The following is a 144,179-nucleotide window of genomic DNA, read 5'->3' as shown; positions in this document are numbered from 1 at the left end:
CTATTTTTGCAGATGACACCAAGCTATGTAATATAGTTCAGACTATGGAAGATGTTCATGAATTACAGGCAGATTTAAACAAACTAAGTGTTTGGGCGTCCACTTGGCAAATGAAGTTTAATGTAGATAAATGTAAAGTTATGCATCTGGGTACCAACAACCTGCATGCATCATATGTCCTAGGGGGCGCTACACTGGCGGATTCACTTGTTGAGAAGGATCTGGGTGTACTTGTAAATCATAAACTCAATAACAGCATGCAGTGTCAATCAGCTGCTTCAAAGGCCAGCAGGATATTGTCGTGTATTAAAAGAGGCATGGACTCGCGGGACAGGGATGTAATAATGCCACTTTACAAAGCATTAGTGAGGCCTCATCTAGAATATGCAGTTCAGTTCTGGGCTCCAGTTCATAGAAAGGATGCCCTGGAGTTGGAAAAAATACAAAGAAGAGCAACGAAGCTAATAAGGGGCATGGAGAATTTAAGTTATGAGGAAAGATTGAAAGAATTAAACCTATTTAGCCTTGAAAAAAGACGACTAAGGGGGGACATGATTAACTTATATAAATATATTAATGGCACATACAAAAAATATGGTGATATCCTGTTCCTTGTAAAACCCGCTCAAAAAACAAGGGGGCACTCCCTCCGTCTGGAGAAAAAAAGGTTCAAGCTGCAGAGGCGACAAGGCTTCTTTACAGTAAGAACGGTGAATTTATGGAATAGCCTACCGCAGGAGCTGGTCATAGCAGGGACAGTAGATGGCTTTAAAAAAGGGTTAGATAATTTCCTAGAACAAAAAAATATTAGCTCCTATGTGTAGAAATTTTTCCTTCCCTTTTCCCTTCCCTTGGTTGAACTTAATGGACATGTGTCTTTTTTCAGCCATACTAACTATGTAACTATGTAACTATGTAACATTTGCAAAGCTCCTGAGGGATAAAAACAGTGGAAACCCCCCAAAAGTGACTCCATTAAGGAAACTACACCCCTCAAGGAATTCATCTAGGGGTATATTGAACATTTCCAATAAAACTTAATTTCCACAAAGGATTAAATGAGAGAAAGCACCCCAACATTTGTAAAGGAATTTCTCCCGAGTACGGCAAGACCCCATTTCTGGTCATAAACTGCTGTTTGGACACACGTCTGGGCTTTGAAAGGCAGGAGTACTATTTGGCATGCAGATTTTGCTGGATTGGTTTTTGGGCACCATGTCGCATTTGCAGTCCCCCTGATGTACCCTACAGTGGAAATCCCTTAAAAGAGACTCCATTTTGGAAACTACACCCCTCAGGGCAATGATCTAGGAGTATAGTGAGCATTTTGACCTCACATGTGTTTCAAAGATTTTATTAGAATTAGGCAGTGAAAATGAAACATTTAATTTTTTCCAAAAATAAGTAGTTTTAGCTCCCAATTTTTCATGGGATAATAGGAGAAAAAACTCCACACAATTTGCTAGTCGATTTCTTCCGAGTATGGCAATACCCCATATACTGCTGTTTGGATACACAGCAGAGCTCAGAAGGTGTAATGGCCATGGCACCGGACCGCCAGCATTACTTACCCGCCAACGGCGGTGAACGCAGACCTGTGAGCTCTTGCCGGTGTCTCCATCATCTGAGACGCCAGCACACAAGACTGCTCTCAGCTGTTGCTATGCATAGGATTTCTTGGTGCGCACGCTGGCCCTTAAAGGCACCAAGAAAATCTCCCCCATCCTATCCCAGCATACCAGGAACTAGCCCAATTGCTCCTTGCCTGAGCGTTGTTGTTGTGTCTGACCATGTTTGTTATTGAAAATGGTCCCTTAGTTGTATCCTGTATCCTGTGTTCCGGTACCCTGTATGCCATATCCAGTAATTGTGTTTGTTCCAGTGCAAAGCCAAGTGTCATCACTGCCAAGGGTCATCTGTGCCACGTGTCTACTACACAACGTGTCTGGTACTCTTGTCCTAGAGACTGTTATTGACTATTGTTTGGCCAGCTGCTATTCCGCTACGGCGGAGAGGCCTAGTGGGTCCACATACCCCAGAGATATGACAGAAGGAAAGGAGCGTCATTTGGCTTTTGGAGTGCAGATTTTGCTGGATTGGTGTTCGGGCACCATGTCGCATTTGCAAAGCGCTTAAGATACCAGATTACAGTGGAAACCCCTGAGAACTGACCACATTTTGGAAACTACACCCCTCATGGCATTTATAATTTGCCTGGACATATTACAGGTCTCAGAAGTTAATAGCACCAATCTCATTTGAGGTCTATTTTGGTGATTTTCACAGCATTGGCCCACAATTGCAGGTCTCTGAGGTCAAATAGTAAAACAAACCCCCAAGAACTGACCCCCATTTTGGAAACTACACCCCGTAAGACAGTTTTTAAAGGGTGTAGTGAGCATTTTGACCCAACAGGTCTTTTTTTTTCATTAGAAATGAATGCGCAGCGTATGGTGCAAAGTAAAAGTTTCAATTTTCCCATGATATGCCACTTTAGTGCACAATATGTTATACCCAGCTTGTGCCACTGAAGACAAACACCTCATAAACTGTTAATCAAGTTCTCCCGGGTATGGCAATGCCATATATGTGGGCGTAAACTGGGAACAGTGTAGGGCACAGAAGGGAGGGAGCGCAGATTCTGCTTGGTAGTAGTTCTGTTTGGGATTTTATTGGTATTTCAGTTTATAATGTGGGGGCATATATAAGCTGTGTAGAGTACATCAGGGTATAAAAAGGTGGTATAATAGTGGGGTAAATTAATAATAGTTTATTAGAAAGTTTTCATTGGTACTATTTTGGGGTACATGTGACTTTTTGATTACTTTTCATTCCGTGACCAAAAACAGCAATCATGGCATTGATTTCATTCTTTTTTTAGAGCGTTCACTGTGCGCTATAAACGAGATATTAAATTTATTCTGCCGCTCCTGTGAGAAGGAACAATGGGAAAAGCCCACAGCCTTTTTAACATCTTGGTGGGCCCAGTGCAAAGGCCAAACACTAATAATGCCTAAATGTTACCCACTCATAAACATCAGTAAAATTACCCCCTTCAGGCCCCACAAATCAGTATTGGCCCCTTCTAAACCCCACACAGTAAAAAAACTGCTCTTAGTGCTCTCCACATAGTAATAATACCCCCAACAGAGGTAATTAACCGCTTTGTGTCCCCACACAGTGATAATGTCCCTTTCTGTGCCTCCAAAAATAATAAAAACGTACACTCACCTAACCCCACACACTGTGGTGCTTACCTGTTGCTGTACTCTGCTGGTGGGACCCGACACTAATACTCCGTCTCCGTTGTTTGCCTTCTCTGTCTTCCATCAGTGCTGACACTCTACTCGTCACAGAACTCTATTCTCCTCCCGCCGAACAGGCCCCATCTCCTGCCTCTGGCCTCTAAGTGAGGCTCCTCTGTTCCAAGTTTTCAACTGTATTCGCATCCATAGGACACAAATACAGTTGAAAATGGTGCTGCTGACAGGGGGCCCTGCTGCCAGGTGATGCGATGAATGAGCATTGTTTGCCCTATGGTTAAAGCGACCCTGGAAAAGTTTTTCAAGGCTCTATTCACCAGCTGTATTTGAGCATTCTTGAGAATTCTTCTACTAGGCAGACTAATGCCAAAAATGTGTCCTTTCTACATACGTTTGGCAGGATTATTTCATGATATATTTTTTTTTTATTTTTTTTTAAATGGATGTATGATTCGAAACATAAAATGTCCCAAAGCTGTGAAAAAGGGTGAAAATTAAAGGGTTTTCCGGTTTATGCAAACAAAACTGTATCACTATATAATGAAAAGTTATACAACATTCTGATATAATTTGTGTTTCAATTCCTCTCCATTATCAAGATCTTTGTTTGCTGTTAGCAAATAAAAACCGGTACAGACCTAGTCCAGCTGTCAGATGAGAAGCTAGACGATGCTGTGTGAGATAGGCTTCATTCACATATGCATGCTGCGCTATTGTCTCCGGTAAAATCACGGACACCACGACAGAGCGCCGACAGCACCTTTTAAAGTCAATGGGTTCCATCGGCTATCAGCGGTGTCCATTGTGCAACGGAACCGTTGCTTCTGTTATTCCCTTGTTAAGCTCCTCCGGCGGAGCAGAACAACAGAATGTCACAACAGCCTTATTCATCCTGTTCACATCTGCATGCTGCGCTACTGTTTCCGGTACAACCACGGAACACCCCGACAGAAAGCCGACAGAGCCCATTAAAGTCAATGGGTCCCGTCAGCTACCAGCAGTGTCTGGGTCGCGGTGAAACAGAACCATTGTGTCCGGCATTCCCTTGTTCTGCTCCTATGACGGAGCAGAACAACGGGATGCGCCGACACAGATGTGAACAGTGCCTTAATTATGTATTTAGTTTACAGGGCATTGGCTAAACTGGATATAATTGTACCCACTTCTCAGCTGAGGGCAGGACTAGCTATGTATGGGTTTTCAGCTTCTGGATTTAAACAAGAATGTTCTCATCCACTGACAGTAAATAAAGATATTGAAAATGGTGAGAAATTGGAACATAAAGTATTTTAGAAAGTTTTGATTATAGAGTGATTTAGCTTTATTTGCATAAAATCAGAAAACAAGCTTAGGCATAAGAATGTTGAAAATAAGATGTTTGAATCACTATGTCTATCATGTTAAATAGACATAGTGAAAGTTACTGGTGTTCCAAATGTTTCCTGTAGATGGCAGCATAGCCATGTTAAATCACATTATGGTGACCAACAATATAGTTCCATGCCCTGCAGTTCAGGATTTGAACAATTTTTACTTACCACTTCTCGCTCCTGGGAACACGTTTCCCAAACTCCTGGGATCCACCACACACAACATCCTGGAGCTGGCCATTGGGTACAGCAGGAAGGAATAGTTAGTAAATGCAGGGGTCTGGTCTGGGGTCTGAATTAATTTGGGGGTCAACTCTGGGGTCTAATTTTATTTTGGGGTCTGGTCTGGGATCTGAATTAATTTGGGGGTCTGGACTGGGGTCTGAGTATACTGTATGTAGGGGTCTGATCTGGGTTCATCACTTGGGCACTACATATCTCTTGGCACAGTATTGGTGGCTCAATAACTCTAAGGCACATCATATCTCTCTTGGGTACTACATATTTCTAGGGCACAGTATTGATTGGCATCAGACTGAGGAATTTGTGTTGCTAGAGGGTATAGATCTGCTGGAAAAGTGGCAACGCAGATACAAGTAGTGGCCGGGGGAAGTCGTCATGATGGTCTGGGATGATGGGAGAAGGGAAAGCAGTGAGGATGAATATGATCATTAGAAGACGTCAAGTGTGAGTCAATAAATTTAATTATTTTTTTTCTCCCTACGTCTGACCAGTCTTGGATTCACTTGGATTCACTTGGATACGGTCTGCATGATGTCATGTGGTAGCATCAGTGTGGATATATTAGGCTAGGTTCACATCTGCCTCGCAGATCTTGTCAAAAATACCACACCATGACCACATATTCCCACTACATGGTGACTGCATAATACCACCATTCCGTTACATCATAACCACGCACTACCACTACATAGTGACTGAGTAAAAACACCATACTGTTACTGCGTAATACCACCACATCATGACAACATATTGCCACCACATAGTAATTGAATAATACTACCATCATGTACTAACATATGGTTTGCAGTAGTCTGTATTCAGTGGAGCACCCAATTGCTGTGGATAAAGTCCAGCAATCCACTCAGAAATACATGTATAAAAATGATATGCAATGGGGCTACACACCGTATTATACGGATAAAAATTCAACACACTGTCTCCAGGAAAAGTTCCCCACTATCCCCAATATGAAGGAGCTGCATCATTGGATAAAATCTTTTGGAACTTTATTCCATATACTCACAGAGTGACAAAGTAAAAAGTGCTCATATGTATTTAAAATCTCCACGTTGCGCACATAGCCTCTCCGCCTTGTCCGGCTTCTTCTGAGGCAATAGCGTTACTAAAGTAGTCCTCAAACCCATCTTAGTCAAGCAACCAAAACGTTCTAAAAACACAAGCACACACAAATACAAAATTTATAACACATGGGGTAGGCTTACATACAGGGCACATGGGTGACACTGTCTGTTATATCAAGTATCTAAGCCAACAAAAAGTTAGGCTTAGATACAGGTGCACAGCAGACACAAATCTTATATTATATAAGATTACTGTCTGCTGTGCCCCATTACATAAGGCTAATATGGGGTATGTATACCCCCATACAATATAATGCCCAACATAGCCGACCCATTTTTTTACAGGTTCGGTTGTTGGACTACATTGGATTCAACGACTACTTAGATGACGGTGCTTTCTTCTTGTGTTGGGGGTGCTTTATTTCAAGAAAATTTTGTATCTATATATGTGTATTTTCCTTGAAAGTTTTATTCCTACCACTTTAGTAATAGACGCTGACTGATTGACAACGTCCATTACTAAGGCAGTACTTAGTGTTAGCTGGTACAGAGGCTAAGACTAACCACCATTATTATCCCGGTACCCACTGCCAACAGTGTTGTTGGGAAGAGATGAGTACGATCCAGTACCCAACCATCGGTAGGGATGGTCGGGAACTGGGTCGGGAACTGGGTACCGGGGTAATAACACTAAGCCCCGCCTTAGTAATGGACGTTGTCAATCAGACAGCGGCCATTACTAAAGTGGTAGTAATAAAAGTTTAAAAGAAAAGACAAAGATATAGATAAAATATTTTATTGAAATAAAGCACCCACAACACAACCCCCATTAATGATTTTATTGTAAAAAAAAAAGCCGTCATCAAAGTAGTCCAACGACCAAACCTGTAAAAAAAACACAAAATAAAGTGAATAAAACATGTCGTAAGCTTAGATTCAGGCCCATGTGTGATACTGACTGTTATACCATGTATAGAAGCCTACCACAAATTTGGCTTAGATACAGGGCCCAAGCAGACAGTATCATACATGGCCATACATACATATATACAAACAAACATACATACCAACATACATGAAAACATACATACATACATACGTACGTACGTACGTACGTACGTACGTACGTACGTCCAAAAATACATACATACATACATACATGCACATACATACATACATACATACATACATGCAAGCATACATACATGCATGCATACATGCATACATACATACATACATACATACATACATACATGCAAACATACATACAAAAATAAATAAATAAATACATACATACATACATACATACATACATACATACATGCAAATATACATACATGCAAACATACATACATACATACATACAAACATACAATATACATACATACATAAATACATACATACATACATACAAAAATAAATAAATACATACATACATACATGCAAATATACATACATGCAAACATACATACATACATGCAAACATACATACATACATACATACATGCAAACATACACACAAACATATATACATACATACATACATAAATACATACACACACACACACACACACACACACACACAAACATACATACATGCAAACATACATAGATACATACATACATACATGCAAACATACTTTACATACAAACAAACATACATACATACATACATACATACATGCAAACATACATACATACATACAAACATACATACATATATACAAACATACATACATGCATACATACATACATACAAACAAACATACATACATATATACATACATACATAGATACATACATACATACAAACATACAATATACATACATACATAAATACATACATACATACATACATGCAAACATACATACATACAAAAATAAATACATACATACATACATGCAAATATACATACATGCAAACATACATACATACATGCAAACATACATACATACATACATACATACATACATACATACATACATACAAACATATATACATACACTACCGTTCAAAAGTTTAGGGTCACTTAGAAATTTCCTTATTTTTGAAAGAAAAGCACAGTTTTTTTCAATGAAGATAACATTAAATTAATCAGAAATACACTCTATACATTGTTAATGTGCTAAATGACTATACTAGCTGCAAACGTCTGGTTTTTAATGCAATATCTACATAGGTGTATAGAGTCCCCTTTCCAGCAACCATCACTCCAGTGTTCTAATGGTACATTGTGTTTGCTAACTGTGTTAGAAGGCTAATGGATGATTAGAAAACACTTGAAAACCCTTGTGCAATTATGTTAGCATCGCTGTAAACAGTTTTGCTGTTTAGAAGAACTATAAAACTGACCTTCCTTTGAGCTAGTTGAGAATCTGGAGCATTACATTTGCGGGTTCGATTAAACTCTCAAAATGGCTAGAAAAAGAGAGCTTTCATGTGAAACTCGACAGTCTATTCTTGTTCTTAGAAATGAAGGCTATTCCATGCGAGAAATTGCCAAGAAACGGAAGATTTCCTACAACTGTGTGTACTACTCCCGTCAGAGGACAGCAAAAACAGGCTCTAACCAGAGTAGAAAGAGAAGTGGGATGCCCCGCTGCACAACTGAGCAACAAGACAAGTACATTAGAGTCTCTAGTTTGAGAAATAGACGCCTCACAGGTCCTCAACTGGCAGCTTCATTAAATAGTACCCGCAAAACGCCAGTATCAATGTCTACAGTGGCGACTCCGGGATGCTGACCTTCAGGTTAGAGTGGCAAAGAAAAAGCTATATCTGAGACTGGCTAATAAAAGGAAAAGATTAATATGGGCAAAAGCACACAGACATTGGACAGAGGAAGATTGGAAAAAAGTGTTATGGACAGACGAATCGAAGTTTGAGGTGTTTGGATCACACAGAAGAACACTTGTGAGACGCGGAACAACTGAAAAGATGCTGGAAGAGTGCCTGACGCCATCTGTCAAGCATGGTGGAGGTAATGTGATGGTCTGGGGTTGCTTTGGTGCTGGTAAAGTGGGAGATTTGTACAAGGTAAATAAGGAAGGCTATCACTCCATTTTGCAACGCCATGCCATACCATGTGGACTTCGCTTGATTGGAGCCAATTTCATCCTACAACAGGACAATGACCCAAAGCACACCTCCAAATTATGCAAAAACTATTTAGGGAAGAATCAGGCAGCTGGTATTCTATCTGTAATGGAGTGGCCAGCGCAGTCACCAGATCTCAACCCCATAGAGCTGTTGTGGGAGCAGCTTGACCGTATGGTACGCAAGAAGTGCCCCTCAAGCCAATACAACTTGTGGGAGGGGCTTCTGGAAGCATGGGGTGAAATTTCTCCCGAAGCACAAACAGGCTCTAACCAGAGTAGAAAGAGAAGTGGGAGGCCCCGCTGCACAACTGAGCAACAAGACAAGTACAATAGAGTCCCTAGTTTGAGAAATAGACACCTCACAGGTCCTTAACTGGCAGCGTTATTAAATAGTACCCGCAAAACGCCAGTGTCAACGTCTACAGTGAAGAGGCGACTCCGGGATGCTGGCCTTTAGGGTAGAGTGGCAAAGAAAAAGCCATATCTGAGACTGGCTAATAAAAGGAAATGATTAATATGGGCAAAAGCACACAGACATTGGACAGAGGAAGATTGGAAAAAAGTGTTAGGGTATGTTCACACGAGGGCGTCCGTAACGGCTGAAATTACGGGGATGTTTCCGCTTGAAAACATCCCCGTAATTTCAGCCGTAACCGCATGTTCAGGCGCTTGAACGCTGCGTCCATTACGGACGTAATTGGCGCTGCTATTCATTGTTGTCAATGAATAACGGCTCCAATTACGGCCAAAGAAGTGACAGGTCACTTCTTTGACGCGGGCGTCTATTTACGCGCCGTCATTTGACAGCGGAGCGTAAATATACGCCTCGTGTGAACAGACAAACGTCTGCCCATTGCTTTCAATGGGCAGATGTTTGTCAACGCTATTGAGGCGCTATTTTCGGACGTAATTCGGGGAAAAAACGCCCGAATTACGTCCGTAATTAGTGCGTGTGAACATACCCTTATGGACAGACGAATCGAAGTTTGAGGTGTTTGGATCACACAGAAGAACATTTGTGAGACGCAGAACAACTGAAAAGATGCTGGAAGAGTGCCTGACACCATCTGTCAAGCATGGTGGAGGTAATGTGATGGTCTGGGGTTGCTTTGGTGCTGGTAAAGTGGGAGATTTGTACAAGGTGAAAGGGATTTTGAATAAGGAAGGCTATCACTCCATTTTGCAACACCATGCCATACCCTGTGGACAGCGCTTGATTGGAGCCAATTCCATCCTACAACACCTCCAAATTATGCAAGATCTATTTAGGGAAGAAGCAGGCAGCTGGTATTCTATCTGTAATGGAGTGGCCAGCGCAGTTACCAGATCTCAACCCCATAGAGCTGTTGTGGGAGCAGCTTGACCGTATGGTACGCAAGAAGTGCCCATCAAGCCAATCCAACTTGTGGGAGGGGCTTCTGAAAGCATGGGGTGAAATTTCTCCCGATTACTTCAGCAAATTAACAGCTAGAATGCCAAAGGTCTGCAATGCTGTAATTGCTGCAAATGGAGCATTCTTTGATGAAAGCAAAGTTTGAAGGAGAAAATTATTATTTCAAATAAAAATCATTATTTCTAACCTTGTCAATGTCTTCACTATATGTTCTAGTCATTTTGCAAATCATTTGATAAATATAAGTGTGAGTTTTCATGGAAAACACAAAATTGTCTTGGTGACCCCAAACTTTTGAACGGTAGTGTACAAGCGAAAAAACTACTTTCCTATATTTGTCACATATATATACACAGGTGTATCTATAGACTCATGGGCCCCGATACAAAAGTTTTCTTGGGGCCCCCACAACTTCGCTTCATGGCTGTCGGCCGACAGTATCACATATGGTAGGTTTAGATACAGGGCCCAGTGGACAGTATCTCACCTGACATCTTCCCGCCGCCTGGTCCAGGACGTGCCTGCCCTGCTACTGTCTACGTTGCTTCAGGTATCCTCGCTGAACTATTGAACTCTGTACTTTACCTGTTTGGCCAGCTGCAATCCCGCTACGCGGTACGGCCCAGTGGGTCCACACCCCGCTTCGTGACAGTACGCTCTGGCCATGGACTCCGCTGGTCAATTCAAAGGCTTGGCACCCTCCCAAGCCATGCAGGCGGACCTGCTGGATCTCCGAGCTAAGCAGAATCAGCTCCTTGTGGCAGTGGACTATAGTTGCTTCTCTTCCTGCCTCTATGCAAGCCCCTCAAGTCGATCCTCCTGTTACTCCTCCTGGCAGTTCCTGCCCAGATCCTCGGTTCTCACTGCCATTGCGCTCTCGGTTTGGAGACGCCAGTGCATGTCGGGGGTTTCTGAACCAATGCCACATTCATTTTACCCTGCACTCCCGAGCATTTCCGTCGGACGGAGCCAAGATCGCATTCATCATATCCCTCGTGACTGGCAAGGCCCTGGCATAGACTTATCCTATCTGAGAACGTCAGGGACCCAAGACCCAAGATTTCCAGGGGTTCGTGCGAATATTCTGAACTGTTTTTGAGGAGCCAGGGCGAGTCTCATCGGCAGCCACTGCTATCTTCAACCTTCGCCAAGAGGACACCTCCGTGGCTGAGTATATGATCCAGTTCCAGACTCTGGCAGTAGAACTATCCTGGAACAATGAGGCTTTGGTGGAATCCTTTTGGCATGACCTGTTGTCCGAGATCAAGGACGAACTGGCCGCTCGAGACCTGCCTCCTGCATTGGACGAGTTGATTCTGCTTGCCACTCTGGTAGACATCAGAGAGAGATCTCACGAGGTTCGTCAGGAGCGTCGGCGCCCTAGACTGGCGCCCAACTTCCAGCAACCTCTCTTGCCTGCTTCTATTGCTTTCCCCGAAGTCCCGATGCAAGTAGACCGATTAAAATTATCGGTCCAGGAGAAACAGCACAGGCGCACCTCTGGACTTTGCTTATATTGTGGCCTCGCTGGCCATGTTGTGCGTTTGTGCCCTCAGAAGACAAAAAAAACCCCAGCGCCTAGGTTTGGTTGGAGAGACAACCCTGGGCGTAAACACATTGAATAAAGAACGCTTTTCCAAACTATTCATTCCCGTAACCATCATTGCTGGTGAGAGGTCCCATCAAGTCTCTGCCTATCTGGACGGCTCTGCAGCCAGTTTCATCTGCCAGGACCTTGTGGATCTTCTTCAGTTGCCTACTATCCCACTTGAAAGGCCATTGATCGTTGCCTTGGTGGATGGACTGACATTGCCTGACCCAGTTGTGTCCGTAACCAAGCCGTTGAGACTCCAAGTGGGAGCCCGTCATGCTGAACTCATCTCTCTGTTCGTCCTGTCCAATGCTGTCAACCCCGTGCTGCTGGGTTTGCCTTGGCTCCGTCTGCACACCCCCGTCCTGGATTGGTACTCTGGAGAGGTTCTCCAGTGGGGCCCAAAGTGTCTTGACCGCTGTCTGGGCCCCTCTTCAGCCTTTGACAGGGTTGCCTTCTTGTTTCTCCATGTTCTCCGATGTCTTCGACAAAAGGAGGCTGAGACCTTGCTACGACCTTGCATTGACTACTGAGGCCTAAACCAGATCATGGTGAAGAACAGGTACCCTCTGCCTTTGATTTCTGAACTGTTTGATCGCAAATGGGGGCGAAAACATTTTCTAAACTGGACCTGCAGGGGGCCTACAATCTGATCTGGATTCGTCGAGGTGACGAATGGAAGACTGCCTGTAATATTTGTGATGGACACTACGAATACTTAGTTATGCCCTTCGGCCTGTGTAACGCCCCCGCAGTATTTCAAGAATTTGTCAATGACATTTTTTGTGATCTCCTTTATGTTTGTGCTGTGGTGTATCTCAATGACATTTTGATTTTTTCCCCAGATTCAGTAACTCATCAAATTCATAACCGCCAGTTGTTGCTCCGTCTAAGAGGGAATCGCCTTTATGATAAGCTGGAAAAGTGTGTATCTTTGACTGCTCCTATCTCCACCCTCACTAAGAAGGGTATGAATGCCAAAATGTGGACTCCGGAGGCTGAAGCTGCATTTGAATCCTTAAAAAAAGCCTTCACGACTGCCTCTTCTGTACCATCCTGATGTATCACTACAGTTTTCGTTAGAGGTGGATGCTTCCTCGGTTGGTGCTGGTGCACTGTTGTTCCAGACAGGATCGAAAGGCAAGGCTGTGGTATGTGGCTACTATTCCAAGCTGTTTTCTTCCGCAGAGCGCAACTACTCGATTGAGGATCGTGAGTTACTGGCCATCAAGCTGGCTCTGCAGGAATGGAGACATCTACTGAAGGGCGCGGTTCATCCTATCCTGATCTCACGGATCACAAGAATTTGAGCTACCTACAGACGGCCCAGCAGTTGAAACCTTGTCAAGCCAGGTGGTTGTTGTTCTTTGCTCGGTTCCGGTTCGAACTCCACTACCGACCTGCCCACAATAATGTGAGGTCCGACGCCTTGTCTAGATCTTTTGAAACTGAGGACGCCATGGAATCTCCACAGAATATTATTGACCCATCCTGCATCTTCTCTGTGAATCCCCGGCAAGTTAGAGACATTCCTCCGGGAAGGACTTTTGTGCGTCTGGCTGACCGAGGAAGAATTATTTGCTGGGGTCACAGTTCTAAGCTGCCAGGTCACGTAGGTGCTCTTAAGACCCAAGATCTAATCACCCGTCAGTTCTGGTGGCCCACGCTACCCAAAGACATTATGGACTTTGTCTCCTCATGCACGGTATGGGCAGCAAATAAAGTTGCTCACTCCAGACCTGCTGGCCTGCTCCAACCACTGCCTGTGCTCGTTGCCCCCTGGCAACATGTCGCTATGGACTTTGTCACGGATCTTCCATCTTCTGCGAGTTGCAGTGTGATCTGGGTGGTGGTGGATCGATTTTCTAAGATGGCTCATTTCATTCCCTTGACCGGCCTGCCGTCTGTTACGCGATTGGCTGGCCTCTTCATACAACACATCTGTCGTCTGCATGGCTTGCACCTGCATATTGCCTCGGACCGAGGGGTCCAGTTCACCTCAAAGTTTTGGAGAGCACTCTGCGGCCTCCTCGGTGTAAAATTGGACTTCTCTTCGACCTATCATCCCCAGTCTAATGGGCAAGTCGAGAGAGTTAACCAGATTATGGAGAAATATCTACGTCACTTTGTTTTCAACGGCCAGGATGATTGGGTGCAGTTGCTCCCGTGGTCAGAGTTCTCTTATAACAACCACACCAGTGAGTCGGCCACTTCCAGTCCATTCTTCATCGTCTACGGTCAGCATCCTCGTATACCTTCCTGTTTCTACTATGTCCCAGGTTCCTGCAGCCGACTCGACCTTCAGAGACTTTCTACAGATTTGGCAACAGATCCGATCTTCTATCCTGTTGGCGGTGGACCGCATGAAGAGAAAGACAGATACAAGAAGACGGGCGCATCCGCAGTTCCTTCCAGGGACTAAAGTCTGGTTGTCTTCTAGGAATATCCGGCTGAAGGTGCCATCGTGCAAATTTGCCCCTAGGTTCCTCGGACCCTTCGAAATACTGCTACAGATCAACCCGGTATCCTACAAGCTGTGGCTCCCCCCTACCCTCAGGATTCCTAATTCCTTCCACATCTCCCTGCTGAAACCCGTGGTCCTGAACCGCTACTCCAGGACTACTAGTTCCGCAGTGGTCCCTGGCGGCTCATCGAGGACTTTCGAAGTAAAGGAGATTCTGGCCACCAAGAAGGTGGGAGGAAGGACATTTTATTAAGTGGATTGGAGGGGGTTCGGCCCAGAAGAGAGGTCTTGGGAGCCAGAGGAGAACATCAAAGCCCCTGTCCTCGTGAGGAAGTTTCTCTCCCACTCTGGTCCCCAGAAGAGGGGGAGTAAGAGGGGGGATATTGTAACGTCTATTGCCAAGGCCCGTCTTTCTGACTTAAACCTCGACGGCCGTGGCCATGGACATCTTACCTGCGTGCAGCGTCGTCCTCCTGTGAGACGCCGGCACTCACCTCCGGACATCGAGACTATCTCTGGCGGGCGCGCGCGCCTGCGCGTGCCCGGTCTTAAAGGGCCAGTGTGCACATTTTGCAGGAAGTCTGCAATCTAGCCCAGGATGCCCTGGGCTATAAAAAGGGCTCTGCCCTCTTGCTCTTTGCCAGAGCGTTGTTTGTTACCCATAGTTTGTCGTGCTAATGGTCTCCCAGTGTCTTCCAGGTTCCCAGTGTACCTTGTTCCTGTATCCCGTATCATGTTTCCGTGTTACCCAGTTCTAGTGCCGTACTGTGCTGTTGCCATGCTGTGCTACAGTCTACGCTTGATTTGCTACGCCTCACCTGACGTCTTCCCGGCGCCTGGTCCAGGACGTGCCTGCCTCGCTACTGTCTACGTTACCTCAGGTATCCTCGCTGAACTATTGAACTCTGTACTTTACCTGTTTGGCCAGCTGCAATCCCGCTACGTGGTACGGCCCAGTGGGTCCACACCCCGCTTCGTGACACCGATACTACAATTTTCACAGTGATGCAAATTATCAAAAGCTGTGTAAGGCTCAATTCCCACATGTAGTTTTTGATGCAGATTTGTTTTTAGTCAACGTCAGGAGGGGATCCAAAAAAAAGGAAGCATATTTCTCCTCTTTTATGACTTTACAGAATAATCTGTGTTTGAACTCGAGGAATACCACTATTTCTGTCCATTTTATGACTTGTATATGGCATTTGTTTTAGCCATTTTCCCCTCTGCAGGTTCTATCTCTAATTCTCAGATGTCTCTGAGCTAGTGGGCGGAGCCTAATGGCTATTATTTCTTCTATGCACTGCACACATACAAGTGGAGAAAACGACTTTCCTATATTTATCACATATATATACAGAGGTGTATCTATAGACTCATGGGCCCCGATACAAACGTTTTCTTAGGGCCCCCACAACTTCGCTTCATGGCTGTCGGCCGACAGTATCACATATGGTAGGTTTAGATGCAGGGCCCAGTGGACAGTATCTCAGATGTTAGGCTTAGATACAGGGCCAAGCAGACAGTATCACACATGGTAAGCTTAGGTACAGGGCCAAGCAGCAGACAGTATCACACATGGTAGTCTTAGATACAGGTCCCCAGCAGACAATAATCTTTTACTTACGCTCCTCGTTTCGGCTCCAGGCATAGTGCGAGTCCTGACGCCACTCACATAGCGCACACAAATAGCTTTGTGGCATCATAATGCTAAAAGACACCAGGACCTGCGCCGAGCCTGACCCCGACTCATAATAGAACAGTATACTGTTACTGTAGTGACAGGGGCCCATGTAGTTTACTATATATGCCCTATTTACTACAGTAGTAAGTGGATAGACATGGTGTGGGGGGGGCTGTGGGCCCCCATGGCTTCTGTGCCCGGTCGCAATTGCAGCAGCTCAGAATTCAACACTGGGGTGACATATATCTTTCAAGCAGCCTGTGTCTATCTCTTTCTCTTCCTCTCCATAGACTTACATGGGCAGTATATCTGTGGCTCTCTTTCACACTGCTCCCTCCTCCTGCTCCCCCTTCCCTCTCCATTGACTTATATGGGCAGCTTGTCTGTGTGTGTGTGTGTGTGTGTGTGTGTGTGTGTGTGTGTGTGTGTGTGTCTCTCTCACTCTGCTCCGTCCTCCTGCTCCCCCTCTCTCTCCATAGACTTCTATGGGCAGCATGTCTGTGTCAAAGTGTGTCTCTCTCACTATGTTCTATCCTCCTGCACTCCTTTCCTTATACACTTCAATAGGCAGATGCATCTAAACTTCAGAAAAGCCAATTTTTATGGGCTAAGGGATGACCTTAAAGGGAATGTGTTGCCAGAAAAACATGTTTTTTTTAAAAAAATTAAACATTTAGTGTGTGGGTGATTAAACATTGTTCAAATTTTTTTTTTTTTTTTGCACGAGTACAGGAAATATTATAAATTATTTCTAATTTATAATACTACCCATTTTTGGTCACTAAATGGAGCTGTTCCCAAAATTGCAGCATTGCAACATTGGGTTAAAAGCCCTCGCTCTAGTGAGCTCTCAGCATCCCCCCCTCCTTTATCCTGGCTAGTGCCGGGATAAACGAGGGGTTTGAACGGTGTAACCTCCTACACCGTGTGTCGCCATTTTTTGAGCTAACCCACAGTGTAGTAGGTTTACATACAGTAGTAAACACACACAAACACGAACATACATTGAAATCTCTTACCTGCTCCTGCCGCCGCAGCTCCCTCCGGCCCGTCCGCTCCGTTTGCTGCCGCTGGTGCAAGTGCACAAATCCGGAAGCCGCGACCGGAAGTAGTAATATTACTGTCCGGCCGCGACTTCCGGTCCACAGGAAAATGGCGCCGGACGGCGCCAATTTCGAATAGGACTGTGTGGGAGCGGCGCATGCGCAGTTCCCACACAGACGCCGTACACTGCAGTCAATGGGACGGGAGCCGTTCGCAGTCCCTATGGGACTGTGGCTGCCGTATTCCATGTCTGTATGTGTCGTTAATCGACACACACAGAAATGGAACAAAAAATGGCAGCCCCCATAGGGAAGAAAAAGTGTAAAAATAAGAAAAAGTAAAACACAAACACACAAATGAATATAAACGTTTTTAATAAAGCACTAACATCTTTAACATATAAAAAAATAATTTGTGATGACACTGTTCCTTTAAGGGCATAAACTGGGACAATGCTCTCAAAAATAAAAATACACAAACTAAATGGGACATTTTAAAAGCCTCTAAATAGATCCTGTGAAAAATATATCTTTTGGGAATAAACAAGCTAGAAACATGAAGAAACCGATGTGTTTAACTAAAAAAGTAAGGGGGGCAATAAATGATACTAAAGAAAGCATACCAACTACTAAAGCAAGATTGTAGTGACGAGGCATTAAATAATTATAAAGAAAAAAATAAGTTGTGTAAAAGACAAATAAGGGCAGGAAAGATTGAAAAGAGAAACTCATTGCCAAAAAAAGTAGAAATATCCCAAAAATATTTTTCAAATACATAAATAATAACAAACTGTTTGCCCTCTCAAAAATAATCTGGGTATAATAGTGGATGCACATGAGGAAAAGTCCAATCTATTAACCCCTTCCCTCTTTAGCCACTTTTGACCTTCCTGACCGAGCCTCATTTTTCAAATCTGACATGTGTCACTTTATGTGGTAATAACTCCGGAATGCTTTCACCTATCCAAGCGATTCTGAGATTGTTTTCTCGTGACACATTGGACTTTATGTTACTGGCAAAATTTGCTCGATATGTTCAGTATTTAATTGTGAAAAACACCAAAATTTAGCGAAAAATTGCAAAAATTTGCATTTTTCTCAATTTAAATGTATCTGCTTGTAAGACAGGCAGTTATACCACCCAAAATTGTTGCTAATTAACATCACCCATATGTCTACTTTAGATTGGCATCGTTTTTTGAACATCCTTTTATTTTTCTATGACCTCACAAGGCTTAGAACTTTAGCAGCAATTTCTCACATTTTCAAGAAAATTTCAAAAGGCCATTTTTACAGGGGCCAGTTCAGTTGTGAAGTGGCTTTGAGGGCCTTATATATTAGAAACCCCCAAAAAGTCACCCCATTTTAAAAACTTCACCCCTCAAAGTATTCAAAACAGCATTTAGAAAATGTCTTAACCCTTTACACATGTCACAGGAATTAAAGCAATGTAAAGGTGAATTTTACAAATTTCATATTTTTTTGCAGAAATAAATTTTTAGTACAATTTTTTTTATAACACAGAAGGTTTTACCAGACAAATGCAACTCAATATTTGTTGCCCAGTTTCTGCAGTTTTAGGAAATATCCCACATGTGGCCGTAGCGTGCTACTGGACTGAAGCATCGGCCTCAGAAACAAAGGAGCACCTGGTGGATTTTGGGGCCTTATTTTTGTTAGAATAAATTTTAGGCACCATGTCAGGTTTGAAGGGCTCTTGCGGTGCCAAAACAGTCAAAATCCCCCAAAAGTGACCCCATCTGGGAAACTACACACCTCAAGGAAATTATCTAGGGGTACAGTGAGCATTTTGACCGCACAGCTTTTTTACAGAAATTATTAGAAGTAGGCCGTGAAAATTAAAATCAACATTTCTTCAAAGAAAATGTAGGTTTAGCGATTTTTTTTCTCATTTTCACAAAGACTAAAGGAGAAAAAGCACCGTAAAATTTGTAAAGCAATTTCTCCCGAGTAAAACAATACCCCACATGTGGTAATAACCGGTTGTTTGGAGACACGGCGAGGCTGAGAAGGGAAAGAGCGCTATTTGGCTTTTGGAGCTCAAGTTTAGCAGGAATGGTTTGTGGAGGCCATGTCACATTTACAAAGCCCCTGAGGGGACAAAACAGTGGAAACCCCCCACAGGTGACCCCATTTTGGAAACTACGCCCATTGAGGAAATTATCTAGGGGTATAGTGAGCGTTTTGACCCAACAGGTTTTTTGCATAAATTATTGGAAATAGGCCCTGAAAATGACAATCTACATTTTTTCAAAGAAAATGTAGGTTTAGCTTATTTTTACTCATTTCCACAAGGACTGAAGGAGAAAAAGCACCACAAAATTTGTAACGCAATTTCTCCCGAGTAAAACAATGCCCCACATGTGGTAATAAACGGTTGTTTGGAGACACGGCAGGGCTGAGAAGGGAAAGAGCGCTATTTGGATTTGGAGATCACATTGAGCAGGAATGGTTTGCGGAGGCCAGGTCACGTTTACGAAGTCCCTGAGGAGACAAAACAGTGGAAACCCCCCACAAGTGACCCCATTTTGGAGACTACACCCATTGAGGAAATTATCTAGGGGTATAGTGAGCTCTTTGACCCCACAGGTTTTTTGCAGAAATTATTGGAAGTAGGCCCTGAAAATAAAAATCAAAATTTTTTCAAAGAAAATGTAGGTTTAGCTTATTTTTACTCATTTCCACAAGGACTGAAGGAGAAAAAGCACCACAAAATTTGTAAAGCAATTTCTCCCGAGTAAAACAATGCCCCACATGTGGTAATAAACGGCTGTTTGGAGACACGGCTTGGCTTAGAAGGGAAAGAGCGCTATTTGGCTTTTGGAGATCACATTGAGCAGGAATGGTTTGCGGCGGCCATGTCACATTTGCAAAGCCCCTGAGCGGAAAAAACAATGAAAACGCCCAAAAAGTGACACCATTTAGGAAACTACACCTCTTGAGGAATTCATCTAGGGGCGTAGTGAGCATTTTGACCCCACAGATGTTTCATAGAATTTATTAGAATTGGGCAGTGAAAATAAAAACAATCCTTTTTCTTCAATAAGACGTAGCTTTAGCGCAAATTTTTTCATTTTCGCAACAAATAAAGGAAAAAAAGAACCCAACATTTGTAAAGCAATTTCTACCGAGTACGGCAATACCCCATATGTGGTCATAAACTGCTGTTTGGGCACACGGCAGGGCTCAGAAGGGAAGGACCGCCATTTGGAGTGCAGATGTTTCTGGATTGGTTTCTGGGTGCCTGTGGGCCCAAAACAGTGGAAACCCCCCAGAAGTGACCCCATTTTGGAAACTACACCCCTCAATGCATTTACCTACGGGTGTAGTGAGCATGTTAACCCTGCAGGTGTTTTGTAGAAATTAGTGTGAACTCGATGTTGCAGAGTGAAAATGGGATTTTTCCACAGATATGTGGACAATATGTGGTGCCCAGCTTGTGCCACCATAACGAGACAGCTCTCTAATTATTATGCTGGGTTTCCTGGTTTTAGAAACACCCTACATGTGGCCCTAATCTCTTGCCTGGACAGTCGATCAGGCTCAGGAGTGAAAGCGTACCATGTAAAATTGAGGCCTAATTTGGCGATTTACAAAGTATTGGTTCACAACTGCAGAGGCTCAGATGTGAAATAATAAAAATAAACCCCTGGGAAGTGACCCCATTATGGAAACTGCACCCCTCAAGGCATTTATTAAGGGGTGTAGTGAGCATTTTCACCCCACAGATCTTTTCCATAAATGAATGCGCTGTGGATGGTGCAAATTAAAAATTTATATTTTTCCCTAGATATGCCATTCAGTGGCAAATATGTCGTGCCCAGCTTATGCCACTGGAGACACACACCCCAAATATTGCTAAAAGGGTTCTCCCGGGTATGACGATGCCATATATGTGGAAGGAAACTGCTGTTTGGGCCGCTGTAGGGTTCAGATGGGAGGGAACGCCATTTGGCTTTTGGAGCGTGGATTTTGCTTGGTAGTAGTTTTGTTTGGAGTCTTACTGGTGTTTCCGTTTATAATGTAGGGCATATGTAAGCCGGGCGGAGTATATAAGGGGCATAGTCAGGTGGTATAATAATGGGGTAAAAAAACAAACAATAAAATAATCCATAGATGTGTGTTACGCTGTGAAGCAATCCTTTCCGCACAGGCCGGTGTCGCACTGATAAATGGTGTCATTTCTTATCCCCCTTTTGGTCCACACTCCGCGCCTTTGTAGTTTGGGGAATTTTGCTGGGAAAGTGTTGTCCTGGTATAATACGGGCACCGCCGCTTCCAGCGGATATGTTTTGGGCCCTCCCTTTCCTGGTTCCCTAATTTTAGGTCCTTGAAAAATCGCCTCTTCAAACAGAAGAAATGTTCCCCTCGGGCACAACTGCATATTTTTTTATTTCCTGACTTATTGGAGCCATAACTAATTTTATTTTTCATAGACGTAGCGGTATGAGGGCTGGTTTGTTGCGGGACGAGCTGTAGTTATTATTGGTACCATTTTGGGGTACATGCGACTTTTTGATCACCTTTTATCCTATTTTTTGGGATGCCAGGTAAACAAAAAAACGCAATTCTGGCACAGCTTTTTTCGTTTTTTTTTTATACAGCGTTCACCATGCGTTATAAATTACATGTTAACTTTACTCTGCGGGTCAGTACGATTCCGGCGATACCTAATTTATAGAACTTTTTCATGTTTTACAACTTTTTGCACAATAAAATTACTTTTGTAAAAAGAATGTATTTTTTCTGTCGCCAAGTTGTGAGAACCATAACTTTTTAATTTTTTTGTCGACGGAGGTGTATGAGGGCTTGTTTTTTGCGGGACGAGCTATAGTTTTTATAGGTACCATTTTTGGATACGTGCGACTTTTTGATCACTTTTTATTCTAATATTTGTAGGGCAAAGTGACCAAAAAACAGAAACTCTGGTAACGTTTTTTACGGTTTTTTATACGCTGTTCACCGCGTGCAATAAATAATATAATATTTTGATACCTCCGGTCGTTACGGTCGTGGCGATACCAAATACATATGGTTTATTATTATTTTTCAATAAGAAAGGACTTGATAAGAGTAAAAGGGGGATTGTGTTTTATTTGATTACTTGAAACTTTTACTGTTTTCAAACTTTTATTTTGTGCACTTTTTTTTACACTTTTTTATACTTTTTTTACACTTTTTCTCAAGTCCCACTAGGGGACTTGAAGTTCCAACGGTCAGATTTTTTTTTTTCTAATACATTGCACTACCTATGTAGTGCAATGTATTAGATCTGTCAGTCATTCACTGACAGCAAGCCGATTAGGCTTCGCCTCCCGGCGGGGCCTAAATCGGCTTCCGTAATGGCAGAGCAGGAGACCATTGTGTCTCCTGTTGCCATAACAGCAGTCGCCAGTCCCGATTGCCTGTCAGGGCTGGCGATCTGCTAGTAACCGCTACGATGCAGCAATCGCTTTCGATTGCTGCATCGAAGGGGTTAATGGCAGGGATCGGAGCTAGCTCCGGTTCCTGCCGTTACAGGTGGATGTCAGCTGTACAGTACAGCTGACTTCCACCGCTGATGACGCCGGATCAGCTCCTGACCCGGCGCCATCTTGCCTGCAGCTACGGAAGCCGATCAGGCTCCGCCGCCGGGCGGATCTTGACCGGGTTCGGTGCTAGGCAGACCGGGAGGCCAGTATTAGGCCTCCGGTTGCCATTGCAGCCACCGGAACCCCGGCAATTTCATTACTGGGGTTCCGATGAGCTGCAAACACCTTAAGTGCAGCGATCGCGTTTGAGCGCTGCACTTAAGGGGTTAATGGCGGGGATCGAAGCTAATTTCGGTCCCCGCCGTTACAGCCGGATGTCAGCTGTAAGATACAGCTGAGATCCGGTGATGATGGCACCGGCTCAGCTTCTGAGCCGGTCCCAAACATTTGGCGTACATGTACGGCAAGATGCGGGAAGTCAGTACTTTCCATGACGTACATGTACGGCAAATGTCGGGAAGGGGTTAAACGCCTTTTTCTCTACTGTATTTACAAAGGAAAATCCAATGTCAGACGACATGATTACGGATAAAATAAATTCCCCATTAACCATCACCTGCTTAACCCAGCAAGATGTGCAGCGACACCTTAAAAACACTAAAATAGAAAAATCACTTGGTCTGGATGGTATACACCCCCGCATTCTGCAGGAATTAAGTACCATGATAGACAGACCCTTATTTATAATATTTAAGGAATCGTTCAAGACTGGGTCTGTTCCGCAGAAGTAAAAAAGGGGTCAAAAAGTGAGCCCGGAAACGATAGGCCTGTAAGTTTAACTCCCATTGTGGGTCAAATATTTGAGGGTTTTCTAAGAGAGGCTATTCTTGAGTATCCCTATGCAATTAAACTGTTAACGCAGCATCAGCATGGGCTTATGAGGGATCGGTCCTGTTGAACTAATCTGATCAGCTTTTATGAGGAGGTAAGTTTTAGACTGGACCTGGGTAATGCTGTGGATGTTGTGTATCTAGGCTTTTTAAAGGTGTTTGATATTGTGCCGCATAAAAGGTTGGTATATAAAATCAAAATGCAGGGACTGGGAAAAATATGTCTAATTGGGTTAACAACTGGCTCAGTGATGGAAAACAGGGTGGTTATTAATGGTACATCATCAGAGTGGGTCACCGTTACCAGTGTGGTTCCACAGGGGTGCATAGAAGGGTGACCAAGGTTATTAACCCCTTAAGGACACAGCCTGTTTTTGCCTAATGGACCAGGTGATTTTTTTCAAATCTTTGTAAACCTACAAGAAACCTCAAACAAGAACAAGGGAGTGCCCACTAAACTGCAGAACAACCTAAAAGCACAAAAAGCACAGGGAACATAGCACCCAGAATGGAATCAAAGAATACATATCTACCACGTATCAAAAAATAGAAATCTTTATTAATAATAAATAACAATACATGGTATCACATAAATATATATAAATGAACAAAGTAGAACAGGTCATATACGCAGAGCAGCATCAGTGGTATAGATGTAAATATACCCAGGGGTAAACAGAACAACCCATCTCAAACAAAAACGTCCCATGCTCCACCTCACCATAAAATACAAAGCATTGATTACTAAGCAGCAATGGCCAGGTGGTCAAATATGAGACTTATAGGTACATAAAAGTAAGTGATGAATATACATAGGGTAAGACCCAAATACAGCAATGAAAATGTAAGCTGGAATTAAGCTAAGTGGATCATCAAAAAAATTTTAATAAACCGTACCTAAAGACATGGTAGAGGAAGAAGGGCACATAAGTAGATAAGATCGCCGAGTGTCTGTTTCTCCGATGGCAGCCGGGGGCCTAATAAAGGCCCCCAGGTCTGCCTGTGGTGAATGCCTGCTAGGTCATGCTAGGTTTTACACGGACAGGCATAATACACTGCAATACAGAAGTATTGCAGTGTATTATAAATGCGATCGGACCATCGCATAGTGAAGTCCCGTAGTGGGACTAGTAAAAAAGTGAAAAAAAAAAGTTTAATAAAAAGTGAAGAAAAACAAAAAGTGAAATGAAAAACCCACTTTTTCCCCTTACAAATTGCTTTATTATTAACAAACAAAATAAAGTTAAAAAGTCACACATATTTGGTATCGCCGCGTCCGTAACGACCCCAACTATAAACTTATTACATAATTTAACCCGCACGGGGAACGTCGTAAAAAATAAAATAATAAAACATGCAAAAATTGCTGTTTTCTTTGAATCCAGCCTTAAAACAAATGTGATAAAAAGTGATCAAAAGGTCGCATCTACTCCAAAATGGTACCGATAAAAGTCGTCCTGCAAAAAAAAAGCCCTCCTACAATTGCATCGGCGAAAAAATAAAACCGTTACGGCTCTTCAAATATGGAGACACAAAAACAAATAATTTTGAAAAAAAGGTGTTTTCACTGTAAAAGTAGTAAAACTTACTAAAACTATATACATTTGGTATCGTTGCAATCGCAAAAACAACCCACTGAATAAAGTTATTGTGTTATTTATACCACACGGCAAACGGCGTAAATTTAGGATGCAAAAAAGTGTGGCGAAATGTCAGATTTTTTTCTATTCCCCCCCAAAAAAGTTAATAAAAGTTAATCAATAAATTCTATGTACGCCAAAATGGTGCTATTAAAAAATACAACTTGTCCCGCAAAAAACAAGACCTTATACAGCTATGTCGACGCAAAAATAAAAAGTGTATAGCTTTTTGAATGAGACGATAGAAAAACGTAAAAAATGGCTTGGTCATTAACATCTAAAATAGGCTGGTCATTAAGGGGTTAATCTTATAAACATTTTCAATATGGTCGCGTTCGCTTATGAAAACTCTACTGATATTTTGTCTTGAAATATATATATACATCGCTGGTGTTTCAATTCTCTTGAGATTATTCTCATATCCTCAAAAATCTTTTATACATATACCTCTATATAAAGTCCCCTTTTTTCATCTACATATCATAATCTATTGTGGATATCATTGTTATTATTATTGTGTAAAAATTTTGGCCCATTGATATGTATAATGGTCTCTTCTTATAGTACTGATAGTCTTTCCATCAAGTTGAGTTCTGTCTGTACATTGACTAATATTTTTTATTGTTATCTTTTATTACATTCTATTTTCCTAATAAACTTAAATCTGTATTCTCCACTGTCTTCTGTCATTCAAGTACACCGACACTTACAGCGGCTTTCTTTCTCTCTACTTGTTGTTCCTGGGATAGATATCTTCGCTATACTTGTAATACGATTGTGCCTCAAGTTTTAAGTTCACTGATATGCGCAGTAAACTGTTTTTCATACTTATCTAGCTGGCGTAATCCTTTTCCACTGCGCAGGTGCGAAAGCGAGTTCCCGATTGGCCGAGCAGTAGCGCTGCGGGATTGGAGCACATTGCTGTTAATCATTTTTACCACAGGAGCATTAGCGAGTCCCTCATTGGTTGGGCGCTAGCTGTACTTGATTGGAGCATATTTTTCCGTTTAGGGGCCGTTCTTATGAGGATCACTGTGATTGGTAGAATCAGTTTAGATGCGGTCAGAAGTGAGGTCATAAATAGGAGACTCAGTCGTGTTCGCCGCCATTAGCCCCATTTTCCTCTGAGGACGCCACATCGGTGGTGAAACATGTCGGGGGTACTTTTTCTTAAAATTCAATGTGCTCTGACAATTCTAAGTGCCTTTTCAAGCGGACTGCAGCCGCGAATATTAGTTGTTTCATATAGGTAGTGCGGCCATCAGAGATGGTGGTTTGACTCTGCACTTAGACGGTACTGACTACAGAGTATTATTAATAACTACAGAGTATTATTAATATCATGGTATGGAGACTTTTCAGTTCACATTGTGCTTTTAATCTTCATTTGTATGCTTATATTTATTCATAAAAACATATATGCCACAATACTGGTAAGCATTCAATAGGTATCTGGGAAACAAGGGCTAATCTTTTTGCCTTTGGCGATATTGATGTGTTTTTGTGTGTACCTCAGCCTACCAGATACCTGGGTCCTCTCTTTGTTGTTTTTGGTATAAACTGCTGTTTTGGGCACGCTGTAAGGTTCAGAAGGGAGGGAGCGCCATTTGGCTTTTGGAGCGCAGATTTTGCTTGGCAGTTGTTCTGTTTGGGGTTTTGCTGGTATTTCAGTTTATAATGTGGTGGCATATGTAATCTGTGCAGAGTACATCAGGGCATAATAAGAGGGTAAAATAATGCGGTAAATAAATAATAATTCATAGATAGATTCATATCTGCTTTTGGAACACTGCACAATTTGTGTCGCCATATTCTGAGAGCCATAACTTTTTTATTTTTTCACCAATGGAGCGATATGAGGATTTATTTGTTGCGGGACCATCTGTAGTTTTCATTGGTACCATTTTGGGATACAAGCAATTTTTTTTATCGCTTTTTATTCCATTTTTTGGCAAGCAAGGTGACCAAACACCATAAATTCTGCCAATGTTTTTTATTCATTTTTTTTTTACACTGCTTAATGTGGGCTATAAATGACCATTTTACTTTATTCTGCGGGTTGATATGATTATGGCGATACCAAATGTATATCGTTTTTTAAATTTTGCAGCATTTGCACAATAAAATCACTCTTTTTTTTAAATAATTAATTTTTTGTATTCTGAGAGCCATAACTTTTTATTTTTCAGTCAAAAAAGCTGTGTAAATGCTTGTTTTTTACAGGACGTGTTATATTTTTTATTGGTACTGTCACGTTTTATTCCATGTTTTGGGAGGGTTGGTGATAAAAAAAAAAATTGCAGTACCAAGAAAGGTTACCCAACTTGTGACTATTCAGTTTAGAAAAAACACGGCTTAGGTGCGATATAATTACAATGTACAAATATATTATTGGACAATACAAAGTTCTTTCTAATGATCTTTTTACACCTAGGCCGGTTACAAGGACAAGGGGCAACCTCTACGTCTAGAGGAAAAAAGGTTTCACCAGAATCACAGACAGTGATTTTTTACTGTGAGAGCAGTGAGACTATGGATCTCCATACCACAGGATGTTGTGATTGTTGATTCTTTAAACAAGTTCAAGAAGGGCCTTGATGCATTTCTTTAAAAATATAATATTACAAGTTATGAGTACTAGATTCTGGAATTGGGACTTTGATCTCGTGATTTGTTCTGATTGCCATGCTTAGAATCAGGGAGGAGTTTTTCCCCTAATGAGGCGATTGGCATCAACCTCATGGGGGTTTTGCCTTCTTTTGGATTAACACAATAGGATTATAGATTGGACTTGATGGACCCTGTGTCTTTTTTCAACCTTATCAACTATGTAACTATGTGTCTCTCTCACTCTGCTCACTCTTCCTTATCCCCCTCTCCTATTAATAGACTTGTATGGGCAGCAGTGTGTCTGTGTTTCTCTCTCTGCTCCCTCCTACTACTACCTCTTTCCCTCTCCATAAACTTCTATGGGCAGCAGTGTCTGCATCTCTCTCACTCTATTCCCTCCTCCTGCTCCCCTCCCCTTTTAATAGACTTCTATGGGCAAGCTGTGAAGACACTGGAGTCTGCTTTGGCAGACACATACCCCCACTTTCTGCAGTCCGTCTGCTCTGCTTTCTAACTAGAGATGGATTTTGCTTGACAGCAGCAGATTACAGGAAGGGAGACACCGAGTGGCAGCAACTTCACATAGAATTTGCATGGATAAAATAACAACATTTTAACAATAAGTAAATTACAATGTTGATATATATCAAGTTTACCATTAGATTAGCATAAGTTGTTTAAAAAGTGAGTGTCCATTAAAGTTGATAGAAATACAGTCTTGTTTATATCTCATAAAATACAAGCAGGAACTGAGCCTGGAAATCCTGATACTAAAAACATTTTGTGGTACAAGTGTAATAGAAAATCCCTTTTGTACCTGGCTGTCACTTTTTTGCTCATTTTCTAATGACTAATTGTATTTCTATATTTGTTGTGGTCAAAAATGTCACAGACATTCTCTACTCCAAAATCTGTCAGACAGCTTTCTCCAGATGTACATTATGGACAGTTTTTGATAAAGGCTGATGTGCCTTAGCAGTTGAGGAGACAAAGTTAAATGCTAACGTGTTTTTTTTTCCACCACTCGGGGAGCTCACTGCATATGAATTTATTGAGTTCATTGGGAGCTGTGTAAATCCCTATGCTATGAGCTGAGTATTAACTACTAAACCACTCCAGATTTCCAGGTATATAAGATATTAATCCATAACCACAGCATGTATAATGTTAATATTAACAACTTCATCGCCTTTTTCCACCAGAGATATTAGTTATTAGCGGATAACACTACTTACCCCTTAACCATTCTAAGTAAAACTGCATGTAGAAAACACGTAAATTGCCTCTATCTCCAGTAGGCCAAGGTAATCTTATTAAAATGAGTATAATACCTAAGCTGCTGTATAAAATCCATATGACCCCGATCTTGGTGCCACTGAGGGTTTCCTACAAATTACAAAGTATATTTTGGACTTTGATATGGAAGAAGCAATTTGCCAGGATCCAACTTGATACCCTGCAAATAGATAAAGGGGGAGGGGGATGGCATAGCTAATCCATAGCTCTATTTTTTGGCTGCGCAGTTCAATCAGGTATGCTGGAGTTATGCTGGGTCCGACAGCAAGGATGGTGACTGGCATGTTGGGACACTCTCTCCCATCTCTGCTCTGGAGGCAGGTTATGTGGGAGAAAATGAACACCAACTTCCTACTATGACTTTGACATGGAAACTATGGAATATATTTAAATAATTGTTACAGATACCGGGTTACGCACCATATACACCATTATGGCACAACCCCAAACTATCAGAAATATTCCGATGGGAGGGAGTTTCACATTTTGGGGTTGTTCTTTGTACATGTAGTGTCTTGTTTACCTGTAACAATACAAATAAAGATAAATTTTTATTGTTTATCTGATTTTTTCTTATTATGTAGAAAATTGGCAATATGCATATAACCGGGGGAATTTTTGCCATACCTTTTGTGGGCAACAATGCACTTGGAAACTCTCCTTTAAAAATCTGGTGTTTGTACCTGATAGTAATGTGCACCATTCATTTATTTTGCAGCAGTTTCAATTATTACATACCAAATAAGTATACTAGGTGCATTTTGCTCACTATAAAAAGTATGCACATAAAACTATATGCTGTAAAATGTGTTTAATGCCTTTGCATGTGACTGGTGCCCTTTTCAATGTCCTATGCTCAATGATTGAAATTCTTTTCTGGGGTTTTTTGAGCTGTGGTCTGAATTCACTACAAAAATTATAAAGGCTATAATAAAAAATAAAAAAAAGGAAAAAGGGGAAGGAGGAGGCATACATGTATTTTAAAAATACGCTATAAAATAATATGACCTATGTGCCTTCATGGTTCCAGACTACAAACAAACTCTGATCTGTATAATCCTGCAGTAATCCTCCCTTCTGTCTCCTACTTCTTGCTATCCTTTATTTGGTCAGTTAAAAGGGTTTTTCGGGTTTAGGTTAATAAAACATAAACACAGCATAAATATTAAGTTAAAGAACTTTTCATTAGACTTTATGATTAAATTCCTTACCTTTTTTAAGATACTTGATTGCTGTCAGTGAATAAGAAATAAAACAATTGTATCCAGAACTTTTTTCATTTATACAGTGATTAAGTTTTATTTTTATAAAATCAAAAAACCCCTTCAAAAAGAATTAGCTGAACGATGGATGGGAGTATGACTGCAAAGTTGCTTCATTTTGCTTTTTTAGATACCTTGGAACAATGAAAAAATAATTGGTTGCAAATAATTGGTTGGGTCTGGTGTCTCTCATCTTCCTCTTGACAACACCCCATAGATTCTCTATGGGGTTTAGGTCAGGCGAGTTTGCTAGCCAATCAAGCGCAGTGATACTGTGGTTATTAAACCAGGTATTGGTACTTTTGACAGCGTGGGCAGATGGCAAGTCCTGCTGGAAAATGAAATCAGCATCTCTATAAAGCTTGTCAGCAGAGGGAAGCATGAAGTGCTCTAGGTATTCTATTTCTTGGTAGATGGCTGCGTTGACTCTGAACTTGATATAACACAGTGGACTAACACTGTTGCTCAGTGTCCAAAGTCCTGTTTTCAGATGAAAGTAAATTTTGCATTTTGTTTGGAAATCAAGGTCCCAGAGTCTGGAGGAAGAGTGGAAAGGCACTCAATCCAAGATGCTTCGGTCCAGCGTGAAATTTCCACAGTCAGTGATGGTTTGGGGAGCCATGTCATCTGCTGGTGTTGGTCCACTGTGTTATATCAAGTCCAGAGTCAACGCAGCCATCTACCAGGAAATTTTAGAGCACTTCATGCTTCCCTCTGCTGACAAGCTTTGAGGAGATGCTGATTTTATTTTCCAGCAGGACTTGGCATCTGCCGACACTGCCAAAAGTACCAATACCTGGTTTAATAACCACAGTATCACTGTGCTCGATTGGCCAGAAAACTCGCCTGACCTATACCCCATAGAGAATCTATGGGGTATTGTTAAGAGGGAGATGAGAGACACCAGACCCAACAATGCAGACAAGCTGAAGGCAAAGCAACCTGGGCTTCCATAACACCTCAGCAGTGCCACAGGCTGATCGCCTCCATGCCACGCTGCATTGATGCAGTAATTCATGCAAAAGGAGCCCTGGCCAAGTATTGAGTCCATATACTGTACATACTTTTCAGTAGGCCAACATTTCGGTATTAAAAATCATTTTTTTTAATTGGGCTTATATAATATTCTAATTTTCTGAGACACAAAATGTTTGGTTTTCATTAACTGTTAACATAATCATCAACATTAAAAAAAAATGCTGGAAATAGATTACTCTGTGTGTAATAAATCTATATAATATATGAGTTTCACTTTTTGAAATTAATTACTGAAATAAATTAAATTTTAGATGATATTCTAATTCATTGAAAAGGACTAGTATAAGGACAGTGACGTCATTGATTCCCTCTAGGAGGGGAATATCAGGACAGAGCGTCGGCAACGCTCTGGCCGGGGATTCCGCTCCAGGAGGAGCCACAGACGTCACTGTCCATATATAGACAGTGACATCAAGGGCTTCCCCGGGCTCAGTGCTTAAAGAGGCTCTGTCACCAGATTTTGCAACCCCTATCTGCTATTGCAGCAGATCGGCGCTGCAATGTAGATTACAGTAACGTTTTTATTTTTAAAAAACGAGCATTTTTGGCCAAGTTATGACCATTTTTGTAGTTATGCAAATGAGGCTTGCAAAAGTCCAAGTGGGTGTGTTTAAAGTAAAAGTCCAAGTGGGCGTGTATTATGTGCGTACATCGGGGCGTTTTTAATACTTTCACTAGCTGGGCGCTCTGATGAGAAGTAACATCCTCTTCTCTTCAGAACGCCCAGCTTCTGCCAGATCACGCTGTGACGTCACTCACAGGTCCTGCATCGTGACGGCCACATCGGCACCAGAGGCTACAGTTGATTCTGCAGCAGCATCAGCGTTTGCAGGTAAGTCGATCTTACCTGCAAACGCTGATGCTGCTGCAGAATCAACTGTAGCCTCAGGTGCCGATGTGGCCGTCACGATGCAGGACCTGTGAGTGACGTCACAGATCTGCACTGTCAGAAGCTGGGCGTTCTGAAGAGAAGAGGATGTTACTTCTCATCAGAGCGCCCAGCTAGTGAAAGTATTAAAAACGCCCCGATGTACGCACATAATACACACCCACTTGGACTTTTACTTTTAAACACACCCACTTGGACTTTTGCAAGCCTCATTTGCATAACTACAAAAATGGTCATAACTTGGCCAAAAATGCTCGTTTTTAAAAAATAAAAACGTTACTGTAATCTACATTGCAGCGCCTATCTGCTGCAATAGCAGATAGGGGTTGCAAAATCTGGTGACAGAGCCTCTTTAAAGTAGCGCTGTACCTATGCAGTCCTCTGTATTAATGCTGAAGCAGGGAGCTGACGGTTCCCTGCATGAGCATTGGGTTCAACTGTATCTGAGGATGCAGATATAATTGACACTGGGAGTTCGGAACATACCACTGGCCGATCGGACACCGCCCGAAATCCGGGACTGTTACACTGAATCCGGGAAGGTTGGGAGGTATGCCTCAGTAAGGTTTAATAAGTTATTTACAAATCAACCCATAAGAAATAGTCCCTAATGTAAAGAGGTTCACTCCAAAGTTATCTCCAAATGGGGTTGTCTTCTGCTATACTATTGGGGCCCATTATTGTGTCAGAGCATGGGCCTGATGTGGATCCTCCGGTGCTCTGGTGGGGCAGTCCGACCTTGGATGCCATGAAGACACAAATAAGCATGTCTGGGTCCCCATGGTTGCAGCCCACACAGAACGGCATCATGCTGCATGTTTTGGAATTTATATCATTGTAATAAAGCTTAAAGTCTATGTACACCCTTGAAAACTTGTTTTTTTTATATAAAAATGTGTATCATTGTTAGGTCAGTGGGTCTGACACGCAGGATCGAGCTGTTACCGATCGCATCTAAGTTCATAACTTAGATGTGATCGATAACAGGTGGATCCTGCATGTCAGATACACGCAGGACCCTCTGTCACTGAACCCGTCAGTGCCACTGAGCTGACGGATTCATGTTCAACGGTGTACATAGCCTTCGTAAAGGCTATATATACCATTTGAAGGGCAATTATTTTACATATATATATATATATATACATATATATATATATATATATATATATATATATATAAAGGTTAGTCAGTGTGATTATTGCAACTTTCTAAATAGTTTTTATTAAAAAAGCGTATACATTTTTTAGATACAACTTCTCTGTCTTTCTCTATACTGAGCAGCTTTATCATTCACTATGACCAGAATCCGTCAGTCCTGTGGACCTGATGGGTTCAGGAGGACCCGTTGTCACTGAACTCGTCAGTTCCCAAGGACCTGACGGGAGCAGAATTTACAGCTAGATACAGCTGCTATGTATAGAGAATACAGAGCAGCTGTATCTCAAAAAGTAAAACAAATTTTTAATAAAAACTATTTAGAAAGTTGCACTTATCACACCGACAAACAAATTGCCCTTCGATAGTTTAAATAGCCTTTAGTTACTGTATATTGAAACGTTTCTAATGTACTGTGTGTACTGTTTCAATTCTTCACCATTTTTAAGATCTGTGTTTGCTGTCAGTGGAAGAAAACATTCTAGTTCCTAGTTTCCATTCAGAGTCTGAAAACCCTAACTGACTAGCCCTTCTGTCATCTGAGAATTGGATACAATTGTATACAGTGTAGGCAATCCTTTGTGAGCTAAACAGCCTAGATTCTAGACTGATACAATTAGTAAAGGCTCTGCTCACATAATGTACGTTCAGCTTATATGCCGGTATACTTTTTCCTACCATGGGGTCCTGTATTTGCATGCAGTGGTATAGGTCAAATCTTTCCATGAGAGGTTCATGTAAGTCAGAAAAGCACGAACATGAACAAAATTATATCTGAAGAATGTTTTCATCCACTGGCGGTAAACATAGATAAAAATTGTGAGGAATGTATAATAGAAAGTTGCAGAACATTTTAATATACAATGAATAATGATTAAACATTGATGGCCTTTGCTCTAGGAACCCCGCCGATAAGCAAAATGAAGGTGCTGCAGCGCTTCCTTCATTGTTTACACCGGTACAGTGTAGAGTGATATACTGTAGTCTCTTGAAATGCATTTAGCTTTTATACTGCAATATTTAAAATATATGTCTGGTGCTATTGACCAATATACCAGATGAGATTAAACATCTTTAGAGTGGTGTGTATGGCATAATCTTTAATTATCAACTAATCAAATTGTTATGCAATTTGATTTATCCCCCACTTTTCTTATTCTTTTTTTTTATTTGTGTTTGTCTAAAGAGACCATAGTTCGATTATATTTGACTATATATGTGTATGTGGGCAATGTTTTATCATATGACTCTCAAGATGCCTTCTTTTTTAAATTGCTATCCTTACTTATAAAGTTGAGCTCTCATATCTATATGTACAAAAAAATCTCCATTAAAAATTGAAAATAGTGGAAATTCTTGTGCTGAATACTTGATTTAATTAGGGTTTCCTTAAACATACTCTCCTATTATCTTATGGTAGTATAATTATTATCTTTCTACATGCTTCCACTGGACCTTTACAGCTTTTGAGTTACAACTAGTCAACCACAAAGCACAACTAACATTTAGACATTAGATACTGTCAACACAAATCATTTAACCTTTACAAAATTTCATAATTTATTGGAATCGTAAAGCTGTGCTACAACTTTACAGGGTAATTTCTGCATTTTGATCTTTACAATAATCTTAATGAGAAAGTAATTACAAGAGCTAGCTAATTTCATTAAAAAAAAAGCTGACCCTTTCATTTAAATAAGAAGACAAAACCCCACAAACAACTTTTGTTCACACATGTCTACGTTTGCATGATTTACAATATAATTAGTCCTTCAATACAGTCTTACACTCCAGCCCCTTTCCTATCAATCACTTTACAAGGCTTCACATGGGAATTTCTGCTGGGATGAAAATTGTATTGAGGTCATCTATCAAGCTTTTATTCTTTTTTTAATTTTCTCAGAAACTGCGTGAAGTCAATGTGCAAAGGAAAACCTGTTTCCTTTAGTTGCTCAGTGCCCCAAGTTGGATCTTTATGCAGAGTACTTTGGGTACAGTTTATTATGTATTGTCAATTGAGATTTTTTTTGTAACTATGAGGTCTAAGGCTATAACTACATGGCGACACTACACAGTAACTGCACCCTTTTGTTTCACTACACACACTTTATTTTTTTGGGGGTCCATGGAAATGTTGTACAACAGTGTCAATCTCCTTTGACTTATATGTAGCTGATTATTTTGGCAATGAGGTGCAGACAGCGTTCAAACAAACAAAAAACTCTTCTTTTCGAATAGCTTTTCTTAAAATAGCGCATTGCAGGAAGAGTAATGACTATGTGCCTTATAACGATGGTGTGTAGTTTGACTTCCCTACAAAACACCAGAAATCATACATAAATCAGGAAGGGCAGACAAGTTACAATGTCACACACTAGTTAATGAGCACTTAATGTCCAAGTGTGTTCGAGCTGGGAGTTATAAATAAATCTGCACAATTGTTTCCAATTAACCCCATTTATCTGTATATATCTTGACACCACATGAACCATAAACTCTTACACTGTGATGTTTGCCATATTGATGCCTATGCCCCAGGAAGGCAGTTGGTGAATTTTAAATGATACCCTAGGGAGATAAGTGATACTACACTTACCTATTTGCCTATAGCAATGGATCCATTACATTACAACACGATAAAGGTTTCTCAGTTACACAGAGGAGACCTTAAAAAATATAAATATAAATCTATTCTGTGTCATATGACTTAGATTTAATTCCTTTAAAGGGAATCTTTCACTAGATTTTAGGCCACTATATCACGAGCATGTGGTTAATTGCCGGGGTTTAGTGTCCTATATATGCCCCTCTCAAAACTGGCTATTTTATAAAAAGAAGTTATAAAATATTGTGTACTGTATGTAAATTACCAGAGAAGGTTCCTAAGATGAGTGCAGGTGTACCGCCCTCGGCTTCATCTGAGCATGTGCAGGATGCCGTTAGACTAATTTTAAAACTCCTTTCTGGTAATTTACATACAGCGACATTATAACTTATTTTTTAGAAAAAATGCTATAACTGACAGTTTTGAGAGGGGCATTTTTAGGATGCTAAACCCCAGCAGTATAACCACATGCTCATGGTTTACTGCCCTAAACTCTAGTGACAGGTTCCCAGTAATATTCCACTACTCCATATATACACAGTCGAGTGACATTATTATGACCACCTCCTACTATCGCCGTCGGCATTGCGTTGCCCAAGAAGGAAGTGATGTGTCGTGGGCGGGTTTGATGGGTATATAAGGTGTGCGATAGGCTGTCTGAACACATATCACTCGTTATTGCCATGGGTAGAAGTGGCGATTTATCAGAGTTGCAAAAAGGAATGATTATTGGCTTTCGGGCCGACGGTGGCAGTATTTCTTAAACAGGGCAGTTTGTGAACTGTTTGCATCCCGCTGTGGTGAAAGTGTATCATGAGTGGACAAATGGCACCATTGGTAAAAAAAACGGACTTGGAAACTGCGGAGCACCACATACCATTGATGTGAGAGGTAAACGAGACCTACGAAGGTGCGTGAGGGCTGAACGACACGCTACAGTGGAGCAACTCACAATGAAAATCAACCAGGGGGCTACAAGACGTGTGTCTAAAACAACAGTTTAGCGAACCCTACTGTGTATGGGGCTTTGAACCAGATGGATGGTCACTGCTCCCATGCTAAGAAAGGTTCACTAAGAAAAAAGGGCTACAATTTGCACGGCAGTATCGGATTTGGACCACTGATGATTGGCAAAGGGTTGCTTTCTTCGAAGAGTCACGTTTTCGCCTTCATCGAATGGATAGACCTTTGCATTTCAGGCGAGAAACATCAGAGAACAAACACCCTGCAACCATTCCTGGAAGAACACAAGCTGGTGGCATTATGGTCTGGGGAATGTTATTATGACATTCCCTGAGCCCACTCATCCATGTGGAAGACACTCTGAACCGATTTGGGTATGAATCTATCGTTGCAGATCACGTCCACCCATACATACTGTATGTCTTCCCTGGGGCAGATTGAATCTTCCAGCAAGACAATGTGACATGTCACACGGCTACAAATTTCCGAGAGTGGTTGGAAGAGCACAACCAAGTACTTCCCTGGCCCCATAATTCACCAGACTTGAACCCAATTGAGCATCTGTGGGACCACCTCGATCATCTTGTTCGCTCTATGGATCCTCCCCCACGCACCCTCCAGCAAATGTGGGATTCACTGCAGTCAGCATGGCTCCAGATACCTGAGACAACCTACCAGCACCTTATTGACTCACTCCCAGCCTGTCTAGCTGCTGTCCGTGCTGCACACGGCGGTTACTCTGGATATTAGCTGGTGGTCATTATAATGTGAGTCGACTGTGTTTGTGATTATTATGTGACAGAAAAATCATTACCTTCTATTAAACAGGACTTGTGACAGTATAAAAATCTATAAGAGAGATCATAGAATGTATAGTAAGACTGATATATCCTGTGTAGGTACTTCGTTATGCTATATGACAACAGTATGTTATACCACATATGTTTAAAGGTATTTATTACTAAATTTACATTTATTACCAAAACAAAAATTGATCCGTTTTGGCGAGGGTTTCTTTCTGTATATATTGGTTTCCAAACATTGGGGCTTTTATTTGTAGAAAAATGTCCTCAACCGGTCTTTTAAAAGGGTGCATATACACTAATATGCTTAAAAGCAACTTGAAACATTTCTTATATTGTTGTGACACTTGGGTGTCCTTCTCTTGGCAAAATAACAAATAAAACATAAATGTAAAATAAATAAAAATAAATAAAAGCTGGTACAAATGTTCAGAGGAATCTTATACTCCTTGTACATTGGTAGATATTTGTATGCACATGTCGTAGGGCTGAGGCATATTTAGTGATCAGAAAGACATATTTTAGACGTGATTCGCACAAAGTGTTTACCAGAAACATCGACATAAATGTCATCAGGTTCGCAAAGTTTTTAATTGTTATTCTACAAAAGCGAAGAAATAAACAAAGCATATTTACTTCCATGGATTAAAAAACATAAGAGATATGATATTAAGTAGATATCAGAATTAAATACAGGTACTCAATAGTTGTGAGGTTATATGATTCCCAAAAACTATCTGTACTTGTGCCAGGACGTCTGGCTATTGCCAGTGATCTAGATCTTAGCAGATTCAAGACTAACCATAATAGCTACTTGTGTCTGCATAGGCAGGATATTATAGAGCAGTCTGAAATTATGTTATATTCTGGGATGTGCCATTGTATTTTTTCACTTAGCAGCCACAAAAGATTCAATGGTTAAAGAAATCCTCATGGGAAACCCATATATACCACTGTAATTGTAAATCCGAGTATAGGCTTTTACTGAAAGTTCGAACCTGATAGTTTTCGAAAATTAAATTTCACCAATGCACTATTGAGCCCTGCCCATATGTAGAATCTAAAGAAATTACTAAATATTGGTATCTGTGCCTTTTGGGTGTTAGATTAATGGCTCATTTCCATTTAAGAGCTTCAATTGTGGAAGCACAGAAGAACAAACTGTAGCAATTTTTTCAGATGCCCAATCCTAGGCCCACATCTTCTTACCATGGTCATACCTCCAAAACTCAAGTTGTTCTCTCAATACTCAAGACCTATCAGCCCTCATGAATTTATTCAAACTGCAGTGCTTGTAGTACACTGCCTCCACATAAGGGTCACATAGTATCAATACAGTGGTGCCATCTTGCAAATACTCCACACTGCCTTTACAGTAGTGTATGCCAAATAGTATTGGGAGCATAATATTAACTTCCACACAGAACTGACTATACCATAGTACCCACCATTAATAGCTCCCCCTAGTATTGTGTTAGTCACATGACAGTGACCATAAAATAATCACATTACAGTGTCTACAGGGTAAGTACCAATACAACGGTCTCCATAGAAGTCTCTATTATGAAAGACACAGGTAATATAGGAGCTAATATGTTGTTTGTGAAATAGCACAAAAAGTGAAAAACCTTAGCAGCAAGTGATTTTCTCCAATTACAACTTTACATTTTGTACTCCACTGCTAAAGCTACTGGACTCTGATGTACTTAGGCCCTTTGAAGGATCCTCTCATGTTTAGCCTAACCCTAAAGCAGGCCATATTCATGAGATAGCTATGGCTGAACCTCATTTCTCCTGATATTTGCCATAGGCGCACAGTTGGGAGGCCCTGTGCACATAAGATGGCCGGTCTATCCTGCTAAAATTGACGTGGTTAGACAACTTTTAACTATTGTGTATGGCATCATGCATGCTACAGTTTTTTTCATGGATCAGTTTAGGAGGAACGTAGAGCAAAATATAGATTCATATATATATATATATATATATATATAGATTCATATATATATATATATATATATATATATATATATATATATATATATATACACTAAATTTCCCTATAATATACATAATTTCTTTGTTTTTCTTCTGAAAATAACATTTATATTATCATTATACACATGTATATATATATATATATATATATATATATATATATATACACACTGTATATCTATATATATATATATATATATATAAATCAATAATAAAATATTCATTCATGTTTTTGAGGTAATTATCATAATTACCATAGGTCATTATAATTGCTCAGTGTATACTCAAAAAGGCTCATGTAAGTCTGATTTAAAAAAAAAAAAAAAAAGCCCACAAGTCATTTACCATCACTCATAGAGTCATTGTTTATTGTATTCACTCCAAAATAAGGTTAAATCACTTTGTTTATGTTGTATTGTCCTAGGTAATATGCACATAACTACCAATGATTCTAGCTGTGACTCATGACCTAAGACCCCCACTGTGCACTCCAAACCATTAGCAGTCTTCATGTCCTTTAGATCTCAGTATGACTTGATGTAGTGTCTATTCTCTTTGAGGAAAGAAACATGGTCTTCTATTCACTTGCTCATTTCCACTTTCTGTTGCTTTGTCTTGTCCTTCTGTTCCCTGTGTTGTAACCTGGTCACAACTTCTTGACCCTATGCCCCTTTTTACCTCACATAGGCCTTAAAACATCATGTACAGTAAAAGAAAACTTTTGCTTTTCTTGTTTTAGGCTTAGGGCATTGAAACAATGTCCAACTGGGTCATGGTTTGACCTTTGTAGTCCATTCATGGCTGATGGTTTTAGTCGTTTTTATCCAATTTAACTTTCATATACAGAATTAAAATTAAATGTTTCTTGCCGATTATTTATAAATACACAACATGCTCTATTGGAGACAATATTATTTTAAACTCGTTTTATTAAGAACTGTTGCAGTAACAAGTATAAAATCAGTCACACATCTCTGACTGTAAAATACATCACATTGGAACAAGGAAATGTACATACAGAAAGTCAAGTAATGAGAACACAAAGTATATTCCATGAATACAAGATGCCATAAACAATGGCGCTTATATTTGATTACATTGAAGTATGTATGACCATTACAATAAAAAGGACAAAAAACGAGAACAGAAATAAAAGAAAACAAAACAGCCTGGGACTTATGTCACCCATGAGCATCTAATAAATCAGGCACAGCAAGTTCAAGGAGATACACAATAAAAATGCAGGTCACCTATGTTACTACATCACAGTATCTGGTGAAACAGCAGAGGGGTTGACTGTCAAGGGGGAGTTGTTCCAAATATCCCAAACTTTAGAAAACTTAGTACTACAACCACAATTCAGAAATACAATCTTCTCGAAAGATATTACAGAATTTACCAATCCCTTACAATGACCAATGGATGGAAGTCGATCATTCATCCAATGCTGTGCTATAGTTTTTCGTGCTAGAAACAGAGTTTCTCTCAAAAGAATTCTAGTATGGTGATTCTATGTCTCCCCATCCAGTATACCAAACAAACATATCTTAGGACATAAAGGGATGCCTACATGTAATAAGGACGATAACAGGGATAGTATGTAATTCCGAAAGTCCCTAATGATGGTACATGACCACATCATATGCCAAAAATCTCGCTCTGGAACATGGCATCTCCAACAGTATGAAGAAGGCAATCGTCCCATTTTAAATATCCTAACCGGGGTTAAATATGCCTGGTGTATTATACATAACTGGATCATTTTATTATTTGCAGATGGGGAAACATGAAGATGGGACTCCAAAATATCATTCCAATCATCTGACTGAATTGTAGGAATCCATTGTTTCCATCTACGTTCTACAGCAAGTGGTGTGGAATTCACCGTGATGGATAAAGTGGGTATAGAGAGCGGATATCAGGCCTTGTGGATCCTGGGAGTTAAGAATCCCTATCAGTGGGAAGGAAGACATTGTTAAGTTATTTCTCAAGTGATGAAATTGGGTTTGTAAAATATGACGAATCTGTAGATAGCTATGAAAATGGGTGCGTGGTATGTCATACTTAGTCTGCAACTGACTGAATGAAAATAAGACATTATCTTCATATAGGTCCCCTATAGTTCCAATAGCAGGAGATAACCGTGGTGGCATTAAAGGAAAGTAAGAAGCATTGGTCCATAAAGGCATTTCAGACACAATATCATTGTAACCTTATTGCTGTACTGTTCTCATAGAAAGCAATGGAGCATGAAAATACAGAAAATTAGTAAGGATTTGTTTGTATTTGATCCGTATTTATATCTGCAATATGAAATACAAAATTGATGACATCACAAAAAAAATATTTTTGAGACAATCAGGAGCTTAAAGGGACTTTGTCACCTCCGAAAACTCCCCTAAACTACAGTAATCAGTAAATAGCTTAATCTGTAATTTGTATCTTTCTACTCACTTAAAGGGAATGTGTCACTAGAAAAATATATATATTTTTTTTAAGTTAAACAGTTAGTATATAAATGATTACACATTGTTCTAAATTTTTTTTATTTTTTCACAAGTCAGGAAATATTATAAATTAGATTCTAATTTATAACATTTCCATGTGCTGGTCACTAGAGGGAGCAATTCCCCAAATTGCAGCATTGGCATGTGGTAAAGCAACCTCATCGCTTTATGCTGCAAAATTGGAGAAGACACACTCGCTCTAGTGTCCTCAAACAATCCCCCCTCCTTTATCCTGGCTAGTGTCAGGAGAAAGGAGGGGGTTGAATGTTCCAACCTCCTACACTGTGTGCCGCCATTTTTTGAGCGAATGCACAGTGTAGGAGGATTAGATACAGTGGTAATCAGACAGAATAACACAAACATACATACACATCACATACACAAACATAACTTACCTGCTTCAGCCGCCGCTGTCGCTGTCGCCACCGCCGCTGCCTCGGCTCCTAGTTCTTGCGTCTGAACATATGGACGGAAGCCGCGACCGGAAGTAGTCGTTTTACTGTCCGGCCGCAGCTTCCGGTCCATATGAAAATGGCGCCAGATGTCTCTCTGCCGAAGACCTTTCTTTTGGTCTGTGTGGGAGCGGCGCATGCGCCATTCCCACACAGACGGCATACGCTATAGTGAATGGAACGGCTCCCGTTCGCATTCTCTATGGGGATGTATGTGCCGTATTCCATCTCTGTATGTGTCATTAATCGACACATGCAGAGATGAAAAAAAAAATGGCAGCCCCCATAGAGAAGTAAAAGAAAGAAAAAAGTACAAAACAAAAACACAAATAAATAAAATTTATTTTAATGACATACTAAAAGCAATAACATATTAAAAAAAAAATTTTCGTGACACCTTCCATTTAAAACAGTCATATCTCGGGCTATGGACCACCAAGAGCAGTCGTCCTGGTGTCATATGAAAGATGAGATTCTAATCTTTCATAGAACACCAGGATCACAGTGAAATAACTGGAGATATCGCCAGTTGAATACACTTTCGGGAATAAAGCTGTATACTATATGATCATGCTGTGTTGCTGGGCAGTAAAGGGGGAGAAGCTGTATGATGATTGGATAGTGTCATACAGAAATCATTACACCGCCCAGAGTGAAAAGAAAGAGTCGCCTCCTACTTGGCTATTAGAGCCATATTAGCATATTTTGAAAAATGCTCATAACTTTGCAAATAATAAACGTTTTTGAAAACAAATCACACTGTAGTGATCAGCAGCAAAGCACCTATTAGATTAGTTAAGGGATAGGGAATTAATAAACTAGTGACAGATCTTTAAATTCCTATGCTGTAAGCCTGCAAACGGGCATGCTGATGCATAGAGAGGACACCTAAAATGGGCAAAATAATGGAGAATACTCCTAGTACTCAGTATGCCCTTTTGCAGGCTTTAAAGAGGACAATCTCTACCTATCTGATAGGTTCCCAACATTACATAGTTGCATAGTTACATAGTTGATGAATTTGAAAAAAGACACAGGTCCATCAAGTCCAACCTATTATCCTACCGTGTTAATCCAGAGAAAGGCAAAACCCCTAAAAGCTTGATGCCATTTGTCTCATTAGGGGGAAAATTCCTCCCTGACTCCATATGTGGCAATCAGAATAAATGCCTAGATCAACATTCCATCTCCAGAATCTAGCACTCCTAACCTGTAATATTATAATTTTAAAGAAAGGCATCAAGACCCTTATTAATCTTGTTCAAAGAATCAACCATCACAACAACCTGTGCTAGAGAGATCCATAATCTTACTGCTCTTACAGTAAAGAATTCCCGTCTGTGACCTTTTCTCCTCTAGATATAGAGGATGCCCCCTTGTCATTGTTACAGGCCTAAGTGTAAAAGATCATTAGAAAGATCTCTTTACTGTCCAGTTATATATTTGTATATTGTAAGTAGATCGTGATTAAGCCGTCTTTATTCTAAACTGAATAGCCCAAAGTTTAATGACCTTTCTTGGTACTGTATCCGCCCATTCCCTTAACCCCTTAAGGACGCAGCCTAGTTTTGGCCTTAAGGCTCAGAGCCTATTTTCAAATCTGACATATTTCACTTTATGTGGTAATAACGTCGGAATGCTTAAACCTATCCAAGCGATTCTGAGATTGTTTTCTCGTGACACATGTTCGTGGTAAAATTTGGTCGATATATTCAGTGTTTATTGGTGAAAAATTGCAAAATGTAGAGAAAATTTTGAAAAAATTGCATTTTTCTGAATTTAAATGCATCTGCTTGTAAAACAGACGGTTATACCACCCAAAATAGTTACTACTTCACATTTCCCATATGTCTACTTTAGATTGGCATAGTTTTTTGAACATTCTTTTATTTTTCTTGGACGTTACAAGGCTTAGAACATAAACAGCAATTTCTCATATTTTTAAGAAAATTTCAAATGCCTTTTTTTTAAGGTACCTCTTGAGTTCTGAAGTGGCTTTGTGGGGCCTATGTATTAGAAACCCTGATAAAACACCCCATTTTAAAAACTAGACCCCTCAAAGTATTCAAAACAGCATTTAGAAAGTTTTTTAACCCTTCAGGCATTTCACAGGAATTAAAGCAAAGTGGAGGTGAAATTTGCAAATTTCATTTTTCTTGCTGAATTTCAATTTTATTCATTTTTTTTTCTGTAACACAGAAGGTTTTACCAGAGAAACACTACTAAATATGTATTGTCCAGATTCTGCAGTTTTTAGAAATGTCCCACATGTGGCCCTACTGCGCTCGTGGACTAAAACACAAGCCCTAGAAGCAAAGAAGCACCTAGTGCATTTTGAGTCCTCTTTTTTTATTACAATATATTTTAGGCAGCATGCCAGGTTTGAAGAGGTGTTGAGGTGCCAAAACAGTAGGAATCCCCCAATAGTGACCCCATTTTGGAAACTACACCCCTCGAGGAATTCATTTATAGTTGTTGTTACCATTTTGACCGCACAGTTTTTTCACAGCACGTATTTGAATTGGGCTGTGAAATGAAAAAAATGTAATTTTTCCAATAAAATGTCATTTGTGATCAAAATTTCTTATTTTCACAGGGAACAAAATACCCCATTTGGTTGCCCAATTTGTCCTTAGTGTGGCAATACCCCATTTGTGGTGATAAACTGCCGTTTGGGCCCATGGGAGGGCTCAGAAGGAAAGGAGCGCTATGTTTGTTGGAGTCCAGATTTTGCTGGATTGGTTTTCGGGTGCCATGTCGCATTTGCAGAGCCTCAGGGGTATCAAAGCAATGGAAACCCACCAAAAGTGACCCCATTTTGGAAACTACACCCCTCAAGGAATTCATTTATGGTTGTTGTTAGCATTTTGAGAACACAGTTTTTTCACAGCACCTATTTCAATTGGGCTGTGACATTAAAAAAATAAAAAATTACATCTTATTGGAAAATCTTTCATCAAAATTTCTTATTTTCACAGGGAACAAAATGCTCAATTTTGTTGCCCAATTTCTCCTGAGTGCAGCAATACCCCATTTGTGCCAATAAACTGCCGTTTGGGCCCATGGGAGGCCTCAGAAGGGAAGGAGCGCTGTGTGTTCTTTGGAGTACAGATTTTGCTGGTTTGGTTTTGGGTGCCATGTCGCATTTGCAGAGCCCCAGAGGTATCAAAGCAATGGAAACCCACCAGAAGTGACCCCATTTTAGAAACTACACCCCTCAAGGAAATCATTTATGGGTAATGTGACCATTTAGACCACATAGTTTCTTCACAGAACTTATTTGAATTGGGCTGGGAATTAAAAAAATATATATTTTTTCCAATAATATGTCATTTTAGCTCAAAAATTCTTATTTTCACAAGAAATAAAATACTCCATTTTGTTGCCCAATTTGTCCTGAGTGCGGCAATACCCTATTTGTGGTGATAAACTGCCGTTTGGGCCCATGGGAGGGCTCAGAAGGAAAGGACCACCATTTGGCCTACTGGGGATTTTCTAGTGCGAAGTCATGTATGCAGAAGCACCTGAGGTACCAATACAGTTGAAACCCGCAAGAAGTGACCCTGTTTTAAAAACTACACCCTTAAGGCATTCATCTAGAGGTGTAGTGAGCATTTTGACCGGAGACCTACACCCCATAAACTGTAATGTGGGTTCTCCCGGGTATGGCAATACCCTACATGTGGCTGTTATCAGCTGCCTGGGCACACAGCAGGGCTCAGAGGGGAAAGACGAGGGGGGATAAGCTGTGCGGAGTGCATCAGGGTAAGTAAAATTGGGGTAAATTATAAACCAAGGGATGTATGATAAATTTTAAAACACTCTTTCATACAGAGCTCTGGTTATTCGGGACACGTGTCACATTGATATATTGTCATCCCTTATCGCCCTCTTATAGCAGACTTTGCACCTCTATTGACTATTTCCCTTCTTGCCAGTTTGGGGAACTTCTCCTGGAAAGTGTTGCCGCCCTGGTACGATGCGTGTGGCCCCGCTTCCAGAAGTACTGGGTGCCCCCCCTTCTTGGTCCCTAAAGATTAGGTTCTTGATAATCACCTCTTGAAATTCCAGGAAAGTTCCCGTCTGGCCTGCACATCGATGCAGCACGTACGCATTGTACAAAGCCATCTGTATGATGTGCACGGCCAGCTTCTTATACCACACCGCATGGCGCTGTAGGGCTTCAGGATTTGATCTTACAAGTCCATCCCTCCCATGTACCTATTGTAGTCCAGGGTGCAGTTTGTTTTGGGGGTGGCCTTTCCTTCATATATCCTAAACCTGTAGGTATACCCTGATGCACTCTCGCACAGCTTATACATCTTCACGCCATACCTTGCCCTCTTACCCGGCAGGTACTCTCGGAATTGAACCCTCCCTTTAAAATGTACCAGGGACTCATCAATAGAAATACACTTCTCGGGGGTGTATGCTTGGGAAAACCGGGCACTGGAACGGTCTAATAGGGGTCTCCGTTTATACAAACGGTCAAAACTGGGGTCATCTCGGGGTGGGCACGGCTCATTATCAGTATAATGTAAGAAGCGAAGTATTGCCTCATTTTTTTTTTTTTTTAGGTTCCAGTTCAGTTCTGAAGTTGCTTTGAGGGGTCCATATATTAGAAACCCCTATTAAACACCCCATTTTAGAAATTAGACCCCTCAAAGTATTCACAACAGCATTTAGAAAGTTTATGAACCCTTTAGGTGTTTCACAGAAATTTAGAGCAAAGTAGAGGTGAAATTTACATATTTTTTTTGTCAGAAAATCCTCTTTATACCATTTTTTTTATAACACAAAAGGATTTATCAGTGAAACGCAAATTAATACGTATTGCCCAGATTCTGCAGTTTTGAGAAATATCCCACATGTGGCCCTAGTATGGTAATGGACTGAAGAACCGGCCTCCGAAGCAAAGGAGCACCTAGTGGATTTTGAGGCCTCTTTTTATTAGGCACCATGTCCGGATTGAAGAGGTCTGGTGGTGCCAAAACATTGGGAACCCCCCAAAAGTGACCCCAATTTGGAAACTAGACCCCTTGAGGAATCAATTGTAGTTTTCTTGCGGTGCATGCGGCTTTTTGATCAGTTTTTATTCTATTTTTAGGTGGCGTGGTGACTAAAAAACAGCAATTCTACTATTGTTTTTTTATTCTATTTTTTTTTAATGTCTTATGGCGTTTGCACAATAAAATACGTTTTGTAAACAATCATTCACTTTTTGTGTTACCTTATTCTAAGAGCCAGAACGTTTTTATTTTTCAATCAATAACGCCGTGCAAGGACTTATTTTTTGCGTAACGAACTGTAGTTTCGATCAGTACCATTTTTAGGTACATGCGACTTTTTGATCTCTTTTTATTCCATTTTTTGGGAGGTGAAGTGACCAAAGAATTGTGATTGTGGTACGGTTTATTATTATTTTATTTTACGGCGTTCACCGTGTGGGATAAATAATGAAATAATTTTGTAGTTCAGGCCGTTACGGACGCGGCGATACCAATTATGTATAGTTTATTTGTTTGTTTATATATTTTTATTAATAATAAAGGACTGATAAGGGAAAAAGGGGTATTTTTACTTTTAATACTTTTAAATCTTTTATTTTCTTATTTTTACACATCTTTTTTTAACTTTTTTTTTACTTTATTACTTTGTCCCACTAGGGGACATGAGGGCAGGAGGCTCTGATCGCTATTCTAATACACTGCACTACATGCGTAGTGCAGTGTATTAGAACTGTCAGCTACTCACTGACAGCAAGCATAGTGGGTCCTGACGTTGTCAGGACCCACTAGGCTTCCGTCTAAGGCATAGCCGGACGCCATTGTTTGGTGTCCGGTTGCCATAGTCACCATCGCCGGCCGCTATCGTGTAGCAGGCCGGCGATGGCAGCTTAACCCCTAAAAAGCCGCGATCTCTATAGAACGCGGCTTTTAAGGGGTTAATCAGCGGGGACACAGCGATCGGTCCCCGCTGTAGGAGCTGTGACAGCTGCTGAACAAGACAGCAGCGTCACAGCTCCTGTATGTGTCGGGAGGATGGCCGAAACGGCCGTTACTCCCGTGACGTACTATTACGGCATGGAGCGCGAACGATACAGCTGCCATGCCGTAATAGTACGTCAAGGAGCGGGAAGGGGTTAATTACCTTGGTCACCCTGTTTTGCAGCCATTCTAATTCAGCCATGTCCTTCTTATACACAGGTTCCCAGAATTGTACACAATATTCCATGTGTGGTCTGACTCGTGATTTGTATAGAAGCAAAACTGTGTTCTTGTCATGAGCATCTTTTCCACTTTTGATGCATCTCATGATTTTATTTGCTTTGGCAGCAGCTGCTTGGCACTTGTTGCTAAAGGTAAATATATTCACTGATATTCCCAAATTTTTTTCAGTAGTAGTTTTACCCAATGTTTTACCATTTCATGCATAATTGTAAAATCTATTTCCTCGGCCCAAGTGTCCTTACATTTATCCACATTTAACTTAATTTGCCATTTCTCTTCCCAAACCTCCAGCTTCCCCAAATCCCCTGTAGGATTATATTATCCTCCTCTGTTAACCCTCTTCAAGGTCATTAATAAACATATTAAAAAGTGGGCCCAGTACTGACATTGCACTATTATTGCCAGGGGAAGTGCATTAGATGGTGCCCATTGAAAACTCTTCCTTTGCTAAGGCTAGATTCACACGAGCATTTCCGTTTTGCGTGCGTACAAAATGCAGCATTTTTCTTGCGTTGCAGTTCCGTGTGGCATACGTGTACATACGCGTCTGCGTTTTTTACATCAGCTAAAAAAACTGAAGGAGGTGTTGTTTTTTCCCCTCACGATTTCTTTAGAAACTAGTGGGTGAAAAACACGGACAGCACACGGATGAAGTCTGTGTGCTGTCCGTTGTTTTCAATCAGCCATTGACTTCAATGGGCTGTGTGGTGTGCAAAAACGCACAAAAATAGGACCTGCAGTAAGTTTCATGCAGTGGATACACGCTGTGTGAAAAACAACACATGTCTGAATTGCCCGATTGAATTACATAGGTCCGTGTGACGGCTGTTGTTTTAATGTCAGTAACACGGAAGTAAAATACGCTCGTGTGAATAAGGCCTAATAGAGGGGTTGCCTGAGATTCCCCCCTATTACACCCATTTACCCTTATAGGACATATGGTCTGGGTTTTTTAAGACAGACAATCCCATTTAGAACAAAATACAGTAACTGCTTTATTTCAGAACAGGTAGCAGCTATTCATGCATAAACTGCTTGTTTCAGGCCATGCGAAAGAACCACTGTTGAGTTGGTCTGGAGTGTGAATAGGCCAATTCAAAGCTTTAAGTGTGCAGCCACATGTAGTGGCTGTGATGCAGCCACAAACCGTGCCAACATGTGGTTTTACCGCAATTTGGCGCAGTTTTCAAATTGAATGTTAATGGCCATGCGGCTTTGCAGGTAAACAACTATTTTTTCTGCAAAACCGCACGAACATTAACCCCTTGCTGGATTAGCACATGCATGTACATGATGATAATTACGTGGGAACTGTAGCTCATGAAATGCAACCACATGTAAACAAATATTTTTTATTTTAGGCTGGATTCACACATCCTATTTACGGACGTAATTCGGGCGTTTTAACCTCGAATTACGTCCGAAAATACGGCACCAAATCGTCTGCAAAAATCTGCCCATTCATTTGAATGGACTTTACGATGTTCTGTGCCAACGATCATTTTTTTTACGCGCCGCTGTCAAAAGACGACGCGTAAAAAAGACGCCCTCGTCAAAGAAGTGCCTGTCACTTCTTGAGATGTAATTGGAGCCGTTTTCCATTGACTCCATGGAAAAACAGCTCCAATTACGTCCGTAATGGATGCAGCGAAAAGCGCCTGCACTTGCCATTACGTCTGAAATTCTGGAGCTGTTTTCTCCTGAAAACAGCTCCGTAATTTCAGCCGTAACGGAGGCTGCCATGTGAACATACACTAAAAGTGTTTAACCCCTTCCCGACATACGCCAAAGTCGGGTAGGGGAAGTATGGAGCGGGCTCACGGATTGAACCCGCTCCATACGATGCGGGTGTCGGCTGTTTGTTACAGCCGACACTTCAGAGTAACGAGCGGCATCGCGCTCTCAATAGAGACCACAGCATTTAAATCGTTAGAAAGAGGGGGGCGATCCCTTCTAACAGATCATCGCTCCCCCCCGCAACGCAATCGCGGGGGGGGGATGATGGTTGCTATGGCTGCCTGGGGGCCTAATGAAGTCCCCCAGGTCCGCCATCTTTGTACACCTATTAAGCCCTGCATCCGGCAGGGCTGAATAGTTGCCTGTCAGAATCACGATATACTGCAATACATTAGTATTCCAGTATATCGTGCAAGCAATCTAATGATCGCTGGTTGAAGTCCCCTTGGGGGACTAATAAAAAAAGTAAAAATGAGTTAAATAAAGTTGTTTTTTTGTGTAAAAAAAAAATAAATATTAAAAGTTTAAAACACCCCCCTTTTTCCATTTTCCCCCTAGAGCATAGTAAAAAATTAAATAAATAAACATAATTGGTATCGCTGCGTCCGTAAAAGTCTGAACTATTACAATATATCATTATTTAACCCGCATGGTGAACGGTGTAAAAAAAAAAAATTGTAAACGACAGAATCTCTATATTCTGGTCACCTAATCTCCCACAAAAAATGTAATAAAAAGTGATCAAACCCTCGCATGTACACCAAAATGGTATTATTAAAAACTACAGCTTATCCTGCAAAAAATAAGCCCTCATACCACTTAATCGACGGAAAAATAAAAAAGTTATGGCTCTCGGAATTTGGCGACACAAAATAAATTTAATTTTTTACACTTAGGTTTTTACTTGTAAAAGTAGTAAAATATAGAAAAAACTATATATATTTGGTATCGCCATAATCATATCGACCTATAGAATAAAATCAACATGTTGTTTTAATTGCACAGTGAATTCCGTAAAAACGGCACACAAAAAAACATGGAGGAATAGCTGTTTTTTTCATTTTCTACCCCACAAGTAATTTTTTTTCCCGTTTTCTAGTACATTATATGGCAGAGTAAATGGTGCTACGAAAAACGACAACTTATCCCGCAAAAATCAAGCCCTCATAGTACTTTATCGACGGAAAAATAAAGGCGTTATGGCTTTTGGAAGGTGGGGAGGAAAAAACGAAAATGAAAATCTGAATAAGGGCTGCGGCAGGAAGGGTTTAACCCCTTCCCGCTCCTTGACGTACTATTACGTCATGGCAGCTGTATCGTTCGCGCTCCATGCCGTAATAGTACGTCTCGGGAGTAACGGCCGTTTCGGCCGTCCTCCCGACACATACAGGAGCTGTGACGCTGCTGTCTTGTTCAGCAGCTGTCACAGCTCCTACAGCGGGGACCGATCGCTGTGTCCCCGCTGATTAACCCCTTAAAAGCCGCGTTCTATAGAGATCGCGGCTTTTTAGGGGTTAAGCTGCCATCGCCGGCCTGCTACGCGATAGCGGCCGGCGATGGTGACTATGGCAACCGGACACCAAACAATGGTGTCCGGCTATGCCATAGACGGAAGCCTAGTGGGTCCTGACAACGTCAGGACCCACTATGCTTGCTGTCAGTGAGTAGCTGACAGTTCTAATACACTGCACTACGCATGTAGTGCAGTGTATTAGAATAGCGATCAGGGCCTCCTGCCCTCAAGTCCCCTAGTGGGACAAAGTAATAAAGTAAAAAAAAAGTTAAAAAAAGATGTGTAAAAATAAGAAAATAAAAGTTTTAAAAGTAATAAAAGTAAAAGTCCCACTTTTTCCCTTATCAGTCCTTTATTATTAATAAAAATATATAAACAAACAAATAAACTATACATAATTGGTATCGCCGCGTCCGTAACGGCCTGAACTACAAAATTATTTTGTTATTTATCCCGCACGGTGAACGCCGTAAAAAAAAATATTAATAAACCGTACCACAATCACAATTGTTTGGTCACTTCACCTCCCAAAAAATGGAATAAAAAGAGATCAAAAAGTCGCATGTACCTAAAAATGGTACTGATCGAAACTACAGTTCTTACGCAAAAAATAAGTCCTCGCACGGCTTTATTGATTGAAAAATAAAAACGTTCTGGCTCTTAGAATAAGGTAACACAAAAAGTGAATGATTGTTTACAAAACGTATTTTATTGTGCAAACGCCATAAGACATAAAAAAAAACTATAAACATCTGGTATCGCCGTGATCGTATCGCCCCGCAGAATAAAGTTAATATATCATTTATAGCGCACGGTGAACGCTGTAAAAAAAAAAGTATACAAAAACAATAGTAGAATTGCTGTTTATTAGTCACCACGCCACCTAAAAATGGAATAAAAACTGATCAAAAAGCCGCATGCACCCCATGAAAACTACAATGGATTCCTCAAGGGGTCTAGTTTCCAAATTGGGGTCACTTTTGGGGGGTTTCCAATGTTTTGGCACCACAAGACCTCTTCAAACCGGACATGGTGCCTAATAAAAAAGAGGGCTCAAAATCCGCTAGGTGATCCTTTGCTTCGGAGGCCGATGCTTCAGTCCATTACCGCCCGAGGGCAACATGTGGGATATTTCTCAAAAATGCAGAATCTGGGCAATAAGTATTGAGTTGCGTTTCTCTGATAAATCCTTTTGTGTTATAAAAAAAATGGTATAAAAAGAGTAAATTTCACCTCTACTTTGCTCTAAATTTCTGTGAAACACCTAAAGGGTTCATAAACTTTCTAAATGCTGTTGTGAATACTTTGAGGGGTCTAGTTTCTAAAATGGGGTGTTTGATAGGGGTTTCTAATATATGGGCCCCTCAAAGCAACTTCAGAAATGAACTGGAACCTAAAAAAATAAATAAATGAGGCAATACTTCGCTTCTTACATTATACTGATAATGAGCCGTGCCCACTCCGAGATGACCCCAGTTTTGACCGTTTGTATAAACGGAGACCCCTATTAGACCGTTCCAGTGCCCGGTTTTCCCAAGCATACACCCCCGAGAAGTGGTTTTCTATTGATGAGTCCCTGGTACATTTTAAAGGGAGGGTTCAATTCCGCCAGTACCTGCCAGGTAAGAGGGCAAGGTATGGCGTGAAGATGTATAAGCTGTGCGAGAGTGCATCAGGGTATACCTACAGGTTTAGGATATATGAAGGAAAGGCCACCCCCAAACCAGACTGCATCCTGGACTACAATAGGTACATGGGAGGGATGGACTTGTCAAATCAAGTCCTGAAGCCCTACAGCGCCATGCGGTGTGGTATAAGAAGCTGGCCGGGCACATCATACAGATGGCTTTGTACAATGCATACGTGCTACGTCGATGTGCAGGCCAGAGGGGAACTTTCCTGGAATTTCAAGATCTAATCTTTAGGGACCAGGAAGGGGGGGCACCCAGTACTTCTGGAAGCGAGGCCACACGCATCATACCAGGGCAACACTTTCCAGGAGAAGGTCCCCAAACCGGTGGAAAGGGAAAGAGTCAAAAGAGGTGCAGAGTCTGCTATAAGAGGGGGATAAGGAAGAACACAATATACCAATGTGACACGTGTCCCGAAAAACCAGGGCTCTGTATAAAAGATTGTTTTAAAATGTATCATACATCCCTTGATTTTTAATTTACCCTGATGCACTCCGCACAGCTTACCCCCCTCATCTTTCCCTTCTGAGCCCTGCCGTATGCCCAGGCAGCTGATAACAGCCACATGTAGGGTATTGTCGTACCCAGGAGAACCCACATTACAATTTAAGGGGTGTATATCTCCGGTGGCGCATGATGGGCACAATATATTGGACACTGAAATGGCATATACATATATAAAATTGCAAATCTCACACTGCACCATCTGCTGCGCATTATCTTTTACACAGTACCTGTGGGGTCAAAATGCTCACTACACCTCTAGATGAATGTCTTAAGGGGTGTAGTTTTTAAAATGGGGTCACTTCTCGGGGGTTTCAACTGTACTGGTACCTCAGGGGCTTCTGCACACATGACTTAGCACCAGAAAAGCTCCAGTAGGCCAAATGGTGGTCCTTTCCTTCTGAGCCCTCCCATGGGCCCAAAGGGCAGTTTATCACCACAAATGGGGTATTGCCGCACTAAGGACAAATTGGGCAACAAAATGGGGTATGTTGTTCCTTGTGAAAATAAGAAATTTTGATCAAAAATGACATCTTATTGGAAAAAATATCATTTTTTTCATTTCACAGCCCAATTCAAATAGGTGCTGTGAAAAAACTGTGCGGTCAAAATGATAACAAAAACCATAAATGAATTCCTTGAGGGGTGTAGTTTCCAAAATGGGGTCACTTCTGGTGGGTTTCCATTGCTTTGATACCTCTGGGGCTCTGCAAATGCAACATGGCACCCGAAAACCAATCCAGCAAAATCTGGACTCCAACAAACACATAGCGCTCCTTTCCGTCTGAGCCCTCCCATGGGCCCAAACGGCAGTTTATCACCACAAATGGGGTATTGCCGCACTAAGGACAAATTGGGCAACAAAATGGGGTATGTTGTTCCCTGTGAAAATAAGAAATTTTGATCAAAAATGACATCTTATTGGAAAAAATATAATTTTTTTCATTTCACAGCCCAATTCAAATAGGTGCTGTGAAAAACCTGTGCGGTCAAAATGATAACAAAAACCATAAATGAATTCCTTGAGGGGTGTAGTTTCCAAAATGGGGTCACTTCTGGTGGGTTTCCATTGCTTTGATACCTCTGGGGCTCTGCAAATGCAACATGGCACCCGAAAACCAATCCAGCAAAATCTGGACTCCAACAAACACATAGCGCTCCTTTCCGTCTGAGCCCTCCCATGGGCCCAAACGGCAGTTTATCACCACAAATGGGGTATTGCCGCACTAAGGACAAATTGGGCAACAAAATGGGGTATGTTGTTCCCTGTGAAAATAAGAAATTTTGATCAAAAATGACATCTTATTGGAAAAAATATAATTTTTTTCATTTCACAGCCCAATTCAAATAGGTGCTGTGAAAAACCTGTGCGGTCAAAATGATAACAAAAACCATAAATGAATTCCTTGAGGGGTGTAGTTTCCAAAATGGGGTCACTTCTGGTGGGTTTCCATTGCTTTGATACCTCTGGGGCTCTGCAAATGCGACATGGCACCCGAAAACCAATCCAGCAAAATCTGGACTCCAACAAACACATAGCGCTCCTTTCCTTCTGAGCCCTCCCATGGGCCCAAACGGCAGTTTATCACCACAAATGGGGTATTGCCGCACTAAGGACAAATTGGGCAACAAAATGGGGTATGTTGTTCCCTGTGAAAATAAGAAAATTTGATCAAAAATGACATCTTATTGGAAAAAATATCATTTTTTTCATTTCACAGCCCAATTCAAATAGGTGCTGTGAAAAAACTGTGCGGTCAAAATGATAACAAAAACCATAAATGAATTCCTTGAGGGGTGTAATTTCCAAAATGGGGTCACTTCTGGTGGGTTTCCATTGTTTTGATACCTCAACGCCTCTTCAAACCTGGCATGCTGCCTAAAATATATTCTAATAAAAAAGAGGCCTCAAAATGCACTAGGTGCTTCTTTGCTTCTAGGGCTTGTGTTTTAGTCCACGAGCACAGTAGGGCCACATGTGGGACATTTCTTAAAACTGCAGAATCTGGACAATACATATTTAGTAGTGTTTCTCTGATAAAACCTTCTCTATTACTAAAAAAAAATTTAATAAAATTGAAATTCAGCAGAAAAAATGAAATTTGCAAATTTAATTTCCACTTTGCTTTAATTCCTGTGAAATGCCTGAAGGGTTAAAAAACTTTCTATATGCTGTTTTGAATACTTTGAGGGGTCTAGTTTTTAAAATGGGGTGTTTTATGGGGGTTTCTAATACATAGGCCCCTCAAATCCACTTCAGAACTGAACTGGCACCTTCAAAAAAAGGCTTTTGAAATTTTCGTGAGAATATGAGAAATTGCTGTTTATGTTCTAAACCTTGTAACGTCCAAGAAAAATAAAATAATGTTCAAAAAACGATGCCAATCTAAAGTAGACATATGGGAAATGTGAACTAGTAACTATTTTGGGTGGTATAACCGTCTGTTTTTCAAGCAGATGCATTTAAATTCTGAAAAATGCTATTTTTTGTAAATTTTCTCTAAATTTTGCAATTTTTCACAAATAAAGACTGAATATATCGACCAAATTTTACCACGAACATGAAGCCCAAAGTGTCACGAGAAAACAATCTCAGAATCGCTTGGATAGGTTTAAGCATTCCGACGTTATTACCACATAAAGTGAAATATGTCAGATTTGAAAAATGGGCTCTGAGCCTTAAGGCCCAAACTAGGCTGCGTCCTTAAGGGGTTAAAGTATGCAAAAGTAGTTACATAGTACGGTTGAAAAAAGACATATACCCATCAAGTTCAACCAAGGGATGGGAGAAAGGGAATGGAAAACATAACATAGTAAAACATAAAAAACCTATACACATTTGGTATTACCATAATCATACTGACCCATAGAATGAAGGTAACATGGTGAACGGCGTAAATGTAAAAATAAACAAAATTGTATCCCCCCCCAAAAAAAAGTTAATAAAAGTCAATATGTTATATGTACCCAAAAATCGTGCCAATGAAATATACCACTCATCACGCACAAAACTAGCCCACATACAGCTATCTAGACGTAAAAATAAAAAGTTATGGCTCTTGAAATTGGACGATGAAAAAATTAAAAAGAATACTTAGTCACTAAGACCAAAATAGACCTGTCATTAAGGGGTTAACAATTAGTTTGAAAACCACACTGATTTGTGGTAGCACCGTACGTGGATGCAATTATGGCCACCATGTATGGCCATACCCTAATTATATTTCTCTCTAGTCAATTAAATACAAAGATGTTTTTTATTGTCTTGCTGCACAGCCCTATTACACTTCATCTTTAGGCAAATAAGAGTTCTGAATGAGATTATAAAAACATGGCTGCTGTCTTCCAGAAAGAGCGGCACTCCATAGGCCATAAGTAATGTTGCAGCTAAGCTTAATGGGGTTAAGGTGTAATACCCCACACAGGCCATGGTCAAGTGTGTTGCTGTTTCTGAAAGACAGCAGATATGAATATTTTGTTTTAATTCAGTCGTTTATTAATTTTCCATAAACTCCACAACAGAGGAAAAGTGCAAAACACAAATAAAAAGTATGACATACATTCCAGGAGAGCAGTGCCTCAGCATGTCAAAGCCAAATACAAAAGGAGGGGAGAGGAGAAGATAACAAAAAAAAAAATCATTACAAAAGGGGGAGAAAGGGTAAGGGAGGGGTAATGAGAAAACAACATAAAACAGTAAAATTCAAGGAGCAACCATGTTATTTTTCGTTTAAACATCCCCTTTAAGAATTTTCTTCTACAGCTCAAAAAATGTATCACTCTTTTATTAATAGCTGTGAAGGTCTTGAGGAAACAAAATATCCCCACACCATCATATATCCATCATATATCCACCACCAGGTTTTACTGTGTGTATGATGCTCTTGCTGATAAATGTTATGTTTGATTTGTTCCTAAGCCCTTATTCACACGACAGGGTTTCCCGGCCAGGTAACGGCCGTTCATAAATCGGCCGTCACCCGGCTGCAGTAGGAACAATAGACCCCTAATGGGGCTATTCACACAACCGATTTTTTGACGGCCCGGGAAACCTGGCCGTCAAAAAATGGGACATGCCCTATTTTCGGCCGTTTACCCGGCCGCCCGGCTCCCATAGAAGTCTATGGGGCCGGGTAATACACGGCCATCACCGAAATGTGTCCCGAGTGATGGCCATGTGTTCCTTCGCTCGCGCTCTCTCTCCTCCTCCTCCTCACAGTGCAGAGTGCATGTGAGGAGGAGGAGGGTCTTTTTTTGCTCCCTGTAGGAGTCGGAATCCCCAATCCCCGGCCGTGGATTGGGGATTCCGCTACTGGAGAAGTGAGTGACTACACTGTCCATACATGGACACCGCGACGTCACTCACTTCTGAAGCGGAATTCCCGACCTGTTGCAGGGAATTCCTCTCCAGGAGAAGTCAGTGACTACATTGTCCATATATGGACATTGAAGTCAGTGACTTCTCCTGGAAGGGGGGGATGGGTGCAACCTACAGGGGGCTGTGTGGCATTACCTACAGGGGACTTGGTGGCATTACATACAGGGAGCTGGGTGGCATTACATGCAGGGGGCAGGGTGGCATTACCTACAGGGGGCTGGGTGACATTACCTGCAGAGGGCTGGGTGGCATTACCTGCAGAGGGATGGGTGGCATTACCTGCAGAGTGCTGGGTGGCTTTACCTGCAGAGGGATGGGTGGCATTACATATAGGGGGCTGGGTGGCATTACCTGCTGGGGCTGGGTGGCATTACCTGCAGGAGGCTGGGTGGCATTACCTGCAGGGGGCTGGGTGGCATTACCTGCAGAGGGCTGGGTGGCATTACCTGCAGGGGGCTGGGTGGCATTACCTGCAGGGGCTGAGTGGCATTACCTGCAGGGGGCTGGGTGGCATTACCTGCAGGGGCTGGGTGGCATTACCTACAGGGGGCAGGGTGGCATTACCTAGAGGGAGCTGTGTGGCATTACCTACCAGGGGGGCTGTGGCATTACTTACCAGGGGGGCTGGGTGGCATTACATATAGGGGGCTGGGTGGCATTACCTGCTATGGGCTGGGTGGCATTACCTGCAGGGGGCTGGGTGGCATTACATACAGGGGGCTGGGTGGCATTACCTGCAGGGGCTGAGTGGCATTACCTGCAGGGGGCTGGGTGGCATTACCTGCAGGGGCTGGGTGGCATTACCTACAGGGGGCAGGGTGGCATTACCTAGAGGGAGCTGTGTGGCATTACCTACCAGGGGGGCTGTGGCATTACTTACCAGGGGGGCTGGGTGGCATTACATATAGGGGGCTGGGTGGCATTACCTGCTATGGGCTGGGTGGCATTACCTGCAGGGGGCTGGGTGGCATTACCTGCAGGGCAGGGTGGCATTACCTGCAGGAGGCTGGGTGGCATTACCTGCTGGGGCTGGGTGGCATTACCTGCAGGAGGCTGGGTGGCATTACCTGCAGGGGGCTGGGTGGCATTACCTGCAGGGGGCTGGGTGGCATTACCTGCAGGGGGCTGGGTGGCATTACCTGCAGGGGGCTGGGTGGCATTACCTGCTGGGGCTGGGTGGCATTACCTGCAGGAGGCTGGGTGGCATTACCTGCAGGGGGCTGGGTGGCATTACCTGCAGGGGGCTGGGTGGCATTACCTGCAGGGGGCTGGGTGGCATTACCTGCAGGGGCTGAGTGGCATTACCTGCAGGGGGCTGGGTGGCATTACCTGCAGGGGCTGGGTGGCATTACCTACAGGGGGCAGGGTGGCATTACCTAGAGGGAGCTGTGTGGCATTACCTACCAGGGGGGCTGTGGCATTACTTACCAGGGGGGCTGGGTGGCATTACATATAGGGGGCTGGGTGGCATTACCTGCTATGGGCTGGGTGGCATTACCTGCAGGGGGCTGGGTGGCATTACCTGCAGGGGCAGGGTGGCATTACCTGCAGGGGGCTGGGTGGCATTACCTGCAGGGGGCAGGGTGGCATTACATACAGGGGGTTGGGTGGCATTACCTGCAGAGGGCTGGGTGGCATTACCTGCAGAGGGCTGGGTGGCATTACCTTCAGAGGGCTGGGCGGCATTACCTGCAGGGGGCTGGGTGGCATTACCTGCAGGGGGCTGGGTGGCATTACCTACAGGGAGCTGGGTGGCATTGCCTGCAGGGGGCTGGGTGGCATTACCTGCAGAGGGCTGGGTGGCATTACCTGCAGAGGAATGGGTGGCATTACATATAGGGGGCAGGGTGGCATTACCTGCTATGGGCTGGGTGGCATTACCTGCAGGGGGCTGGGTGGCATTACATACAGGGGGCTGGGTGGCATTACCTGCAGGGTGGCTGGGTGGCATTACCTGCAGGGGGCTGGGTGGCATTACCTACAGGGGGCTGGGTGGCATTACCTGCAGGGGCTGGGTGGCATTACCTGCAGGGGGCTGAGTGGTATTACCTGCAGGGGGCTGGGTGGCATTACCTGCAGGGGGCTGGGTGGCATTACCTACAGGGGGCTGGGTGGCATTACCTACAGGGGGCTGGGTGGCATTACCTACCAGGGAGGATGTGGCATTATCTACAGAGGGCTGGGTGGCATTACCTACCAGGGGGGCTGTGGCATTATCTACAGAGAGCTGTGTGTGGCAACAAATTTAAATAAAATTCATCCGATTTTAAAACGGACAGGGAAAAAAACGGATGCAAAACGGGTCAAAATCGGACGTTAAAAACGGCAACATGGCCCGGAACGGAATCGGAACGGATGCAAAACGGATGCAAACCGGCCGGGAAAAATGGCCCAAAACGGCCGTTTTTATCGGCCGACACTCGGACCCTGTCGTTTGAATGAGGCCTAACATAATAGGAACTTTTTGGTCAAATTGTTTCATTTCTGTCTCATCTGTCCAAAGCATATTATCCAAAATGGATTGGGAATCAACCAGAGTCTTTGCAAATGTTTTAATGAGCAATAATGTTAATATTGAATATTTCCCATGAATCCCACTGTTGATAGTTGTCATACTATTCTTTGGATGTTCTTCTGGAATAATTGAAGGAGGCCAGCCACTCCTGGGAAGATTTAAAGAGGCTCTGTCACCACATTATAAGTGCCCTGTCTCCTACATAAGGAGATCGGCGCTATAATGTAGATGACAGCCGTGCTTTTTATTTAAAGAAAACATTCTGTTTTCACCACTTTATTAGCGATTTTAGATTTATGCTAATGAGTTGCTTAATGCCCAAGTGGGCGTGTTTTTACTTTCGACCAAGTGGGCGTTGTACAGGTGAGTGTATGACGCTGACCAATCAGCGTCATGCACTCCTCTCCATTCATTTAGGCAGCGCATAGGGATCCTTTTAGATTGCTATGTGCTGTCTTATACTAACACATTAACAATACTGAAGTGTTTAGACAGTGAATAGACATTCCACGGGATGTCTATTCACAATCTGTGCACTTCGTTACTGTTTCTGTGGTAGTTACAGCAGAGCAAAGCGTAATCTCGTTGTAACCTGTCATCTACAGTGTAAGCTCGCGAGATTACGCTTGCTCTGCTGTAAATACCACAGAAACAGTAACAAAGTGCACAGATTGTGAATAGACATCCCGTGGAATGTCTATTCACTGTCTAAACACTTCAGTATTGTTAATGTGTTCTAGTTAACGTAATCTCGTTTGAAATGACAGGTTACATCGTAATCTCGCGAGATTACGTTTGCCTTGCTCTAAATCTCACAGAGACGCTACAGACGTGTCAGGATTCTGAATACACACCACGTCCTGGCTGGAGGTAATGCATATTCATTATCAGGACACTGCAGTAATGTTAGTGTGTGTGTATGTAGCTGCACATAATGATATAACTATATCGCTAGTGCAGTGTAAATGAATGGAGAGGAGTGCATGACGCAGATTGGTCAGCGTCATACACTCCTCTGTACAACGCCCACTTGGTCTAAAGTAAAAACACGCCCACTTGGGCATTAAGAAACTCTTTAGCATAAAGCTAAAAATCGCTCATAAAGTGGTTTAAAATAGATCGTTTTTCGAAATAAAAAGCATTACTATCACCTACATTACAGCGCCGATCTCCTTATATAGGAGATAGGGCACTTATAATGTGGTGACAGAGCCTCTTTAAGTTGGCCATAGACATAAGGCTATGTTCACATCTGCGTTTGGGCTCATTCAGACGAGCGTGTATCATGTCTGTGTGATGGCTGCTAAAACAACAGTTGTCACACGGACAAACGTATTTCAATGCGGCCGTTCACATGACCGTTGTTACAGCGGAGCGTGCCACAGTCAGACGTGGCAGAATTGCAGTTGAATTCTGTTGCGGACAGTCCGCGGTGGAATTCTGCAGCAGACGTTTTTACATTTGTTTCTATAAATTCTTAGGAAACTTAGTTCAGACGTTGCAGAAAATAACTGCGAAATTTAGGCTGCGATGCAGAATTTTTCCTCTACAGCATGCTCATTATGTTGCGGAGAAGCAGCAGAATTTCACTGCGGAATTTAGCATTTGCATTGCAAATGCTGAAATCTGCAGCAAGTCTGCTGTGATATCCACAACGTCAGAATTACCTGTCAAATATCAGTTTTTTACGTCCGAGATTGCCGACGCTCGTCTGATTGTAGCTTTTGTCTTTTTCCTTTCGAAACGACAGACATGAAACCAACACTGCGTCATGGTCTCCGTTATAAATGGAAGCCACCATGCAAATGTGGACAGAGCCCTAGATATGTGTGAATTTCAATCAGAAATATAATGTTACATAGTTACATAGTTAGTACGGCTGAAAAAAGACACATGTCCATCAAGTTCAACCAAGGGAAGGGAAAAGGGAAGGAAAAATTTCTACACATAGGAGCTAATATTTTTTTGTTCTAGGAAATTATCTAACCCTTTTTTAAAGCCATCTACTGTCCCTGCTGTGACCAGCTCCTGCGGTAGGCTATTCCATAAATTCACAGTTCTCACTGTAAAGAAGCCTTGTCGCCTCTGCAGCTTGAACCTTTTTTTCTCCAGACGGAGGGAGTGCCCCCTTGTTTTTTGAGGGGGTTTTACAAGGAACAGGATTTCACCATATTTTTTGTATGTGCCATTAATATATTTATATAAGTTAATCATGTCCCCCCTTAGTCTTCTTTTTTCAAGGCTAAATAGGTTTAATTCTTTCAATCTTTCCTCATAACTTAAATTCTCCATGCCCCTTATTAGCTTCGTTGCTCTTCTTTGTATTTTTTCCAACTCCAGGGCATCCTTTCTATGAACTGGAGCCCAGAACTGAACTGCATATTCTAGATGAGGCCTCACTAATGCTTTGTAAAGTGGCATTATTACATCCCTGTCCCGCGAGTCCATGCCTCTTTTAATACACGACAATATCCTGCTGGCCTTTGAAGCAGCTGATTGACACTGCATGCTGTTATTGAGTTTATGATTTACAAGTACACCCAGATCCTTCTCAACAAGTGAATCCGCCAGTGTAGCGCCCCCTAGGACATATGATGCATGCAGGTTGTTGGTACCAAGATGCATAACTTTACATTTATCTACATTAAACTTCATTTGCCAAGTGGACGCCCAAACACTTAGTTTGTTTAAATCTGCCTGTAATTCATGAACATCTTCCATAGTCTGAACTATATTACATAGCTTGGTGTCATCTGCAAAAATAGAAATAGTGCTATTAATCCCTTCCTCTATATCATTAATAAATAAGTTGAATAATAGTGGTCCCAGCACTGAACCCTGGGGTACACCACTTATAACCGGGGACCATTCAGAGAAGGAATCATTGACCACAACCCTCTGGATACGGTCCTTGAGCCAATTCTCAATCCAATTACAAACTATATTTTCTAAACCTATAGTCCTTAATTTACCCATTAGGCGTCTATGGGGGACAGTGTCAAATGCCTTTGCAAAGTCCAAAAACACTAAATCCACAGCGGCCCCTCTGTCTAGACTTCTGCTCACCTCTTCATAAAAACAGATTAGGTTAGTTTGACAACTTCTGTCCTTAGTAAAACCGTGCTGGCTGTCACTTATAATGCTATTTATTGTCACATAATCCTGTATATAGTCCCTCAATAGCCCCTCAAACATTTTCCCCACGATGGATGTTAAGCTTACTGGTCTATAATTACCCGGGGAAGACCTAGAGCCCTTTTTGAAAATAGGCACCACATTTGCCCTGCGCCAGTCCCTTGGCACTATACCAGTCACTAGAGATTCTCTGAATATTTTGAAAAGGGGGACAGAAATAACTGAACTAAGCTCTTTAAGAATTCTAGGGTGTAACCCATCTGGTCCCGGGGCCTTGTGCACATTTATTTTATTTAATTTAGCTTGGACCATCTCTACATTCATCCAATTCAGTATATCAACTGATATATTAACAGCACTGGCACCGGCTACATCAGCTGCTCTTTCTTCTGTTGTATATACAGAGCTAAAGAACCCATTTAGTAACTCTGCCTTCTCTTGATCCCCTGTGATCAACTCCCCATTACCATTATCTAGGGGTCCTACATGTTCAGACCTTGGCTTTTTTGCATTTATATGCTTGAAGAATTTTTTAGGATTTGTTTTACTATCCTTGGCCACCTGCCTTTCATTTTGGATTTTTGCTAATTTTATTACATTTTTACAGATTTTATTAAGCTCTTTATATTTTACAAAGGATACAGCTGTACCCTCAGATTTGTATTTTTTAAATGCCCTTTTTTTGTCATGTATTGCCCCTTTCACAGAAGGTGTAAGCCATGTGGGGTTTAATTTGAGTCTAATTTGAGTCGTTTATACTTATTACCTGTAGGAATAAATTTTGCACTATAATAACGCAAAGTAGATTTGAAAATCTCCCATTTATCATTTGTTCCATTATTTGACATTAGTTCTTCCCAGTCTATATCCTGAATTGCATGTGAATGTTGACAGACAACTATCCCCTGAAATCTCCAGTCGGGAGAAACAACGGTTGGACAGTTTGGGTTTTAACCTGTTTAATCTTGTTTTCCATAGTTACTTTGTGTAAGGGGGCAGTTACTTTTTTACATTGGTGATTTGGGTGTTAGATGCTATAGGCAGAATTTATCAACGGCTTTATGCCACTTTTGTGGTGTTAAAAAGTTGCAGATTATGGCCCACCTCATATTTTTTTCATTTGGAAAGATGCAACCAATTTAATTATTTAGGAGGGGTGCGCCTCTTATTAAATTTGGCGCATCTTAAGGTCCTTTTACATCGGCCAATTTTGGCTGTAACAATCAGCGCTGATCAACAAGACAGCTCGTTGATCGGTGCTCGTTTGCTCCTTTTACAAGGAGCTATGATCAGTAATGTATGGGGTTACTACGATTGCTCGTCCCTATACATTACCATCATGATGGCAGCACATCTCCCTGCTGTTCATACAGGAAGATGTGCTGCCGATAACGATAATATTTTTTGCTGCATAAACTATACGATGAGCCGATGAACGAGCATTTGAATTACTCCAATCCATTTTGTTTTGAGGGGCCAGTGTAAGAAAATCTCGCTCAAAGTTTTTTCTCAAGTTCCCATTGTATAATAAACATTTTTTTTAAACATCACTCACGATTCTGTGTGACAATAATGCAATAATAGGGGAGAATATTTTCTCACAACCCCTGTAAATTCTTGTTAGACCTTGCCTAACTCTGATGACTGGTCCTGCTCTTATATATGACTCCGTCAATGATTGGACTGGAGTTGTGTCATATATTATGTGCAAATTGGCTTTTGCTCATTTCTACTGAAATATATTGGTTTTATATGCAATTAAGCTATAACTGAGGAGCCGCCAAACACACATTTTTTTCTTCTATTACACAACTCAATATATGATTACTTGAGAGATCTTAAAGGGAGTCTGTCACCAGTAGTCAGTTTTTAGCTAACAGCATACTAATATAGATAATGCTAACCTGATTTTCACTTTATTTTTCTTGTTCTCCAGCGTGACTCCTTTGCAGTAAAACCTCTCTTTTTAAATTTATGCAAATTAGCATTTTGGAGCAACAAGGACGTTTCCGTTGCTCCAAAATGCTAGCGCGTCATTGCCCTGTTCAACCCCCATCCCTGCTTCCTGTGATTGACAGGGGCCAAGCAGCATACTTGTTGAGTTCACGTCTGGCCCTTTAGTGCAGTGAATGCGAGCGTCCCTGCATCGTAATCGGCGCATGCGCAGTATAATGAATATGTGTAATTGTGTAATATGTGTAATTATAATTGGCACTACAGCGAATGCGCCGATGACATCAGCCTACCCCAGAAGAGAAGGACCTGAGGCATCTTGGAGAAGAGGGAGTAGGCTGACGTCATCGGCACATGTGCAGTAGTTCCGATTACAACGGCGAACATATTGATTATACTGCGCATGCGCCAATTACGATGCAGGGACTGCACTACGGGGTCAGGAGTGAACTCGCCTCGCCTTAAAAGACTTCGTTCTCATCTGCGTCGGGACTCCGTTCATGAGTTCTGTCAGACCTTTCCGTCAGGGGAACCCATGAACAGAATCCAAACTGATTTCCGTTTTCACGGAATCAATACCGTAGTCGACTACGCTATTGATTCGGTCAAAATGACGGAACCCTTGTACAACTGAGACAAACACCGGATCCGTCACCATTGAATTACGTTTGTTTCAGTTAGGGTACCGTTCTGACAGAAAACTCAGACAGGATGTCAGAACGGGACCCTGACGTGGATGTGAACGAAGCCTAAGTTGTAACAATAATGTTCAGAGAATTTTACCATGAGTTTATTGAATCCTCTGACTTCTTAAAGGCTATGTACACCTTTGAAATAGTTTCACACACACGCATATATATATATATATATACATACATACAAATTAGACAAAGTCAAGCTCAGCATTAAAGGCTATGTATGTACACCTTTGAAGTAGACATTTTTATTACAAAAAAAAAATTTATGTTTTTTTTCTACTTTTTTAATTATTTTTACTTTTTGAGATATGGCTGCTTTGTATACTGTATACAGAACAGCTGTATCCAGCACTGAAACCAGTATCCGTCATGTCAGCGGCACTGACAGGCTCAGTGACCATGGGTCCTGTATTTTCGATCACATCTAAGTTCATAATCGATAACAGGTGGATTCTGCGTGTCAGAGAAATGCAGGACCCGCTTTCACTGAACCTGTCAGTCCCATGTACCTGACGGATTCAGGTCTTAGCGTACGATACAGCTGCTCTGTATACAGAATACAAAGGAGCTGTATCTCAAGAAGTAAAAATAATTTTTAATAAAAAGTGTTTACAAAGTTGCACAAAACACACAATAGCCTTTAATGCTTTGCTTGACTTTGTCTAATTGGTCAGGTGTGCTTCTGGTTTAAGCTCTGATTGCTTTAGATTAATGTGACTGAAAAGTTGAGAATATAAAGGCGCTACATAGGGTGAGTATGTCAGTTTGAGATTAGCGTTCTATATTTAACAAGAAGAGTGGAAGCTCAGCTTTAGATGTTGTACATGGATAGGCAAAAGGCTATTGCAGACCGTAGTGTTAGGAAGGGTGCTGCCTGTGTCCTTTTCCCTAGGGCGTCAGGTGACAAACTCCCCGGGTAAATGGAGTAACCTGAAAAAGGGGCTCTGTATCGCTGAAACGCGTTTTACACTAGAAATTATTTTTTTTACAATAAAAAAAATTTTTTAACATCACTTTACTGAGTCGTGAAAGTTTTGTGCCTGGATGGTGTCATATTCTTACAGTGGATTCCTTACCTGCTTAAGATTAAGACTGTAATCTGTCTAGCAAGTAAAGACTATCAATGCAAATATCAATAGCTAAAAACACTTCATGGTAGTGGAAAAACTACAGGGACATACAGCATAAGTACATTTTATGAGATTTTGGAAGAGTGACTGTAAATAGAGGGAAACTAAATATAAAATATCTTTAAAAAAAATACACAAATACATCAGAGTTACAAAGAAATCAAATGCATTATACCCCTCGACTTTTGAGCAAAGTCTGTCACTCTAACGTCAAGGACTGGAGACTAGTGCAATAAATTGGAGTGAGTGAATTTTACATATAGCAGCCAAAATGATAGGCAGCTGAGCTAGATTTTAATGGAGTCTTGATGGAAATCAAGATTTTTGTTGACCAATATTATATTTTCTGTGTGGTTTAATCTTGCCATGCATAGGATAGGAGTATCAGATGCCTTTAAAATAATTTTTGGGACAGGAAAACCTTACAGGTTTGAATGTTAACAAAACATTTTATCCCTGTACCATACTAGGTTAAAAAAAAAGGTGGCCACACCAATTTATCCATAAATTATTTGTCCTGCTCATGTTATAGAATAGACAAAATAGGAAACAGAATTTTAAAAAGGCTAAACAACCACATAGAACTATGAAGTCATGTTGCCAAACAGTTTTGGACAATGAAGAACATGAAGAAATGAATAGGACTTCTCTTTCTCTGGGCTAATCTCATGTCATGAAGATTCGAGAGGTATCAATTTTGGATTCAATTCGATCTTGAGATCACAAGATCTGGGCAGAAAGGCCTTCATGTAATTTAGATAAAAATTTCAAAGATCCATAGACAAATTATCTCAAAAGTACCTTTATCTGAAAAGAAAGGGCTAGAATAAGGCTGTCTCTCCTACTGTGAGTTCTTCTGGACTCATAGGCACAGTCAAAGACCTAACTTTTGCACCCACTTTTCTCTAGTCTTAAAGAGGATATACATAACCTTAACAGGGTATTTCCATCGCTAGCATATGCCATCAATTTATGATCTGTGGGAGTTTGACATTTGGGACCCCCACCAATCTTGTGAATGAAAGGGTTGCGCTGCAACCACCGTCCCCTCTAAATTCTCCAGTCTCTAAATTATAGAGTTAAAAATTCAGAACCCCGCAGACAGGTACTGATGATTTTGAGCTTGTTAACCTCATTACAATGTTGTTTTAACTCTTTTCAAGAGTACAGAGCTTAGAGGGAACACTGGCTGCGACCTCTTGGCTGTTTTTACCTGCACAGCAGCACCCCGGCCACCCAGGGCACAGGAAACTGCAGAATGACCCCATTCAAGTGTGTAGGGCCAAATGCAGTTCCCTGCAGAGCTGAAAATGCTGCTGTGCAGAGAAAACTCAGGGAAAATTAGTGCTGCAGCCCCTTAATTTTCAGGATCATGGGGGTCCCAGAGGTCTACCCCCAGTGAACCTAAAGTGATGGCATATCCTAGGGATATGCCAATTCTTTATAAAATGGGAATAACCCTGTGTTTTTTAATATTGCATAATTTTGTATTGTTACACTCAAATTAACAGAGAAAACACATAGTAGCTTATGCATCATTTTGTTTTACTTGAAAAATTGACTTTACAGCAAATATAAATATGATTAAAAAAGATTGGCTTCAATTTCTTACAAACAAATAATATATTACAAGAAATCATCAAGTGAAATCTTCCTTCCCTATAGAAAACTGGATCTTTGGCAGTAACCTGGTGAACTGACTTTTGTCAACTTGTTCTTTTCAATTCTAATACAGGAGAGAGAAATGTTCTGCCAAAAATCTGTAGTGGGAAGAATTTGTCCAGTGTGAACACCATGTTTGAAGCATTATTACACATTTTCTTTCAACACATTACAATGAAACAGAAGACTAGAATTAAATTAATACTGTTACATATAAAACATTAAAACATAATGATCTTTAAAAAATACATGGCATGTACTGTACAGCTAGAAATGTACTGTAAATTCTAAGGATATCTTAAATAATACTGTTCAGACTGCAATGGACTTGTTTATATTATGTTCGCTCCACCAGGGTTTGAAAACCAATAGAAAAGGATCAATTAATAAATGTCCCCTCGTGTTAGTCCCTTCTTTGCCTGGTGATGTATAGATGTTTAGTTTTTCCTTCCTTTCTCACTTCCTTTTGGGAAGGTGGGGGTATTTAGCTGACCTTTGTTCCAATTCAGTAGTTTGATGGTTTCTATACACTGTCAATCTTCCAATGAGAACTGTATGAAGGTGCTAGTTTGTGTAGTGAGGCGAGGAAACCGGGGTCACATGATGGGGTCATATGACAAACTCACTTCTGTTCTCAGCTGAAAAAGGACTTATTTTTGATCACTTAACATGGGAATGGTTGGGGTTTACGTTATGACAGTTGTGCTATGGGCAACAATAAGAGAATCACATTTGTGGGGAACTTAAAGGGAACCTGTCACCTTAAAAATGTTGACCAATCTAGGGGAAGCATGTTATAGAGCTGACCAGACTAATATTTAGTTTTGTGGGAAAAGATTCAGTAGAATTTTTATTTTATTAATTTAAATCGTTGTTCATTCTGGGCTTAAAGGCTATTTAAACCTTTGAAGTTGTTTTTAAAAAAAAATATATAAAACTGTGTATAATGTTATGGTGAACAACTTTTAAATAGGTTTTTATGTAAAAAATGTTTTTACTTTTTGTGATACATCGTCTATACATTACGTATACACAGAAGCTGTATATTGAGATCAAAGCCGAATCCGTCAGCTCTTCAGGACTTATGGCTTCGGTCGCAGGATCCAGCTATTATTGATAAAATCTAAATTCATAAACTTAGATCTGATTGATAACAGGTGGATCCTGCGTGTCATAGACATGCAGGACCAGTGCTCACCAAAGCCGTCAGTTCTGCTGACCTGAAGGATTCGGGTTAGACAGCAAGATCCAGCTTCTATGTATATAGGATACATTGTAGCTGTATCTCAAAAAATGTAAAAATAAATCAAATAAACCTATTTAAACGTTGTTCACAATCACTTTATACATCGTTTTTTATATATATATATATATATATATATATATATACACAAAATTACTTCAAAGGTTTACATAGCCTTTAAGAGTCTAGCTCAAATAGTGACTCAATGATTTAGTGTGCATACAGATAGCTGTCAGTCACTGATTTGGACCGCCCACTGGACTCCTAAGCCCAGAATGAGCAGAGATCTGAATGAATACATTACAAGTTATACTGAATCTTTCCCCACATTCTGCTCAGCTTCTCCTGCTCCCTTTAATACACAGAGTTATGTAATATTATTAGAAAGTAAATTATAATTTTTCTATTACCTCTCTAGTCCCAGTATATTGTGCTCCATTGATGCCATAAATTGTATTTTCTGTCTTTCAAGCAATGAACGCACAGATCACAATGGTAATTTAAGTGTGTGTGTGAATTTAGACTGAACAAGGGAAAAAGGAAAAATCACCAAATAAATAGACTTTTAAGAATTATTTTCTATGGGGTCAACCATTCTGATTCAGCTATAACCTTACATGTTTGCTTTGCAAAATCTGTTGTTTAAGTAGTGTGATTGATGTATAATGATAATGATACATGTAGTTAAAGGCTATGTACACCTTTGAAAATGTTTATTATATATACGTATGTGTGTGTGTGTGTGTGTGTGTGTGTGTGTGTGTGTGTGTGTGTGTGTGTGTGTGTGTGTGTGTGTGCGTGCGTGCGTGCGTGCGTGCGTGCGTGCGTGCGTGTGTGTGCTGTGTTTGGTCCAACTTTCTACTCACATTTTTTTTTTTTACATTTTACTTTTTGAGATACAGCTGCTTTGTATCCTGTACACAGAGCAGCTGTATATAGCGCTGAAACCTGTATTCGTCAGGTCAGCGGTACTGACGGGTTCAGTGTCGGCGTCACTTAGATGTGATCGGTAACAGCTTGATCCTGTAGCTTAGATGTGATGAGTAACAGCTCGATCAGAGACACGCAGAACCCGCTGTCACTGAACCCGTCGGTGCCATGACCTGGCGGATTCAGCGCTAGATACAGCTGCTCTATATACAGGATACAAAAGCAGCTGTATCTCAAAAAGTAAATATAATTTTTAATAAAATGTAATTAGAAAGTTGCACCAAACACAAGTTTTCAAAGGTGTACATAGCCTTTAAGCAACACGTGTGTTTTTTTCAATTACAGTTACAATACTATCAATAACTACCTGTCTATGGCAGGAAACCTGGATAATGCCATCTGAGAACAGGCCAACCCAGGGGTGGACACAGACAGCAGAGGGCCCCTGTGCAAGTACAGTATATTGGCACCTTGCTCTCTAACAGCTCATCATAGAGCATCCATATTATGGTTCTCTAACAATTCACCAAAAATTGTGAACTATAGACAGTAGGAAGCTTCTAGCTGCTTAAAAGGCGGCAGTGGTCCCTTAAAGAGGCTCTGTCACCAGATTTTGCAACCCCTATCTGCTATTGCAGCAGATAGGTGCTGCAATGTAGATTACAGTAACGTTTTTATTTTTTAAAAACGAGCATTTTTGGCCAAGTTATGACCATTTTTGTAGTTATGCAAATGAGGCTTGCAAAAGTCCAAGTGGGTGTGTTTAAAAGTAAAAGTCCAAGTGGGCGTGTATTGTGTGCTTACATCGGGGCGTTTTTAATACTTTTACTAGCTGGGCGCTCTGAAGAGAAGTATCATCCACTTCTCTTCAGAACGCCCAGCTTCTGACAGTGCAGATCTGTGACGTCACTCACAGGTCCTGCATCGTGTCGGCCACATCGGCACCAGAGGCTACAGTTGATTCTGCAGCAGCATCAGCGTTTGCAGGTAAGTAGCTACATCGACTTACCTGCTAACGCCGATGCTGCTGCAGAATCAACTGTAGCCTCTGGTGCCGATGTGGCCGACACGATGCAGGACCTGTGAGTGACGTCACAGATCTGCACTGTCAGAAGCTGGGCGTTCTGAAGAGAAGTGGATGATACTTCTCTTCAGAGCGCCCAGCTAGTAAAAGTATTAAAAACGGCCCGATGTACGCACATAATACACGCCCACTTGGACTTTTACTTTTAAACACACCCACTTGGACTTTTGCAAGCCTCATTTGCATAACTACAAAAATGGTCATAACTTGGCCAAAAATGCTCGTTTTTTAAAAATAAAAACGTTACTGTAATCTACATTGCAGCGCCTATCTGCTGCAATAGCAGATAGGGGTTGCAAAATCTGGTGACAGAGCCTCTTTAAACCTACTGGGCCCCTGTGTACATGCACAGGTTGCACCAATGGTATGTCCACCCCTAGCCCAGCCCTCTCAGTAACATTGGACTATGTGTTATATGGTAATGGTATATGTAATTTCATAGGAGAATAGTACTTGCAATGCTATTAGTTTATACAGTGGATTGTGTTAAGGCAGTGATAAAATAAAAGTAAAGTTATAGAAAATCACTAAGATGGTTGAAAAAGAGTATTTACATTACTGGCCAGCATAATGTATTTTTCTATGTCAGACAAGAGCTATCAGTACAGTGATATCCTGGACTGCAACATTGGAACACATTGTTTGTGCAACATGGCTATTCATCCAATGGTTTTCTGTATATTGATCAAATGCTTTATTTTTTGGCTATTTGACCTATTCCTTTAACAAACTTAAACTTTATATTATGCATTATATACAAAATAATTGCACTTTTTACAATTTACAACTATTCAACAGATTAAATTCTATGGCAATGTCTCGCTGTTTTATTTCAACGACATTTACAATGGCTCAGTTCAGCTTTGTGAACATTTTTAAGCTCCTGATTTTCCAGTTTTCATCGCACTGTTCCAGCAGAAGTCTGTACGCACCTCATGGACTTGTAGTTTCTCTAACAAATAAGTAATTTATTTTATCACACTCCAATCTCCATGTCATGTCTGGGTCATGAGATTGAGGGAAACACTAAAGTCTTCAAATCACCTGAGAAGGAGACTGAAAATCAAGTACTGTCATGGAAAGTATAGAGCATCCATCTCTAAAGAGTATCCATCTTGTTTAGAGATTGTAGCTCTCAAACATACAGAATCTGAAATTGATCTTGAGTCAGTTCCACTTGGCAACACCACAAAGTCCTAGATGTTTTCGCCAAGATGTTCATGTAGCTATGCAAAAGGAAGATAAGTGCAGCAGGATATCACCAGGCTTGCAAAGGACACTGCAAGGGAGAAAGAAAAAAGACTTTTTGAAACTGGTTTTGCTTATGATAAATTACCCTAATTTAACAAAATGATTTTATGGTGCAGCAAATGAGTTTTATGACGCTGTTACTTGGCCATGGAATATGGACATTTGCCCTTAACAGTATATAGCTATGGCACTGAGACATATACATGAGAATGTCTCCATAGGAATGCATAGAACACAAAAGCCATAAGATCTGTGCAAGCATTAGGAAAAAACTTGCTAAATACAGAAGACACTACAGAGGGCTTTATTGCAGTAGCGTTGTGTGCAATTATATTTGTGAATTGAGATTGTGAGGGACAATTACAAAGATCAAACATGGTACAGAAACTGCAAACTTGCAGATTTTTGATGCTGTGCAAACATTGTTAACAAGATAAGATGACACTAGATTTAAATGATACACCTTTAAAGATACAAAGGAATTGTATAGCCCTACATAACTAAGGCTAAAAAAAGAGAACACGTCTCTTATCCATATTTCCACGCTCGTTCCCCCAATAATTGGCCCATGTAAGAGGCCTTTAGGGTCCTTTTATAGGGGCAATATTATTCGTAAAAACGAGTGCCGATCAACGAGACAGCTTGTTGATCGGCGCTCGTTTGTTCCTTTCACAAGGAGCTAGTATGGGGACGAGCGGTCGTTACTATGATCGCTCGTCCCCATGCATTTCCATCATGTCTTTAGCACGTCTCCCTGTTTACACAGGAAGATGTGGTGCCGACAAAAATAATATTTTCTGCTGCATAAATGATAAGATCAGTCGATGAACGAGAGTTTGCTCGTACATCGGCTAAATGTTGCCCTGTTTACACGGGCCAATTATCGGGAACGAGCGTTCATATGAACGCGCGTTTGCCCGAACATTGGCCTGTGTAAAAGTCCTTAAGTTGACATATGCACACCTATACAGTCAACCATTTGGACATGTTCTGAATTATCTAAATTTTTATAATGTCCTATGTAATTTCCCCTATATGTGATAATTAGCTGTCCAATTATCATTATAATATCATTACCTTTATTATCATATATTTCTAAGGAAATGGAACAATAATTTGTCAGTGTGGCAAGTGAGTAATGATAATTTGTCACTTGGCCAGATGAAGATCAAATATAAACGATAAAACCGCTGTTCATCATTGATCTTTATTGATCGCACCCCTGTAAAAATTATCATTATTAGTGTGTACGGTCTGAAAATGTATTACAATAGATATTGCTTTTTAGCGAACAACTCTTGCAATAATAATGCTCCTTGCCCAGTGGAGAAGTTTTTTCTCTGCAGTGAGAATCGTCCTGATGGAAATAATCATCACATCCTTTTTCAAACCACCGATTTTTCTATGGGGCTTTGACAAGGGGCCTTAAAGAGGTCCCAAAATCGATAATAATCACCTTGTCTTGGCACTTAATTTGACTTAACAATTGTCTTAACACTGGGTACCCTCCCCTGGGACCCCCATCGATTGGGAGAACGGGGGTCTTGAACACCCAGATCCTTCTCCACCCTCCGCAGTGAGGAGGAACTTGAATGAGCGGCGGTCAAGCATGCGCCCACCACTCCATTTAATATCTATGGGACTGATGGAAACAGACGAGAGCTGTACTCGGCTGTTTCCATCATTCCCATAGACTTTGAATGGAGCAGCAGCACGCATGTCCTCCTCACTGAGGTTGAGCCGGTCATAAATGTTGATTCTGGGAATACCCCTTTAAGCAACTAAGCTATTCCTTTCTCGTTATCAGAATTACATAAAATGATAATGACAATATTTGGACACTGCAGCTCCTTGTGGCTTTTTAGGATTTGAAGGGCCAGAATTTAGAACAACTTTAATACTGACCAAATGCCTAAAAATATTTAGTCAGCTAGAAGAAAAAAGAAGAGCAATAAACGAATGACTTATTTAATGTTACCCTTCTCTGACAAAGACAGTAATGAAAATGTAATTCCTTGTATCCCCGGTCAGTTCTGTTCTGATTTCCCACTCTTTGTAGTCAGGAGAAAAACATTTATCTAACCCCACAAATCATAATCAGTCAGGCAATCAAGCACATCAAGGCTCCATGGAATACTATTTCCTTGAAAGGGTTTATCAATCCATCTGGTGGGTACTCAGCCCTAACCAAACCTGATTAATTATTCATCTTGCCCAAGCAGACTTTGATGCTTGTTGAAACAAGCCCTACAGATGCAGGACCTAATTATCTAATCCGAGTACATTAGGATTCTGCCCGTTAGGGTGTCACATCTACCAATAATTACTGATCCATTAAAAGGGCAGTGATTAAGGTTAAATTTAATGCTCTTTTTTCATTCGGCAAAGTAGCATCATGTATTTGTGAGTAAAGATTAAATGCACAATCCCACTGCTACGCAACTGTCTACCATGTTCCACTAGCCATTGATACTATATTTCACACTAGTTGCTTTTAGGCCTCTTTTACATTTGCCTCTCTTTATATCAAAAAGAAGATTGGAGCAGGACTCAAGGACTCACATTATAATAATAAAAAAACGAATATTTCCTTTACAGGGCTGCGCTCCAATCCTCCTTTTGATCTTAAAAGACGTATGGGAGAGCAGGTCTCCCATACGTGATGTAAAAGTTGTCTCCAATAGTCTTTTCAAACAGCTACAGGTGCTTATCTTTTTGGTGACTTTTATTTAATACTTGATACTCGTGTTCTCACTCCCACTTTTCTGTCTAATAAATGAATTGATCAAAGAAAATTACAATGACATCCTGATATTTGTGTAATTTCTATTGACATCTTCAGGCATGATAATTGACTAAGATAAATGAACCTGTATACTTCTTCAACCGATATAACTAAGTCATAGAGTCAAAATAACCTTACATTGAAATCGAGTTAGAATTTAAGTAACCAAATAAAAAAGAGCATAACCTTGCTTCTCCTACCTGTTTACTAGAGGACATGTTCGATAATGCGCTGATGCTGCCAGTATCTGTGACAACCATTGCTGAAGGAAACCGTGATGTGTGTGAATACTGGGGAGGTTCCTGTTTATGTGCATACACTGTAAATAAAAAACAAAAATAATAGCATGCTACTCACCAGGGTTTCAAGCAGTATGAAACACCCAATAAACACATAAAAGCTTTCCGAATTTGCCAAGTATACGGAACCAGAATTCCTCATCTAATCAGACCTTCAATTTGAAATTTATAACAAAGAAATTGTAATGACTTTACATTCATACTTGTTTCTCTGCAAACAGTCCATAGTACCATATAGACTGACTGGTGTAGATAGACTTGTGCCATAAGGCTGCATTACTGATCCAGAATAAGAAAAAGATGACTAGATTTGTCTCAGCAGATACCATCATGAATACATCTAGTACTGCTCCAAGCAGTCTTAAGCAGTGGTATAATTCATAAATGCATATGCCCATATGTCATCTCACTAAGACATACATATGGGCACTAAGAATTTTAACCAAATACTCTACTCCACAGAATAGAATATACTATAGAATCCCTATAGTTTTAACGGCAAAGGCAGTTTTACTTTATTTATGCTGAAATATATTCATGCAAAAACAATTCAAACTGGGTGATAGACTCCCTATTCTTATTTGCACCCTTGCTGAGAGCAGAAATAGCCATGGATTATTTATGTTTTTCTAAATACATATTGACAGATTAGGAGCTGTTGCTCCTTGTGTACAAATATAAAATGTAATACAATTGAACTGATATATGACCTTGTTCTTGCCTTATTAAAGTACCTGAGAATCTCCTGTGTTCTGGAGGGTTAACTACATTTAAATCCCTAATCACTTGCATAGCATGAATAGAATACAAATTTATTGACAGGCAGAACTATTGATAAGTGCAAATAATGCCTAAAAGTTCAAACGACATTACTTTAGCATAGTACTTACTGTGAGAATTCTGAAGTTGGGTCATAGTAGCCATAAATGGCTGTTGCGTCATATGACCAGAAGAGTGTTGCATTATAGACTGATGATGTGGACTGTGCAGTTGTGGTGAAAACTGCACCGACTGTAAAGCTGCTAGGCTTCCTGCGACACTGTTGATGACAGGGACACTCTGTGCCTGACTAGTGTTCAAATCTAAAGGCAAGAACGGAAACAAAATCAATACAACTTTTTTCAGCAATATTTGCTAGTCACATACTATAATAGGAATGTCCAGATGACTGTGTAAGACGAAAGACTATGCATTTATTATTAACCACTTAATGACCAGCCTATTTTAGACCTTAATGACCAAGCTATTTTTTACATTTTTCCATCGTCGCATTCAAAGAGCTATAACTTCTTTATTTTTGCATCGTCACAGCTGTATAAGGTCTTGTTTATTGCGGGACAAGTTGTATTTTTTTAATAGCACCATTTTGGGGTACATATATCCTGTTAATTAACTTTTATTAACTTTTTTGGGGGGGGGAATAGAAAAAAAAAACATCAATTTCGCCACACTTTTTTGTGTCCTAAGTTTTCGCTGTGTACCGTGTGGTATAAATAACATACATTTATTCAGCAGGTAGTTTCGATTGTGGTGATACCAAATTTATATAGTTTTCTTATGATTTACTACTTTAACACAGTAAAAACACTTTTTTTTTTCAAAATTATTTGTTCTTGCGTCTCCATATTTTAGGAGCCATAACTTTTTATTTTTCTGCTGATGCGGTTGTATGAGGGCTTTTTTCTTGTGGGACGACTTGTAGTTTTTATTGGTACCATTTTGGAGTACATGCGACTTTTTGATCACTTTTTATCCCAAAATTTTTTGGGCAGGATGAACAGAAAACAGCAATTCTGGCATTGTTTTTTATTTTATTTTTTACGGCGTTCACCTTGTGGGTTAAATAATGTAACAGCTTTATAGGGGGAGTCTTTGTTAGGCCCACGGCTGCCATAGAAGCCACTGGCACCCTGCGATCGTATCGCAGGGTGCCGGTGGGGTAAAAGAGAGGGAGCCCCCTCCCTCTAAAACCACTCAGATGCGGTCACTATTTTTTTTTTAGTTCTTATTTTTTCAAAAAAAAATAAAAACACAAAAAATAAAAATAAAAATCAGTCGCATCACAGTAAGTGCAATACACATGTACCCTTAATGGTTCATCTATTTTAACAAATAACCAAATAACAGATTCATCTGTCTTGATAAAAGTTTTTACAAGATTGCAAAAACGTGTAAATATTGTAACAAAAAAAAATGTTTTACTACTTTAGCAGAATAATAATCATGTTTTTGTGTCACAATATTCTGAGAGCTATAACGTTCTTATTTTTTCCGTTAATGGAGCTATATGAGGGCTTGTGAGCTGAATTTACCTTTTTCACTGGTACCATTATGGGGTACACATGACTTTGATTGTAAGTATGAACTTTATTTTTGTAATTTTTTTTTATTACATTAAAATTTTATTTTCCGAGCGCCGAGCATGGTACTGTCCAGGGTGCTGAAAGAGTTACCGCCGATCAGTGCCGCCCATTAACCCGTTAGTGACCGACTGATCGTGTTTCTACGTCGGTCACTAACGGGCCTTATTCCGATGCCATAGACTTTTTTACGTCGCGGCATCGGAATAAGTTTACAGAGCAGGGAACTGTCAGATCTCCCTGCTCTCAGCTGCTAGAGGCAGCTGAGGGCTGGGAGCGTCCCTGCTCTGCCGTGTGAGATCGATATTAGTATCGATCTCACACGTTTAACCCCTCAGATGCGGTGCTCAATAGCGAGCACCGCATCTGAGTGGTTTTGGAGAGAGGGAGGGAGCTCCCTCTCTCTCCCACCGACACCGGGCGATACGATCTCCGAGTGTCTGTGTCTGTAATGGCAGCCGGGGGTCTAATAAAGGCCCCCAGGCTGCCTGGAGTGAATGCCTGCTAGATCATGCCGCAGGCATGACCTAGCAGATGCCTGTCCGTGTTAAACGGACAGGCAGTAATACACTGCAATACAAAAGTATTGCAGTGTATTATAAATGCGATCGCAGAATCGCATATTATAGTCCCCTAGTGGGACTAGTAAAAAAGTGAAAAAAAAGTTGAATAAAGTTAATTTTAAAATAAATGTGAAAAAAATGAAAAACCCAGCTTTTCCCCTTACAAAATGCTTTACTATTAAAAAAACAAAATAAAGTTAAAAAAAGTTACACATATTTGGTATCGCCACGTCCGTAACGACCCCAACTATAAATCTATCACATTATTTAACCCGCACGGTGAACGCTGTAAAAAAATAAAATAAAAAACTATGGAAAAATTGCTGTTTTCTGTGAATACTGACTTTAAAAAAATGTAATAAAAAGTGATCAAAAAGTCGCATCTACTCCAAAATGGTACCAATAAAAACTACAAGTCGCCCCGCAAAAAAAAAGCCCTCATACAACCGCATCGGCGAAAAAATAAAAACTTTATGGCTCTTTAAATATGGAGACACAAAAACAAATAATTTTGAAAAAAAGCGTTTTTACTGTGTAAAAGTAGTAAAACATATAAAAACTATACAAATTTGGTATCGTTGCAATCGTAACAACCCGCTGAATAAAGTTATTGTGTTATTTATACCACACGGTAAGCGGTGTAGATTTAGGACGCAAAAAAGAGTGGCGAAATTTCAGATTTATTTCTATTCCCCCCCAAAAAAAAGTTAATAAAAGTTAATCAATAAATAATATGTACCTAAAAATGGTGCTATTAAAAAGTGCAACTTGTCCCGCAAAAAAACAAGACCTTATACAGCTATGTCGACGCAAAAATAAGAAGGTTATAGCTCTTGGAATGCGACGATTGAAAAACGTAAAAAATAGCTTGGTCATTAAGGTCCAAAATAGGCCGGTCATTAAGGGGTTAAGTCTTTCAGCACCCTGGACAGTTCCATGCTCGGAAACGGAAACGGAAACACGGAGTGCACACGGCCGCTAAAACGGGCACACGGATCCGTCAAAAACGGCCATGAAAACGGTGTCTGAAGTGTGCACGAGGCCTAATACCGAAAATGTCTACTTTTTTGTATATTTTGACATAATAAAGAGTTTTTAACCCATTCTCGCCACAGACATTTTCCGTTGTGTCATTTTTGTTTTTTTGTTACAAACACCATAACTTTTTTATTTTTCCGTATGAGAGCTCTTCTTTTTGCGGTACGAATTGTAGTTTTAATAGCACCATTTAATTTACCATATAATGTACTGGTAAACTTTTACAAATTTATTTGTAGGGTGGAATCGAAAAAAAACAGCAATTCCACCATTGTTTTTTGGGTTTCGTTTTTACAACATTCACCGGGCGTTAAAAATTACATGTTAACTTTTTTCTGTGGGTAAATATGATTAAGGCAATACCAAATTTATATATATATTTTTTTTATTTTTCACTTATTTTACAAAATAAAAACTATTTTTGTTTTGGGTCAACATATTCTGAGACCCATAACTTTTTTATTTTTCAGTCGAGGTAGCTGTGTGAGGGCTTGTTTTTTCTATTTTAAGGGCTTGTCCACACACAATGGAATTGCTGCAGAAAATTTCGACAGCAATTCCGTTGAAAAACGCAGACATTCCGCTGTGGCAAAGACACACAATTTGCTGCGGTTTTTATGGCAGAAAATGGTGCATATTTTGCAGCATTTTTCACAATGTTAGGAGACATCTCCTCTGAAAAAGCAGCAATTCTTTCCGCTTTCCGCTGCAGGAATTGACATGCTGCGGTACGAAAAATACGTACCGCAGGTCAATTTCTGCTCAGAATTTTGCTAAATCTCATTCACTATACTGCTACTGTATTCTGCTGCATTTTTTCCGTCCGAAATTCCGGCTGGAAAAAACGTGGCAATTCCACAGCATGTGGACGAACCCTAAGTATTTATTATATTTCAGAATATCACATCTATAAATATATTGTCAGTTTAAAAAAGTTTTTCAGGGAGTATTCTAGCCTAAAGCATTTTTCACCTATCCAGATAAATGTTAGAAGGGTGGGTGTCTGCCAGGTCTCAGTGACCGATACAGAATACAAAGCTGCTGTATCTCAAAAAGTACAAATAGTTTTTAATAAAAAGTATTTAGAAAGTTGCATAAAAAAAAAAAAATGTCAAAAGGTGTTCATAGCCTTTAAAGGGTGCATCCACATTTGCAACATTTTGTTTTTATTGCTTCAATGCATCTAAAATATAAAAAATTAAGGCCCCATGCACACGAACGTGCTTTTGCGGCCGCAATTCCCCCGAAAATCCACTGGAGAATTGCGGCCCCATTCATTTCTATGGGGCCATGCACACGACCGTAGTTTTTACGGTCTGTGCAGGATCCGGGAGCCCGCACCGCAGAAAGAACGGACATGTCTTATTACGGCCGTCTTCTGTGGTCCTGGCTCATTGAAAATAATGGTCACGGCCATGTGCATTGCCCGCGATTTGCGGGCGGCTTGCGGCTGACAGTCCGCTGCCGGCCAACCCGAAAATCACGGCCGTGCACATGGCTACGATCATGTGCATGAGGCCTAAGAACTTTGCAAACAGTATTTTATCTTGACATATCTGTTTCCTGACTACAAACCTAAGTGTAAGGTGATCCTGCAGTCATATGTTACCCCCTAATTATTCTGTTACTTATATAGCGCCAACATATTCCGCAGTGCTATACAAAGGTCCACACTTATTGTCCCCATTGGGGTTCACAATCTAAGTTCCCTATCAGTATGTTGCTTCCGTCTGACCCCTGTTTCTTGCTAACCTAGAGACATAAGGAGAGGCAGCAGATGCAAGGGAAATAACAGAGACTTCAGGATCAGGCTACACAGTTTGTTTGTAGTCTGTAACCATGGAAACATCGATTTGCATAAGAGCTGCATACACAAAATGGTAGAATAGTATTAAACAGACTGTTCAAGGTTGCTTAATTTATTAGCATAGATGCAAAGAAAATCACTGCAATGGTGTACATCCCCTTTAACTTCTAGTGTACTAAAGTCCCCTCTCTGCTAGTGTTTTTTGACTACTGACTTTAAAAACCAACACCAATATATAAAACTATATTAACTATAATAGCATCAAATTAAACATACGCATGTTCAATTGTATAGGTAGGTTCTAGAATAAAAAGATTCTCTAGAGAGAAATAAAATATATATTCTATTTCTTCCTGGCTAAATATGATTTTATGCAGGGTGAAAATGATGGTGTGGCTGATCATCAAGTCTAAAATATCACCACTATATCCCATTTCTATAGTAACAGAACCATCTTCAAATGCAGGTCTATATTTTAAGTTCCATGATTGTATCCACCTAGTCAAGACTTACTTTGTGTTATTGCCATGACTCCAGAAATAGGTCCCATGATGAGGTTCTGTGTTTGTTGGGAACTGTGGTGAATTGATTGAGACAAACTGTGAATATTTGTCAAGGTGCTTACAGGTGGCAGACCTCCTCCAGAAACAGGAATCTGTTAAAAACATTAAGTAAACATTACGTTTTACAAATTTAAATGGTAAGATTTATGTGTTATTTTCTAAATAGTAATATAGTAGAAAATTAATGGTTTTACTATTCAAACCACTGGCAATATACGGTGAGATATCTATTCTCTGTGAACCATTTTTCTGTTTTTAATTTTCTCCCGTAAGAAAATGGAAGGATCAGATAACAACAAAGATATTCTACAGAGTATATGAAATTGTGTGATATGCAGAACTTCTCTTTAGGCCCTATTCACACGACAGGGTCCTCCGGCCGTATGACGGTCGTTCAAAAAACGGCCATCACACGTCCGCAGTAGGAACAATAGAGCCCAAATGGGCTATTCACACAACCGATTTTTTGACAGCCTGGGAAAGCGGGCCGTCAAAAAGTGGGACATGCCCTATTTTCGTCCGTTCTCCCAGACCCCTGCTCCCATAGAAGTCTATGGGGCTGGGTAATACACGGCCATCACTGGAATGTGTTCCGAGTGACGGCCGTGTCTTCCGTCGCTCACTCTCTCATTGTCCTCTTCACAGTGCAGTATTTTTTTTGCTCCCTGTAGGAGCGGAATCCCCAATCCCCGGCCACAGCTTTGGCAACGCTGTGGCCAGGGATTGGTGATTCTGCTCCAGGAGAAGTCCCTGACTTCAGTGTCCATATTTGGACACAGTGACGTCAGGGACTTCTGAAGTGGAATCCCCGGCGCTGTGGCCGATGTTTCCGCTCCAGGAGAAGTCCCTGACTTCACTGTCCATATATGGACACAGTGGGGTCAGTGACTTCTGAAGTGGAATCCCCGGTGCTGTGGCCGGTGTTTCCGATCCGGGAGATGTCCCTGACTTCACTGTCCATATATCGACAGTGACGTCAGGGACTTCTGAAGCAGAATCCCCGGCGCTGTGGCCGGTGTTTCTGCTTTCATTAGAAGTCCTTGACTTCACTGTCCATATATGGAAACAGTGACGTCAGGTACTGCTGAAGCGGAATCCCTGGTGCTGTGGCCGGTGTTTCCGCTCCAGGAGAAGTCCCTGACTTCACGCTCCATATTTGGACACAGTGACGTCAGGGACTTCTGAAGCGGGATCCCCGGCAGTGTAGCCAGTGTTTCCACTCCAGGAGTAGTCCCTGACTTCACTGTCCATATATGGACATTGAAGTCAGGGACTTCTCCTGCAATGGTGGCGCTATCTACAGACAGGGGGTGCCATCTATGGGGGGGGTGCGATGTAAAAGGGTCCTGTGTAGAACTACCTACAGGGGGCTGTGTGGCATTTCCTACAGGGTGCTGTGTGGCATTACCTACAGGGGGCTGTGTGGCACTACTTACAGGTGGCTGTGTGGCACTACCTACAGGGGGGCTGTAGCAGCATCTACAGAGGGCAGTGTGTGGCATTATCTACAGAGGGAAGTGTGTGGCAAAAAAATTACAAATGAAATTCATCCGTTTTTAAAAAGGACAGGGAAAAATACCGGATGCAAAACGGGTCAAAATCGGCTGTTAAAAACGGAAACATGGTCCAGAACGGAAACGATGAAAAACGGCCGAGAAAAACTGACCAAAACGGACGCCTTAGGCTACATTCACACGACAGGGGAAAACGTCCTTGTGGCGGCCGTTTATGTTTTTTTAATGGCCGTAACGCGACCATATTCAGAACAATGCAGTTTAATGGCTGTATTCACGGCCCGTAAATACTGGACGTCAAAAACTAGGATATGTCCTATTTTTGGCCATTTTCACAGCCAGACAACCCCCATAGAACTCAATGGTTTCATTTTTAATGGCTGTTTTTCAGGAATCAATCTATGTGACGACCGTTAAAAACGGATTCTGGCCAAGGGGACTCCCACTGAGCCTGGGAAAGCCTTTGACATCACTACCGTAATCTCCGGTTAGAGTGTGTCACTTTCTACATGGGCACTCTGGCACTATATGGGCACTATCTAGAGCGCTCAATGTGTCGATATCTACATGTGTGTGGCACTATGTGGGCACTAGTACTTTATATGTGGGCACTGGCACTATCTATGTGGGCACTATCTACAGCGGGCACTGCGGCACTATGTACATGGTCACTGTGGTATTTTCAGGGGGTTTGGACCAAAAAAAAACATGACAAATTAAATCCATCAGTTTTTTTAACGGCCATGGAAAACAGATAGCAAACAAATGACAAACGGCCATTAAAAATGGACAGACGGACTGAAAATGGATGAAAATTCGGAGACACACTGATAAAAAACAGCCATGAAAAATGTCAGTTGATCAGTTTTTAATGGCCATTTTTATCACTGTCGTGTGAATGTAGCCTTAACCCCTTAAGGACGCAGCCTAGTTTGGGCCTTAAGGCTCAGAGCCCATTTTTCAAATCTGACATATTTCACTTTATGTGGTAATAACGTCGGAATGCTTAAACCTATCCAAGCGATTCTGAGATTGTTTTCTCGTGACACTTTGGGCTTCATGTTCGTGGTAAAATTTGGTCGATATATTCAGTCTTTATTTGTGAAAAATTGCAAAATTTAGAGAAAATTTACAAAAAATAGCATTTTTCAGAATTTAAATGCATCTGCTTGTAAAACAGACGGTTATACCACCCAAAATAGTTACTAGTTCACATTTCCCATATGTCTACTTTAGATTGGCATCGTTTTTTGAACATTCTTTTATTTTTCTTGGACGTTACAAGGCTTAGAACATAAACAGCAATTTCTCATATTCTTAAGAAAATTTCAAAAGCCTTTTTTTGAAGGTGCCAGTTCAGTTCTGAAGTGGATTTGAGGGGCCTATGTATTAGAAACCCCCATAAAACACCCCATTTTAAAAACTAGACTCCTCAAAGTATTCAAAACAGCATATAGAAAGTTTTTTAACCCTTCAGGCATTTCACAGGAATTAAAGCAAAGTGGAAATGAAATTTGCAAATTTCATTTTTTCTGCTGAATTTCAATTTTATTCAATTTTTTTTTAGTAACAGAGAAGGTTTTACCAGAGAAACACTACTAAATATGTATTGTCCAGATTCTGCAGTTTTTAGAAATGTCCCACATGTGGCCCTACTGCGCTCGTGGACTAAAACACAAGCCCTAGAAGCAAAGAAGCACCTAGTGCATTTTGAGGCCTCTTTTTTATTAGAATATATTTTAGGCAGCATGCCAGGTTTGAAGAGGCGTTGAGGTATCAAAACAATGGAAACCCACCAGAAGTGACCCCATTTTGGAAATTACACCCCTCAAGGAATTCATTTATGGTTTTTGTTATCATTTTGACCGCACAGTTTTTTCACAGCACCTATTTGAATTGGGCTGTGAAATGAAAAAAATGATATTTTTTCCAATAAAATGTAATTTTTGATCAAATTTTCTTATTTTCACAGGGAACAACATACCCCATTTTGTTGCCCAATTTGTCCTTAGTGCGGCAATACCCCATTTGTGGTGATAAACTGCCGTTTGGGCCCATGGGAGGGCTCAGAAGGATAGGAGCGCTATGTGTTTGTTGGAGTCCAGATTTTGCTGGATTGGTTTTCGGGTGCCATGTTGCATTTGCAGAGCCCCAGAGGTATCAAAGCAATGGAAACCCACCAGAAGTGACCCCATTTTGGAAACTACACCCCTCAAGGAATTCATTTATGGTTTTTGTTATCATTTTGACCGCACAGTTTTTTCACAGCACCTATTTGAATTGGGCTGTGAAATGAAAAAAATGATATTTTTTCCAATAAAATGTCATTTTTGATCAAATTTTCTTATTTTCACAAGGAACAACATACCCCATTTTGTTGCCCAATTTGTCCTTAGTGCGGCAATACCCCATTTGTGGTGATAAACTGCCCTTTGGGCCCATGGGAGGGCTCAGAAGGAAAGGACCACCATTTGGCCTACTGGAGCTTTTCTGGTGCTAAGTCATGTGTGCAGAAGCCCCTGAGGTACCAGTACAGTTGAAACCCCCGAGAAGTGACCCCATTTTAAAAACTACACCCCTTAAGACATTCATCTAGAGGTGTAGTGAGCATTTTGACCCCACAGGTACTGTGTAAAAGATAATGCGCAGCAGATGGTGCAGTGTGAGATTTGCAATTTTATATATGTATATGCCATTTCAGTGTCCAATATAGTGTGCCCAGCATGCGCCACCGGAGATATACACCCCTTAAATTGTAATGTGGGTTCTCCTGGGTACGACAATACCCTACATGTGGCTGTTATCAGCTGCCTGGGCATACGGCAGGGCTCAGAAGGGAAAGATGAGGGGGGTAAGCTGTGCGGAGTGCATCAGGGTAAATTAAAAATCAAGGGATGTATGATACATTTTAAAACAATCTTTTATACAGAGCCCTGGTTTTTCGGGACACGTGTCACATTGGTATATTGTGTTCTTCCTTATCCCCCTCTTATAGCAGACTCTGCACCTCTTTTGACTCTTTCCCTTTCCACCGGTTTGGGGAACTTCTCCTGGAAAGTGTTGCCCTGGTACGATGCGTGTGGCCTCGCTTCCAGAAGTACTGGGTGCCCCCCCTTCCTGGTCCCTAAAGATTAGATCTTGAAATTCCAGGAAAGTTCCCCTCTGGCCTGCACATCGACGTAGCACATACGCATTGTACAAAGCCATCTGTATGATGTGCCCGGCCAGCTTCTTATACCACACCGCCTGGCGCTGTAGGGCTTCAGGACTTGATTTGACAAGTCCATCCCTCCCATGTACCTATTGTAGTCCAGGATGCAGTCTGGTTTGGGGGTGGCCTTTCCTTCATATATCCTAAACCTGTAGGTATACCCTGATGCACTCTCGCACAGCTTATACATCTTCACGCCATACCTTGCCCTCTTACCTGGCAGGTACTGGCGGAATTGAACCCTCCCTTTAAAATGTACCAGGGACTCATCAATAGAAAAACACTTCTCGGGGGTGTATGCTTGGGAAAACCGGGCACTGGAACGGTCTAATAGGGGTCTCCGTTTATACAAACGGTCAAAACTGGGGTCATCTCGGAGTGGGCACGGCTCATTATCAGTATAATGTAAGAAGCGAAGTATTGCCTCATTTATTTATTTTTTTAGGTTCCACTTCATTTCTGAAGTTGCTTTGAGGGGCCCATATATTAGAAACCCCTATCAAACACCCCATTTTAGAAACTAGACCCCTCAAAGTATTCACAACAGCATTTAGAAAGTTTATGAACCCTTTAGGTGTTTCACAGAAATTTAGAGCAAAGTAGAGGTGAAATTTACTCTTTTTATACCATTTTTTTTATAACACAAAAGGATTTATCAGAGAAACGCAACTCAATACTTATTACCCAGATTCTGCAGTTTTGAGAAATATCCCACATGTGGCCCTAGTGCGGTAATGGACTGAAGCACCGGCCTCCGAAGCAAAGGAGCACCTAGCGGATTTTGAGCCCTCTTTTTTATTAGGCACCATGTCCGGTTTGAAGAGGTCTTGTGGTGCCAAAACATTGGAAACCCCCCAAAAGTGACCCCAATTTGGAAACTAGACCCCTTGAGGAATGCATTGTAGTTTTCTTGGGGTGCATGCGGCTTTTTGATCAGTTTTTATTCCATTTTTAGGTGGCGTGGTGACTAATAAACAGCAATTCTACTATTGTTTTTGTATACTTTTTTTTTTACAGCGTTCACCGTGCGCTATAAATGATATATTAACTTTATTCTGCGGGGCAATACGATCACGGCGATACCAGATGTTTATAGTTTTTTTTTATGTCTTATGGCGTTTGCACAATAAAATACGTTTTGTAAACAATCATTCACTTTTTGTGTTACCTTATTCTAAGAGCCAGAACGTTTTTATTTTTCAATCAATAAAGCCGTGCGAGGACTTATTTTTTGCGTAACGAACTGTATTTTCCATCAGTACCATTTTTAGGTACATGCGACTTTTTGATCTCTTTTTATTCCATTTTTTGGGAGGTGAAGTGACCAAACAATTGTGATTGTGGTACGGTTTATTAATATTTTTTTTTACGGCGTTCACCGTGCGGGATAAATAACAAAATAATTTTGTAGTTCAGGCCGTTACGGACGCGGCGATACCAATTATGTATAGTTTATTTGTTTGTTTATATATTTTTATTAATAATAAAGGACTGATAAGGGAAAAAGTGGGACTTTTACTTTTATTACTTTTAAAACTTTTATTTTCTTATTTTTACACATCTTTTTTTAACTTTTTTTTTACTTTATTACTTTGTCCCACTAGGGGACATGAGGGCAGGAGGCCCTGATCGCTATTCTAATACACTGCACTACATGCGTAGTGCAGTGTATTAGAACTGTCAGCTACTCACTGACAGCAAGCATAGTGGGTCCTGACGTTGTCAGGACCCACTAGGCTTCCGTCTATGGCATAGCCGGACGCCATTGTTTGGTGTCCGGTTGCCATAGTCACCATCGCCGGCCGCTATCGCGTAGCAGGCCGGCGATGGCAGCTTAACCCCTAAAAAGCCGCGATCTCTATAGAACGCGGCTTTTAAGGGGTTAATCAGCGGGGACACAGCGATCGGTCCCCGCTGTAGGAGCTGTGACAGCTGCTGAACAAGACAGCAGCGTCACAGCTCCTGTATGTGTCGGGAGGACGGCCGAAACGGCCGTTACTCCCGAGACGTACTATTACGGCATGGAGCGCGAACGATACAGCTGCCATGACGTAATAGTACGTCAAGGAGCGGGAAGGGGTTAAAGAGGCTCTGTCACCAGATTATAAATGCCCTATCTCCTGCATAATCTGATTGGCGCTGTAATGTAGATAACAACAGTGGTTTTTATTTCGAAAAACGATCATTTTTGACCAAGTTATGCACAATTTTAGATTTATACTAATTTGTTTCTTAATAGACAACTGGGCGTGTTTTTACTTTTTACCAACTGGGCGTTCTATAGAGGAGTGTATGAGGCTGACCAATCAATTGCACCTTTTGGGTCGTTTGTGTCAGAAGACTGGCAATGAAAACGTTGTTGGCTTCCCTTTAAAAGTAACATGCTCTTCTTACACAGTACATATATTTTCTTATTTATTTTTGTATTGACCGCAACAATGTTTAAACATTTTCTCATCTTACAAACGTTGAAATTAAATAAGGTGTTAAACCTTGACTAGATGATTATCGGAACTTGTGACATGGCTGACAATTCTACATGAACAACGTAAAGTTCTGAGTGCTGAATAAAGAATCAAATGACTGGAAATGAAAAGGGAAAGTATTTTACTAAGTTAAAAAAATGCTGAACCTGGCCCACCCTTTAAAGAGAAGGCTTTTGGAGAGTCAGTTTTATCAATGTGCATGTCATCTGCAAGGAAAAACAAACACTGTTCCACCCACTTTTCTACTTTGTAAGGTATTTAATCAATAAAATGTGAACAGCTCTTTGTTACATTTATTGGTCAGCTTCAAAAAGGCCTTAAAGTGGGTCAGAGAGCTGTTTTTTAGTGCAAACTGTGCATTCAAGCTTTTTAGTCTACAATGCTTCTTTGTTTACTGCTGACCCTGTGAGAACCTAAAAAAAAAAAGAATACTGTGTATTTTGCTTGTCTCTCTTATCTTATCAGCACTGCAGCTACAATAGGCCAGGTGTACTCACCAATTTACCATCAGGTGAAAGCATGTTATGGCCAGGATCCAAACTCACTGGAGAAACCTGCTGGAGGACTGACTGACTGGTCAACATGGCATTGTTACCATGGTGATTAATTGTTGATGATGAAGTGACCTCGCTGTTTCCTTGTTGATTGTATCTTACTCCTGCAAAATAAAGTGTGCACATTATTCTACTGTACACATGTAGTTTATATGAATATTGCCTATGATGTCTGCATAAAAATCGATGTAAATCCTACTTTATGCATTTGTATGTGTGTGTATATATATATACACACACACTATATATATCCAAGAAAGATAACTTTTCACCAGCAAAAAAGCTTTGCACCAGCCTAGTCAGGCATTTGTTCACAGTGCTGCTCCAATCCTTTGCTTTTGTATATATATATATATATATATATATATATATATATATATATATATATATATATATATATATATATGTCAATGCACGTAATGGCTCATTCAGACAAGCATAATACTCGTCCTTGTGCTGTGCGATGAAATCACTCTCAGCACACAGACCCATGCAATTCAATGGGGCCATTTACACATGCGTTGTTTTTCATGCAGCGTGTGTCCGTACCGTAAAACTCACTGCATGTCCTATATTGGTGCGGTTTCATGCACCTAGTCGCCTATTGAAGTCTATGGTTGCGTGAAAACCACAAACAGCACACGGACAACATCTGTGTGCTGTCCGTGTTTCACGCATCAAATACATTGAAAAGCTGAGAAATATTTTTTTTTTAGAAATGCAAAAACCGCATGCCACACGCAAAGCACACTGATGCCAATACGCAATGCACACGGACAATAAATATAGGAAAAAATCCTGCGTTTTCTACACATGCAAATAAGACACGCTCAGCTGAATGTCGCCTAAGAATGGTTTCGAAAATAGAAGTGTTAGTAGTTTTTTTTATCAATTGACAAAATATGTGAAATATGTAAAATAAAAAAAAATAAAAAGCTAAATCAAACCAATATTTGATGTGACCACCCTTTGCCTTCAAAACAGCATAAATTATTACAGGTACACTTGCACAACAAAGCCATGGATTTTGTAAGATTATATAGTCAGGTGTATGATTAAACAATTATACCAAACAGGTGATAATGATTATCATTTTCATATGTAGGTTAAAACACAGACATTAACTGTGACAGAAACAGCTGTCTAGGAGGCTTAACACTCCGTGAGGAACATCCAAATTCTGCTACAAAGATTAGGTTGTGGAAGACCGTATCATGTCACAGGTCCACCATGGCAAGTCTGAACACAGCAACAAGACACAAGGAAGTTCATACTGCATCATTAAGGTCTCTCCCAGGCAAAGATTTCGAAGCAGACTGGAGTTTCAAGATGTGCTATTCGAGCTCTTTTAAAGAAGCACAAAGAAACAGGCAATGTTGAAGACCGTAGATCCAGTGGTTGGCCAAGAAATCTTAGTGCAGCATATCAAAGACATATCATGCTTACTTCCCTTTAAAAATCGGAAGATGCCCAGCAGTGCCATCAGATCAGAACTGGCAGAAACCAGCGGAACACCCATCTACTGTTCGGAGAAGTCTGGCCAGAAGTGGTCATCATGGAAGAATTGCGGTCAAAAAGCCATGCCTTCGATGTGGAAACAAGGCCAAGAGACTTAACTATGCACGAAAACATAGGAACTGGGGTGCAGAAAAATGACAGCAGGTGCTCTGGACTGAAGAGTCAAAATGTGAAATATTTGGCTGCAACAGAAGGCAGTTTGTTCCCCAAATGGCTGTAGAGTGGTACAATAATGAGTGTCTTCAGGCAACAGTGAAGCATGGTGGATGTTCCTTGCAACATGTAAGCGTAAAGAAGAGAAATGAGCCCTGGAACATCATCAGTTCTGACTAGGATTACATGATGAAACAGTAGGATTCGAAGAAGCCTTCATCCACCGAAGATCTGTGGTTAGTTCTCCAAGATGTTTGGAACAGTACTGTAAGGTTTTGTTCACATCTGCATCAGGGCTCTGTTCAGGCGTTCCGTCTGAGCTTTCCGTCAGAACGGAACCCTGACTGAAACAAACGGAAATCGTAGGCATCACCATTGAATTCAACGGTGACGGATCTGGTTCAAATGGCTTCCGTTTGTCTCCGTTGTACAAGGGTTCCATAGTTTTCACGGAAGAAATACCGTAGTCGACTACAATATTGCTTCCGTCAAAATGTCTATAGGTGCCATATTATGGCTCTGTACAATACTGAGGTTGAACAGAGCTGTAATACACTTTTGTGCATGAGGCCATAGGTCTTGAAAATGCTTCACCCCGGTGTGACCTAAAATACTTGATATTATTATGTGTATTCAAAACTATATAAATATATAAAATAATAATATTTCGTTTTATGTGTCATATGATTCATTATTCTGCAGCGGGAATAAAACAAGGTTATTTTCATCTGCTAAAATGGTCTTTACAAAAGTTAGCAGACCAGTAGAATTGCCCGAGCTTGTAACAGTGTAAACATTAATTAACCCAAGCAATGTTACACACATTCTTTTGCTGTATTTTTAACCTCATGCATAGCTGCATAGTTATTAAGCTTGAAAAAAACCAAGTCCACAGAGTTCAACCTCTCCATATTACCCCACTGTTGATCGGGAAAGTCAAACAAAATCTAGTGTTAACCACTTTCTATTTGTCACAGTGGGAAAATGTGTCCCTGCTTCCAAAACACACTGGAGATCTCTTCATGCTGTATTTTGCTAAAAATGTTTATTATTATATATGTACCTTCAATGTCTAGTCTTTATCAAGCTCTATCTATTCCAATTGGGGAAGAAGTGCCACTATCCAAAGAAATTCTTTATCATTGTAAACAAGAGGTTCTATAAAATTAGTGAATTAGAACTAATAACAAACGTCTTAAACAGGTAAATTGTATTAATAGGAATGTTCAATCACCTATGGCATTCTATAAATGCTCTCTAGGAATATTTTTACTCTAGTGATTCATTATTACAGGTCTTAAAATAATGTTGCTTACATAGACTATGCCCACAGCCCAGCTGAACCACGAGTGCACAGTACCAGGTGTATACCTTTACTACTATCACACCCAATTCTTCAAAAGAAGACATGTTCTAAAAAGATAGGCCATATTCCATACATATCTCTATAAACTATTCTTTTTTTTTTTATAATATTTATGCCACTATAGCACTTGCCTTTTTGATCTGTTGACATAACTCAAAATATTAAAATATATATAAAATATATGAAAAACTATGCTCTAATCTCCTTAAGTTTTAAAGGGGTTATGTGGGGACCGAAAATTATTAGCAGTGTACTCACTGCAGTATGTGAGTACACTTGCTAATATACATTTTGGTCCCGCATCGCGCTGATTATGAGATTTCAATAGATTTTTATAGCGCTAGCGGGGGACCGGAAGTCTAGTTGCACAGTCTTCCTTCATGGTGACACGACTCTTCATCATGTGACCGCCCCCGTTGTACTCTATGTAATCATTGTAGCAGTAGTACAGCAATTACATAGAGTACAGCATGTCGGTCAAATGATGAAGAGTCGTGTCACCATGAAGGAAGACTTTGCACCTAGACTTCCGGTCCCCCGCTAGCGCTATAAAAATCGATTAAAATCTCATAATCAGCGCGACGGGGGATCGGAATGTATATTAGCGAGTGTACTGACATACTGCAGTGAGCACACCGCTAATACTTTCTGGTCCCCACATAACGCCTTTTAATCTATTTTTAATTCTCTGTAACCTAACAGACCAATATTCCTTCTAACAGCTTACTGGAAGGCAAGGAGGTATAAATGCACTAAAATCTAAAACAAGTGTCACTATAATTGTATTAATGTATTTTTTTTAGTCAGTATGAGGATACAAAGCACTAAAAAACAAAACACAATATATTAAAGAGAGCCTTTCACCAGCTCATGAATGTGCAGCTGAGTGCACCATGTAATAGGCACTGCTGCACAAACCTTGTCTCACTTTATACTATGTTTCTAGCCTCCTCAGTTATTTAGATATCGGTGCCATTATGTGTGGCGTTTCTTTTATTGTAAATGGCATTGGGTGTGATACTTAGCGCTCTGACGCTGTCCAATCAGCAATGGACAGTGTCAGAGCGGCTTGTGCGGTGTGATCTCTCTCGCGAGATCACAGTCTTGTCATCCTTGTCTGCCGAGAGCTGAAGAGAGAATGGGAGGGTGCGCACCGCCGCCGATGATACTCCCGCTGCCACGGAACAGAAGAGAAGAAGAATTCACATTCTTATTCTCCTCTTCTGTTCCGTGGCGGAGCTGTGCATGCGGGCACGCTCTCCTCTCTCCAGCTCTTCTCAGACAATGAAGGAAAGACTGTGTGTCACATAGCACAAGCCACTCTGACACTGTCCGTAGCTGATTGGACAGTGTCAGAGCGCTAAGTATCACGCCCCCCTGCCATTTACAATAAAATAAATGCCCCATTGTCAGTTCAGGGAGTTATTTACATATCGGGCGCCAAATATAACGCAACTGATATCTAAAAAACGGAGGAGGCTAGAAACATTGTTTAAAGTGACACAAGGTCTGTGCAGCAGTGCCTATTACATAGTGCACTCAGCTGCACATGTATGGGCTAGTGAAAGGTTCTCTTTAACTGGTTGCTGTCACAGGACGAGAATACTCGTCCTGAGCGGTGGGTGCTTGGCGCATCAGGACGAGTAACACACAGCCGCAGAGAAGAGTGGTATGCCCTAACAACTGCCTGTGTACAATCAGTACACAGGCTAATGTACTGGCATAAAGATATATGCCAGTACATTAAAGTTCAAAAATAAAAATAAAAAATGCCTCTATGGGATTTTAAAAAAAAGTTAAGTTCATAAAAAAAAAGTAATGTTAAAGAGGCTCTGTCACCAGATTTTGCAACCCCTATCTCCTATTGCAGAAGATCTGGTGCCGATGTGTCCTCGCTCGTCCGACACGATGCAGGACCTGGGGCAGGAAGTGAGTGACGTCACAGCGTGATCTCTCGAGAACACGCTGTGTGTCTGTGCACTGCCAGAAGCTGGGCGTTGTGGAGAGAAGTGGATGATGCTGATTCGTCAGCATCATACACTTCTATTCACAACGCCCAGCTAGTAAAAGCAGTAAAAACGCCCAGATGTACATACACAATACACGCCCAGTTGTACTTTAACTTTAAACACGCCCAGTTGTACTTTAGAAAGCCTCATTTACATAAATATAAAAATGGTCATAACTTGGCCAAAAATGCTCGTTTTTAAAAAAAAACAAAACGTTACTGTTATCTACATTGCAGCGCCGATCTGCTGCAATAGGAGATAGGGGTTGCAAAATCTGGTGACAGAGCCTCTGTAAATAAAAAAAATTGTAAAAAAAAATACAGATATAAATTTTTTATAATAAATAAACTATTTAAAAATAAGTCCCAAGACATGAAATAATATACGCATATTTGGTATCGCTACGTCCGTAAGAACCTGTACAATAAATCTATAAGGTTATTTATGATGATCGGTGTATGGTGTAAAAAAAAAAAAAGAAGAAAACTGCATTATAACGTTTTCTACTTTTTTGCCAAAATAAAAAGTTATATAAATTAAACAATAATGTAAATATACCAAAAGATGGTACCTACATAAATTACACCTCGTCCCGCAAAAAAGAAAGTCTCATACAGCTACGTCAGACAAAAAATGAAAAAGTTATGAGCGCCAGGATGCAAAGAGGGAAATATTACGGGGGGCTGCCATTTTTTTTTTCATCTCTGTATGTGTCAATTAACGACACATACAGAGATGGAATACGGCACATACAACCCCATAGTGAATGCGAACGGGAGCCGTTCCATTCTCAGAAGCGTACGCCGTCTGTGTGGGAACGGCGCATGCGCCGCTCCCACACAGACCAAAATGAAGTTCGTTTGTAGAGCGAAATATGGCGCCATTTTCATGTGGACCGGAAGCTGCTGCCGGACAGTAAGATGACGACTTCCGGCCGCGGCTTCCGGCCATATGTTCAACGAAGCGAAGGAATAGGAGCGTAGACCAGCGGAGGCGGCGGGTGCAGGAGCAGGTAATTTATGTTCGTGTATGTGATGTGTGTATTATGTTCATGTATGTTCGTGTTAGGCTGGGTTCACACGACCTATTTTCAGACGTAAACGAGGCGTATTATGCCTCGTTTTACGTCTGAAAATAAGGCTACAATACGTCGGCAAACATCTGCCCATTCATCTGAATGGGTTTGCCGACGTACTGTGCAGACAACCTGTCATTTACGCGTCGTCGTTTGACAGCTGTCAAACGACGACGCGTAAAAATAAAGCCTCGTCAAAAGAAGTGCAGGACACTTCTTTCAGACGTAATTTGAGCCGTTCTTCATTGAACTCAATGAAGCACAGCTCAAAATTTACGGCTGTCAGAGAAGCCTCGCAAAATGCGAGGAGGAGCATTTACATCTGAAACGAGGCAGCTGTTTTCTCCTGAAAACAGTCTGTCTTTTCAGACGTAAATGCCTGCTATCGTGTGCACATACCCTTATACTGTCTGCTGAGCCCTGTATCTAATCCTATCTAATCCTCCTACACTGTGCAGTCGCTCAGAAAATGGCGGCACACAGTGTAGGAGGTTTGAAGACATTGAAACCCCTCCTTCTCCTGGCACTAGCCAGAAGAAGGGAGGGGGGATTGTGTGAGGACACTAGAGGAGAGAGTGTCCACCACAAATTTGCAACATAAATCAATGAGGTTGCTTTACCACAGTGACCATGCTGCAATGTTGGGAACTGCTCCCTCTAGTGGCCAGCACACGGAAATATTATAAATTAGAATCTAATTTATAATATTCCCTGACTTGTGAAAAAATGTAAAAAATTCAAACAATGTGTAATCACTTAACTACTAATTGTTTAACTGAAAAAAAAAAAATTTCTAGCGACACATTCCCTTTAAGAGGTTAAGGGGTGGGTGAACAAGGGAGCAAATCAGACTATGTAATAGCGGTGAAATACATATACCAGAACGTAGAGTCCAGAGTACAGTGCAAGCAGGTCTCACCATCAAATTCTATAGAATATAATGTTGACAAAATAATATGTTTATGTAGGGGGATCACTCGCTATTTTCCTTTCCCTTATCATGTTTTTTTTTTTAGTCAGTAGCTGATTAAACATTATAACCAATGCATTAATCACAAACAACAAGATACATTTTAAAGCATGGCTCCTTGCTGATATTCATACCCAGACCACTAGCCACTAATGATTTTATTAATAGACTTGTTCTGTTTAAATTTACCAGATGGCAAAATCAGAATCATGGACTTCAATTATAAAAGAATCATAAAATAAATATGTCGTCTTGGGTGTATCCAGTAATTTAAGAAAATAGCTAATAATGTAGATTATTTATTTTGCAACACTAATCACTGTGTTCCATTTCACGTCTAAAGAGTATTTTTTCTGACTATACTCTATGGAAAAATTTGTTTGAAAGCATCCTCATGTCTTATCCCTGCAACCTTATCTTAAGATATCTAAAAGAATTTATAGAATTTGGCAACATAGTTAGTCATAGAGTTTGGAATAAAATGTGGATTTAAATACAGAGTTTTGAAAGAAATTGTGCAGCATTCTTCACAAATCATCATCCAGACAGCAATCCTTCTTTATTAATATAGCAATGTCATGTTTTAGGATATCTTTTATCAGTAATTGTATGCATGTTCATTTAAATTTACTGTACGCTAAATAATTCCTGTATAGCTGCCCATTAATACAACAGCTATCTGCGGATTAGAATCCCTAGTGTGTTGCCAGTGCTGCCAGTGAATATGAAGTCCAGTCCTTTCTCTTTTCTAAAAGTTAAGTGATATAGTTAAATGGACATTAGCTTTGATACAAACTCTGCATAAAATCAATAGTACTAGCAAATAAATACAAAACCATCAGCGCCATACACTTCTCTTCATGCATGTTCATCTGTACTCACAGCACAGCATGATCTTGCGAGATCACGCTGTGCGGTCACTTACTCCCACAGTAACTTTCTTGGAGTGTCGGGAGAATGAAAAGACATTGCCTCCAGCCAGGAGGCGATGTCTCTTCATTCTCCCGACACACCGGTAAAGTTAATGTGGGAGTAAGTGACAGCACAGAATGATCTCGTGAGATCACGCTGTGCTGTGAGTAAAGAGAAGTATATGACGCTGATTGGTCAGCGTCATACACTTCTCTTTACTACGCCCACTTGGTCAAAAGGTACAAAACGCCTAGTTGCCTATTAAGAAACTAATTAGCATAAATCTAAAATTGCTCATAACTTGGTCAAAAATTAATGTTTTTCAAAATAAAAACCACTGTTGTTACCTACATTACAGCGCTGATCAGATTATGTAGGAGATAGGGCACTTATAATCTGGTGACAGAGCCTCTTTATGTAGCAAAATTTAAGGGTTTTGGTATGTTTCAATACAACATTGTTTATATTACAATTTTTATATTTTTTCTATCAACTAACATTGAAAGCACCACAATATTGTTCTTCTAATGAACTTAAAATAGTACAATTGCACCTGTACGGGAATTTTATCACTTTTCCAACTTTTCTTGAATAAATATTAATACTAAATGATAAAGTGGTCGTCAATCGAATACAATTTTCATTTCAGCAAAGGAACTTAGTGAGCGAGTCACATCATTATTACAGTGCAGCCAGCTTCCCCAGTCATAATGTTAAAAGAAAATTCTTAGTTCCTTTCTTTATTTTATGAAAGTGCTATAAATGTATTAAGTGATCCCACCGTTGTTCAGCAGTGCCTGGCAACCAAGTGTGTCCTTATCAGTAAGTCAATAAAGATAAGGAGTTTGTGATGGGGGTGGGGGATGGTAGTTCAGCAACCATTTTCAAAATTATATTGACATCTGTCAAAATAAGAACACACCTCCAGTCAAAGGCAAATTTCTACCTATGACATTTATATTTCTACAAAGGCACAAACATATATCAGCTATAGTAAGGGAGTACCCCAGGTACGTGTAACGGCTTACTTGCTTCTAAATAGCATAGCCCTTTAAATACCCTGACATTCATGCTCCTTGAGAGTTATTATGCCACAAAAAGTTATAAAGTGTGGCTTTTATGTCCATCATAAACCTGTTTATTGCAAGCAATCCAACCCACTCAGCAATGGTTTCAAAGCTCTTATTACCTCAATAAAACAAAAAGATTTTTCAGCATCAGAATGTAGTGCAGTGAATACAACAGTAACATTTTACTTTTGCATTAATGTAAGCATTTCAAGGTTAATGAGGTTTCTACTCAAATTGATGGTTACATCAATACACAATGAAGACAAAAATATAAATATTACTATGATATTCTACTGTTTAGTGAAGTATTTTTTTCTAAAACATTTTAGTATCTTTTAAGAAACTAGTGATTCGTAGTCACTAAACGCCTGGGTAAACATCTATGGCACAAGCCTTTGCGATCCTTTAAATATGTGAGCTAATCACTCTCCCCACCATAACTAGTTTCTCTAGTTTTTTTTTTCTACGTGGTGTAATGGTTGTAGTAGACAGGAAGCTTTGTTACTGTTAATTAATTCAATCCCATTTGATTTACCTTTCTTACTTGCCACCGGCAAGTAACATATATATATAGCGCAGCCCATAAAACTCTAGACAAGAATTTCTTTGCCAGGGATTTTATCAGGACTGTATTCACACTTGATTCTGCCTTAGGCACTGTGTGTTAATACATTCTAAATTAGCAATAGTGCCCACGACATGATTAAGGCAGATTAGCCACGCCCCCTCATAAATCATTTTTATGGGGAAATCAGGTAGGGAGGACAAGGTAATTAGAACAGTTCCATTTCTTTGTTGCCCGAACCCCAGTCTGTGTTGCCTTAGGCCTTTGCCCAGTTTGCCTATACAGTATGTTAAGTAAAGCCCTATAAACCATACTTTGGCATGTTTATCACACATCGCAGCGGAATTAAAAGCAATGTCTCCAGCTAATATTAGGGCAACTGAATTTAAGGGAAAAAAAGGAAGTTACTCAGGGGTGTAAGGGTTCCGTTGTTTGGATGGAATGAATACCATAGTTGACGGAGCCCTAGCGCAGATGTCAAAGAAAGCCTTGTTTGATAATTATTATGCCCATATAGTCGCCTATATTGTTGCTCTCATGTAAACAAACATTGTCCCTTTCTTGCAACCTTGACCAGTACCCAGGGTGCTCTGCTATACATATTTATTTACATTAAAGTATACAACCATTTGTTATTTATATACTGCACATTACTCCTTCTATAGCCTTCGACCTATCCTCAGGTTATACACATTATCATATTAATCAGCTACAACTTTATTTATTTTTTCTATTTTCTATTTTGTTTTGTGTGTAACACCCCCCCCCCCCTGTACTTTGTGTCCAATCATGGGAGTTATTCAGCCTTGTCTAAGTAATTCCAATCACACTGTACTTCTCATTTACTGCAATAGCCTCCAGCTTTCCAGTTTTACAATCTTTATGCATTAGCAAGCTTATCAGGGTGTAACAATAGCCACTATAACCCCTGTGACTGTTACATGGCCCAGAACCATGGAGGAACAATATGCTTCTGAATATGCATATGCTTCTCTATAAGTCAATGGGGTCCATCAGACTACAGATTTGGCACTGCGTTCAGGTTCCTGTTGTTAAAGGGTTTTTCCAGTCCCTAAACATTCACTTCAATGTGGGAAAAAGGCTGCAAAACCTGTGAATCGCCGCTACATGTGTGTTGACGCTTCACAGTGAGCAACTAGAAATGACAGGGAAGTAGTGCTCGTGCGAGTGCTGCACCCCCTTCAAAACAGCTGATCGGCGGGGGTCCTGGGAGTCTGACCCCGACCGATCAGCTACTGATGGCCTATCCTGAGGATAGGCCATCAATTTTTAGGGACTGGAAAACCCCTTTAACAGAAACCAGAACACAGATGTGAACAAAGACGAACTTGGTCAGCCGTACCCGATTGATACTTTTGTTACTGCCGTATTAAACTCACAGAACAATTCAATAAAATTTTGACTTCAATAAGCGCCAGTGAATGTTGCATAATCTTAGATTTATTTTATATTTCAGTATAATAATAAGCTGTTATTGTGATACTTTTAGATACATGGCTATTGAAGTACATTTAATATCTGATATTTAAAGAGTAGTTTCTGATTACAGAATGTTGGTTGAGTCATCTGGCCAACAGCTATCCACCTAAATCCTCCATCAACATGCACATCAGCCAAATGGGAAAGACTAGGACTGGCAGGTAAAATACAACCTGCCCAATATATGTTTCACCTAAAGCAAGTATCAGGTGAATGTCTATGAGCCCCATAAACATAAGATTGTCAGTGTAACACAAATCACAAATCCAAGGCACATAAAAGGTTTTTTTTTCTTATGGAGATATGATAAAAAAAAAAACAACCCATAGGGACTCACAGTACAGTTTAACAGAGTGAAGTGCTAGAAAGAATGGATTTTTAGAATTAAATATTTTACCCAAAATGTAAGCATTTTAAAGTTTGTTTTAATGGCCAGCTGAGCGTAAGCAATTGACTTCTGAACTCCTCCCTAGTCAGCTGTGAATGACCTCCTATTGTGTATTTCAATAGCTTTAGTGTATTGGCTTGCTTTGTTCATATGAACATGAAGCCTGCTGAGCATAGAACAAATTTTAATTTGTATCCTTAAAGACTACAGAGCACAGTCTACCAAGGTAGCCCGTTCTTGCACAGAATTCAAACTTAATTTGCCTTTTATTTCTATTCAGTAGGTTTTGTTAGCTCATGTAACCCATATGGGCAAGGTCCTCTACTCTAACAAGTATATGGTGGCACTATTTGTGTGAGCATATGTGATGTTTTGCTGACTTTTTATGTTATCATTGGTTTTAACTTTTTTCTTTATATATTTTTTTTATTCTTAACCTTTTCAGCATTTTCTATCCGGTATAGTTCCTCTTCAAGAATAATTTTTTGACCTATTCTGATTGAAAGCATAATTTATACAGGTATGCTTTAGTGTCACCTAAACAAATGTCCTGTACAAATTTCCTTCTTCTATGGAATCTAATCAATGTGCGCACCAGTCTCCAGCTTATTCAATCAATTTTCACACCGACCTTATGTGACCTCTATTTCTGTAATCGCATTTTGGAGGTAACCATCACTCCTATCTGCTGAAAAAAAGCCACAGAATATAGGCTGCCACTATACCTCCTGTTTCCTAGGACAGCTCCTGCTGTCTCAGTCTAGTGCGAGTAAAATAAACTACGACTTTTAGAGGCCTTCTGGGTAAAGATAAATGAACACTGGTACAGTAATTGCAGACCCTTTAAGAGAAAAAAAACAAAGGGTGTCATGGTGTGACTGAGTACGCAATGGAAGGATGAGGGCACATCAAAGACTACAAGACTTGTACAAAGTCACAATTTAATTGTCTTAAGTATGCATAAAGGCAACAATGCCATGACAACAGTAGGCTACATGCTGTTGTATTATAGCGCAGCCAGTGAACAACACTGAAAACAGCTGACTTTGCTGACAGTGTTACGTTTTGGGGCATCTTGTGAGCTATCTGTCTCTGTGAGCAGAACTTCTCTTCTGTCATTCTTTTATTTAGGACATTCCTGAATTAGGGTCACATTTTGGTCAACCTATGAAGATCTACCAAATATACTTTCCCTAATCACAGTCTGACTGTAGCCACCACTGTAAAATAGACATATGACCAAAACAAAACAAAAAAAACAATAATAATTTCAAAAGCTGGTAATGCATGGCATGTGCATTTTTAATATCACAAACATTTATTCTTACCTAAATATAAAGACAACTGCATTGTTGTCACTGATACAAATAGGTGTTTCGATAATTCTACTTATTAGTACATTTTAAATTAAGGGTCAAATAAATGTTGAAATGCAAATATCCTTTCAGATCATCAGCATACTCGGCTGTTTTACAACACTATGTGAATATTTACTGAGCAAAATGCACTAACATTCTAATATTAATCAAGTTAATGGCATATTCCAAAAGTGTGGACATTGTTTTATGCTTGCCTGGACAGTTTTGAAAAGTGTAAAAAAAATTGCCAAATTTATTAAAGGCACGCACCTTTGTTTTTTAGCAAAAATTTGTTGTATATGTGCACCAGCCATGTGGTGGCATAGGGAAGAAAAGCATGTCTAACATGTCAAGCGAGCTGCACATTGCAAATTCAGGCATCCTACAACACTATTGATAACACTATGGGGCAGAATTACTAATTCTGTCTTCAATTTAGACAGCTTAGAAATAGACTACATGTGCCAAATTTCTCACAGTGGCTTATACTGGATGATAAGTTTGGCGCAACTTTAGACACTTCTCTCTAGCTTTATACCAACTATTGGTTGGCTTACTTAAAACTGCTTTTTTGCAACAAAATATTGACCCAATTAAGCCACGCCTTCTTTCTCTCTGAGTTGCAAACATCCGTTATTAATATTTAATTGATAAATGTGTCTAAAATGATATGCGCCAAAAAGAAAATGCAACTTAGGTCAGAATTGCCTGATCATTGGCCTATGTAAAAGGGCCTTAAAGAGGCTCTATCACCACATTATAAGTGCCCTATCTCCTATTTAAGGAGATGGGCGCTATAATGTAGGTGACAGTAATGCTTTTTATTTAAAAAAACTATCTATTTTTACCACTTTATGAGCGATTTTAGATTTGATATGATAATGAACTGCTTAATGCCCAAGTGGGCATGTTTTTACTTTAGACCAAGTGGGCGTTGTACAGGGGAGTGTATGACGCTGACCAATCAGAGTCATGCACTCCTCTCCATTCATTTACTCAGTGCATAGGGATCCTGCTAGATCCTTATGTGCTGTCTTATACTAACACATTAAGAATACTGACGTGTTTAGACAGTGAATAGACATTCCACGGGATGTCTATTCACAATCTCTGCACTTCGTTACTCTGTCTGTGGTAGTTACAGCAGAGGAAGCGTGATCTTGCGAGATCTCGCTGTAAATGACAGGTTACAACGAGATCACGCTTCCTCTGCTGTAACTACCATAGAAACAGTAACTAAGTGCAGAGATTGTGAATAGACATCCTGTGGAATGTCTATTCACTGTCTAAACACTTCAGTATTGTTAATGTGTTAGATCTTCTACATAATCTGATTGGCGCTGTAATGTAGATAACAACAGTGGTTTTTATTTAGAAAAACTATCAATTTTGACCAAGTTATGAGCAATTTTAGATTTATGCTAATTAGTTTCTTAATAGACAACTGGGCGTGTTTTTACGTCATACACTTCTCTCCATTAAAGAGGCTCTGTCACCACATTATAAGTGCCCTATCTCCTATATAAGGAGATCGGCGCTATAATGTAGGTGACAGTAATGCTTTTTATTTAGAAAAACTATCTATTTTAAACCACTTTATGAGTGATTTTTAGCTTTATGCTAATGAGTTTCTTAATGCCCAAGTGGGCGTGTTTTACTTTAGACCAAGTGGGCGTTGTACAGAGGAGTGTATGACGCTGACCAATCAGCGTCATACACTTCTCTCCATTAAAGAGGCTCTGTCACCATATTATAAGTGCCCTATCTCCTATATAAGGAGATCGGCGCTATAATGTAGGTAACAGTAATGCTTTTTATTTCGAAAAACTATCTATTTTAAACCACTTTATGAGCGATTTTTAGCTTTATGCTAATGAGTTTCTTAATGCCCAAGTGGGCGTGTTTTTACTTTAGACCAAGTGGGCGTTGTACAGAGGAGTGTATGACGCTGACCAATCAGCGTCATACACTTCTCTCCATTCCAGCTACATACACACACTATAACATTACTGCAGTGTCCTGATAATGAATATACATCACTACCAGCCTGGACGTGATGTGTATTCAGAATCCTGACACTTCTGAATCTTTTCTGCGAGATTCCAGCAAGGCAAACGTAATCTCGTTTGAAATGACAGGTTACATCGTAATCTCGTGAGATTACGTTTGCCTTGCTGGAATCTCACAGAAAAGATTCAGAAGTGTCAGGATTCTGAATAAACAACACGTCCAGTCTGGTAGTGATGTATATTCATTATCAGGACACTGCAGTAATGTTATAGTGTGTGTATGTAGCTGCACATAACGATACAACTATATCGCTAGTGAAGTGTAAATGAATGGAGAGAAGTGTATGATACTGATTGGTCAGCATCATACACTCCTCTGTACAATGCCCACTTGGTCTAAAGTAAAAAACACGCCCACTTGGGCATTAAGAAACTCATTAGCATAAAGCTAAAAATCGCTCATAAAGTGGTTTAAAATAGATAGTTTTTCTAAATAAAAAACATTACTGTCACCTACATTATAGCGCCCATCTCCTTATATAGGAGATAGGGCACTTATAATGTGGTGACAGAGCCTCTTTAATGTCCATTTGTACTCAGCACAGCGTGATCTCGCGAGATCACTCTGTGTTGTCACATACTCCCACATTTACTTTACCGAAGTGTCTTGAGAGTGAATAGACATCGCTTTCAGCCAGGACGCGATGTCTATTCACACTACCGACACTTCGGTAAAGTTTCTTCGGGACTTACTCACACAGCACAGTGTGATTCACAGAACTTTACCGAAGTGTCGAGATTGTGAATAGACATCGCATCTTGGCTGAAAGCGATGTCTATTCACTCTCAAGACACTTCAGTAAAGTTAATGTGGGAGTATGTGACAGCACAGCGTGATCTCGCGAGATCACGCTGTGTTGCGAGTACTGCTAAAAATGAATGGAGAGAAGAGTATGACGCTGATGAGTCAGCGTCATACACTCCTCTGTACAACGCACAGTTGGTAAAGAAGTAAAAACACGCCCAGTTGTTTATTAAGAAACTAATTAGCATAAATCTAAAATTGTTCATAACTTGCTCAAAATTGATCGTTTTTCAAAATAAAAACCATCAGTCCGCTTATCTACATTACAGCGCAGATCAGATTATGTAGGAGATAAGGCACTTATAATCTGGTGACAAAGCCTCTTTAAACCCTTTTTCAAACGCCTAGCACCCTGAAATTAATGGTGCTTCGAAATAAATAATAATAATAAAGTAGATGAGATCTAAAAAATGTCACCCACATGCTTCTGAACATTTTCCGAACGGAAATCAGTGCATATTGCAGATTTTCAAATGCTCAACATGCTCATTCTGTTTTGGATGTTCACTGCGGATTTCACCATTTTCACTGTAAAAGGGGTGAAATCTGCAGCAAAATCAACCCATAACACGTACAGATATTGCTGCAGAAATGCTGTGAAAACACAGCGGAAAAACCACAACAAATCTGCTAGGTGTGTGGGTAACCTTAGGTCCCCTGCATACGGAACAGAAATGCTTAGTATTTTCCATGCAGAAAATCCGCAGCTGAGTACAAAACCAGCCATGTAAATAAGATATGAACAAATCTCATCCACATGCTGCGGCACATTTTCCTCATGGATATCAGAGCATGCTGTGGATTTTCAAAAATCATGTTCAAACATTCACAGCGTATTTCACCCTTTTTAATGTAGCTGTGAATTCTTTGTGAAATATCTCAAATAAATCCGCCACGTTTGTGGGTATTCTTAGGCCCCATGCACACGACCGTGCCCGCGATTGCGGGCACGGCTGGCCGCTGACTGACAGCCGCATTTTCGGGCCGTGCTCCCATACAAAGTATGGGAGCACGGCCCGCAAAATGCGAAAGAACGGACATGTTCCATAATTCCCGGAACATTTCCACGGCACTGACACCCTTCCGTAGTGCTACGGAAAGGTGTCAGTGTTCAATAAAAGTGAATGGCTCCGTTTTTGCGGACCGCAATTGCGGTCCGCAAAAACGGAGGTTTTTTGCTGTCGTGTGCATGGGGCCTGATTCTAGGATTTCTTATATTTTGATATTATTTTGCATGGATTCTTAAACATTATTTCAGGTGTTTTTCATTTGTATGTGTGTTAAAGGCCAGATGTTAGAAGAGGGACAATGTCTACAAAATAGTATATCCAATAAGACATGTTTAGACATATTTACACACCAGACTCCAAGTTCTATGCAAATGTTAACAGCTATTAGTCACCTAAACTAAAGATAAAAAGGGCTAGAAACTGAAACAAATTATTGGAACAAAAACCTGAAAATCATCAGCCTCAGACATTACGTATCTACAAACAATAATGTAAAGCATAAATATTTTAAATACATTTTGTGCTTTATGTAGTTTAATAAGGCAAGTCTTTACAGGTGTTTTTGTGTGTATGTAGCGGATGTTACCTCCACAAAGTCAAGAGCATGTTTTATTGCACTTTCTTTGCACATGCCAATACACGTCCCTTCTAAAAATAAGGACTATGCTTTCCCTTGATGATACATGATACATGCATGATTCCGTTCCACTTTAGGTGAAGATCATTTTATAACTGTATCTATTACGTTATGTGCACACACAAAATAAAAAAAAAGTCTCAAAATATGAAGCTGTTGTCAAGGGAAAACAGCTCCTGTTTTTCAGACGTTTTTTGTTCAAAGTCACGTTTTTCACTGCATTTTTAATGGCCGTTTTTGGAGCTGTTTTTCTATAGAGTCTTCTTTTTCGCAGTCGTTTCTTTACACGGCCATTTTTCATGACGTTTATGGTCACTGTGAGGCTGCTTTACACACTGTCTTAGCTTAGATCTTGCGAGACCATGCAAAATAGAGGCATTTTGCATTCAAGAATGAATCCATAAATGGTTAACCCCTTTCCGACATCCGCCATATATATGCGGTGCACGTCGGGTAGGGGAATATGGAGCGGGCTCCACAGAACGAGCGTGTCGGCTGTATCTTACAGCCGACACTTCAGTGTAATCAGCGGGATACCGCTTGAGCGCAATCCCGCTGGTTTAACGCGTTAAATGCCACAGTCAATAGCCACCATGGCATTTAAATGGCTAGAAACAGGGGGGCGGCCCCTGTAATGTTGCAACCCCCCCCCCCCCCATGACGCGATCGCGGGGTGCCGATGGTTGGCATAGGCAGTTTGGGGGCCTGATGAAGGCCATCTTTGTACTCCTATGAAACCTTGCCTCAGGCAGGGCTTCATAGGAGAGTATCAGTATCACGATACACTGCAATACATTAGTATTGCAGTATATCATGCAAGCGATCCAAAATCGCTGGTTCATGTCCCTTAGGGGGACAAGTAAAAAAAACAATAAAATACAGTTTCTTTAGTAAATAAATTAAAAAACTTTAAAAGTTAAAAAAATATCTTTTCCCATTTTCCCTCAATCACAATGTAAAAAGAATTAACATAACTGGTATTGACACATCCGTAAAAGTCTAAACTATTACAATATATCATTATTTAGTCTGCACGGTGAATGCCGTAAAAAAAAAACAATTAAAAACGCCAGAATCGCAGTCTTTTGGTCACGTCATCTCCCCCCAAAAATGTAATAAGTCACCAAAAAGTCTCATGTACTCCAAAGTGGTACCAATAGAAGCTACAGCTCGCCCCGCAAAAAATAAGCCTTCACACCGCACAATCGACAGAAAATTTTAAAAGTTATAGCTCTGAGAATATGGTGACAAAACTCAAATTTTATTTTTAACAATCATTTTTTTTCTTGTAAAAGTGGCAAAACAAAACAATATAAATTTGGAATCTCCGTAATCGTATTGGCCCGCAGAATAAAGTTAACATGCCATTTTTACTGCACGATGAATGCCGTAAAAACAAAACCCCTCCAAAAGATTGAGGAATCACTGTTTTTTTCCTATTCCACCCTACAAATATTCATTTTCTAGTTTCCCACTACATTATATGGTACAATAAATGGTGCCGTGAAAATCTACAACTTGTCCCGGAAAAAATAAGCCCTCATATGTAATTGCGGATTGTATACGGTCGCAAAATTACGCCTCTGGCCTCATGCACACGACCGTATTGGTTTTGCGGTTTGCAAAATCACGGGTCTGTTGCGGTCCATCAGACCGCAAAGAACCCTTGTTGTGCATCTATGTGTCACCCGGACTCACGGATCCACAACAATTCATCAGTATTGGTGAATCCGCAAATTCGGACCGTAAAATTACTTATTCTGAGTTTTTGCAGTCCTGATTTGCGGCCCCCACATCGATCCATGTAAATCACGGTCATTTGCATGGGGCGAAAAGAATGGGTCCGCAATTTGTTTGCAAAAATGCAGATAAATTGCGGCCGCAAAAATACTGTCGTGTACTGTCTACATTTGAAAGCCCACCTTGGAGCAGAGAAGTTACACTAAATACATGGGACAGCTCTTCAGAAAGAGATGTGAGTTGTAACCCTGCTCTGACCCTTCACTAACCTTTGTGCTTGTCAAAGTCAGCTTTCATTTGTTTGACTTTTGAGTTGACTGGTGTTAAGATTACAGGTAGATGGACAATGGATGCTATCATACAATAGCTCCTGCCCTACTGTTCATCTTACCTCTTGTGGTCTCCTAGTCTGGAATCTTATCACCTGGACACACATCAACAATAGGACAGAGACTATTCTATCCAGCAAAATTACCAATACTAGGGATACAACATGAAGCAAACATATAATGGAAGGTATTAGAAAACAGCAAAACATGAGACTAATGATGCAATATAAATAAACCACCAAGAAATAATCGCCATAATGTTTGCATCATAAACAATGTGTTACAACGTCATTTCAAAAAATAATAAACAATTTGAATTATTTCAGAGGTAACCCAGTGACTGCCACAATAATGTTGGTAACAATTTGCTGTTTAGTGACTGCCACACTTCTTGCTATATTGGCAGGAAATCACCCACCTGATACCATAATTAAATGATAACACGCTGCAAAACTTTTTTTTTTATCCTGTGCCTATGTGCTATATAAAATGGAAACATAGGTACGTTTTCGAAAAGTATTCATTAGGATAAGAAGGCTTAAATATCAATTTCCTACATGCCATTCCTTAAAATATAAAGTTGCAATGCTCCATTTCAGAAATTGTAAAGGTACACATGCATGTAGCACTGTATTTGATGCTGTCCTTATAGTTGATTCTGGTATACGTTCCTTTAAAATCAGGAATATTTAACAACATGCTATATATAATAGTGCTCATTTTTGGAAGAATAAGTAGGCACAATACATTATTATAAGACACTCCACAGTTTCATTTGTAATCTCAGTAAGAGGAAGTAAGAGGCTCTATCCATGGCCAAGGCAATTCTCAAAGGAAGGGTAGGTTCTCATTAGCACTTCAAAACAGAACAGGCTAAAGGGCCTTGAGGAAGTGTCTGAGTATCTGTGTTATAAAAGAAAACTCTCTTGCAGAGTCAAGTACACAGAAATTAAGAAAAGATATTTTATGAGCACATCATCCCATTGATAAGTTTTACACTATAGTAAAGACCGTACATATGTGTAGAAAGTAATACAAATGACAGATAACCATGACATCCCCTGACATTTTTCAGTGTGTCAGTCACTCTCTCTTTTGGAGAACAAATGCTGAACATAATATTTTAATGAACATTTAAGTAATGGAGACTACATGTTTATTAAATGATTTGTGATTTACTCAATGGTTAAAGACTTTTTTACACATTAGTTACAAGGGGGATAATGCTCATATATCATAAGAACAAGCTAAAAAAGATGTCAGCTGAATATGCTGCCCTAGGTAAGGGAAGTATATGACAGGTACAGGTCAGAGGGGTGGGGGAGCGCTCTCTTCATGAATACACATGATTATATAACTATGAGTCTGGTGTATTTTTGAATCACTCCTATTAGCTAAAGGGCACAAAATGTGTTTGTCCCTGTAAAATTATTTCCTTACCTAGGGGAGCACAATGAGGTGACAAATTCGCTTTAATAACCACACAAATAGTTGAAATGTAAATAAATTAAACATTCTCATCAAATAAACTGCATGCAATATTGTATTGTTGGATGGTCTGGTCCCTAGTCCTTCTACTACCAGACAATATATTGCCTAACTTCAGACAAACTGAATATATTCATCTAAACTGAGAGATTCTGTGAGATTCCAGCAAGCCACGCGTAATCTTGCGAGATTACGAGGTAAACGAGATTTCGTTTCCCTTGCTGGAAATCTCACAGAAAAGATTCAGAAGTGTAAGGATTCTGAATACACATGACGTCCAGGCTGGAGGTCATGTGTATTCATTATCAGGACACTTGTGTATGTGGCTGCACATCGTTCTAATAAGAACGTGATGCTGCTGCGTAAATGAATGGAGAGGAGAGCATGATGCTGATTTGTCAGCATCATACACTTCTATTCACAATGCCCAGTTAGTGAAACAAGTAAACACGCCCAGTTGAAAACACAATACATGCCCAGTTGGATATACGAAAAAAACCATGCCCAGTTGTAGCATGCAATAGGAGATAGGGATTTGAGAATCTGGTGACAAAGCCTCTTTAAGATGGCCATCAACATAATATCTATAAATCCCCCCAAAGATAATCCCATTTACTGGTGCAGAAAACTAATTTATTTAAAAGTTTATTTTATCCAGAGACTTCCTGGTCCAATCCATGACATCATACACATTCCAATGCAAAGAGTGTGATATGGAATCTCCAAGGCCCCCTGGAAGTGGCAGTATGCCATAACAGAATTTTTGTGTAGAAATGCTTCAAAAGCTAAACACATTTGAACAAATATCCATGCCAAACAAGAGCCACTTCCCCAAAACACACTAAATTTATGCCTGTTCTATGAGTCACATATTCAAAAAATATAAAAGTGGAAGATGTAAGTGAATGTTGAACCCTCTATTAATCATTATGGTATGATGAATGACATAAGTCTAAGCAATGATGTCCGTTAGCTTTACATCTAACAAATGTATTTTCTTACCTTGCAATTTGATTGGTGGAGAAGAACTTGAATGTGTATGATGTGGAGACCCATGTGACATAAGTGAATTCATATTATGTGGATGTGTTGATCCTGTGCTATAGGCGTCCATGGCTAATTTCTGCCGAAAAGCTTCTTCTTTCCGCCTGTTAGCAAACCAGTTATAAACACGAACTTCTGTCACCAAATTTGATCCCAAGCCATGTGCTTTTGATGGGGATACTCCTCGCTGTAGACATTCTGCTCTGTAAACATAAACCACAAAGGTGTGAAGGCAAAAGCATCTTTTTTTTTTTTTTTTAAATATCTGTACAATGTTTTCTTCTTTCAATACTGTTTTTCATACTTTGTCTTACTAAACCACCAGTCTTAGTCATACAAATTAAAGGGGTGTTGACTTGAGTATTAGGCTTTTTTTTATTATTATTCCTCATTTATATATAAAAAAAATAATATTATTCTGTTGCACTTTACAATCTGGAAATATAATAGTATAAACTAAATTAAAGATATTGTAAAAATCTTCAGCAAATAGTGAAACACAAGCAGAAAGGGCCCTACTGTAAAGAGCTTGGAGTATAAGAGGAATGAGGATCGTGATACAGTAGGTACAAGTGTTTATATAGGACAGTGGACCAGCCACATGTAAATACACCAGGGACTATAAGGGTATGCTCACACGGCTTCGCAAAATACGTCTGAAAATACGGAGCTGTTTTCAGGCGAAAACAGCTCCTGATTTTCAGACGTTTTTGTAGCAACACAAGTTTTTCGCTGCGTATTTTACGTACGTTATTGGAGCGGTTTTTCAATGGAGTCAATGAAAAACGGCTCCAAAAACGTCCCAAGAAGTGACAGGAACTTCTTTTTCGCGGGCGTCTTTTTACGTGCCGTCATTTGACAGCGACGAGTAAAATAACACCTCGTGGGAACAGAACACCGTAAAACCCATTGAAAGCAATGGGCAGATGTTTGTAGGCATAATGGAGCAGTTTTTTCAGGCGCAATTCAAGGCGTAAAACGCCCGAATTACGTCTGAAAACACTGCGTGCGAACATACCCTAAATAGTGCTGAATGAATGTGTGATTTATGCATACCTAGGTGTGAAAAAAAGCAGGTCCAGAGAATGCAGGAAACTTTAGTTTCGCCAGCTTCTTTGGAGGATTGTTTCATGCAGAGTAACAAGGGTACCATGAACGTCAATAAAATTTGCCTATACTCAAGATATTTTAAGATTTTTCATAACATTCTTGCAAGTATTGTTAATCATGTTTCTGTGAATGTCTTCTTTAATATCATATATTCATTTATACTACTATGTCTTTGTTTTCTCCATGTTCCTATGTTATGGGAGGACACCAATCTTTGAATCGTTACAATATAGCACAAATACATTGTCAAAAATAAGAAAAGAAAAACCTATTCCTGTAAGGTAGGACTGGGCAATTAATTGAAAAATAACCGAAACCGAAATTCAGCACATTTAACCTTCGTCATCTTGCGCATTTCGGTTTATTAAATTTTGTTTTCCCAGTTTTAACGGTATCTGTGTCCTCAGGATGCAGATACAGCTGAATCCAATGGTAGAGCAGGGAGCTGTAAGGTCCCTGCTCTACCATTCACTATGTATCGCCGGACGCTCACGGCTCGGCGCGGACGGGCAGTGGTGTCATCGCGCCTGTCTGCGCCGAGCTACACAGACCAGAGGAGCAGAGGGATCCCCTTTACTCGTCATTGGAACAGGGTTAGGTGAGTATGTATTTCATTAGGCACTATTGGGGCTCTGTGGGAGCAGCTATGGGGCCTTATACTGTGTGGGGGCAGCTGTGGGGCATTATATAGCATGGGGGCAGCTATGGGGGTCTTTATACTGTGTGAAGGGCAGCTATGGAGGCAGTTATGGGGGTATTATACTGTGTGGGGGCAGCTATGAAAGGCATTATACTGAGCGGGTCAGCTATGGGAGGCATTATACTGTGTGGAGGGCAGCTATAGGGGCATTATACTGTGTGGAGGGCAGCTATAGGGGGCATTATACTGTGCGGAGGGAAGCTATAGGGGGTATTATACTGTGTGGAGAGCAGTTATAGAAGCATTATACTGTGTGGAGGGCAGTTATGGGGGCATTATACTGTGTAAAGGCAGCTATGGGGGCATTATACTGTGTGGAAAGCAGTTATGAGGTATTTACACTATGTGGAGGGCAGTTATGAGGGGCATTATACTGTGTGGGGCAGTGTCACGGGGTATATTATATACAGTAGTTTACAGCAGACCCAGGGGATATATAATAATTAGATGGCGTAGCATACCAAATAGAGGGCGTGGCATGCAAAAAGGGATGTGGCCTTAATAATGGCTCATTATTCGTAATCGAGGTTAGGTGTTCAATTAATCATGATTTTGATTTAGGTCATAATCGCGCAGCCCTACCTGTAGGCTAGATTTTTTTTTATCAGTATATTTTTGTTAAAAAACTGAAGATGGATCCATCATAAATTTTATTATATTTAATTAAGTAAACTCCTTCTGTTAACTGAGTTATGCTTAGAACAACAAGGAGATAGAATACTTTGGTCACAAGGATTTCTTCCACAGCCTTCCTGTATTTAGCATATCACAGACACATGCCTTGGCTTCATCATTACCTGTTACACTCTTCAACCAAAGCCTCTCTTTCTTCTTTGCTGGGGTTCTTTTGTCTTTCATATGCTTGATAGAGAATATGCTGAGAAGCAGGCCCCCATTTAAAGCGATTACGTCTCATTTTCTTGTTGGCAGGTTCGGAGCAGGAATCATCAGACTGCCCTGTGACTTGAGTTTGTTGGTTAAACTCTGGAAAGAGAAACAGCAGCTGATCCTGACTGCTTTTGTCTGTCATATTTCCAGAACCCTGGACTGTTTGGTTGAATTCTGTAAAGAAAGGGGAAAATAAATCTTGCCGTCGAAAACACCCAAAAAGCAACAAAAAAAAAAGAACATAATGCCACTGGTTCCCCATCGTTTCAGATATACTAGAACCTGAGTTGGCCCTTCACCTCCAAACTAATATAGAATGCTGGCTAGAAACTATCCAAATACTTAATGTTTTTGATTCAGTGGATGATACTTCTCATCAGAACGCCCAGCTAGTAAAAGTAGTAAACACGCCCAGATGTACGCACATAATACACGCCCAGTTGTACTTTTACTTTTCAACACGCCCAGTTGTACTTTTGCAAGCCTCATTTGCATAAATACAAAAATGGCCATAACTTGGCCAAAAATGCTCGTTTTTTAAAAATAAAAACGTTACTGTAATCTACATTGCAGCGCCTATCTGCTGCAATAGCAGATAGGGGTTGCAAAATCTGGTGACAGAGCCTCTTTAAATTTGGCAGATTTTAGCATGGAGAAAATGATAAGTCTTAGTTTAGACCCACTATATTTTGGTGTAAGATGCACAAATAATTTCGCCAAAATCTTACATAAAGCTTTCACAAATGTGTCTTACTCTGAGACTGGGTTTAAACGTAGTGTAAATACTGCAGATTTTTCGTTGGGGAAAATCTGCAGCGTAATACAGTAGCAGCAGAGTGGATAAGGTTTCAACAAATCTCATCCACATGCTGCGTAAATGATAAGAGGAAAAAAGCGCTCAGAAATCGACCTGTGGTGCGTTTTTTTTAATCCGCAGCATGTCAATTGTATTTGCGTAATCGCTGCTCTTCTGTTTCCGTTTTTCCCCATTGAATTCAATAGGGAAGTAAAACCCGCAACAAATAGCAGATGGTTTTTTTCAGCAGAAAAACTGCGATTCCGACGCAAAAATCGCAACACAGAAAAATAAAAAAATATCTTATACTTACCCAGAATGCTGTGCTTTTTCATCCAGGACGGCCTTCTGGAATGTTGTTTCATCCCATGTGACCACTGCAGCCAATCACAGGCTGCAGCCGTCACACAGGATAAAATGTCCTCCCAGGAGGCCTTGTGGATGGGCGGCAGAAGGACGCATTGCCATGGCTTCAGCCAAGTATGAAACTTACGTGCAGTTTTCCACAGCGGACATTCTGGCTGAAAAACTGCACCACAATTTGGTGCGGTTTTTCATCCGGAAATTCCCTGCGACGACCGGGGTGGATACGCTGCGCGCTTTTACGCAGCGTATACGCCCTGTGAGAACATACCCTAAGACTTTTTTTAACCAGTAATAAATGTGATGCAAATGAAATGCACAAAATAATTGCCACACAACAATCCAAAAACCAAGCTAAAAAAAAGATGCTCTGGAATCGTACAATATGCTAAATTTGCACTTGTAAATCAAACCAAGTCTAAATTAGCATTTATAAAAGGTCAATTCATCTGATTGAAATGCATTGATATTGATCAATATTGATATTGGTCTGATTGCATGGTTTGGTGGTAAAAATCAATATTTTGGCCAATTGGTTAGCGTGAATTTAGTATGAAATTCCAAGAGAGATCAATTTATGTGTAGCATCGATTGAAGTTTGACAACGGGAGGTCATTCAATTCCATGCTGATAACCTAATAATACTCTGTTTACAAGCAACTTGTCTAAAGACACAAAGTTTTGACATCAACTTAATTTCAGTTAAAGAGGCTCTGTCACCAGATTCTCAAATCCCTATCTCCTATGTCCAACTGGGCGTGTATTGTGTTTTTAACTGGGCTTGTTTACTTGTTTTACTAACTGGGCGTTGTGAATAGAAGTGTATGATGCTGACGAATCTCGTTTACCTCGTAATCTCGCGAGATTGCGCGTGGCTTGCTGGAATCTCACAGAAAAGATTCAGAAGTGTCAGGATTCTGAATACACATGACGTCCAGGCTGGAGGTCATGTGTATTCATTATCAGGACACTTGTGTATGTGGCTGCACATCGTTCTAGTAAGAACACTATGTGCTGTGTAAATGAATGGAGAGGAGTGCATGATGCTGATTGGTCACTGATTCGTCAGCATCATACACTTCTATTCACAACGCCCAGTTAGTAAAACAAGTAAACACGCCCAGTTAAAAACACAATACACGCCCAGTTGGACAAACGAAAAACAACACGCCCAGTTGTCCATTTCAAAGCTCATTTGCATATATATAAAATTGCTCATAACTTGGCCAAAAATGAAAGTTTTTCAAAAAAAGAAAAACGTTACTGTTATCTACATTGCAGCGCCGATCACATGCAATAGGAGATAGGGATTTCAGAATCTGGTGACAGAGCCTCTTTAAAGGGATTGTCACATCGACACATGTGACTGCTGCAGTAAATTACTGGCCTCGGCGGTGGCTGCAGAGGTCGTGTTTCGTCATGACCTCATCGCTGCAGCACGGTAAACAGGGACCAGCAGGGAGCACCGGAGTGGCAGTACTGGAGCGGATTTAACAAGTAAGTTATGCTTCTTTTATTATTTATTGCCATTTTCCCCCTTTGGCCTGTTTTTTGGTGATCCCAGGAAACCCATTTAAGCAGTGCTTATTGCTAGATGTGATGAGAATAATTTTGCACAAACAAATTAAAATGTTGTTGCCCATAGCAACTAATCAGATTACACCTTTTGTCTCAGAGACCCTTTGTAAAATGAAATCAGCAACCTGATTAGTTGCCATGAGCAACTACTCCACCTTTCTTTTTCACCAGTTTTGATAAATCTCAATCATAGAGTGTGAATCCAAGTGACATTTTTGTCACATATTCACAGTTAGCTAGGCAGCTAAATGCTCTGTATAGGTTAAAGATTCAGTCAAAGAAAGGATATTTCCAAGTCAAAGGGCTATATACTCTAGGCCTGGGACAGAGTAGGTAGACTTAAAGCCCTTTTACACGAGCAGATAATTGGTCAGATTCAAACGCTAACATGTAAACAAGCACGTCACTTAGGGCATGGCCAGACGTGGCGTATTTCTGCAGACACTCTCCGCATCAATGGCGCACATAATCTGCGTTGCAGATTCTGTTGCGCCTTTGCCTATAATGTGCAGTAAATTGAAGCGGATTAGCCGTTGCGTATTCAGGTGAAGAGTACTTCCTGCTGTCTTTTAAAACATTCCCTCTCAGTCTGGCTATAGACTTCGAAACACATAGGTCCAGCCAGAATGAAGAAATATCCTGTTCGTAAAACCAATCCGCAACGCAATACACATAACATCTGCGGATTTCATTGCGGGACAGCTAAAGGGGTTGTCTGGTTTCGAATGCTAATTGTCAAATAGAGGGGGTACACCTGTTAAGGACCCTATTCTATTAGCCAGATAGCAGAGTGGTTACAAAGAGCATCTCTCACATTGGATGACCCAGTATGTCTGTGCATTACACAGAAAGCCTATAGATTTTAATAAGAACTGTGAAATGCTTTGTTTCCTTTATGGTGTAACTGCATGGGAATTGAACACTTGGTGCTGCCAGGTTCCCCCACAGTTTACAGCTGATCAGTGGGGATCCCAGCATTATATTATGTTCTGAGGTGTTCGGCCATAACAATAGCTGTAGATATTAGGAACTATATCTGATAAAAACCTATAATAGTGTGGGCTTTTTACTTATACTTACGTATTAATATCTCCCTTTGCTTCCTGACATACCAGGTATATAGAGCAGCACGTTTTTGTGTTTTCATAGGAGTCCCTTTGTTGAGATGTTGGGAAAGATGTGATTGATTCAGTCCAGTAATATCAACCACTTCCCTTTGGGGAATGTTATGTTGCTGCATGTATCCTTTAATCATCTTTGCAGCTCTCCATGGATCTTCACTGTAAATAAAATAAGTAGTAATGTTAAACAAACATATCATACATAATAACACACACACACACACACGCACACACGCACGCACACACACACACACACCACAATAATTCTACTGCAATTATTAGGGCCTGTTCACATCAGCGCCTCGTTCCGTTTCGGTTTTCCGTTCATCTATTCCATTAGAGGAACAGATAAGGCTAAGCCTCATAAAGACGGCGGTCCGGCGTTGAAACGCGTAGCTTGTTTATCTATTTATTTCCACATTAAACCTTGAACATTGTTCATTTCAATTTACATTAACAGCAGCGCCAGTGTGGTCCTTTTTTCTACTCTTTTTTCCAATCATTGAAATCAATGGTAATGCAAATGGAAGCTGTTTGGCTTTCCGTTCATCTGTTCCTCTGACTGAATAAATTAACGGAAACCCCAAACGGTGATGTTAACAGGCCCTTAGTAGTTATGTAATTTAACAATGCCCATGAAGTAAATGATACTCAAAACATTTTCTGATCATGATTGCAAACTTATCCTTGCTTTGCATTTTAGAGACTTTGTTTGTCATGTATTTTGACAAAGACATAATTTTGCAATTTAATATGACTTAAAGGGGTTCTCCAGTTTTTATTATAATTTTTTTACATATTTGTAGAATTGGAAATCATACAGTTTTCTAATACACATGTATTCTCATATGCACACATACATTTCTTAGGGCTTGTCCACATGTAACGGAATTGCTGCATATCTTCCATCTGGTATTGTGGATTGAAAATATGCAGCAGAGTACAGTAGCATGTCAATTCCTGCTGCGAAAAGTGAACTGAATTGCTGCATTTTTCAAAGGAGATATCACCGTGGCCGGCCTAAGGATAGATGCCGCCCTGTGCAAAATTATCTTTCGGCGCCCCACCCCCCAACATAAAAAAAATGCCCCATATAAAAAGTATAATGCTCCCCACAGTATAATGACCTATATAGTGCCCCCCATACAGTATAACAATAATATTTAATAATATAATATAACCCCTTCAAGGACACAATATTTTGTCCTCTAATTGTGCCCACACAGGATTATGCCCCCTAAGTGCCACACACACTATATTACCTCCTGTAGTACCCCTACACAGTATAATGTCCACTTAGTAGCCCCCACACAGTATAATGTCCCCTCACCTGGCTCCCACACAAAGCTCCCCCTTGTAGATAGTACCCCCCTGTAGATTGTGCCATACAGCCTCCCTGTAGACCAGGGATCTCAAACTCGGCCGGGTAAGTGGGCCACATATAGAAAAAATGTGAAGTTAATGGGCCGCATTACTTTCAAATTTGATACAATAATAAATTATTGTTAATCAATTAGTTATTTGAACTACTATAATAATACTACATTACTATAATACTACACTACTATAATAATACCGCTAGATTTAAACTTAACGGAAATTTACGAGATTTCTCCATGTGCTTATTTCAACAATCCAGTTTTCCAGCTGAAGTGTTGCTAAATGCAGTCCGGCAGCTCAGTTGGCAGCGTTTGGCAGACACACAAATGTCAAGATTGGGCAGCCCCTTTTTAGATAGTGCCACAGAGCCCTCAGTAGATACTGCCACAGTGCCCTCTGTAGATACTGCCGCAGTGCCCTCTGTAGATACTGCCGCAGTGCCCTCTGTAGATACTGCCACAGTGCCCTCTGTAGATACTGCCACAGTGCTCTCTGTAGATACTGCCACAGTGCCCTCTGTAGATGCTGCCACAGTGCCCTCTGTAGATGCTGCCACAGTGCCCTCTGTAGATAATGTCACACACACCCCTTGTAGATAGTGCCACACACACCCCTTGTAGATAATGCCACACACACGCCCTGTAGACAGCTCCATTGGGGCTCCCTCTAGGAGTGAATTTCCCAGCCAGAGCGTTGCCGACGCTTTGGCCAGGCATTCCTCTGCTGGAGGAGCCCCTGATGTCACTGTCCATACACAGTGAGGTCAGGGGATCCTCCTAGACCGGAATGTGATGTTAGGGGCAACTCAAGATCCGGTGTCCCAGAGCAGAACACTAGTATAGGCTCTGCTCCGGAACTCTGGGGAAGCAACTGACATCAGTGTCCATATATGGACAGCGATGTCAGGGGCTTGCCCAGCGCTGGAGTCCCAGAGCAGAGCCGCTACCAGCACTCTGCCTAGGATTCCAGCTCTGCTCCTGACATCACTGTTCATATATGGGGATTCCACTCCTAGAGGGAGCCCCAATAGAGCTGTCTAATGGGGAGGGGTGGCACTATCTACAGGGGGTGTGTGTGGCACTATCTACAAGGGCTGTGTGTGGCATTATCTACAGAGGGCACTGTGGCAGCATCTACAGAGGGCACTGTGGCAGCATCTACAGAGGGCACTGTGGCAGCTGTCACGATGCGGGGTGTGGACCCACTGGGCCGTACCGCGTAGCAGTATGGCAGCTGGCCAAACAGGTATAGTACAGAGTCTATAGTCCAGAAAGGTCGCAACTAGGACAGTAGCAAGGCAGGCTCGGCAGGGACCAAGCAGCAGGTATACGTCAGGCGTGGAGTAGCAGAACAGGCATGGATTACAGCACAACACGATAATAGCTCAGCACAGCACTTGACCAGGATAGCACGGGATACAGGATACAGGAACAGGGAACATTTGGGAACTGGAAGACACTAGGAGACCATTTGCAAGACAAACTTTGGATAACAAACAACGCTCAGGCAAAGGACAAGAGGGCAGAACCCTTTTATAGTCCAGTAGCATTCTGGGCTTGATGGCAGACTTCCTGCCATTATGCGCGCACTGGCCCTTTAAGACCGTGCACGCACGGGCGCGCCTTCCGGGAGACAGTCTCGATACCAGGAAGTGAGTGCCAGCACCTCACAGTCAGAACGACGGCCGCGGCCATAGATGTTACAGTATCCCCCCCCTCTTACGCCCCCTCTTCTTGAGACCAGAGCGGGAGAGAAACTTCCTCATGAGGACAGGGGCATCAATGTTCTCCTCTGGCTCCCAAGACCTCTCTTTTGGACCGAATCCCCTCCAATCCACCAAATAAAACGTCCTTCCTCCCACCTTCTTGGTGGCCGAAGAGAAGTCCAACTTTACACCGAGGAGACCGCAGAGTGCTCTCCAAAACTTTGAGGTGAACTGGACCCCTCGATCCGAGACAATATGCAGAGGCAAGCCGTGCAGACGGAAGATGTGTTGAATGAAGAGGTCGGCCAATCGCGCAGCAGAAGGCAGACCAGTCAAGGGAACAAAATGAGCCATTTTAGAAAATCGATCCACCATCACCCAGATCACAATGCAACCTTGCAGATCCGTGACAAAGTCCATTGCAACATGCTGCCAGGGAGTAACGGCACAGGCAGTGGTTGGAGCAGACGAGCTGGTCTGGAGTGGGCAACTTTATTTGCTGCGTATACCGTACATGAGGAGACAAAGTCCATGATGTCTTTGGGCAGCGTGGGTCACCGGAACTGGCGGGCGATTAGATCTTGGGTATTACGAGCACCCGTGTGACCTGCCAGCTTGGAACTGTGACCCCAGTGAAGGATTCTTCCTCTGTCTGCCAGACGTACAAAAGTCCTTCCCGGATGAATGTCTCTAACTTGCAGAGGGTTCACAAAGAAGATGCAAGAAGGATCAATAATATTCTGTGGGGACTCCACAGTATCCTCTGTTTCAAATGACCTAGACAACGCATCGGCCCTCACATTCTTGTCGGCAGGTCGGTAGTGGAGTTCAAACCGGAACCGAGCAAAGAACAACGACCACCTGGCTTGACGAGGACTCAATCGCTGAGCCTTCTGTAGATAGGTCAGGTTCTTGTGATTCATGAAATCCAGGATAGGATGGGCTTTGCCTGCCAGTAGGTGTCTCCACTCCTGCAGAGTCAGCTTGATGGCCAGTAACTCCCGATCCCCAATCGAGTAGTTGCGCTCTGCGGAAGAAAACAGCTTAGAATAGTAGCCACATACCACAGTCTTGCCTTTCGAACCTTTCTGGAACAACAGTGCACCAGCACCAACAGAGGAAGCGTCCACCTCTAATGAAAACTATAGGGATACATCAGTGTGGTGAAGAATAGAGGCTGACGTGAAGGCGATTTTTAAGGATTCAAATACGGCTTCTACCACCCGAGTCCACACATTGGCATTCATACTCTTTTTAGTGAGGGTAGAGATGGGAGCTGTCAAAGACGAGAAGTTGGGAATAAAGAGCCGGTAGAAGTTGGGGAATCCCAGGAAGCGTTGTATGGCCCTTAAGCCTTGGGGGCATTGCCATTCCAGGACAGCCTTTACCTTCTCAGGGTCCATCTTGAGACCCTGATCGGAGATGATATAGCCCGGGAAGGGAAGAGACTTTTTTTCAAACACGCACTTTTCCAGCTTGGCATAAAGATGATTTTCCCTTAAATGAAGCAACACCTGATGGACATGACTCTGATGAGTTACTGGATCTGGGAAAAAAATCTAAATGTCATCGAGATACACCACAACACAGGCATAGAGGAGATCATGAAAAATGTCATTGACAAATTCTTGAAACACCGCGGGTGCGTTACACAGGCCGAAAGGGCATAACTAGTTATTCATAGTGCCCATCACATGTATTAAATGCAGTCTTCCACTCGTCACCTTGACGAATCCGGATCAGATTGTAGGCCCCCCGCAGGTGCAGTTTAGAAAAAAAAATTGTCCCCCGTATGCAATCAAACAGTTCCGAAATCAAATGCAATGGGTACTTATTCTTCACCGTTATCTGGTTTAGGCCTCAGTTGTCAATGCAGGGTCGGAGGGATCCATCTTTAATCTTGACAAAGAAAAACTCAGCTCCGGCCGGGGATGAGGATTTACGAATGAAGCCCTTCTCCAGATTCTCCTTAATGTAGGCCGACGTAGACTGGGACTCAGGCAAGGAGAGATGGTACACTCTACCGCGAGGAGGGGACGAATCAGGAACCAAGTTGATCAGACAATCATTTGCTCGATGTGGCGTCAAGGTCTCTGCTTCCTTCTTATTGAAGACATCAGAGAACATAGAGTAACAAGAAGGCAACCCTGCCAATGACTGATGCGGAGGAGACTGCGGTGGATGGATATGACCCAGACAGTGGTAAGACACTTGGGACCCCACTGGAGAACCTCTCCAGAGTTCCAATCCAGGACTGGGGCGTGCAAACAGAGCCAAGCAAACCCAGCACCACGGGGTTGACAGCCTTGGGCAGGACAAACAGGGAGATGAGCTCAGAGTAAAGAGCTCCCACTTGAAGTCTCAATGGCTTGGTCACAGACAAAACTTGGTCATGCATTGGCAGTCCATCTACAGAGGCAACGATCAACGGCCTTTCCAGCAGAACAGTAATCAACTGAAGAAGATCCACAAGGTCTTGGCAGATGAAATTGGCTGCAGAGCCAGAGTCCAGGTAGGCAGAGACTGGATGGGGCTTCTCACCAGCAATGATGGTCACGGGAATGAACAGTTTGGAGGAGAGTTCTCGATTAAATGCAGTAGCGCCCAGGGTTGTCTCTCCAACCAAGCCTAAGCGTCAATGTTTTTTGGCTTCTGAGGACACAGACGCACGACATGGCCAGCGAGGCCGCAATATAAACAGAGTCCAGAGGTGCGCCTGCGCGGTTTCTCTTGAACTGACAATTTTAGCCGATCCACCTGCATCGGAACCTCAGGCAAAGCAGTAGAAGGCGGCAAGAGGGGTTGCTGGAAGTTGGGCGCCAGTCTAGGAAGTCATCTCTCCTGTCGAACCTCATGAGATCTCTCCCTGAGCATTATGTCCACCCGAGTAGCAAGCAGAATCAGGTCGTCCAAGGCAGGTGGTAGATCTCGAGCAGCAAGTTCGTCCTTGATCTCGAGCGATAAACCATGGCCTCATTGTTCCAGGACAGATCTCCTGCCAGGGTCCGGAACTGGATGGTGTAGCCGCCCGTGGAGGTGTCCTCCTGGCGAAGGTTAAAGATAGCAGTGGCTGCCGACGAGAAACGTCCTGGCTCTTCGAAAACAGTACAGAATAACCGCATAAACCCCTTGAAGTCTTGGGTCTCAGGTCCCTGACGTTCCCAGATTGGGTTCGCCCATGCCAGGGCCTTGCCGGCAAGTAGAGACACAATGAAGGCGCTCTTGGTTCCGCCTGACGGAAATACTCGGGCGTGCAGGGTAAAATGGATATGGCATTGGTTCAGAAACCCCCTGCATGTACTTGCGTCTCCATGGAACTGAGAAGGTAATGGTAGCAAGAACCGAGGATCTGAACCGGAACTGCCAGGAGGTGTTGTAGGAGGTTGTATAGGAGCAGGAAGGGAAGCAGCTAGTGCCCCTAGCTGCTGTGCCATGGAGTCCACTGCCACAAGAAGTTGATCCTGTCTTGCTCAGAGATCCTGCAGGTCCGCCTGCATGGCTTGGGAGGATGACATTCCCTTGAATTGACCAACGGGGTCCATGGGCTGAGCGTACTGTCACGATGCGGGGTGTGGACCCATAGGGCCATATTGAATAGCGGGATGGCAGCTGGCCAAACAGGTATGGTACAGAGTCTATAGTCCAGGAAGGGTACCTGTGGCAACTCGGACGGTAACAAGGCTATGCTCGGCTGGGACCAGGCAGCAGGTAGATGTCAGGCGTGGAGTAGCAAAACAGGCGTGGAATACAGCGCAACACGACAACAGCTCAGCACGGCACTTGACCATGATAGCACGGGATACAGGATACAGGAACAGGGAACACTTGGGAACTGGAAGACACTAGGAGACCTTTTGCAAGACAAACTTTGGATAACAAACAATGCTCAGGCAAAGAACAAGAGGGCAGAGCTCTTTTTATAGTCCAGTAGCATTCTGGGCTTGATTGCAGACTTCCTGCAATTATGCGCGCACTGGCCCTTTAAAACCATGCTCGTGCGGGCACCCTCCGGGAGACAGTCTCGATGCCAGGAAGTGAGTGCCGGTCGCCTCACAGGGGGACCACACTGCAGGGAACTCACATGTCCATGGCCACGGCCGTCGAGGGGTAAGTCAGAACGACGGGCCACGGCCATAGATGTTACAGAGTATCTACAGAGGGCACTGTGGCAGCATCTACAGAGGGCACTGTGGGTGTGTGGCAGTATCTACAGAGGACACTGGCATTATCTAAAAAGTGGCTGCCCAATCTTGACATTTGTGTGTCTGCCAAACGCTGCCAACTGAGCTGCCGGACTACATTTAGCAACACAAGCTGGAAAACTGGATTGTTGAAATAATCACATGGAGAAATTTCGCAAATTTCTGTTAAGTTTAAACCTTGCGGTATTATTATAGCAGTGTAGTATTATAGTAATGTAGTATTATTATAATAGTTCAAATAACTAATTGATTAACAATTTTTTTGTATTGTATCAAATTTAAAAGTATTGCGGCCCGTCAACTTCACAATTTTTCTATATGTGGCCCACTTACCCAGCCGAGTTTGAGACCCCTGCTCTAGGATGATATGTTGCTGTAGGTAGAAAATACTTTATCATTTATGCTTCTCAATAATCTATTATTCACCTGTTATATACCTAGACAGTGTGTTGGTGATGGCTCACATGACTAACGCCATCTTGAGTCCATTCAGTTATTCTATGAACTAATCGATGGGCAATACCATTTTTTTTTAGACAGAGGCAATCGCACTGATATAAGAAAGGTATGTGATCAGCTTTTCTAATACATGTATATTACAAAACTATATAAAGTACAGTGAAGTTTACCGCTCAGACGGCACTGGTAACAGTCCAATATCATTCAGTATGGACTCTCTCCCAGAAAAATGCAGTGGACAGTCCGCAATCCAATGAGGGTGTGGATGGTAATTCTTATCCTTGTAGTTCCACCAAGCTCCTTATCGTCTCTCTCCACATTCAAAGAACTCCTGGTAGGAAAAGGATCTTATGTCTTTAATAGATGGAAAAATGAAGACACATAGTGCAACACCCTCTGAAAAAAGATTGCTCCACGCCAAGTTTAATCCATACTCACAGAAGTAACAAGAAATAAAAGCATCAAGGTAAGTAAAAATCTTTAAAATTTCTAAGCGGCACGCCAAACACTCTCGCCCGACCCTGGGTTTCGCCCTTCCGGCTTCCTCTGGAAGGGCGAAACCCAGGGTCGGGTGAGAGTGTTTGGCGTGCCGCTTAGAAATGTTAAAGATTTTTACTTACCTTGATGCTTTTATTTCTTGTTACTTCTGTGAGTATGGATTAAACTTGGCGTGGAGCAATCTTTTTTCAGAGGGTGTTGCACTATGTGTCTTCATTTTTCCATCTATTAGAGACATAAGATCCTTTTCCTACCAGGAGTTCTTTGAATGTGGAGAGAGACGATAAGGAGCTTGGTGGAACTACAAGGATAAGAATTACCATCCACACCCTCATTGGATTGCGGACTGTCCACTGCATTTTTCTGGGAGAGAGTCCATACATAGTTACATAGTTACATAGTTACATAGTTAGTACGGCTGAAAAAAGACACATGTCCATCAAGTTCAACCAAGGGAAGGGAAAAGGGAAGGAAAAATTTCTACACATAGGAGCTAATATTTTTTTGTTCTAGGAAATTATCTAACCCTTTTTTAAAGCCATCTACTGTCCCTGATGTGACCAGCTCCTGCGGTAGGCTATTCCATAAATTCACCGTTCTTACTGTAAAGAAGCCTTGTCGCCTCTGCAGCTTGAACCTTTTTTTCTCCAGACGGAGGGAGTGCCCCCTTGTTTTTTGAGGGGGTTTTACAAGGAACAGGATTTCACCATATTTTTTGTATCTGCCATTAATATATTTATATAAGTTAATCATGTCCCCCCTTAGTCGTCTTTTTTCAAGGCTAAATAGGTCTAATTCTTTCAATCTTTCCTCATAACTTAAATTCTCCATGCCCCTTATTAGCTTCGTTGCTCTTCTTTGTATTTTTTCCAACTCCAGTGTATCCTTTCTATGAACTGGAGCCCAGAACTGAACTGCATATTCTAGATGAGGCCTCACTAATGCTTTGTAAAGTGGCATTATTACATCCCTGTCCCGTGAGTCCATGCCTCTTTTAATACACGACAATATCCTGCTGGCCTTTGAAGCAGCTGATTGACACTGCATGCTGTTATTGAGTTTATGATTTACAAGTACACCCAGATCCTTCTCAACAAGTGAATCCGCCAGTGTAGCGCCCCCTAGGACATATGATGCATGCAGGTTGTTGGTACCCAGATGCATAACTTTACATTTATCTACATTAAACTTCATCTGCCAAGTGGACGCCCAAACACTTAGTTTGTTTAAATCTGCCTGTAATTCATGAACATCTTCCATAGTCTGAACTATATTACATAGCTTGGTGTCATCTGCAAAAATAGAAATAGTGCTATTAATCCCTTCCTCTATATCATTAATAAATAAGTTGAATAATAGTGGTCCCAGCACTGAACCCTGGGGTACACCACTTATTACCGGTGACCATTCAGAGAAGGAATCATTGACCACAACCCTCTGGATACGGTCCTTGAGCCAATTCTCAATCCAATTACAAACTATATTTTCTAAACCTATAGTCCTTAATTTACCCATTAGGCGTCTATGGGGGACAGTGTCAAATGCCTTTGCAAAGTCCAAAAACACTAAATCCACAGCGGCCCCTCTGTCTAGACTTCTGCTCACCTCTTCATAAAAACAGATTAGGTTAGTTTGACAACTTCTGTCCTTAGTAAAACCGTGCTGGCTGTCACTTATAATGCTATTTATTGTCACATAATCCTGTATATAGTCCCTCAATAGCCCCTCAAACATTTTCCCCACGATGGATTCCATACTGAATGATATTGGATTGTTACCAGTGCCGTCTGAGCGGTAAACTTCACTGTACTTTATATATGTTATTTAGGGTATTTGTTGGATCATACCCAATTTAGTTTTGCCTGCTCCGGTCTGAGAGAGATTTTGTGGGTATTTGAGCCAAGAGAAACCACCATTATATTTGTATATTACAAAACTGTATGCTTTCCTATTCTACAAATAAAGAAATGTAAAAAAATTTAAGCGGACTACCCCTTTAACTGACTTTCCAGCAATTTGGCCCCAGAATGTTTGCAAGTTTTGAGTAGATTAATTAAATCATAGATACTAAAGGATTAGTGACTTATATGAATGAATCATTTTCTCTAAGGGGTTGGACATTGTTGCATTATATCAACATACGATCATTTATTGTAATCTAGAGAAACAGTTCACTGTATGGCTACATATAATCTTTAGGGTATGTTCACACGGCTTATTTTCAGCCGTTTTTCAGGGCGTAAACGCCTTGAAAAAAAAGGCTGAAAAAAACGGAAGATGAACACCTCCAAACATCTGCTCATTGATTTCAATGGAAAAATGGCGTTTCGTTCCGACGGGGCGTTGTTTTTTTATGCAACCGTTTGATAAAACGCCCCGTAGAAAGAAGTGCATGTCACTTCTTGAGACGTCTTTGGGGTCGTTTTTCATTGTGTCAATAGAAAAACAGCTCCAAAAATAGCCGCAAAAAAACGCATCAAAAACTGTTTGATGCTTAAAAAACGGCTCCGTATTTTACAGCCGTTTTTCGTTTTGCATGTGAACATACCCTAAAACTCAAGAGGTCTTGTATTGCTCTGTGTACATTGCGTTTTGGAATTATTTCAAAGGAAGACTTTTATGAATTGTGTTTGTCGCTGCAGCCTTCACAAGAAAGGAATGTACGTTCCAGGCTTAGCAATTAAAGAACATACGTGCTGAATACACCAGTTTATACAGGCTGTTTCTGTAGGCATTCCACTGATATCAGATGAATGAATATTTTGTCAACAGGGTGAGAATCAAACCCACCTTATCAATAAAAAATAAAAAAAGAATAAAATATATATATATATATATATATATATATATATATATATATATATATATATATTATATATATATATACATACATACATATCCAAACATAGCATTGGATTGCTGCAAGATTTTCTTTGGCTATCAATACAGTCTTTGGATCATGACTGCTTGCTGGGCACCCACCTAAGGGCCAGTTCACATCAGCGTTGGCTTTCCGTTGAGGGGTTCACCCGACAGAAACCTCCGACGGAACCCCTCAACGGAAAGCCAACGCTGATGTGAACCGGCCCTACAGGAACTTTTGTTTTTCCTGTGTGCCTCTGTCTTTTCTGCTAGTGTATATATATGATTTGACAATTTTTTTATCTACCATCTTCAGGTTCATGTAAATGTGGACATGCTTATAACACAAATAAAGGTAAAAAAAAATACTCTAGCAACTATTCCCTTTTATGAGGGCTGTGTTATTAATAAAATAGATAATAATTCCAATTGTGAAATAACTGTAGCAGTAGGAACCACCAAGAACTGTTAATCCAGTATTTTAAAGTGGCTTTGTGGATTCACATCCTTTGGAAATGTAGTATTTGCATTTATATACATGTAAAAAAACAACAACACTGCAGTGCATACATTGATATTTATTTATGGTCAACTTTGTGAAAATGGATTCTATTTGTTAGCAGTCTGATACTATTATAAGCAGTTATGGGCAAAACAATGTCTACTTTCTTTTCGAAAAGTCATATCATGTAAAAGGGCCTTAACAATTAAACACAAACTATTTTTAATCAATTTCTACAGGTATTTAGTAGAAGGGGAACAACCGTGTCATGTAGCCATTGAACTGCATTTCCAGAAACTTAACAGATATATTGTCTTTTGTCCTATGGAACAGAAAAATGCTTCATGCCTGACATAAAGTATTCAACATCTCAATCTTTAAAGAGGCTTTAACTTCGGTAACGTTTGTGTGGGACTTACAGCACAGCAAGCGTAATCTCACGAGATCACGCTATAAATGACAGCACAACGTGATCTCGATGTGCTGTGCTGTAAGTCCCACACAAACATTACCGAAGTGTCGGGATTGTGAATAGACATCGCGTCCTGGCTGGAAGCGATGTCTATTAACTCTCAAGACACTTCAGTAACGTTAATGTGTGAGTATGTGACTGCAAATCATGATCTAGCAAGATCACTATGTGCTGAATAAATGAATGGAGAGAAGTGTATGCCGCTGATTGGTCAGCGTCATACTCTTCTCTCCACAACGCCCACTTGGTCAAAAAGTAAAAACACGCTCAGTTGGGCATTAAGAAAGTCATTAGCATAAATCTAAAATAGGCCATAACTCCGTCAAAATTGATCGTTTTTCTAAATAAAAAACACTGCTGTGATCTATATTACAGCGCCAATCACATTATGTAGAAGATAGGGCACTTATAATCTGGTGACAGAGCCTCTTTAAATGGCAACGTCGTAACAAAGAGCTTATCTTTTTTTTTGACAGAGTAAGGTACTTTTACACCGGCCTATTTTGCCAGATGCAATGAGTGCCCGTCAACGGACAGCTCATTGATCGGCGTTCGTCTGCTCCTTTCACAAGGAGCTGGTATGGGGAGGAGCGCTCATTACTACAATCACTCGTCCCCATACATTTCTAACATGTCGGAAGAACGTCTCCCTGTTTACACAGGGAGATGTGTGGCCGACAAAGATAATAGTTTTCAGATTTAAAACGATACAATCAGCTGATGAACGAGTTCCCATACTAGCTCCTTCTAAAAGGAGCAAGCGAGCGCCGATCAACAAGCTTTTTCTGTGATCGGTGCTCGTTGTATCGGCCAAAATGGGCCGATGTAAAAGGTCCTTATGCAACTAATCTGAAGCAAAATTTGCATATTTGACAGTCTGTTCAGAGGTGTCAGATTTTGCAGCAGACCTGCCGCAGATTTCAGCCTTTGAATTGCAAAGGCTGAAATCCGCAGTTAAAATCTGCTGCTTCTCCGCAACAGATGCTGTAAATTCCACATCGCAAGCTAGTTTCTGCATTGTTAGGGCATGTTCAGATGTGGCGGAATTCCACTGCAGACACGACGCAGTGGAAATCCGCAGCAGCCATTTTTTCCCTTTGATTTCTATAGCTTTTTAGGTAACTTCGTTTAGACATTGCGGAAAGGCTGTGGTGTGGAATTTACACTCCGCATCATGAACAGTCTGTTGCGGAGAAGCAGCGGATTTTTACTGCGGATTTCAGCCTTTACAATGAAAATGTTGAAATCTGCGGACAGTCCGCTGTGATATCCGCCATGTCTGAATTAACTGTCAAATATGCTAATTTTGCTGTAGATTCGTTACGTAATTGCCGTGAAATATGGGGCAAAAGCTGCAACGGAAAGAATTTCTGTCGCGTCTCAACATGCCCTTACTTTCTGCAACATATGCATGAAGTTACCTAAAAAGCAATTGAAACCATAAAAAAAAGCTGCTGTGGATTTCCACTGCGACCTGTCCGCAGTGAAATTTCACAGAAAATTTGCAAATATTCAGTTGCAGAAATAGCGTAATACAGTACCAGCATAGAAAATGAGATTCCAGGAAATCTCATGTATACGCTGCGGTAATGTGTGGACAAACCCTGAAGTAATCAAACATACCGTAATGGTAGTGCTTCTAAGTAGATGATCCTGAACTGAGCACATAAATGAATAACACCTGTTGTGTACAAAGCTTGTGCTATGTGACAAATAAATATACAAATTATTTAGAATAATTCCCTGTCTAAGAACAGCTTTAGGGCTTTGTTGACATCTGCGTCAGGGCTCCGTTCCGACGTTTGCAATGCAAAGACTGAAACTTGTGACAAGTCCGCTGCAAAATCTACCACGTCCGCATGCACCCTCACAAATGCAGATTTTGTAGCAGACTCATTTCATATTTGCCGCAAATTTGAGGCAAAATTTGCAGCGGAAATTGTTTTATAAGTCTGAACATACTCTAAAATGATTCTTCCGAAGACGTGTGGCAAAATCTGTTCTCCATAAACAAGAAGAGGCCAGTATTCCACTAAGTTGTCTTGACTTTCAGCCATATTCCTATAGATAGATACCCACGAATGTCTTAGGCGGGATTCACACGACCGGGTCGCGTCCGAGCCCGAGTGCCGGCCGGTAAAATCGGCCATTCTGCCCGGCCGGTTTGCATAAAGTTATGCATCCGTGCCGGGCCGGGCAGATCCGGACAGTGACATCAGCGGCAACTCCTGAAGGGGAATCCCCATGTGTTCGGGGATTCCGCTTCAGGAGTTTTCCCTGATGTCACTGCCCAGATATGGACAGAGACATCAAGCGCTCTGTCCAGGAGCGGAATCCCCGAACACACGGGGATTCCGCTCCTTCAAGGAGCTAAAGTGCGGCTAGCACATAGCAGAGCGGGGAGATACCTCCCCGCTCTGCTATAGTGGCGTCGCTGCAGTAGTAGCAGCAGCAGCTGCTGCAGCTGCTAGCGGCGCCATCAAAGGTGTCGCCGGGCCAGGGCGCTTTTAAAACAAGCAGGAGAAGGGAGCCAGCGCAGCGCTCCCTTCCACCTGCTGTACACCCCGGCCCTGCCACACCGTGTACAGCGATGCCATTCGTCAGAATGGCATCAACTCCTCCTCCTCACATGCACTCTGCGCTGTGAGGAGGAGGTGATAGAGCGCAAGAGCCGGAAAACCCGGCCGTCACTCGGGACACATCCCGGTGATGGCCGGGTATTACCCGGCCCCATAGACTTCTATGGGAGCCGGGCGGCCGGGTACCCGGGCGAAAATAGAGCATGTCCTATTTTTTGACGGGCGGTTTTCCCGGCCGTCAAAAAATCGGTCGTGTGAATAGCCCCATTAGGGGTCTATTATTCCTAATGCAGCCGGGTGCCGGCCGATTTATGAACGGCCGGCATCCGGCCGGGAAACCCTGCCGTGTGAATGAGGCCTAAATATAATTGATAAAATGCATAGTAGTCGTTCAAATAAATTTCAAAATTTTCAAAAATGTAAAATAAACTTTAAAGACACTGGAGAGTATTTCAAGTGTATCTCTAAGGTGGAACATTGCTGAAGATAGGGTTCGGATATAACACCATATGCTGACATTTTAAAAGGCAGATAGTAAAAAAATACTTTTTGTAGAATTTTTAAAGCAGAAACCTTTTGGAAAATAATCAGCACCCCTCACTTTTGTCACCACCTAAAGCGGATGTGCCCTGGAGGAATAAGGAAATTTAATTATAGCACTATCCTAACTTACAATGAATGATAATTTAATCGAGCAATAGATGGGCTGTGACCACGAAATCCACTAACAAATGAGTCATTAGTATATTAAAACATTCATGTATTAGTACAGCTCATAGCTACAGCATCCTGAACAGACAGGTTACTGCTGGAAACCTAATGCCAGTCTAGTGACAATGTGTACTTTATGACGTCCTGCATATGTGAGCGGTCATCCATGCTCCACAGAGGGACATTCCTCAGTCATGAGATAATATACATGTACAACATAATAGCCGTATATCTATAAAATATACGGATGTACTATTATTCAAGGGAGATAACATTATAAAGAGCACCCTTATTGAAACAGGGAATTAGAAAAAACACAAACATATCTACATCTTTTCTACCTTCATGAAACCGATAATTTAAACCTTATAATACTCATATGATATACCTAACATTAACATGGTGTAAGCAAAAATTGCACACTAATACCAGCCAAAGTTTATCAGATGTAACACATATTTGCACTGTAGTTCTGCTCCTCAGTAATTTCATACATTTCTGGCCATTATTTAAAGTTACGCTTTTCTTTAAGGGCACGGCCAGACGTGGCGGAATTGCTGTGGAATTCCGCTGCGGACAGTCCGCAGTGGAATTCTCCTGCGGACGTTTTTTTTACAGTTGTTTCAATACATTTTTAGGCAAGTTAAGTTCAGACGTTGCGGAAAACTCCGCTGTGGACCATAGGCTGCAGTGTGGAATTTTCCCTCCGCAGCATGCACTGACTGTTGCGGAGAAGAAGCGAAATCTCACTGCGGATTTCAGCCTTTGCAATGCAAAAACTGAAATCTGTGGCAAGTCCGTGGTTTTCTGCAACGTCTGAATTACCTGTCAAATATGCAAATGTTGGTGCAGATTCGTTGCGTAAATGCCCCAAATCTGCACCAACATTTGCAGCCGAAAAACTCTGCCACGTCTGACCGTGCCCTAAATGGTAATCTGTTAAAAAAAATGTGTAATTCACAATGGTGAATAGATGAAAGATCAGCGCAAAAGTTGTCTGTCAAGGTCTACTTAGTATACAGCACATACAGGCTCTTTTATGCCATTTAGATAAATACACACTTGTATTCATAGCTATATCTCCTATTCAAGTAGTTATTTACTAAACCCTCCTACTAATACTAAGGTAAATCCAGAGCTAATGTTGATACTCAGAACCTGGAGAAATAATATAAGAATGGCCCTTGTAAAAAAAAAACAACAACAGTAAAACACCAAATTACTTTGAACTTGTTGTTACTCGGGTTGGGCTATATCCACACCATGTTTGACCATACACTTGACAGAAGTTGTTTTTTTTGTTAGTTTATTTTTTCAAACAAATGTATACTGTCAACTGTATGACCCATCATAGTGTGAGCATAGTGTGAACTTAGCTTTAACTGTATACTTTTTAAGCAAAAATAAAAATGTTGTCCAGGTTCTTTTGATAACAAATATTCTTCTTATTCCTGATTGTTATGGTATCTTTTTTTTCATATTACTATTTAATGCATAGTAGCATAGACAATTTTCTAGTACTTTTAGGACAGATCATAAACAAGGATGATGTATAGAAACGCAAGACAGTCATCCTAGTCATATGGTTCCTTAAGCTGTCACACGACCAGTAGGGCCGAATGCACACGTTGCGTATTACGTGCGATTTTATGTAGTACCAGCAAAGTCTATGCGATTCCAGGTAATCTCATGTCCATGCTGCGGTATTTTTCGGGATGTAACTTGACCCACAGTGTGTATTTTCGAAACCGCAGCATGTCAATTTATCTCGCAATTCCGTTTGCCTAGTCTATTCCTGCAGTTCTAAAGAAATACACAGCAAAACCCGCAGCATGAAAATTCAGCAAAACTTATAATCGCACCAAAAAACACAACTTCAGATGCCTTTTTTTCCTGTAAAATTTCTTGCGGTTTCCTCTGATTTTGATGCGTATTTTCTGAAGCAAAATACGCAACGTGTCCATGTAGCCTATGAATCAACTATCCTGAATTTACTGTAAATCTACAATATAGAGTTTTATAATACTTAAAAAAAATACTTTAAAAAAATTAAAAAATTGAACTAGTTACTAGGATACTCCACCCAAAATGCATAATTCTCCTATGGCATTGTTATTTTAACAAAATGTGTAAAGACCTAATTTAGGGCATGTACACACTTGTGTGATTTTTGGCTCAAGTAGAATGCACAGGAGCTTACAGAAAATGAAAACTAGGAATACTGATGGAACAGTAACCATTGTTATGGATTTAAGGTGCGTACGGTATTGTTAGAATATGTACAACATGCCTCCTTTTTTTTTTAGAAAACGTAAATCATGGCATATGCACCTGAACAATATGTGTCCCAACACGGTGACATTTTCGCTGGTAGGAAAAAATCATTACTGCTCAAATGTGCGGTGCATTAAAACACAAGGTTGAATAGAAATATTCAGTACAATATTACGCAGCTTTCCACCTGTTATAGGCCACATCCACTGTAATTTCCCTGAAAACCTGCTGTAATGCGGTTATAGGTCATAACATATATTTTTATAGGGAAACGACAGGCAGAATAAGCTGATCATTGTTCTCCCTAATAAACATATGGTAAAAGTACACAATGGAGGGGAATATATCCACCTTCTTCTACACAAGTGATCCCCTTTGATCTGTATTATTAATGCACAGGTACAAACAAACAGCAGAGGACATTAGAACAGAGGTTGGCCTGGCTTCAATTGGAAGAAATAGCAAGTTGTAACAAAATTATAATTCCATATCTCTATATTGTTAAAGCAAATTTTGAGAGGAAAATCCAAAGTAAAATGCAAAGTTCTTCCATATTTAATAGACCCTCCTGCAGTATATAGTATTGTACACTATATAACATGAGCTATACTTCCATGGATATTTGTCGTTTATGAGTAGTTTCCTGCGTTGGTGAATGCCGCATAATGCCCTGGGTACATTAACGTAGCGCTTACAGAAATTTTTGTGAACTTACCCTAACCCAGCGGGCTCTGCTTCTCTTAAGGGTACGTCCACACTCTGCGGAATTGCTGCGTTTTTTTCCGTCCAGAATTGTAGACGGAAAAAACGCAGCAGAATACAGTAGCAACAAAGTGGGTAGATTCAACAAGTCTCATGCACGCGCTGCGTAAAAATTCCAAGCCGAAATTGACCTGCGATGCGTAATTTTCCGACCGCAGCATGTCAATACCTGCCGCGGAATGTGGACTGAATTGCTGCGTTTTTTTCATTGGAGACGTCACCATTTCCTTGCCTTGTGAAAAACGCAGCTAAATATGCACCATTTTCTGCCGTACAAAACGCAGGAAATGGTGCGTTTTTGCTGCAGCGGAAAATCTACAACTTTCAACGGAATTGCTGCAGAAAATTCCGTCGTGTGTGGACAAACCCTTACTGGGACACACATCAAATATTAGTTCATATTACTAAAATTATATTTATAACTTTAGTTACATAGGTTGAAAAAAGACACAAATCCGTTAAGCGCAACCTTTATCTATGATAAGTAGACGTCGCCGCACTGACCATATATATTATGAGAGAGAGAGAGAGAGAGAGAGATATTGATTGATTATCACAAGTAGTGAAGTGACTATTAGAGGAAGGAGTACCACATACATGTATCACATAGGTCATGAACTGCTTATATTCCTATGCACTTATAATGGGAGCACCCGGGGTGGGCCTGGTAATTTACCCCCGAGCCGTATTACAGACCCGGTGACAAGTTTAGCGCTGGCCGTTCAGGGCTAGAACCTCCTCAGGTAACGCTGCACAACATGGCCGACTGCCTTTCTCTTACCGCGCTATTTGTGGATTTCCAGTCATTTTGTAGCTTCGGCCTTTGATATTCTTTAATGATAATTTAAAACGACGGAACTTTTTACTCAGAAATAAACTCATTTACTGCACATAGCGCAACTATCACGTCAGGCCGATAAAAGAGCAGCGTTGTGATTGTAATATCATCCCAATAATATAGCACGTAGCTCCGTCCAGTAATCACTAAGCTCCACTAGTGTCACTAATACTAATCGTACATTTCTCCTTCATTCCCATACATCGAAATATTCCAGACATTGATGATCGCATGAAATCCGATTCCAATGCGATTCAATAACGATTTCATTCTGAGAGCAGGCGAGAACATACACGGGCTTTACCTCACTTACAACCCAAGGGAAGCAAAACGAAAACTTGCCCTCTCGTCCCCGGCTTAATAAATGTATGTTCTATTTCGTTATTTTTGTAATTATTGTAATAACTGTAATAATAATATACTATTATACTTCTAAATGCTGCATCAGTAACTTGCACGATGTGGATAGAATGTCAAGATAGATATATTAGTATTTATAAATGAGAAATTAAGGTACTTTAATTGTTATCATTTTTATTTTTATTTATTTATATATATATTCATTTATTTTTCTATGTACATATATTACCAACAGATTGTATACATTGTATAAATCTAAAGGTATAAAGGTTTAAAACCTTTTTAATTATACATCATTGCTAAGAGAAAAGTTTTTCATTTATAGGATTTTGAAACAGCTATACTGTGGGAACGATCTATCTATCTATCTATCTATCTATCTATCTATCTATCTATCTATCTATCTATCTATCTATCTATCTATCTATCTATCTATCTATCTCTCTATCTATCTATCTCATATCTATCTATCTATCTATCTATCTATCTATCTATCTATCTATCTATCTATCTCTCTCTCTCTCTCTCTCTCTATCTATCTATCTATCTATCTATCTATCTATCTATCTATCTATCTCATATCTGTGTATCTATCTATCTATCTATCTCATATCTGTGTATCTATCTATCTATCTATCTATCTATCTATCTATCTATCTATCTATCTATCTATCTATCTATCTATCTATCTATCTCATATCTATCTATCTATCTATCTATCTATCTATCTATCTATCTATCTATCTATCTATCTATCTATCTATCTATCTATCTATCTATCTATCTATCTATCATCTATCTATCTAATCTCATATGTTAATATTTATTCGTCTCATATCTATTCATTTATCTGCCTCATGTGGATCTCTCTCTCTCTCTCTCTCTCTCTCTCTCTCTCTCTCTCTCTCTCTCTCTCTCTCATGTGTGTTATTAAATACAAAGATTAAATAGAATAATTGCAGGTACTATAACAGTAGTAGATACCTAAACCACTAAACTACCCAGTGTAAGTATAGATGTTTCCTATAATTGTGTGGGGTGCTTTAATATTAGAATATTTTTAACATATAACACAAAAATAATTATATATACATATATATATATATATATATATATATATATATATATATATATATATATATATATATACACACACACATACACACACATATATTATATATATACACACACACACACACATATATATATGTCTATATATATATATATATATATATATAGACATATATATGTCTATATATATATATATATATATATATATATATATATATATATATATATATATATATATTATTTTTTATTTATTTATTTATTTTCTCGCACTATATTTGTTATATCAGACAAATTGTATATGGGATTGAACGGTAAAGCTAAGATTTCTGGGAATAAAAGTAAAAAAGTGCCAACGTGCCCCTTTTCTTCTCACCTCAGCATTCTGTCCACCTCGGCTCTCTGTTCTGCCGCCTCCTCAGTGTTAAGGGACTGCAGCTCCTTGAGGATTGGTGGGGTGTCAAAGTCATCCCCATCCTCTGAGCCCTCATCTCCAGAAAGTTTGCCCTTGTGGTGCCCATTAGTGAGCGTGTGGAAAACGGGCTTTGTGTCAGGGTCGTGCCCAGGAGATAAGTGCAGGTTCTCCAGCTTCACCCCAAAGCTGGGTGTGGGGATGAGGTCCTCCAGGGCTTGAATGAGCACGTCTTTGGTTATTCCGGAGTTCAGGAGAGCATTGAGTAGTTCCTGCTGCAAAGACGATAATTTGGAGACCATTTTACAAGGACAGGGGAGGGAGGGAGAAAGTGAAGGAAAAATGAATCAATCCCCTGGCACCGAGCACCTGTTCTACTGGTGCCTTCAGAAAACTCTCAGGAAACTCCTACACAGGGCCACTTTCTTCTTCTAAGCAGACATGCTCTCCTCCATGGGACATCATAACACATGCAAATGAGTGGGAAGGCAGCACCATCATCCAGGGTGCAAGGAGAGGAGGAGAATGGAGGCTGGGCTCATTTTTCCTTTTTATGCTGGTGACAACACACTCATTTATTGGCTCTGTTTATCGCTCAAACACTGGGTGAACTTTGGACTTGTTAAGCAAGAAGCCACCAAGTGCAAAAAAAAGAAGGCGAAAAAAACTTCCAGCGACCAAGAGATTGTCCTCCTTGTAGTACGGTTGTGTTTATAAGGAGTAAATGCAGTGTATAAACAAGTTACCACTAGACAGCCCGAACTACTCATTCACTGCCCATTCATGTTTCACACAAATAAACAACTTTATTCTCATTTATCTGCTTATATTCCACTGCTTCTAGGAAGACAAAACGAAAATATTTCATGCAATGTAATCAACAAGAAATAAGAAGCGCGATCCTCGGCGCTGTCCCTGTCTATATTACATGTTTCACAAAGCCCACTAGGGGAACGCAGTTTTTAGATAGATAGATAGATAGATTAATTAGATAGATAGATAGATAGATAGATAGATAGATAGATAGATAGATAGATAGATAGATAGATAGATAGATAGATAGATAGATAGATAGATAGATAGATAGATAGATAGATAGATAGATAGATAGATAGATAGATAGATAGATTAGATAGATAGATATTAGATAGATAGATAGATAGATAGATAGATAGATAGATAGATAGATAGATAGATAGATAGATAGATAGATAGATAGATAGATAGATAGATAGATAGATGGATAGATATTAGATAGATAGATAGATAGATAGATAGATAGATAGATATTAGATAGATAGATAGATAGATAGATAGATAGATAGATAGATAGATAGATAGATAGATAGATAGATAGATAGATAGATAGATAGATAGATAGATAGATAGATAAATAGACGACGATAGTGTTCGGTGCTTGCCTAAACTAATGATACCTCACTAAGGGCATGAGACATCTAGTGAGTCTCCCTTATAGACAGTGACAGCTCAGGTATCCACACTCATTATTCGTTTTATATATATATATATATATATATATATATATATATATATATATATATATATATATATATATATATATATATATATCAGTAGAAACATTTACAGTCTACCGATTATATGTTCCAAGATATGATCACTGCATATGTAGATCTATCATAATATATATAAAAAAAATAGGCTAATGTTAGACTCCACAACATTGTCTTCTCAATCATACACGTTCGTTTGATCAGGTTATCTGTAATGTTGTTATCCCACATACACCATGTTCAAACGAAGTGCAGAAACAATAGCCCCTAGGACATCAATTCTATTCTAAGTGCTTTGTGCATATAAACGGCACTGGTTTAGGGATGTCCCGATTGGCCAGGCTCATGTTAGTGACCTCTACAGAGCCTACACGTGTAAGCAGAATCAGTATCATCTATAACAATGCACCTTTCTTTTTTCCTTTCAAACAATTGATAACTTGAAGACAGTGGCAATGATATTATCTAAAGTGTGTTTTCTACAGGTAATTCTACATTTTTACTTAGATTGTAGCTACCTGCTTTCTACATAAAACTACTGTTTTACTGCAATTATTGTGCATAACTGGTCATCTACAAAAACTAAAACCCATTTAAATATAGCAATAATCGTTAGGATTTTTGGATTTCCGAGTGATCGTACGGATCATTGCCAAAAAGATCAATTATAAACCACAAAAATACTGTTTGTCGTTAATAAAAATTTATCATGTATTTATAAAAATCATTGCAATCAGACACTCGGAAATAATTTTTTAAAGTCCTACATGTAAATGCAGCATAACTGTCCTCTGATTGTTTTCTCCAATATGAGGGTCTAATCACACTGAAACAGATGCCTCCAACAGATGCCACTGTATAGGCATACAGTAACATCGCTCGCCCATAGGCTCTCATGTTAAAAATATGTATGCCGCGCAGTATATGTACTTTAGCGGGATACCACTCTTTTGGCCTTTGTTGGGAGAATGGGTGCCTATTGATAGGTTTGGCTGATGCGGCGGCAATTGTTATCAGTGTCTTCAGCTATTAGTCAATGCAGCCAATTTTCACATCACCTCATGCCCACTTCAGTTATTTTCATCAGGGTGCTATCTGTTTTTTTTAACAGATAGCACCCTGATACATTCATTTCAATGGGGCCATGCACACTTTCGCGTTGTTTTAACCGAACCGTGTGGCCGTTCCGTCAAAAATAGGACAGGTCCTACTCCTGCCCGTTTTTGACAGAACAGTCTCAGTCTTTTCATTGGTTTGGTCCATGAAGCAACGGACTGCACACAGAAGCCATCCGTGTGTGGTACTTGTTTCACGGATCCGTCATTAACGGCATTA

The 144,179-nt window shown here is 40.8% G+C and overlaps 1 protein-coding gene across 2 annotated transcripts; it reads right to left on the bottom strand.

The window, feature by feature from the left end:
• Positions 1-74,079: 74,079 nt before the first annotated feature.
• On the bottom strand, positions 74,080-141,751 carry HNF1B (HNF1 homeobox B). 2 transcript variants are annotated; one of them, XM_075850604.1, is made up of 9 exons: positions 141,277-141,751; positions 120,188-120,387; positions 116,280-116,544; positions 113,631-113,875; positions 91,610-91,770; positions 83,852-83,993; positions 78,461-78,652; positions 77,472-77,590; positions 74,080-74,514 (listed from the first exon to the last, which is right to left on the bottom strand). In XM_075850604.1, exons 1-9 carry the CDS (start codon positions 141,612-141,614, stop codon positions 74,494-74,496), a joined length of 1,683 nt encoding a protein of 560 aa, XP_075706719.1. In that variant the 5' UTR covers positions 141,615-141,751; the 3' UTR covers positions 74,080-74,493. The 2 variants fall into 2 exon arrangements, with proteins under 2 accessions (XP_075706719.1, XP_075706718.1); XM_075850603.1 differs by having other exon boundaries at positions 116,280-116,466.
• Positions 141,752-144,179: the final 2,428 nt, after the last annotated feature.

The sequence above is a fragment of the Rhinoderma darwinii genome, chromosome 2 (assembly GCF_050947455.1).
Source record: "Rhinoderma darwinii isolate aRhiDar2 chromosome 2, aRhiDar2.hap1, whole genome shotgun sequence".
Lineage (NCBI taxonomy): Eukaryota > Metazoa > Chordata > Amphibia > Anura > Rhinodermatidae > Rhinoderma > Rhinoderma darwinii.
The sequence above is the reverse complement of the archived record's forward strand: the minus strand, read 5'-3'. Positions and strand labels throughout refer to the sequence as shown.

Bases quoted from the DNA above. Each gene is read 5' to 3' on its own strand.
- HNF1B (XM_075850604.1), bottom strand. From the start codon at position 141,614: ATGGTCTCCAAATTATCGTCTTTGCAGCAGGAACTACTCAATGCTCTC. The intron at 91,771-113,630 runs GTAAGAAAATAC...TTTATTTTGCAG, and splicing joins TCCACCAATCAAATTGCAAG to GAGTAAGATACAATCAACAA. The intron at 77,591-78,460 runs GTAAGTACTATG...TTTTATTTACAG, and splicing joins CCAACTTCAGAATTCTCACA to TGTATGCACATAAACAGGAA.